Raw genomic sequence first — 112,538 nt, 5'->3', positions numbered from 1 at the left:
GGAGGGAGAGATTTTAGGAGTTTTTTTTTTTTTTTTTTGGGTATATCTCTCTCTCTCCATAGATTTAATTCTTCTCTCTCTGCCCCGTGTGCTCCACGTTTTTTTATATCCCTCTTTTGTTATTTTTTTATTAAATAATTATAGAGATTTATATGGAGAGAGATAGGGAGAGATTTAAGGAGGAGTATAGCAAGAATTACTTGCCCCTTTCTCCTCCACGGTTAGAGAGAGAGAGAAAATTAGTGTTTTCTTTTTTCATTTTCCATTTTGAGGGGTTTTTTGGTCATTTGAAAAAAAAAATTGGTAGATGTCAATGATTTTTTTGTCTTTTTCAAAAAGTATACCAAAGACAGGGAGTACGTACTTTTTAATAGTAGTATGATAATATGATATATATATATATATATATTGTTATTATTATTATTATTATTATTATTATTGTTAGGCCTCAAGGAGACTTAAACTCATGACCTCATAATTATGGTTTGCATTCAATAAATCTAATATGTTATGGTGGAGGGAGAAAAGGAAAGAGAAAAAAACATAAGAGAAATTATGGGAGGTATTCTGAATGTTCTATCGTACCCTGTGATCTCACCACATGTGCTAAAATAATAGAATTGAGAATATTGAGCCTATTTGAGACTCGGAATGTGGTTGTAAAATGTGACCAAGAATTTGATTAAGAATGTTATACTTGTGATGTTGCATATTTTAGAATGTGTAATATTGATTTTTTTTCCCCACTCCAATTAATGAAATTTGTGGTTCTTCCATGCTTCCTTAAAAATTTTATGCCATATATCAACACCTCTTCATCTTCCCTGTACCTCAATTTTCTAAGATTCAATAACATAAATCTAAAAATCTCCATTATCATTTTTTTTTTATAACTCTATGTGAAAGCGATGAAACAAACCTAGGGGCTCTAGACATTGATCCCTCAGCCTTACAAGAATTCCCTTTTCATTTTTTCTTCCTTTCTTGCCTAAAAAAAAAAAGGCGTACTTAGTGCATAAGGCCAGATCAGTTAATGCTCCCAAGTTGATGCGATGTATTCCACCAGTTGATTGGAGACTTGATTATTAGTATATCAATCGGTCCAACGCTCTCCTATCTTTTGATTAGGAAAGTGGCTCATACCAAGGGGTAGCGACTGTTTATTAAAAACATAGGACTCTATTAAGTGGTAACACGATGTATAGAGTCTGACACATGCCTGTGCTGGAAGCTCACCACTACAAGGTCTGGGGAGGGTCATAATGTACACAACCTTACCCCTGCTTCGCAGAGAAGTTGTTTCCTAACTTTTACCCATGACCCGTTATAAGGGTAATAGCCAGAGTTCAGGTCCTTGACCTCTTTTTGGGGGGCTCATCTGTGAGCCCTGCACCACCACAACCATGCTCGGGGACACTTGGAGACCTATTTCGCCGAGCACTTTAGGGTATTTTTCTAAAAGGCATATTAATAAAAATTATTGGAAACCATTTGGAGATTGGGAAATCATAAAATTTGGAGTTGCCATCTAGGATTAAGGCCTAGGACTAGATGGGTGGGCCCAATCCATAAAGAGGGCAGCCAAGAATTGGTCTTGTCCAGAGATGAAGGTAAGTGTCAAGTTATAGAGTTGGGAAGGTGTGGGGCACCCACTCCATTCTGTCTAACCGGTCTTCCTACTAGATGCTTAAGAGCAAACACTTTCCATACTTCATACCATAAAGGTGCTTGACTATTGGGTATTCAGTTGATCTTAAGCTAAGAGAGGTGTTTGGCTAGCAAAAGGCTAAGGATGGGGGTTGGAAACCTTTTCCAGCACTTAGGCTCACATGCGAGTGGCAGGTGAGTGGAGAAGAGGAAGGGTAAGTGGACATGGGTCTCTTTCCATGCTTTTCCATTTTCTTGGGAATGGGAAAATGGGGCTATATATATATATATATATAGGTTTTCGGACCAAAAAAGGTAAAAATTGGTAGGCCCCGTCAAAAAAAGCATCTTTTCTTGGCAGATCTGTACCTAGAGAATATACTCATTTGGTAGACCCGCAGCAAAATTGGTCACAAAAGGTTGGTGGCCAATCTTAATTAAGATTTCTGACTTCCGAGTATGATTCTGGGAGATCCAGTGGTCCGATTTTCACGTACCATATATCTTCATAATTGTATTTTAAAGCACTATCAATGGTATAGGGGTTGAGCCCATTTTTGGCTTATAAAAAAAATTTGGGATTCACAAAAGACTCTTGTTCGATTGCACCCTTGGGTTATCCGACAATCCTTGTTCATGTTGTTCACGCACCATAGGAGAGTAATTAGATTCGATTCGTCAATATATAGCATGCTAATGTTGTGTTCCATGAGATCATGCGTGATTTAGTTATATAAAGGTCCAAAGCCAGATTAGGGTTTTCAGTTCGATCAAGGTTTCAAGTCCGATTAGGGTTCAAGTCACTTTAAAGAGCCGAATCCTCCTATGATTGAAAGTGTAGGCCTCACTCACATCTTGTAAACCATCATTGCTGGAGCGGGTGACAAAATTGGATGTCTACAGAATACCTCTCTTTGACCGAGGCCTATGTTGCAATCGAAGGGCAAAGAAAAGAACTACCACATTTTGTCACCTAAGGCATGTACTATCGTCATCTTGCTCAAGGATAGTGGAGGTTCTATGTGAAAAGCGTGGGTGCTAAATCCAATTGATAAAAATTCGAAAAATTAGTTAGTAAGTGAAAGAGACTGGAAATCAAAAATCAAGCTATTAACCTCGTTAAATTAAGAAATTAATATGATCCTATCTAGTGGAATTGACTAGGAAGTTGAGATCTTACCCTAGCTAGTGTTCATCAACTTTCAACAGGTTCCGATGTTTGGTTCCTACATAGTGTTAGTAGGCAACATACCTAGATTGATATGGTCAATGTGGCCATGTAAGGCCATTCATGACCTAAGTGACGAAGGTTTTAGTAAAATTAACCATTTTAGGCATCCCTTGACTTAAATAAGGGCATTTTGGTTATTTGGCCGCTCTGGGCAACTATAGATTGAGTAAAGGACATTGTGGTCAAACTGACCATCCCAGCATCCTTGACCTAAACGAGGGTATTTTGGTCGTATAAGACCTAAACCTTGGCCATGCAATAGATTTTTGAAAATTGGGCCATTAAGTGGTATTTTGGTCATTTCAAATCTATACCCTAGTGCCACGTACTTGATCTTTGAAAACTAGACCATTTAAGAGTATTTTGGTCTTTTTGGACCTGTACTTTGGGCCATGTAATGGATTTTTAAAAATTGGGTTGTCCATAGGTATTTTGGTCATTTTAGACCTATGCCCTGGCCAAGCTCTGGATTTTTCAAAAATTGGGGCATCCAGGGGTGTTTTGGTCATTTTAGACCTATCCTTAAGCCAAATACTGGTTTTTTTGAAAGTAGGGCCATCCAATGATATTTTGGTCTTTTTAGACCTATGCCCTAGGCCAAGCACTGGATTTTCGATAACTGGTCCATCTTGGGGTATTTTGATCATTTTAAACCTATATCTTGAGTCAAATACTTGTTTTCTGAAAATTGAGCCACTAAAAAGGGAATCTTTTGTTACAATAGAACCAGAAGTGACGTGGATTATTCAAGAATCGAAGTCGATTTGCTTTATAAAAAGAAGATACCTAGGGTATTTTGTTCATTTCAGACATATATATTATTACTATTATTATTTTTATTTTATACATACATTTTTTGTTTTGAAATCTTGCAATCATACCTTATGCAATTATTCTCTATGCAATTATACCCATGCAATCACACCCTATGCTATTATGTGATCATGCCTATTGGATTATGCTAATCATGCAAACCTTGTACATTTTGAAATCATGTTCATTCCTTTTAAAATCTTGTGTAAAAATAAAAAATTGTGTATGCATAAACATAAAATAAATTATGCAAAAAAGGATATATATATATATATATATATATGAAAATTTGTGTATATATACATATACATGCACACATATACATATGTATAAAGATTTCTTGTGTATATGCAGTAGTGTAAACCTCGATTTGCATGCCAAAATCTATCAAATTTTTCAAAATTCAGAAAAATCCATAAAAATTGCCTAGCCTTTGGGAAACCTTAGGAAGCCTCCTTGTGTGTTAAAAAGTCTTGAATACCCTTAGATCCTCTTAAAATTCTAAAAATTTCCTTCCTATCATCAAACGTCATAAGAAGGTCGAATTCTCCAAAGAATGAAAAGTTAAAGTTTGAATCCACCTCCGCTTGAGCCGGGGGGCCATCGAAAAAGTTTGAACTTTTTGCATAGAAGGGGTCTGCTCCTTTTGACCCGAAACAAGGTCGAGCACAAGTATAATTCCCTAACTCAGGAGGCATGATGTATATTTCTTGTGTATATGCAGTAGGGTAAATAATAGTGTAGCAATAACTTAGCCATACATACGGTATAAGATTAATAGGGGAAACTATTCGTTCTTTAAGTATCTATTAGGGAGGCAGGTCCAAATGGGTGGAGAAGGGTGCCTATCACCTTCCTATCTCTGTATTCTACCACTTACCCTTATCTTTGGACCAGACCAATTTTCGAGCCCTTTCCTATGTATTGGGCTCACCCATCGGGTCCTTGGCCCAAACCTTAGGTGGTGACTATTAATATGCCTTTTAGAACACCCCAAGGGAAAAATATATTTGTAAAATAGGCCCCCATGTATCTCCAAGTGGGGATATTGCGGCACGAGGCCCAAAAAGGCCTAAAAAATGGGGGTCCGATCAGAAGCGATCTGGGCTATTATCCTTATAGATATCAAAGAAGTTGTGGAACCTATTTTTAACATTTTTTTTTTTCAGAAGGCTTGGCCAAACCCTCCTTCTATACTTGAGCTAATGACCTGGTGGAAAAGGAAGGCAACTGTTGTTTCTATTAAATGAATTTGGCTTTCAGGATTTATTCTCATTCTCATGTATATATGGCATGAGTGTAACCAAAGGTGATTTGAAGCAAAGTTCATGCATTTCAATGTTATAATGAAAGCATTTTTTTATTTTAATTAAAAAAAATAAATTCATTAAATCATAAATGTAAGGAAAAACATTAATATCTGGGTCAGAGTTGTTAATGTGGAGCCTATTGGTCATAGCCATTGTGAGTATATAATGCACGAATAGGAATAGGTTGTTAGCCATGAGACAAAGGTGTATACAAAAAGTGATAGACGTCCAAAAGTAGAGGTAAAGCGCTCCAAGGCCATGATTTAATGCTCCCAAAAATTAATTCTTCGATCTCCTTTGAGTCATTCCAAATTTCTTAAATTCTCCATCCTCTGTCTAAAGCTTGCTTCATCCCATAGAGTATGCTCCGAGCATTTGCCTCCAAAGCTTCTCCTTTCATCATATAATTGGCATATAATGAGACACATTTTCCTTCGTTTATAATGCAAGTAGCCCAACCAAAAATATTTTTCTTAGAGTCGTTGACTGCCAAACATATCAGTAATGTTGGTGTATTGGTTGGTATGATAGGAATGTTGGTATTCTTACAGTGGTTGTCAGGCACAAAGTCTCGTGTTATCAATCCCAAGTGCGAATCCACTCTTGCACAAGTTATATGATCAAATAAAGGTTGGATTTTACCTTGGTAAACAAAGTCTTGTGCTATCAATCCCAAGTGCTAGTTCCACTCTTGCACAAGTTATAAGATCAAATGAGGGTTCGATTTTACCGTGGTAAATATGACCTGGTTCCTATGTGACCATAGGAGTAGCATGTAATAATAAAAGTGCTAAAAGAATATATTTAAATTGACAAGAGGTATAGACATAGAGTTAAACAGATACATAATGAGGGATTGAAAAGAGCATGTAGAGAGGAGTTCAGTTCTGAGTCCCAAAGGACCAACAACCCATATCCTTTTGGTGAACTTGCAAGGATATGAAAATATGCCATAGAGATTCTTGTTGATTGTGGCACAAACCACACGTTCGGTCCACATCTATCAATTTACCCACAATATCTTTTGTAGGAATTCCTTATAATGAAAGCAATTATAAGGGATATTCAAGAAGCAGCTCCTTTGATGGATTTAAAAGTTAAAAATGTGGAGGACCTTCTTTGTTCAAAAAGATTTGGCATAAATCTTCAGCTCTCTTCTACCAACAGAATTTTGGAGGTTAAATGGTATAAACTAGAATTTGGATGGTACAAGTTAAAGATAGATCGCTGCTCCTTGGGGAATCCAAGTAATGCAAGTGCGGAGGAGTTCTAAGAAATTCGATAGGCTTTTCGTGGGGTGTTTCTCCAATTTTTTGGGAGTTTGCACTAATTTCTATGCAGAGTTTGCAGCTTTCTTTATGTGATTGGAAGAGGTAAGAAGTAAAGGAATCACTAAAGTTTGGATTGAATGTGACATGTGACTCCATTGTTGTTGTGTGATGTGTTACGAAAAATAACATACCATGGAGTTTCAAAAACAATGGCTCTCTGTCATTGGCTTCTTATCTTCAATTCAGTGGAAAATCTCACAATGTTTTAGAGAAATCAACACAATGGCTTATTTGCTTCCTAAGAGGGTGCAACTTCACAGATTTCTCTCTATTGGTCTACTATCCCGACCTTTGTAGGGGAAGAAGCTTCTTTGGATGCTTAGGGGAGATGTTAGGACAAACACCAAGAAACACAAAGAAAACGAACAAATTCACATAAGATGACATAGAGATTTAATGCAGTTCACACATTAATGTGATGTGCTACATCAATTGGTGAAGCTGAAGATGATTCATTCTATGATGGAAGAAATATTACAATACCAATCCCTCAAGAACACCCAAAATTCGCAGCAAGAACTCTCCCCTAAAACCCTAACACGAAATATTCCAAATTTCACTTTCTTGAACAACAAGATAATAGAACAAATATATATACTCCTTCAAGTTGGGTCAAGAGATTCGACCCCAGCACCCCCATATAGGATCAATGACAGGCTCCGGGCTTGGGCCACTATGCTATCATCACATATCTCAGAAAAAAAAAGAAAAAAATCACATTTGGATTGTTGCAAAAAATCGTAAGACCGAGTAAATCTTCAAAACAGGTACAAGAATACGAAACACATAACAAGAGATCTAGATTTTGTTTTGTAATGGATTGATTTAATTATTGTGAGTGTTAGTCTTTGGTTTTGTCTGATTTGATAATGGCAATGCTGAAGATGGAGGGTCCGGCCAAGTCAGTTAGGTATTTTTTTTTTTTTCCTATTTTCTAATTCCATATCTGTATTCTAGGCATTAATCATGTACCTTTTTTTTCTTTTTTTGGATAGGTAGTATGATTTGTACTGATGAAAAAAAGAAATAATATACAAGATTATGGCAGCCCTAAGTCTCCAACTTAGAAAATCCTAAAAGGAGAAAGAACCCCTAAATCTTGTACACTCATTCTTTACTATTCTTTAATGCACACTGTTGCTGATCTTCAGCAGGAAAGCAGGAAAAAAAAACGGTCACTCTAAGATTCTTCCTGAATCAATCGACATCTCATCTCAAAGTAGTTTCTATTTGTCTCCCACTCACTCCCACCAGTGTAACAAGCCCTGCTAGTCAACCTACATCTCTCTCTAGGCAAGGCAAATGAAATAAAAGTATTGTGCACATATTTCTTTTATGTAAGCTCAGTGCAAGTCTATTACATCCTAGGGGATTCAGATCTATTTGCAAGAATAAGACTTTCTTTCCAAGGGTCTTCAATGGAGAAATGGTGATTGTCTTGCCATTGGTATATGGGAAGAACCATTGATACATTGTTTTGAATGAGTTTTCCCTCCTCCATTCTCCTACGTTATCACCCCCTTTATCTCAAAAAATCTTACTTTGCCCTCTCAGACATCAAATTCTCTCTCTGCTCTTTCTCACCCAAAATCGCTGTCCGGATCTTACAGATTCCCATCCACCATGTAAGTGAAGATTCTCTCTTTTTGAAGCTCTCTGCAAATGGCTCATACACAGTTGCTTCTTGGTACAGACCTCTCCTTTTTTGTCTAACATCAATGGATTTCCCCCAACTACTTGAAACACAAACTCTTTATCTGGAAGCTTGTTCATGGGTCCTCACCTAACCACCATTTATTCTCAGAAAGAGGATGCAGCTGCTTACTGATTGTCCTGTTTGTATAATGAGAATAGCATCCTCGGACAATACTGTTCTGCAATGACCTTTCACAGTTAAGATTTGAAAGGTTTTATGCCACTGTATGAACATGTAGCACCTACTCTACATAGCATTTTCACCATCAAGCTACTAATGGACATCAATTAAACGCAAACTTATTCTAGTCTTTAATGGTGTTTTTGCTTTGATATTTGTGGCTGAACTATAATTCTGCAGTATATGAAGGTCCCTGTCAGAGCCTCATGGATCTTTACTAATAAGCTTGATCAGCAACTTTCAATGAGTTCGAAAGTTGTTGGCACGAAAATTCCTCCCTTAACTATGGTCAATTGTATTTGTGTGTGTGCAGGCGGGCCAAAATCTTTCCTGACCGGATTCAAAATCAAATCTGACTTTGACCAAGCAATTTGGGTCCTACTCTTGCCCCGATAGCTCCAGGAAATTTTTATGAATCAAAACCTCTGAAGGATGAGAGAATAAATCTCATTAATCCTCTCAAAAGGAGTTTTTGAAATCAAGACACCAAAGCCTAACGTATAGACTTGAAGTGAACAAACATGTTCTACTCCATCTCTAATTCTAAATACAAGAATGAAAAATATGAAATTGAAATAAAGAGTTGGTAATGTTGGTTTTGTTTGAATGTGTTTATTGTCCCGTATTGGGTGGCTTTTTCTCCTTATATACTTTGGATCCATTAATTGTTCCATCACCCACGTTACTTGCCTACTTCGCCCATGAAGTGAATCTTCCAATGTACTGTCGCCACCTGTCCCACTAACTTTGCCTTATGTAGGCATATCTTAACCGCTCTGGTGAACCAGTATCAACTTTTACATGGGTGACAAACTGATACGGTCAACCCACGTTTCCTTCCAAATACCCAAAACCGCCCCTGCCCCATCACCAGGGCTTATTTTGAAATTTGGGCGCCAACAAAAGTCTTACTGGATAATGCAGACAACCAGAGTGATGCATCACTAGTAATTTGGGTACATTGGTCTCCCCTCAACACTTCATAAACATTAAATTTGTGTTCATCCAAACCTACAATGACCTGATTTCGACGATTCTACCGGTATAGAATTCCAAGGTAAATTGTTACATTTCATTAACAGAATCAATAGGAGTACTTCTGAAGCATCATCTTTTGCATTGAAATGCAATGTAGTCTTGAAATTTATCCAAAACAAAAGCTTAACCTGTCAGGTGAAGAGTCACAATCATCCAGATCCCAAACTTAGTCAATGTGGGATTCTTCCTAAAAAAAAAGTGAAATTGTTTCATTGAAAGCTTGCAATCATACACTGAACCAACTCATAGCCACAACAAATTTCACAATAAAGAAAAAATGCAATCAGCTGATCAATACATAACAATCAACTGGATTTCTGTGGTCCTGTCACAAAAAGTGCAGGCTCCGATTTGAACCGAATAGTTCGAAATTTAGTATACTTAGAGACCAAAGAACTGTTCCAATATTTTTACCGTCCTGTTCAAATATCTTTGATACAACATTACTGTTTTGTCTAGTCTCAATCAAAAGGGAGGCAAGCCTACTGGATGGAGACCCATCCTCTACTATTTGTATAATTCCATGCTCAATCCTTCATGTTTTAACCATCAAAGTGGTTTACAAATATATCTACTGTTTGCAATTTCACATTTTGAGTTCCTTGAATGCATTCTAACCTCAATTCCCATGAGGATAACAAAGAGTCCATCACAAAAAGCACATTTTGAGGGAAGAACTTGATGTTAATATGAAAAATGACCTCTGCTGCCATCTGTACCCACCTTGTACTGATACACGAGTAATGGATGAGATCAAGGTCCCGAATTTTTCACCATTTTCAATTGTGGCAACAAACAGCTCAAGCCAATGGAACAAAGCCTGCAGTGGTTCTTGGCTACAGATTGACACCTCATGTGAAAAATTGCAGAAATGCTAAGCAACAGTAATTGCTCAGGTTTCCAAGAATACACATTTATTCCAAGCACCACAGCAGGATCATAATCATGTGAGTTTGATCTATGAAATGCTGTAGACCTTTACCACTTTGGATGTGTCACATACAACAAGATTTTCTGAGTCATTTGGAGTAGTACAAAGCCAATTGACCTGCCAAAAGCAAACAATCCTGTGTCAGATTACTCGGATTCTAGGAAGGCATGGCTTCATAAACTCGAACAGTGTTTCTTTTATTCTCTTCTTTCCTGGGGCTCAGGCGCAGAGGGGTGGAATTGTCGAGAGCAGAGTATTAGAATCTCACTTTTTTCTTTAAGTTGATGTTCAGAGTCAGAAGATTAGTGCTGCTGCTGTTTTGTCCAGCATCAAGATGTTTAGACCAATCCCACACCTTTACTAATGCATCATTGCCACCTGAAACTATAAATTTTCCTCTCTCCCCGAACAACGAGAATGCCCTAAATAAATTAGAATATCTTTAGACAAGGACGACAAGGCCTTCAATGAAATAAACTGCCTTTAGACACGAGATGGCATGCTAAGAGCATATTACTTACACACATGATACAGCAGCAGTATGCCCTCCCAAACCATAATCCAAATGAAAACTACTTCCTCTGTTCTGATCAAGGGATGCAGTATTTGAATTTGATGTGCTGGCTATAGATCTAGATTGTGATCCTTTTCGGTGCTGCAAGGAACCTTTTAACTTCACATTAGCAAGCTCAGATTCAATATCAATCACATCAACACCACCATCACCTCTGGCAACAACGCAAATCTTGTTGGTTTTCTCCAACATATCCATGTCAGGAATAACTAGTGCGTGAACGAAAGCTGGATTGAAACATTGACCTTCATTACCATTACAGTCCATGCCTGCAGTAAGGTGAAGCGATGTTAACACTGCTCCTAACATATCGAGGAACAAAAACCAGAGGGAGGGAATGAAACTGAGGAAAACTTTACAAAGACAAATTTAATATATCCTGCCATATACAGGCATACGTACCCTCCCATATATGCTCACATGCACCCCATTGATAGTTCCAGATTATTCAATGCTTTGTCTCGTACCTTGCCAACTCGGATTGGGCTGGTTTCAGATACAAATTTAATATATATTTCCATATAGGCATACCCTCCCATATATGTCCACATGCACGGTATGTATCCCATTGATAGTCCGGTGCACCCTCTTTGGTAGTCCCAGATTTTCAATGCTTTGTTTTGCAACTTTGACAACTAAAACTTGACAGGTGAATAGAGGATCTTGTGGTCTACCTATCCAGAAAATTTGGGTCCATCTGACAAACCACATGACATATATGCAAGGACCAAAATAATTCCCTATGTGGTCTGACTGGGAGACATTTACCGATAACATATTTAATTAAAAATAACGTTGTGAGGAAACATGTTAGCATTCAATATAAAAATTCTAATGGTTTCTTACTGTCATACTCTTAACATGGGAAGCAATCAGACGAATGGCTTATTTTGACCAAGTTAATAATGTCCATGGCCTTTCCAACAAAATTAATGTCCATGAGCATCATATGTCACGAAGGGAATTACGGTTAATTTCCTTTGTGGTTTGGCTTTTTTTTGGGTGAATCATGTCAGAACAGTTATAAACCCAGATTGGGTTAAATTCATGTGTTAAAGAGTCGTGAACCTTTTAAATCTGTAGCAAAAAGTAAAAAAAATCAATGAACTACTTAAAAAATACCAAAATCCTTAATTTTGCACGGTCGCCCTTTTGAGAAGTCCCACATTACAAGCTTTGCATCAAGACCACCAGTAATTACTGCCAATATATATGCATCACATGTTAGATAAAGAAAAAAAATACAAGGTCATGCGTATGTTGTAAAATATTTATGGGAGAGTTCAACATAATGCTTACAAGATGAATATAGTCACAGATAACTGTTAAGAAGACATGCAGTGTACAAGAGAAAATGCCATTAACATGTGTCACAGCATCATAATTTGATCATGGAGCTTCATAGAAAAAGATAGGAAACACCCAACATGGCATTTATTATATTATAAATAACTGGAGAAGTAGAGAGTACATATATGCCAGCACCAAGTTTATTAACCTCTGCATATGAGATGAACTGGTTCACATTTTCAGACATTGTAAGTCTATAGACCATAGTTGACAAGGCTACTAGGAGACTCAAGGCATTGGAGAGGTGCCTAGTCACTTAGAAAACAAGGCACCCGCCTAGGTGAGCAAAACAGTTGCGAGGGTAAGGGGTATATGCATAATATAAATGACTTAATTTCCTTACTTGTAAATATGAAGATGGGTTCATTCGTAATGTCAAAATATGTTTTTAATTTAGTGGCAAATATAGTTATAAAAAGGGCCTATTAATAAATTTATAAAATTATAAATAAGTAAAAAATTCAAAATAAATATAGCCGTCAAACAGGTTTGCTCAGATGAAGTACACTAACCTGTAGATAGATTAATGGACAGCAAGCCACAGGGCAGAATCACAGTGAAAGGAAGAACAGAACAAATAGAATAGAATACAAGAGACCTGAGTAACTTGACAACCAGCACTTGGGTGTGGCTGGAAATCAGGTCGAATAGAGTAAAGATCAACCACAACAACAACAACAATCATAAACTTATCCCAACTAAATGGGGTCAGTTACATGGATCCGATATGGAAAAAAGAATAAAAAGATGCAACACAAGAGAGTTAAAATGAAGAGAGAAAGGGGGTAAGAGAAGAAAATAAAGCAACAGTCAAAGACACATCACAGAAACATCCCCTACAAGGGGTTGCCTACACGGGACCTTGTCTTCCACAAAACTCTATATGTGGTCATACTCGAATTGAGCCCTACCGTATGCATATCTTTTCTTAGCACTTCTTCAATAGTCATTTTAGGCCTGCCCCTACCTCTTCTAGATCCCTCCAACTGAATCAGGACACTCTTCCTTAATAGGGCATCCATAGGTCTCTGTTGCACATGGCCATACCATCTCAACCGGCTCTCGTGGAGCTTGTCTTGGGATTTGGTGCAACCCCCAACTGGTTTCTAATACCCTAATTCCTTACTCTATCTCTCCTTGGTCTTGCCACACAACCCTCTCAACACCCTCTTCTCCACTACACTCAATTTATTCAGATCACTCTTCTTAACTGCCCAACACACCGCTCTATATTGTTGGAGTTTATGTAATAAAGGTAGTTCAAGAATCGTTCTTATATTATGTTGTCCTAAGCTGTATTTTTTTAATTTTCTTTTCCCTTTCACCTCCCTAGGAAGGTCTAATGTGATTTCCCTACAGTTCTAGTTGAACATAATACATATGGGAAAGAGCAAGAAAGCTCCCCACGTTTTGCTCTCATTCTTCTTCTTCTTCTCTCATCTTCTCTTCCTCTTCTTCCTTCCTCTCTTCTCTCTTCTTCCTTCATCTCTAACCCTAGTCCTTCTTATTTCTAACTTTGGTATCAGAACTTGTACAAGGTTTGAGAGTCGATCAAGCATCCTCGTATCTCTTGGAACCCTAGAAGAAAAGGGGGTCCATTAGAGGCTATACTATGGAAGAAGAGTATACAACAAGAACTAATAGAGTTGTAGAAACAAGTTGAAGACGCTTGGAGGGAGATTTGAGGGCTAAAAACATTGATTGGAGCTCACACAGAGAAGAGGAGCTCACCACAACATTACTGCCAGCTCTTCGTTCGACTTCTCTCTTTTCAAGGGTCATCATTTCCTTAGGCATCGCTCGCTTCCACTTAGGGTCAGACATAGCTTCAGAAACATTCTTGGGAATAGAAGCAGATGGAGAGCAATAATAAATGCAACACTTGTAGGAGAGAGAGTCATAGAAAATAAATTAGGCCATAGGATTAGGACAAGCTCTCTTTCCCTTCCTAATAGCAATAGGAATTACAATCAATTTAGTCTCTATGGCAAAATTTTAACCCAAACCCCATTCTTGCAGTCCATGTTTCCCACTTTGGGTGGCTGCATGCTTGGGAACCGAGCTGAATTTTATTCCTACTTAATAGAAATACTGTACAGCAATTCAGGTGGAAGAATCTTACCTTCTTAAGTGCGTGTATAGCAGCAAGGGGTTCCAACAGTACAACCCAGCTGTGTACAACATCAATTCTCTGTGCAGCCAGGTAGTAGCAACCTTCCCAACTTGAATTAGTAGCAGCCCTATGCAGCAGCAAGATGGCATCACCTTGTGGCCTTTGCTTGCACCAAAAACAGCAGCACCAGAAGAGGATGCAGCAGTAGGAATAGGGGCAGCAGCAGTAGCAAATTCAGCTACAGCCCAAGTGCTGCCCACCCTCCTCCTTCCTCTCTTCTTCTTCTTCTTCTTGCTGTTCCACCATAGTATGCAGCAGAATAACGAGATAACAGAGGCGGTTATGGGCTTTTAAGGTTCAGCCCTAAGGGTCCTTAGGGCCGGTTTGGCTGAACCAGCCCAACTACAAATTAGTTCTAAAAATTAATTCTAAAAACTACTTTTGAAACATAAACTATATAAAATTTAATTCCCTTTAATAAACCCCACCAAATACTTATTAATTTGGATTTGGTCAGCATGATGACTCCTACATAGTGGGCACGTGTGAGGCTCAGGGGTATAGGGATGTGGGCCCCACAACTAAAACCAATTTTTCCTCCGGCTGGCCAGTTGGCAGCAAGGTATCCCACCGGTTTGCCCATTTTTAACTCATTTTCTGTCCTACCTCTTAGGCTTGTGACTCTACTCAATGTAGGACTGGTCCCACTCCTTTTTGGCTATTTTTTGCTCCTTCCTTGGCCAGTGAATCAGCAAAATTCTCTCTCTTGCTACATGTACATATGAATCCATAGCAGAGCAACCAGCTGCTTCTAGTTTAGGGTGTTACACATTGACTTTGGTGCCACTAACCACATGATTGGTACGTCTCATTATTATGATCTTACTCCATTTGAATTGGTAAGGATAAGGTTCGGGGGGCTGATAAATACCCTCTCATCTATTTCTGGCAAAGGAGGTATTCCCATTACCTCTTCTATTTTACTTAATTTCGTTCTTCATGTTCCTAACTTTACTAACTTTACCTTGAACCTTTTGTCTGTGAGAACTTTGGCTAAATCCTTGAATCGCTATATCACTTTTTTTCCTTCTCATCGTCCTTTTCAAGATTTGGTGACGACAAGGATTATTGGCAGTGGACGTGAGAAGTGCGGACTCTATCGACTTGGGCCATAATTGTCTTCTTTTACTACACCACAATCCTATGCATGTGGCCATAGTGATAGTAGATATTTATATACTCTGTAATGCAAAAAGAAGGTATTCTACTTATGATTTGAAACTCTATGCCGTTATACAAATTCTCAAGCATTGGAGACACTATTTGATCCGCAAGAGAAAGGATTAAAGTATCGGTATAGATTTCCTTATCGATCGGTAAAAATTAAGATACATATCGGAGGGTATCGTATTGTATCGGAGATATGCTAAAGATACACACATAAATGGATAGGAAACACTTTTTTATACACTTTTGTATAAAAAAAATAGTTAAAAAAAAACTATATGTAACATGTATTATGCATAAACACTAAATTGAGAATATCACACTAAGAATTCAAGGTTTGTAATTGTCCCATAAATGTAAAATCCTTGTTCCCAACCTTGATTTCCAGTTTAGTTAGAAAAAAAAATGACTAGTAGCAACTTTGGAATAAAAACCCCTAAAAAATGCGTGTTTGACTAAAAAATGGCCCATCTTGGCCATTACATGATCGAAGCGCACCGTATTGGTATGTATTGGTCGATAAATACCGATATATAATGAAACACATTGAAATGTACATTTCACCTTGATTTTTAATTTTTCATAGAGTATCAGTGCATATCGTATCATATCGTATCCGTGTGTATCAGTATGCATCGTAGGATACATATCGATATAAAAGAATTTTAAAATTTTCATGTATCATATCGGTAAGGGATGATACTTATACATATCGTCCGATACGGTACAATAGGTACTGATACTTTAAACCATAGCAAGGAGTTCATACTCTAATCGGACCATGAGGAACTCAAGTACTTGCATTCTCAAAAGCCCATTAGCAATTGGCATGCTAAGTGGATCTCTAATTTGCAATAGTTTGTATTTACCCTTAAGTACAAAGCTGGAAAAGAGAATCAAGTGGCTTATGCGCTTAGTCGAAAGGTGCTAATGATCAATACATTTACAGTACAAAACACAGGGATTGAACACATCAAAGACGAGTATGCCAATGATGTTGATTTCATTTAAATGTTTGAAAAATTACAGCAAGGTGGTCGAGACGACAAGTATTCCATCCACGATGGATACCTATTTTTGGGCACACGTCTTTGTATCCCAATACCTCTTTGAGGCGTCACTTGGTCCAAGAGCTGTATGGGGGAGGAATCGGTGGACATTTTGGCAAGGACAAGACATACTCTATGGTGGTGGATTTATACTATTGGCCTCGTTTGCAAAGGGATGTTCAGAATGTTATTCAACGACATCGTACTTGTCAACTTGCTAAAAGAGAGAAGATGAATGTGGGTTTGTACACATCGCTACCCGTTCCACATGCACCTTGGCTAGACATAAGCATGGACTTTGTCCAAAACCGAAGTTGAATTTTTCTACAACATTCCATCCCTAAATTGATGGTCATAAAAAAGTTTTGAATAGAAGCCTTAGCAATTTGCCCTGTTGCCTAGTTCATGATTATGAGAAGACTTGGCCTTCTATTCTTGACATAGCTAAATTTGCATAAATAGTTCCGTCAACTGCACCACCGGTCACACACCATTTGAGATTGTCCTTGGTCTTTAACCTCAACGACCAGTGGACATGGTACCATCGCCACCTCATGCCCGTGTTAGTGTTGAAGCAGATGAGTTCCTTAGGCATATCACAGAGGTACACAATGATGTTTGTCACCACATTGCCATTAGCAATGAAGGTTATCAAGCAACCGCTAATCGGCATTGCCGCTATGTGGAGTTTCAACCTGTTGATACAGTTATGGTTCGAATTCCACTTGAATGATTTCCTCCTAGTACCGTGTACAAGCTCCATCATCGAAATATGGGTCTTTACAAGGTCATGAAGCGTATTGGTCCCAATGCCTACATGTTGGAGTTGCCTCCTACTATGAAGATCCACAATGTCTTCAGCGTTGCCAATCTTACACTGTATGTGGGCCACCATTCCGACGACGGAGATGTAGAGCATACATTGAGAGTTCCTCAATTTGTGACCCCTACAGACGATGTTATTGAAGATATCCTTGACAAAAAAATTCACTATTGTTCATGGTGGAAAGGGTTACTATTCGTTCCTCGTCAAGTGGAACTAACACCCTAAAAAAGATAGCACTTCGATCCACGTCAATGATTTTCAGTCTTGATACAAATCTCTACAAGCGCTACATGTCCTTCATCCATTCATCGGAGACAAATGAGTTTAAGAGGAGGGAGTTGATGTAGATCCACATCATGGGCTCCAGTATCAAAGGAGAAAGAAGACAAGCCTAGCTGGTCCCAATATTTTTTGACCCTATGCTGGCCACATCAGCAGCCCATAAACCAGCATAGGATGACCCTCTTTATTGCATAGTTGTTTCCAATTTTCTGGACTTCTAGAAGTCCTCTCAGTTGCCATCGAACCAACCTGTTTTACAGCTGTCCAGAGCTCTTCTTATGGCCTGCGATCTCCAAATTAAAGTTGTGTTTTGCTTTATTGTTTTGACTAGTCAAAGATATTATACTTAAGTTGTTTCTAGAAGGTCCCTATTAGTTGCTTTATTGATTTCTAAAGTTACAACTTAGGGTTTAGTTACTATTCTATGTTAGTTTCCTCTCTAGTTTAGTTTCCTAGTTGGGAACTACTTGCTAATTTGTAAGTCTGGACTCTCTATTTAAGAGAGATTCTTGTAACAGTTTAACACAATGAATGAATGAAGTTTATGCAGCAATTGCTAGCCCCCTAAACTCCTGAGAAATGAAGTACAGCAGCTGAAATAGTTGTGGGTGAGATGCCCAAACTGAGATAGCCATTATCCCACCCACAACTATCCATCTTCTTCCTTCCCTTCTCTTCTACTTAATTTCTATTTGAATACTTGATGTCAGATAGTGATCTGAGAACTATTTGAAGACTCTTGAAGACCTGAAACAGATACACAAGTCCACCTTTAGAGCACAGCCAAGAGAGGAGATCGATCCTGGCCTGTCAGGGTTTTGAAGCTCCATTGACCCTGGCCAGAACTCCCTACTGCTAAGTCTATTTCCTATACCCTTTTGTTTTGTGGGTTTATTAAGCTCCCTAAGGGTGACCTTCAACCAGCTTTTCAGCCCTTTTTGAGCATCCAATTGAAAGCTGGAGGGCTTCTGTCTTCTGCCTAGGAAACCCTAGTCTCTTAGACCTGATCTGCTGCTGTGTTATAGTAACTGTAGTGGTCCACTGTTGGCCATATTTTGGGAGTTTGTTCATCTGTTATGAAGCCCTACCCGACCTGGTTTGCTATTAGAGCCCTCTTTTGGAAGATCTAAGATCATAACCAATTCAGCCCTATTTCTGCAGAATTTTCTGAAGTTGTATTATCTCAACTCTGTGATCAGCTTGTGTTTTGATTGTGAGGTATTTGATATTGGGGTCTGTTTACCTAGGGTGAACTAGCCTTACATTAGTGCTGCCTAGGGTTTAACAAATATGCTGCAAGTATATAATATGGAAAGAATAAATTAGCACTCTACATCCCAACTAGTCTTCTAAATGATATGGATTCCATAGTTCAAAAGAGATCCTAAACTCGGCTAAGCCTAACCCCAACTAAGTGGGCCAGTCATATCCACTCTATTTAGGGCTATATCTTCTGTTAATTGTATGTTGCCGAGTCTTTTCTTAGTGGAACAACATATGAGCTACACATATTTTTGCTAAAAATGGCATCAACATGTGAAAACGACCATGGCATTGGCATCGGCATCCTAGACAAATTTTCTGAAAAATGGATGAGTTGAGTTGCTTCTTAGATATATCAAGAAATATAACTAAGATGTATAATTCTTTTTTATAACCTTTATGAAGGGCAACTAGGTTAAGGAACTAAAATGCATATCCTTGGACCGATCCAAAGGCAGAGATGAACCGGTTCTATATGTGAGTGCTTGGTCTAGTAGGATTTTAGTAGCTTATTCTATTTAGGACAATAATATCTTTATTTTATCTTATTCTGTTTAATTTTAAAATTAAGTATGTAGGAGTTAGAAGTAGGGTCAGTTTGCAATTTGTTACCTTGTTTAGGGTAGTGTTCTATGTCAGTTGGGTTTCCTTTTTCTATGTCTTCACTTTTCTATAAATTGGTTGTAAATGCTGGACAACTTAAATTGAAGAATGAATTAGTGAATGTGTTTGGTTGAAGTCTGAGGGCTTTGTGCGATTCTCTTCCCCCACCCCCACTCCCTCCTTTTTCTTTGTGGATTCCTCTCTCCCCCTGAAGCTCTGAGACTCATCTCAGGGATTCTTCCCTTCTCCTACCGGCCCTCCACCGTAGAGTGTTGATCTAGATAGACATATTCTACCCTCTATATCCACTCCCCCATCATCTTCTACATGGAATTAACTCATTCTGAAACTATTCAAAACCTAGTCTAGTCAGGCTACTGACAATGGGCATAAGCAACGACTATTGATACAAGCTGCTCTCATCAAAATAGACATCAGCAGTAAGGCTGACATCAAGACCAGTATGTCACTGATTCAAATATGACCGTCCAGATGGGTAGCGCAATAGCATGATACTTTTCCTTTTGAGACACAACATTGTTTATCCTTAGCCTTCAAACAACAAATGAAGTATTTTTCTCGTAACTCTAGTTGCTAAAATCACTCAGTTTGAGGTTTGAACTCCACCAGAATGCACTCCACTCCACCACTCCATCTCTTAAGATAATAGAAATACCATTTCCATACCATAACATACCTGGAGATACACATAAGAATAAAAACACTTGAACATTACGAATTTCAAGAGAACGATTTAATACTAAGTAATACCTTCCCAAGGCCTCCATGGAACGAATTGCACACTGCTACAAATCTAGTAAAGCTCATTTAAGGGAACACAAGTATCATTAGGTTGATTAACCTTCCTTAGAGAGACGACCAAGAAAATGATGAATCTATCCCAGGAAAGAAAAGAAGAACAAATTATCTTGATTACACTATTCACATCTGGACAAGGCTGCTACAAAAAAAAAAAAAAAAAATGGAAATTTACGAGTATGTTCAGCAGCAGGATAAAAAAGGAAGGTGGTTATGGATCATAGTGAAAAATTCACATTATCTAATCCCAAGCGGATCACAAAATCACGAGAATTTCAAAAGAGGCTCTATAGAATTACAAGGATACACTTGAATGGCCAGCTCGTAATGTTTTGTAAAGACATTGCTGGCGAATATCTATTATCTGCCAAAGAGACCGAAAGGCATTAGACCCAACAAAAAACAATGACAGAAAACTCTATATGTCAAGTAGATATTGCATATGCTAAGATGATAAATTAGGGGAAGAGAAATCAACACTTCTACAATCCCAAATTACTGAAAAAGGCAGCTACTCTATGTGCACATTTGAGGCAGCTTCTCAGATTCTCAGAACCCAGCTTTTTCAGATAAGAAGCTCTAAAAAAGCAGGTCCAATGAGCTTCTTGTGCTTGATTCTTTGCACCAGCAGCAGCTGAAAAGCCCAAGAACTCCCAACCCCCCCCCCCCTCTTTCCTGTATTTCCGGCTTCTGCTTCTTGGTTTATAAGCTGTGCACAAGAAGCTCTCCCAAATATGCCTATATATAAAGCAAAAAATGAGCTATAGAAAAATATCTTTTTTTTTTTTTGGGGCGGGGGGGTGGGGGGGTGGAGGGGGGAGAAGCAGGCAGATTTATTGTGAAGAAAAACTGTTCCAGTGATCTGCATAAGGAGTAATGAACACTGAAGGACTTTAGGTGGGCAGAATAACAGGCCATAGAGAGGAGTAGAATGGTGTTGGTTCTAATTTAGTTAACCGTATTCAGTAATGATTTGGTTTATTGATTACACTCTAATATAAGAAAGGCATAGTAAGATTCTCAAGGTACTATTACTGAAAGCAGCATGTGGCTAAATCTTTCTCAAGGTATATAAGTGCATGAATGAAGAAAGTAAATCACTCCATCGACAACGATACCTTTATTTCACCACTATCATCGGCAGCGGCAAGAAATGATGACTTAGAACTGCAAGCAACCTGCAATGACGGAAACATTGTACGTGTTGGAGATATGATAGAAAAATTGTACGCATTGAAGAAACTCGGACAAATACACATGGAGGGGAAAAAAAACAAATATTATACCACAACATTATTGTCCCAAATAAGCAATAACTGGTGCATTCAAAACTAAGGGGGCAATGGATTGGATTGATCACAGAAGGCAACAGCTAAGCATCTCACCAGAACTCAATCCATTTATTCATTACATAAAAAATCCCAGCCTAACATGGAAAAAGAGTGGTGGATTCCTAATATAGATACTAGACTAGATTGAGGACCAAGGCTTAAATTTATGTAATCAAGCCAAAACCCAGCCCATCTATCAATCAGGTTGAAATATATAACCCCTGAGTTGAATGGGGTAATGACTTGTGTCAAATATGACACCAGCCCTCTTTATTTATAACAATGGAGAGAAGGTTCTAGAGAATTACAAAGACCATTAAATCCCTTAGGGTCCGTTTGGTAACTGACACTTTCCCTAAAACCCATAAAATCCATTATTACAACATTGCAAATAATTGGATGAAACATCTTACTACTAAGACATTTAGTAAATACATCAGCTAATTGTTCATTACTGGGAACAAAAGGTACAGTGATAAGGCCCATATCCAGCTTCTCTTTGATGAAGTGTCGCTCGATCTCCACATGCTTGGTTCGATCATGCTGGACAGGGTTGTGAGCAATGCTAATGGCAAATTTGCTGTCACAAAAGAGCTTCATAGGAAGGGTAACATGAACAGCCAAATCAGTGAGAAGACCATGAAGCCATAGGAGCTCACAAATGCTATGTGCCATAGCACGGAACTCTGCTTCAGCATTTGAATGGGCAATCACGGCTTGCATCTTGCTACGCCATATAACAAGGTTACCACCAACAAAGGTGCAATAACCAGTAGTAGACATGCAGTCATCAGGGGAACTTACCCAATCTGCATCTGTGAAGGCCTCCACCCTAAGGTGATCATGAGGAGAAAAAATGATACAACGTCCTGGGGAAGATTTCAAGTACCGAAGAATACGCAGCACAACTTCCATGTGAGTCGAGTAGGGATCATGCATGTACTGACTAGCCAGGTTGACGGCAAATGCTATGTCAGGGCGTGTATGAGAGAGATAGATCAACCACCCCACTACTCTCTGATATCTCCCCTTATCTACCGGATCACCTTCCTTGCTACTCAGGTGACCATTAGCTTCAATAGGAGTGTCTGCCAGCTTACACCCCAATATGCATGTCTTAGAGAGAAGATCAAGCACATACTCCGCTGAGACAAGTAGATCTCACGAGAAGACCTGGCAACTTCAATGCCGAGGAAGTAACGAAGTTGTCTTAGGTCTTTGATCTCGAATTCCTCACTCAAGTATCTCTTGAGGCGAGAGATTTCTACCAGATCATCACTAGTAACAACAATATCATCTACATAGACTATTAGGATAGCAATCTTCCCACCAGATCTCTTAATGAATAGAGTGTGGTCAGCATTGCTTTGAGAGTAACCTGTAGCAACCATAGCCTTATGGAAATGTCTAAACCAAACACGAGGGGATTGTTTCAGCCCATACAGAACACGCTTCAGGTTATATACCTCCCCTTGGGTTTTGGAGCAAGTGAACTCAGGAGGAATGTCTATATACACTTCCTCAAGTTCCCCATGAAGGAAGGCATTTTTCACATCTAACTGCTGGAGATCCCAATATAAATTGAGGACACAAGCCAAAATAACACGAATTGTGCTCATCTTAGCAACTGGACCAAAAGTCTCCTGTTAGTCAATCCCATAAGTCTATGTGAAGCCTTTGGCAACAAGTCTGGCCTTGTACCGATCAACTGTACCATTAGCCTTTTGTTTTACTGTGAAGACCCATTTACACCCAACTGTCTTCTTTTGTGAGGGAAGACACACCAGATCCCATGTGTCATTTTTCTTTAGAGCTTGCATCTCTTCAACCATAGCTGTCTGCCATTGTGAGCCTGCACTCGCTTCCTGCCAGGTATGAGGAATGGACATAGAGGAAAGAGAAGACATAAAACTATAGTAGGAAGGAGAGAGTGAGTCATAAGAAACAGTTTTAGCAATATGATGTAAAGTACAAGACCTAATGCCTTTACAAACAACAATAGGCAACTCAAGAGACTGATCAACAGAAGGAAAAGGAGAATTACCAGGGTCCAAGGGGATAAGATCAGGCTTGAGAGGAGACGACTGGCATGGTAGGGTAGATGCTGGATGTGTAGTGATTTGAGTATGCTCTCTGTGACTATACACACGTATCTCTGGCCGAGGCGCAATAGGAGAAGTAGAAGTGTCACTCTCCCCTTGAAACGGGATACTAGCAAAGATGGCAATTTCAAGAGACGGCGGCATATCTTCCACAATGGAAGGAGACTCCCCCTGAAGAGGTGTCGCAGTGTAGTATGACGCAGATTTGTGAAAGATAACATCCATAGTCACAAACCAATACCGAGTAGGAGGATGAAAACATCGATAGCCTTTATGAGTAGGAGCATACCCCAGAAAAATGCATCGGAGACCACAAGGATCAAACTTTCCATAAGGATGATGATCACAAGCATAGCAAACACTACAGAATACTTTAGGAGGAGCAAGAAAAGTAGCGAAACCTTAGAGAAGATCTAGAGGGGAGCGGAAGGCATGGACCTAAGAAGGAATTCGGTTGATAAGAAAGGCAACAGTGAGAATTGCGTCGCTCCAGTACTAGGGAGGAACATGCATCTCAAACATAAGAGTGTGCTACCTCACAACGGTGGCGATTCTTCTGCTCAATAACCCCATTCTAAGTCGGAGTATCCACACAACTAGTCTGATGAATCATCCCATTATCTGAAAGGTAAGCTTGAAAGGACCCTTCAAAGTATTCACGGCCATTGTCGCTTCGAAGGATCTTAATGGTAGCATCGAACTGAGTCTGAACCATGCAGTGAAACTGCTGAAAGCAATAGAAGGTCTCACCCTTGGTTCGCATCATATAAACCCAAGTAGTACGAGAATGATAATCAATAAAGAGACAAACCACCGATAACCATTGACAGACACATAGCGGGATGGACCCCAAATATCAGAATGTATCAAAGAAAAAGGAGTGGCACTTTTATTTCCAGAAATAGAATAAGTGATTTGAGTTTGTTTGGCCAAAACATATGACCCACAAAAAAAACTGACTCGAATTACAATTTTTAAAGGAAAAACTCTAGCTAAAGTTCCCAAAGGGGGATGTCCCAACCGACGATGCCACCATAATAACTCAGAGATGGGAGGTGACGTAGAAGATGTCTGAAGAGCCTGATCAGAGACCAACGCCGAGTCATCATCAAGCAGATACAGACCACTACGTACCCTACCAGAGCCAATCATTGCCACTATCACCAGATCTTGAAAAACACAATGAGACGGGAAAAATGTGACTTTGCAATTAAGACTGGAAGTAAGACTACTAATGGACAAAAGGATAGTGGAAAAAGAAGGAACATGCAATATAGTAGAAAGGGATAAAGAGGGGATACAACCAACAGAGCCCTTCCCCAGAATAGAGGAATAAGTCCCATTAGCCAATTTGACTTTACCATTACCAGGACAAGTAATGTACTGTGAAAGAAGAGACAAGTGACCTGTCATATGATCAGAAGCCCCAGAGTCTACAATCCAAGGGGTAGAAGGGACAGACATAGTATGGCCACAAAAAAAGATACTTGACCCAGAAGGGGTCGAATGAGCAGAGCTCGCAGTGGCAAGTGCAGGAGAGTTTGGACGTGTCAAGAGGTGCCGGAGGAGAGTAAGCTCGTCAAATGATAGCGAGGCTACTGAGGAGCTAGGAGTAGAGTAAGAGTCAGGGCTCTCAGTATGGTTGTCCTGCCTAGAAGTACCGGTATGACCATTCCCTCGCCCTTTTCTAGATGTATCAACAGGACGACAGCAGTGCTCCTTGGTGTGACGCTCCTTCCCACAGTAATCGCACTTCACTTAAGTCCTAGTAGAGGAGCCACTAGATTGTGGGGCTACACTAAGGGACTGAGTGCCAGAAACAAGTGTAGATCTCTCAGTAGGAGTGGCAGCTTGCTATGGAAGCATAGTGATACGTCGACTGTCCTCAAGTTGGATCACAGTATAGGCTTGATTCAAGGTAGGAAAGGGGTCACGACTCAAAAACTGGGACCGCAACTGATCAAACTCCACATTCAGACCTGCCAGAAAGTCATAGACCCTGATTTTGTCCTCTCGCTTATGAAACTTAGTGACATCTTTAGTGGTGGAAGGAGTATACTCATAGAAATCCAACTCAATCTATAGTGACCACAACTCATAGTAGTATTGTGATAGAGTGAGCCCTCTCTGCCTCAGATCACGAACCTTCTGGTGAAGCTCAAAGACCTGAGCATCATTCCCTGCCTGGGAATAGATATCCTGGACAGATTTCCAGATCTTCGTAAAGGAATCGAGGAGATAGCCACACGAAAGCTGTGGCAACATGGATTTGACAAGGACCAGAGAGTTGGCATACTCACACTTGTCAATCTCATTACTAGTGGTCGGACGCTTTGTGGTTCCAGTGAGGTACCTGTAATAGCCACGAGACTTGATGGAGATGTAGACCGAGCGTGACCACATAAAGTGGTTTATGCCATCAAGCTTGAAAGCATAAGGAGGAAAGGTAGAGCCGTGGTGTCTTCGCCAGTAGAAGCAGATGAGATGGTAGACATAGTTGCTACTCAAAGGGGCTGTGCAAATAGAAGAGACACTAGCCGGAGATAGAGAAAGCACCAAAATAACCAGAAAAAAGCTAGAAAACCCAAAAATCGATAAAGGGTAAAACCCCAAGAAAACGATTTTGGGGATAGCTTTAGAACAGAGACCTCAAACGAAAAAGTGGTAGGTACATATCACCACAAGGATAAAAGGCACCAATCGCAACAAACATCAAGACGATCGGAGCATCGAGCAGGGAAAAAGCATCTCGGCAATGAAAAAACATTCTCAAGGAAAAAACCCTAAAAAAGTGATAAAAAAAGGTTCTGCGTCTCTCAGATCATTGTAGAAGAGACTCTAAGAGCCCAGGGGAAGGATGGGTGGAGGCTAGAAACCCTCTTGGTGGTGTAAGAAGCTCCCACCACGAGAGAGAAGTAGATGAAAAGAGATAGAGGGAGGCACAGATGAAGGAGGCGCTGGGAGAGAGAGAGAAATGAGAAAGAGGCAAAGAGATGGAGAAGAGGGAGAGCCCTTAGGGTTTCGGATCCTAAGGCTCTGATATCATGTTGAATGGGGTAATGACTTGTGTCTAATATGACACCAGCCCTCTTTATTTATAACAATGGAGAGAAGGTTCTAGAGAATTACAAAGACCATTAAACCCCTTAAGGTCCATTTGGTAACTGACACTTTCCCTAAAATCCATAAAGCCCATTATTACAACACCCTGCTACAACTCTGTTAAATTAAGGACAATCCAAAACTGAAAGGAAGATACCCACAAGTATCCTTCACAAAGACCTATGTTTCTACAAACATTTGGCCTATCCCTCTCATTCCATATCCCTCTTACAAAAGCAAACACAAAGAATACTCCAATCTGTTTCCCCAAACCACAAATAGGATAGACAATAAAGAACCTAGAGATGATATCGTCCTCCTTAACATTCCAAACTGATCAGAAGTAGCCAAAAATATCTCCAATAACCTAGCAATGCACATGTTAAAGTAGCTACATGGACCCTTTGTACCATGAGAGCATAAAGGGTGCATGTGTTCAGTGGGATGCCTTAGCTCCCACGATTTTCCCTTGCCTACTAGTATAGGATTTTATTCTTTATACTTATTTTCTTACCTACTTTGTCTTGTTCTAATTTGGGTAGGTTTCTATTTTTCTAGTTTCCTGTTTTGGTTGTATTGGTTATAGTTAAAAATAATAAAGGCAAGAGAGACTGCAAGTCACGATTTTGTGAACTTGCAGTCTCTGTTTTTCTCTTCTTCTTCTCTCCTCTCTTCTCTTGTGGTGGTTGCTGGGAGTTAGGTTTGCCTGTTGTTACATGGTACCATAGTCATAAATAATCAGTAATCACCTTCCATTGCTCTAGGTATGGTTCTACAGTAAAGGAATGATCCCCCTACTGGCTGCTGTGCTGCCTGTCTCCATTGTTTTTGGCCTGGTTTATGATGATATAAGGACAACCAGGCTTCTCTCTACTACTACCATGATTATGATGCTGTTCCTCTGAATTCGAGACACACTTTCTGAGTTTATATGGCTGCTGCCCCTAATTCTGGCCTATTTTCTACAAGTATTGAAGCTGCTGCTGCCTACTATCCTACCTACTGATGCTGCTAGCCTTTTGAATGCTGTTTCTGCTCACCCTAAGGAAGATTCAACCCAAATATCAGCCCCTTCTATTGGCTTGATCAGGTGCTGCTCAGTCTTCACCTGGTACCTGCGTCTGCTCTGTTTTTTGAAGTTTTTTCTGCTGTAAAGTTTCAGCCATATTGCCTAGTTCTCTAATCAAGCTCAGGTTTTGGAGATTTATTCCCCTCCTCAGGTGCCTCCTTCGACCCTACTTTGAGCCTATTCTGACCTAATTTTTTTTTTTACCCTAAAATACCCTAGTTGTTGCTGCTGCAAGTGCCCTGTGTGTGAGTATTCTCTGCTGCCAGCTGTTGTTTCTACTACAGATCAGTGTGTATTGTCCTACTTGGGTTCTCTACAACTTGTTACCTTATTCTCAACCTCTTTAGTTGAGTTTCTACTCCTTTGCTGCTGTAATGGCTGAAGCAAAGGCAACTTCTGATCCTGTTAAAGTCCAGGTGACTAATATTAAGCTTTCCAGAGTTTCTATCTTCTGTGGGCATGGGCTGTACAAGCCTATATTTATGCCAAGGGAAAGCTTCAATACATTACTGATAACACCACCCCCCCCCCCCCCAAAAAAAAAAAAATTGATTCTAAGGATCCTACTACGAAAACTGCTTATGATGATTGGATGCGTGAGAACTCTGTTGTTAAATATGGTTGTGGAACACTGTTGATCCATCTATTGCTTCCAGTGTCATGTTTCACACTCTTGCCAAGGGGGTTTGGGAAGACTTACAGGAGAGTTTCTCATACGAGAAAAATATTTTTCGTATCTATGACTTATACGGAAAGATGTTCAGCTTCAAGTAAGGTGACAGAACTCTTAATGAGTATTTTATTGAGTATAAAGGCATTCTTGACGAACTCCAGATACATGAGCCTCTTATCACTAATCTGGATCAGTTAAAGCAACAACATTCTGAATTCCACATAGCAAAGTTCTTGATTAGACTTCATCCTAATTATCAGTCTGTTAAAGGTCAACTTCTTATTGGCGAGAATAGGGGTGTCAATTCCTAAACTGAACCGGTAAAACCGGCCGGACCGAACCGAACCGAAGCCTTATTGGTTCGGTTCGGTTTCGAGTATTGCAACCCCAAAACCAAACCGAACCGCACCGAAAACCGGATGAACCCAAAACCAAACTGAAACCGGCTCAAAACCCGGACCGAAACCGAAACCAAACCGGTAAGAAACCGAAACACTCCAAAATTCATTAAAAAAATCAAAATTTGCATAGTTTTGTATACATTTGTATGGAAAGTCGAATCCAAACTAGACCAAAAACCAAAACCAACCCGGTTACAAATCGATTTAAGAAACCGAAGTTCAGCAGTTCAGCATTTGGTTGTTTCCTAATGGCTCCATACCGGTTTAAAAAACCGATCCAAACCGAAATGAACCTGATAAATCCAAACCGGTACCAACCCCAACCCAAACCGCACCGAAGCCGACACTGGACTGAAACCGATAAATCCTTAATGGGTCAGTTTCGGTCAGTTCCAAAGTCACACCGAAACTGGTGGAACCGGACAGAAACCGCACCAACCCGGACCGTTGACACCCCTAGGCGAGAAGGTGCCCTCTCCCAATGAGGCCTTCTCCATTTTCATCATTTGGTTACTCCGTCTAAGGTTGATTCTTCTATTAAAGATAACTCTGCCTTTGTTGCAGGCCGTGGTTTTGGAAAAGGCTGTGGTCATGGTCGTGGTCGCGGCCGTGGTTGTGGCCGTGGTACAGGAGGACAGCCAGTTGACAAGTCATCTCATCAACGCGGCTATTGTGGGAAGCCAAATCATACTACGGAAACATGTTGGGAAAAACATGGTCGGCCGAAGTGGGCTGATAAGTTAGCCAATACTGTTACTACTGATTATGAGCATGGTATTTTTTGAGACTTTAATCAACTACTCAAGCGTCTCCAATAGCTTGAGTCTGCATCAGCCTCCACTTCCATTGCTACTTTAGCCCAGTAGCCCACACAGGTAACTCTGCCCTTTTACCTCTATTTCTCCCATGTCATGGATTATTGATTCCAGTGCTATCTGCCATATGAAGGGCAAGTCCAACTTGTTTTCCTCCATTTCTAAAGTTTCTAATTCTTCTCCTGTTATTCTTTCTGATGGTTCCTCTATTCAAGTAACAGGTCATGGTGTGGTCTCTCCTACCTCATCTATGAAATGGTCCCATGTTCTCTATGTTCCTAAGTTGCCATTAAGTATTCTATCTGTCAGTCAACTTACTAAATCTCTCAATTGTTCTTTAACATTTTCCCTCTTATTGTGTCTTTCAGGACCTTCAGACCAGGAGGACGATTGGTGGAGGGCTTGAGCAGGCTAGCTTGTATTATTCGGAAGGCATTGGTCCGACTACTGCTGCTATTACTACTAGTAGTGGATCTCCTCTTCATTGGCACTTCCGTTTTAGGCATCCCTCCTTACTTCAGTTGATGGTCCTCAGTTATCGCTCTCTTTCTCATATTGAGTGTGAGGCTTCTGAACTTGGGAAGCATCATCGCTCCATGTGTCCTGCTAGTAGTGTGATGCTTAGTTCTTCTTTATTTTCATTAGTTCATTCAGATATTTAGGGTCCTTGTCGGGCTAGTAATAGATTAGGTTATTCGTACTTTATTAGTTTTTTTGATGAACATTCTCGCTTGACTTGGGTCTACTTGTTAAAAGATTGGTCGCAATTTCTTTCTATGTTCAAAAATTTTAATTATGAAATAAGAACTCGGTTTGATGCGTCAATTAAAATTTTTCAGTCTGACAATGCACTTGAATATACTCAGCGAGAAATGAGTTCTGTTTATCTAATGGCATGATTCATCAAATCAGTTGCTCATATACTCCTCAACAAAATGGAGTTGTTGTGCAGAAAAATAGACACTTGTTGGAAGTTGCCTGGTCGATTGTGATCCACATGCATGTTCCTAAACATTACCTTATTAATCGTATGCCCTCGTCTGTATTGGATAATCATACCCCTTTTTCTGTTTTATATCCTTACGCAATTTTGGTTGTGTTTTGTTCATATTTTACAACCCCAGGTTGATAAATTATCCCCTCAGGCTGTTAAATGTTTTGCCTCTTGGTTATTCTCGAACTCAAAAAAGGGTTACAAGTGTTATGACCCTATTTCTCATCATCAATTTTTCAGTGCTGATGTTACTTTCTTTGAAAGTATACTGCTTATTATTCTAATTCTCTTCCATCATTAACTTTGCCTGCAGCTCCTCCTAATGAACCCACCTATTCCGGTTCCTATCTATGACTCTCTCTTGTCGATGAGCCTACTCTCCCCCTACAGGTGTATCAGCTGCATCGGAAGACTGTGCCGCCATCCTCCACTACCAGCCTGCTCTACCCACCGACCAACCTGATCCTGGTCCTGCAGGTCCCTCTGACCAACCAATTACCCTTCAGAAAGGTACGCATTCCTGTATTAAGAAATCCTTCGCAGCCTATCCTATTGACAATTATGTGTCCACTTCTCATCTTCCATCTTCATTTCGTAATCTTACTTTTTCCTTGTCTACTAACTCTGTTCCTAAGTTTCTTCATAAGGCCTTGTCTCATGTTTTTCAGCTTGTTCCGGTGCGCTAGGCTCCCAAGTACTTGTTTTAAGGGCGACCTGATTCTTTGTGATCTATGACCACCGCTGCCTTGACTCTGTTAGGGGCCTTTGATTCTTGGTTTAGAGTTAGGGGTTGCCCTAAACTAAATAAGTATGGACAACCGAGCATACTCCAGATTCTACAGGCAGGGGTATGTGAAACATATATATTGGCTTTGAGAGAGGGTGGTCGTAGATCAGCTCAGTAGATAGGGGAGGATAAGAAGTCACTCCACTTCTAATGGAGGGAAAAGAAGACTCAGCTGACTCAGCTGCTTTCGCACCTGCTCTGCAATTGAGTCCTTTTTAGATCTGATTGAATAGAGGACCTGACAGCTAAGACCTTGAATGAATCCACATTGAGTTCCCAACATTCTTCCCTGCTGTCAGAGGTAGTGGTCTCGCATTGAAAGAGAGATACGGATCTTCGGATAGAGCATATTGGACATTTGTTCTGCAATTCCACCCTTGAAAGCCTCCCCCCCTTGCCATAGTAGCGGCAGCCTCATTACCATTACCATCTTTATTGCTTGAGCAGGAAACTTGCTTGCTCCCCTTACTAATTTCCTTGGAACACAATCAAAAGAACTATAGCTTTCACCCTGCTCTACTATATGTAATGTGGCCTGAACGACCTTGCACTTATAAGCAGGAGTATAACCGCCTGAATAAAAAGCTGGAGGTGGTGTTCTGGATTTTAGAGCTGTCGCAGATTTTATGGATTTTCAGGAACTTGCAGGCCTCAGAGATACTGGCTTTGAGGGAAACCTATTCGCTTGGAGCAATAATCATCAGGGCCCTTCAAGAATCTGGGCTAGGCTGGACAGATCTCCCTCTACTTTATTTGACAGGGGCGGAGAATACCACCCTATCAATAACAAGAAAAAAGTTGCAATTCAGTTTCAAATGGTTTGAGCTTGGAAGCAACCTGCTATCTAGATTCGAAAAATTATTAGCCTCATTCTAAATACTAGTTGCAATAGCGGCGAAGCCCCTAGGGCTCAATAAGCAAGCAGCGTGGGCTAAAACTACTAGTTAGAGGGGGAGGTAGTTGTTAACACGTAGAATAATAGGAGTCGATCAATCACATGGTGGAAAGTAGCTATAGAAGTGGAAATGGATGCACTACTATCTTGTTAGACATGGACTCTTGTGGATCTACCTCCTGGTAAGGATCTTGTGCATTGTCAATGGGTGTATAGTATCAAGTATAATCCTGATGGTTCCATCGAGCATCTTAAAGCACGGTTGATCGCCAAAGGATATACTTAGACCTATGGAGTGGAATACTTTGAAACCTTCTCTCCGGTGGCACGGTTAAACTCCATCTCGATTGGTCACTCTATCAGATGGATATCAAAAATGTTTTTCCATATGGCGACCTTCAAGAAGAAGTTTATATGGAGCAACCTCAAGGGTATGTCGCTCAGGGGGAGAATTCTGGTAGACTATGCAAACTTCACAAGGCCATCTATGGGTTAAAGCAGTCATCACATGATTGGTTTGAAAAATTTAGCTCTATTGTTCTTCGTTGTGGGTTCTCACAAGCTACTCAGATCACTCAGTGTTTGATTAGCACCAAAAGTCCAAGATTGTTGTTCTTGTTGTCTATGTGGACGATATTTTTATACCCAGCTATGATGAAGCTGGGTAATATTGAAGTTAAATCTTAAGTTCATCAACATTTCCAGACAAAAGACTTGGGTCCCCGCTAGTACTTTCTTGGCATTAAAGTTCTTCGGAGTAAGAAGCGATTAGCTTATCCCAAAGGAAATATGTACTTGATATTTTATTTGATACAGGGTTGTTGGCTTCCAAACCAGTTGATACCCCTATGGATCCTCACCAAAAGTTTGGGGCTCCTGATGGTGATGATTTTGAAGACGAACATTGGTATAGGCGATTAGTGGGAAAAATTATTTACGTCATTGTCACCAAACCGGACATATCATATTTTATTGGAGTGGTTAGTCAATAAATGCAATCTCCAAAGAAGATACATTGGGAGGCAATCTATCATATCTCGAAGTTTTTGAAAGGAGCTCCAAGGAAGGGGCTCGTCTATCATCCCCATCAAAGTGTTGATTTAATTAGCTCCTCGAATGTTAATGGTGATAGGAGATCAACCACTAAGTATTGCACATTTGTGATTAGTAATCTTGTTATTTGGCGAAGTAAGAAACAACCTACTGTTGCTAGGTCCAGTGCAAAAGTTATGTATCAAGCAATGGCTCATACTTCTGCTGAGTTGATGTGGTTGAAGTCATTACATAATGAGTTGGGTTTTCTGATCACGTAACTTATGAAGATTTTCTATGATAATCAGGCGGTGTAGACACCCAATTTTGTCACCCTGATCTAGATAAGTCACTTGGGCTTATTTTATTGCAAATAAGCCTTGGGTTGTGTTATGTATGTGTTGGGCCTTTGATCCCATGGGTTTTCTTTGAAATAAGCCACTTTAATGGGCCTAAACTATGGGTAGAAAGTAGGAAAATGGGATTTATATTCAGTGCTTTTATTTAAGTTATTTTAATTCAATAAAGGCCCATTGGGCCCATCGAGTGTAATGTCCTATAAGGACTATCAGTTAATCAGTCCTACTCCATGTTGAAGTTAGAAGTCTAGTCCTAGTTTTATTTGAAGTCCTAGTTGTAGTAGGAGTGTCTAGTCCTATTTGAAAACTAGTTCCTAGTCAAGATATGGTTGTAATTCTGCCTTCTTTAAATAGAGTAGCCTATGCACTAATATTTCTTAGATTTGAATGGAAAGAAAGTTTACAACTAAATACTTAGCGTAGCTGAGATAGCTGTGGGTGAGAAGCCGTGGCTGAGATAGCCACTTCCTTTATTCTCTTTCACCCTTCTCAACCCCCCATCTGTTCTATTCTTTATTTGTTGTAACATTCAAGAGGTACAATTCAGATTCTGTTAGAAGCTATTACAGTCCAGAACCGACCAGCACCAGTGAAGATTTTAGGAGAGAGATCTATCTCCATATCTCGCTCCTCTGACCTCTGATCTGTAAACCCTTTTAAGGGTGTGTTCTAGGCCATAGTTTTTAACGCGGTAAGGCAACGGAGGCGTTTAAGGGTCTTTCGGAGCGCCTTAGCAATAAGGGGGGCATAAAGCGTCGCCTTATTGACTAAAGCGTTCCTGTGTAATTTTTTTAGAAAACCAATCTATTTGGCTCAAATCCTAATTGAATCCTATTACTCATATGCTAAATAAATACTAAAGGTTCATATTCATACCAATGTAAGATATTCATCAAGAAAACAAATCAATAAAGTGAATAAACTAAGTTTATCTTCATCAATCATCAATCATCATAACATATTAACATATAATATAAATACATAATTATGAAATAAAATTATAAATATAAAGAAAAGAAGACATAAAAAATAAAAGTATTTATTATACTTACCTCTATGATGCCAAAATGAGTGCCTAAGCCCTAAGGTCATCCACTATATTTCTACTCTTGTCAAAGAAGAATGAAGCTCACCGCTGCCGGAGCAAAATGGTCGCCTGGATCAGTGGTTCTTCCTTGTTCCTTGATTCCTTCTCAAAGCCCTTTCTTAAAACGCTTGACAAAATCCAAACCTTGTTTGTGAATCGTGTTTTTGTTTTATTTGTTTTGGTTATTTTGTGTGGAGTAAAGCCGATCTCATACATCTCAAGTGTTAACAAAACCATACATCTACCAATAAAAAATCTATATTTGGAATCTTCATCAAGTAATTTTAAAATATGTTTAAAAAAAAAAAAAACCCATAAGGCGGAGCATTGCCTTACTATCTCTAGACTGCATCAGCGCCAAGGCGCTGATAAGGCGACTATTAGACTACTTGGTCCTCTTCTTGGAGCTGTCCAAATTTGTCCAGCAGCTGTTCTGCAGAATCTTGAAGTTTTCTCTCTCCTAGGTCATAAAATCAAGAAAGCTTGTATCTTCACAATTAGCCGACAGAATCCTCTCAACTTTGGGGGTTTTTGTATCCTCCCTAGGGACTATCTATGCCCAAGAGTGCAGCTCAATCGAACTCCTACAGACCTGGCCACACCTCTCTCTCTAGCTCTATAGTAGGTCTTTCTCTTTCCTATCGGGTTGGGTTTTTGACTGGTTTTGCTTTTGTATGGGTATTGTATCCTTGGGGGTTTATTTGATGGTTTTATTCCCTTGTTACCTGGTCATATTTGTCTTGTTTGGGGTTATAAACTATTAGGTAGTTTCTGTAATCTACTCCTGTATTACACCCTCCCTCGGCTATGATGACACACGGATCGTGACGTGGCTCTTTTCTTTCGACCAACGGAGATAACAACTGACTAAGGTGGTCCAGTCCCAGACTCCTTTTCACACCCAAAAACCCAGAAACCCTAGAACTAGAGAAAAGAGGGGTCCAGTTATGACATGGCATATACGAAGGAATCATGTCTAAGTAACCATACGGATGGGTAGTGCTCAGAACCATGATTCCAATGGTATATGGTACATTAAAATCGGACCATTGGATCTCCTGTAATCACCCTCAGAAATAAGAACATGTATACACCATAAATTAGAATCTGAAGGAATATTCCTTCGTAGCCCCGCAAGCCTTGTGGCCTCATGAAGGTCTTTCACTTAATGGGAGTCCAAAATGAGACCAAAGCTACGAATTTCACCTCCTTGGGATCTGGAAATCTATACATAGGGCACTATTTACCATCCACACTTAGTTGGTATACCTACCCCCCCTCCCTTGGGTGAGTTAATCCCTTCTTGCCTTTGCCTTTGTTGGCCCCCTTCTAGCTTTCCCTAGCTGGTCCCTTCTAGCCCCTTCCTTTAGTTAGCCTTAGCCCTTCTTTAGTTTTCCCTAGCCGAAGCTCTACCGAAGTTCCCCTTAAAACTTAGCCCTTCATTAGCCGTCCCTAGCCGAAGCCCTGCCAAACTTCCGCCGAAGTCTTAGCCCGAGAATCACACTTCCCTAGTCCAAGCTTTGCCAGAGTCTTAGTTCAGGAACCAACCCATATAAACCGAACCCCTGTCCAAATATCTAAAGCACCACCGCAGTCAGCATCTCTGAAAAAATGAAGTTAGAGGCCAAAGCCACCTTCCCCTGAGCCAGGAGAACTCGTGAGACGATCCGCATCCATTTCAATAAGGGGCCCCCCTCTTAACCCGAAATAGGGATCGAGCTCAGGTATAATTACTCATTGAATTAGCATAATGTAGCCTTTTCATTTACATCGTGGTATTATATATATGTAATAATTTAGTCTTGCATGTGGTATAGGAATAAAAGTGGAAAACGTTCGTTCTTAAGCATCTAGTAGGAAGACCGGTTGAACCAGGTCGATTGAGTGCCTAACACCTTCCCAATTCTACAACCTGATACTTACCCTATTCTCTGGACCAGACCAATTTTCAGGGCCTTTCGTTAAGGATTGTGCCTGCCCTCGGGGTCCTAGGCCCATAATCCTAAGTAGCGACTCCAAACTCTATTTACATGATCCCAATCCCCCATATCAGACCACCATCAATACCCACCTTGGAGAGGGTGTACCTCCAAACCACTCCTCCAAGAAAACGAGCCCTACGAAGTAGGCCCCCCACGCTTCCCCGAGCGGGGATGGCGGCGGCACGGGGGCTTGCAGGAGCGTCGAGAGGAGAGGGTCGCTACCCTCACAGGCGGCTATCTATATTCAAGTAATCCAGTGTTTCACAGGAGAACTAAGCACATTGAAGTGGATTGTCATTTTATATGTAATGTTGCCATGAAGAAGTTTATCGTCACTCCGTTTGTTGCTTACTGACCAACTTAGAAATATGTTTACCAAACCCTTGTTTGGTCTTAGTTCCAAGCTAGGCATGGGTGATCTGTATGCTCCAGCTTGAGGGTGAGTGTTAAAGTAGCTACATGGACCCTTTGTATCATGGGGGTACAATGGGCACATGTGTGTGTGGGTCGGTGGGATGCCTTAGCTCCCACGATTTTCCCTTGCCTGTAAGGTTCAAAATCTCGTCTCGTTTCGGTGTTTCGGTGGTTTTAGAATCACCAACTCACTAAGATCTCAGCGAGTTGGTATATTATTTTTTTTTATTCGGTTGACTGTTTCGGTGTTCAAATGGCCATACTATGCCCTGAAACTTGGTGGGTAGCTTGTTTTAAGGTTAATAAACATGTTTAGAACTTAAATTTGCAAAAATATTAGAACATGACAGTGTTTTAGAGTTGCACCCTTGTTTGGCAGTAACCGTTGAACTGTTCTGGAGATTTTACTTGCTTCATTACTAGAACAACATATAATATGATAGTAAAACAAATAAATAATACTTATAAGCCATGATCAAAACATACATCAACATTAATTAGCTAATATTTAGAGTACTAGAGTAATATACTATGCAACTCCATAACTCTCATGTCCCAACTAAAGTCATCCACTGAGCGTCTTACTCTGAAATCTCCGATAGGGTCGTAGATCAGCCAATGGTGAGTAACATATATAATTCAGTTCCATCAAAGCTATATTGACCATACAAAAATACATTTTATGTTGATGGAAAACATATTTTTAAACCAGAAAAAAAATATATATATATATATATATATGAGCCAAAAAAAATTTTCGACTCCATGAGGTCATATATTGGCCTCTAGTGTCTAATATATAAAAAATCTAGCCCTATCCAACATGTATTTATGTTACTATTTAAAAAAAAAATGGTATTGGGGAAAGTGGTTTATCTTTCCAAAGCTTGAAATGTGTAGATCTTCAACTTGGAGTGATCTTCAAAGCAATATATGTGATGATGTGGCAAATTAGTGGGCAATGGAGTGATTTTGGTTTCAAATTGCAAGGAGCCAAAATTTCACCGAGACAGCCGAGTTGGAGTCGATATTTCAACTCTCCGTCACGAGATATTGTATTTATAACCCTTGGTATTATTTCGGTATCTCGACCATGATGGTACCGAAATTTCGGCCGAGACACCGAAATTTTGACTGAGATAATGTCATTTTTGTAATTTGTAGCACATCTCGACTTGGTGAAGAAAAAAAAAACAGAAATTACCGTCGGTGAGATTTTGAACCATGCTTGCCTGTTAGTATAGGATTTTATTACAACAACAACACAACTTAGCCTTATCCCAACTGAATGGGGTCAGCTAGTTAGTATAGGATTTTATTCCTTTTACTTATTTTCTTACCTATTTTGTCTTGTTTCTAATTTGGATAGGATTCTATATTGTCTAGTTTCCTATTTCGGTTGTATTGGTCTTAGTTATAAATAATAAAGGCAAGGGAGAATGCAAGTCACGATTCTGTGAACTTGCAGAGTTGCAGTCTCTGTTCTTCTTCTCTTCTGGTATTTGTCGGGTGTTAGGTTTGCTGCTTGTTACAGCACAGAAAGGTTTTCATGCCTAGTCATATTTACATGACATCTCTGTTCACTGATCAGAGCTACATATGATAGAAAAATTGTACGCATTGGAGAAACTCTGACAAATACACAAGGAGGGGAGAAAAGCAAATATTGTGCTACAATATTATTGTCCCAAATAAGCGATAACTGGTGCATTCAAAACTAAGGGGCAATGGATTGAATAGATCAAATTTGTATTGGATTGATCACAGAGTGTTTAAAGAAACCACACTTCTGCCCTAGTGTAAATTGTTTTGATCCAAGTTCTCAATTAGCAAGGGCTGCACTGATCCACCAATCAAAGAATACTAAAGTGAATTCACAGTTCATTGAAGATAAAACGTCAATGAATCTCACTTTGGTGAAGGTGGCATTTGGAAATTGAAACATGTAAAAGTAGTTTATCATATCCTATACCTGGCCATTATTTCACATCCAAGCAAAGACAGGTAATAATAAAGTCAACAAAGCAATTGGATTGATCATCATATCAAACAAAAATTCTCCCACAATAACTTAAAAAGTCTACATTATTGTAAATGGACTATGATCTTTAAAGCCATGGGAAAACAATGAATCATAGCTTTGAAAGAAAAAAAATCAACAATATTAGTCATTTATGAATTAAAAAGGAAAATTAAAGAAAACAAAATATCTAAAAAGGAAAGTATACCTGTTCCCTTCATTCACAAAATTTTTCTACATTCACTAATAGGAATGGTAGTTTGAGAAACTGTCTAGAAAAAATATTGCTATTAACCTATATAGAATTTCGTGATCTCTATGTTCAGTTTTCTGTCTCTAGAGTTGCACGTTTTATGCATCTTAATGGGTAGGAGTAATTACTAAGCAACATAACCTCATAATAGCAACTAACAATAATGACAAGAAGAAGTACAACATAAGAATAAAATATTGACTATTAATAACAGAAACACCAATAATTTGTCTGGAGTAGATTGAGTAGTAGAACAGACAGCCAAACAGGATTTGTGCCATGCTGCCACCTGGCACCTATGAGGCAGCCAAATTTGCAGGAGATAAGGCTCAACCTACTTTCATTTTTCAAATTTCTGCCCAAAAGTAATTCACCATGTCACAAAATAGAAGCCTATCTTCTTGGCCACCATTCTTGATAATTAGCATTTGACATGGTCGAATTGAGCAACTTGTCTGGCTTAGCTATCCAAATTGCTATCTTGAAAGAAGAATGAATAAGAGGAGCGATTTGTGCACGTCCATGCATGGTGCATAGTCGTGAACCAAACAGTTGGATAGGGTAAAGGGCTGTGTACCATACAGGCATACACGGCCGTGCCCATCAAACGGTTTGGTGCACAATAATAATAAAGGGTAGTTATCCATGTAACAATGGAAAGCATTGTTTCCAAAAATATCACAAGATAAATCTGAGCCAACCATTTTTGTGGCTTTTTTAATCTAAACAGTTTGTTCCGAGTGATGAGACCACATATCAAAGAATTTGAAGGTTTGGGACAAAAAGAAGTGTAATGCTGGACAAGGAGGGAGATGAGGTTGTGATCAGAGATGGTAGGGAGATCAAAAGTGGCATGGGAAGAGGGGAAAGAGGTAAGCCAAGTTTCATTAACAAGACTTAATCAAGTTTGCAGGCAATTCTGTCGATGCCACTTTTTTTGTTATGCCAAGAGAATTTGATTCCAGACCATCTCAAGTGGTTAAGACCAATTTCTTCAAGACAAGAGTTGAAGGCTTCAATAGGAGAGAGGGCAGTAGGAGAGCCTCCAAGTTTCGCATGGGAGAAACGAATCACATTAAAATCTCCTCCTATACCCCAAGGGAGGGAGGAGACTTGAGAGGAGTGAGGATCATCACATAGGGAAATTCTCTCTAGGGCACGATTAAACCCAAAGATGGCAGAGAAGAGAAAGGGGCCCCCAAAGGATCAGATATAGAGAGGTGAATGGATAGGGAGGAGGTGGAGACAGTGGTGATCAAAAGCTTAGAGGGGTCCCAAAGGATCCATATGTGGCCTAGGGGGTGGGAGGCGTAATTGGAAAGGAGGGACAACAAGGGGCAATAGAAGAGGCAATACGAATGGCATTAGTCTTGGGGACTTTAGTTTCAAAGAGAATGCATAGAGCAGAATGATTGTTCTTAATGAGAGAACAGATATATGCTTGTTTGGCCAAGGAATTGATACCTCAGACATTCCATATAAGCCAAGGGATCATCGTGAAGATTGGGGGGTTGCAATGAAAGCTCAGAAGAGCAAGAGGCACTGGCTTGCTCAGAAGAATCCTTGCTTCTTCTCTTGTACCCTTGGACAATAGGGGGATGTTCGGCCAAAGACTTGGCTGCAAAAGCATTTTTTGTAGTCAACTGATGAGGAGGCCTTCGAGTTGGAGTCCAGGAGAGGCACGGTAGTCTCCAAAGGGCCCAGAAGGGGCAAGGCAGAATCCTAAAGAGTAGGACTCAGCAGAGGCAAGGAAGTAGCATTAGTAAGGGTGCTAACAGCATCCAGGACAATGGGGATGCTAACGGTGGAGGGCCCAAAAGGGGCAAAGTATCCAGTGATGGGAGCATCAAACGGAGACATGGCAGAGGTAGGAGTGATGCAGATACGGCTGCACTTACTTGGTTGGACCAGCATGACCGGCTTTGGAAGCTAAGAGCCAAGAAGAACCGGTCCAGCCTAGGGTTTTGGTCCAACAAGGGTTGGAAGTAGATTAGTTTAGTATTATGTCTTTTGTTTTCTCATATTTGCTTTGGATAAGATACGTAAGAGATACAGAAGTAGGGTTGGTTACACGTTGTTTCAATTTTAGAGTCTAAGTAGGAGTCTTGTTATTTTCTCTTTAAATACTTGCATATACCCAATGTTGGAGACAAGGTGATTTGATTATTGAATGAGAATTCATTAAGTTTGTGTACTGTGTGAGTATGTGATTCCCTTCCTTCCCCGTACTACTCTGGTTTTCTTTTCTTTCCTAAGACCTTCCATCAACATGGTATCAGAGCCGAATGATCCCCATTCTCTCCACCTCTCTTCTTCCCTTCCCATTCTTTGTTCTGTTTTTCTGCCGAGACTGAGAACAGAAAAAAAAAAAATCCTTCGAAACCCTTCCCTGTTTTAGGGTTCAGCCAAGTGAAAAAAAAAAAAAAAAGAAGCGCAATAGAGAGAGAGAAGACAGAACCAGAAGAAAACCAAAATAAGAAGAGAAGAGAAAGCGAGAAACTGAGAAAATAGAAGAAGAAGAAGAGAAGAGAGAGCAACCGGCAGAGGCTAAAAAAAAATAGGCATACCTGTTCCTAGACCCTCACTGCAGTCCACTCCCACGCATCACGCCTTCCTTCTCGCTAGCTTCCTTTAACGGTGGCGCAGACTCGAAGTCGGTTCACTCCTCCGACCATTGCTGCTGGTTTCGTCTCCAAAAAAGAGGACCCTCTGTCGAAGAAGAAAGAAGAAAGAAGAAAAAAAGGGAAGTAGAAGAAGAGAGAGACCGAGAACCAACCCTACCTGGTTCAGCATCCCGTCAACAATCTAGGTCCTAGGCCTCTTATTCTGTCGTCGTTCTTACCGACAGAGAAGAAGACTCACGTCTCCCTCGATAAGTCCCCTCTCAACCATGAATCGTTCTTTTTATTTATTTTCCCCTAATCCTTTTTCCTGAATTTCCAGTATTGCCCTTTGATTCTCCACTTATCCTTTTTTTACACTTCACTTCCAAGTACACCCCTGCATCCACACGTGATATCCTTTATGGTGTAAAGTGAACTTCAAATATTTACAATTCTGCCACTCTTAAAAAAAAAAAAAAAGAGAGAGCAGAGTTATTTACCATTTTGCCATTGTTCCTTACACCTCCTTTATTTACTATTTTGCCATCATATTTGAGTCTAATCTTGCTTATTTCCACCATGGTAGCCAGTAGTGAAGTTATCCAATAGCTAAACTCCTATAAGGGAGAAGCTGATGTAAAAATTGATGCTCTCACTACCGTTGTCACTTCCTTTAAGACAATAATGGAATCTATGCAAGTTTCTATTGATCGATTGGTGGCAGTAGATAAAGGAAAGAGTCCCATTCAATCTGGAGATTCTTCCAACACCACTCCACAGGATCCGTCACTATCACTACCACCACCGCCACCACCACCTCCACCACCATATGGAACTGGTAGACATGATAATGGAGAGGAAAGAGCAGCAAAATTGGATGTCCTTAGTTTTTATGGAGATAACAATCCAGAACTGTACCTTAACTGAATTCACAGCTTAGAGACGTTCTTCAAATGGTACAGGTTGTTTGAGGCTCGAAAGATCCTATTTATAGAGGCTAAACTGAAAGGCATGGCCCAAGTCTGGTGGGTCAAGCAACAGCAACATAACCGAACCCGAGGCATCGGTTTAGTCACTACTTGGGCTGAAATGCATGAAGTCATGAAATCGGAGATTCTTGCCTTTTGATTACAAGCAATGTATACATCTCAAGTTGCGTAGTTAAATAGGAGAATTTGACCGTTGAAGAATATGTTGCAAGATTTTATTATTTGGCCACTCGTTCTGATTTTGAGTGGGATGAAGAAGTATTGGTGGCACAATTCTACAATGGTTTGCACCCTCAACTTAGTGTTGCCCTTGCATCTAGTCAACTACCAACAATGGAAGATGTCGTACAAGTAGCATATCAAGTTGAGGAAAGTCTGAAATGCCCATACAATCGGAGACCATTTACAAATACATTTCCTAGGGGTCCTAGTTCTATACAGCCACAGTCATCTCCTCAAGAAAAATCAATCAGCAGACCACAGGTCAGTGCTTCATCTATTGCATATTCACGATCTAGTCGGCCGTATTCTCCACCTCGACGTGATTCAAACATGTCATCTTCACAGCCTAATCGTCCGTACTCCCCACCTCAGCGTGGTTATGACAGGAACTTAGTATTTTAAATGAGGCTATTCAATGTTTCACATGCAAAGGGTATGAGCATTGAGCTAATCATGTCCTAACCGGTTCTTAGCGTACATCGACAAGGATAATTTTATACCCTATGTACTAGAAGAGCAACCGAAAAAAGGAACAATGAATCTGGAGGCTAAGTGTGATTGTGAGCCTAATAAGATTAATGATGGTGACAGTGATGGTGAGCATCAACTGTTTTATGTGACCCGTCCTCTTTTGATCACACAAAAGATTCCCGAGGAGGACAATTGGCACTGTAATAGTATTTTTTAGACTAGGGTGCAATGTAATGATAGCTTGTGTAATATGGTCATTGACCCCGGAAGTTGCACCAAAGTCATTGTTGAAGATGCGGTTCTTAAGTTGGGCCTGAAAACAGGAGCCTCATCCTATTACACCCGAACACTAAAACTTCCTATTTTAATGTTCAGGTGCGACACCGGAGGACACCAGTACCAGTGAGTACTAGGTTGTATCCGTCTTTTGCCGAGGAAGGAAGGGCGATCCCACTTGCACCTACTACATATGCTTAAGTAATTGGAAGGGATTCCGAACCCGAAGGGAAAGGTCAGTTGAACCTCACATACACTAGAAACCCTGGAGAAGGCCCCACTCAAATTGAGGAGAGATCTCCATACAAAGTGACCAGTTCAGCCTTCATCGGCTGATGGTCACCGGCGGATGGAGCATCCATCGGTGAACACTATACGGTGAGTGCACAGGCTAGTTTTGGGTTATCTCGTCGTGGGACCCAAGACCTCACGATCGTGCACGCCAAACCCATCCACATTGATGGAACAATGTGTTAGGGAGTTGATTAATGTGGCAGGACATCTCGAACTGGGCCCGTTAGTGCCGAATAGTGAAATAACCCGGTATTGGGTAAAAACCCATTAATTCCCCAAACAGCCCTTAGTGGGACTTAAGTGGCTATATTCTTACCATACATTTCTTCTCCTACCAAAATAGAAAGAAGGAAGGAAATAGAAGAAGAAGAAGAAGAAGAGCAAGGGAGGAAGGCTAGGGCTCCATTCTTGAGGTAAGCCCACATGCTCATCTCTCCACACACATACATACAAATCTCTCTCTCTCTCTCTCTTTCCCCTTTCACTCTTTATTGGAAGTAATGGAGACCCAACCAAATACCACCTACCCAACCATAAAGACTACATAATGGGAGGAGGAAATTAGAGTAAGAGACCTACATTGGCAAGGTTATTCACTCAACCTTGGGTCTAAGGACAAATCCCTATAAAACCCTTACCCAAAACCCTAGGATTTGGGAATTTGAGCAAATCCTCTATGACCTAACATCCTAACCTAATCCTAAGTTGGGGAAAATGAAATTAAACCTATGTATGGTGGGTGAGAGTGATTTCATGGGCCATTAATGACCATTCCATGAGCTCAACCTAAGTCTTCCCAAATTTAGCTTAACCTAGACTTGTGTATTGGGGAAATTGGGTGTATCTTGAAACCCTATGTTGATCAACTCACTAATTTCACTAAACCTAGGCTAAGTGAAGTGTGTGAGGATGCCCTACAAGAAAACCAACCCCAAAATCACAAAACCCAATTTGTAAACTATACAAAAAAGGGAGAAGGGAGGAACGGAGTTGGGAAATGACACCCCACTGAAAAATACGCATTTCCACCACCATACACAGAGGCCACAGGGCCAATAGGGCTGATCTGGGCAAGAAAACCCCGATTTTAACTTCACCGGCTGATGGTCACAGGCCAGCAGGTGAAGGCAGAGACCATCCACTAGTGAAAATATTGCAGGATTTGCATCCCTTTCGGATTTGTCCACCGATGAACTCACTGGCGGATGATCATCCCCCAGTGAGCATCCATCGGTGAACTATTTTAAAGCTAATTTTTAATCCTTTTATTGGGGCACAAGTCCTAGTATCCCACTCCCCTATGGATAACCAAATAACCTAAAAAATACTATGTGTCCTAGGAGAGGAACTGAGAAGTGACGGGAGCACGCAACATGAAACTATCAACTATCTACCGCCATCTAAAACTCGATGTGAGGGGATTTTGTGTGCTTTTATAGAATGTTTGTATCATAATGCATATGTGGATGAATTTTATCATTTTACATATTATTATATTATTTCTTATGTAAAGTGTTGATGTGGCATGCGAATGTGGATTATGATTGTGTATGTATGTGTGACTGGGATGCAGGATGGCCTGTGGTAGGTGCCTACGGCACTGTATGCCCAGGGTGTGTGTGCGTGTGTATGTGGAGACTGGGGTGCAGGGTGGCCAATGGTTGGTGCCGACGGCACTGCATGCTCAGGGTGAGTGTCTGTGTGTGTATGTGGATATGTGGAGACTGGGGTGCAGGGTGGCCAATGGTTGGTGCCGACGGCACTGCATGCTCAGGGTGAGTGTCTGTGTGTGTGTGTGTGACTGAGGTGCAAGGTGGCCAACGGTTGGTGCCGACGGCACTGCATGCTCAGGGTGAGTATGTGTGTGGCTGGGGTGCAGGGTGGCCAACGGTTGGTGCAGGTGGCACTGCATACTAAGGGTGAGTGTGTGTGTGACTGTGATTGAATTGTGTTGTGGCATATTAGAATGCATTGGGCTAGGATAACCACCCTGGTGCTACAACCCTTGCCAATAGGGGTTTACGTATTGGCTAATCCTCTCGTCCGACGGTCCGTGGTTGGGGACGATTTCCGGTGACTAAGGTGCGAAGATGCCAACGTCGTGACAGACCCTCACACGATGTTTGATTAGGTGATGGGTATACCCTACATGCGATGTTGGATTCGATGTAGCGGTATTATGGGATGGTTATTAATAGGGGTTTGCTAGGTAACGATGTGGTTTTGGAACTGGCATGCTCCTGACTTGCAACTAGCTTGTATCCTTGGGGAATATAACGTACATCCATGACTAGGGATAACACCTATGTTGCAATAGCACTTATACCCCCTTTGGACTTAGAAATTGTTGCTTAGAATTGTTTGATAATAAATGGATCATGTCATTGCATTCATATTGATGTGGTCGGGCATGAATATTTATACTATTGCATCTTCTTGGATTGTCATGATTGCTTGTGTGTTACCCCTTACTGGGCTTCATGGAAGCTCACCCCCCGTTGTTGCCCCTTTTTAGATGTTGATTCAGAAAACCCTTTGGAAGCTGTGATCGAGGTTTCGGCTCTCTACGGAGGTGACCTCTGGGATGAGGAGTTGGTTGTGCACGAGGATGGATGTGTGTGCAATGATTGTACATTTGGAGCACGCTAAGGATGGGAGTATCATCTTCTATTTTTTATTCTTTTTGTACTTAATAGATGTAGCCCTATGGGGGCATAACTGTAATTATGATCAAGATGTGAAAACATTCTTTTTGTGTAAATATAGTGAATATCAATAGAAATCACCAGTTGATATATTTTGTTTATATTATAAGTATGTGATTTTAGAATCATTTCATAATCTTATGAACTTAAAGTACTGCATCGTAGATCCTGGATGGATTGTGGACACATGTGCGTGTCCATATCGCACCTTCAGGTGAGTGGAGGCGGGGTGTGACAACGAGTGGTTTCAGAGCGCGATACTCTGCTTTAAATCATAAACTTATGAAATGTTAGGACTATTGGTGATTAGGTTATAAATAAAAGCTTAAATATAAGTACATAAATCATAGTTCACACATAAGAGACAAGTTGAAGATAAAAGCCGATAACACTGATAATTTCATTAATAACAAATTCAGCTTACAACTTTGGGAGAGGAGAATACAAGACTTAACTAGGAGCAAATTACATAGAAGATAACTACCTGCGGAACAACTCTCAAGTTTATAACACTAATGAAACAAATAAAACACAAAAGGATCACAATCCTAAAGAACAAGACTGAAAGATAGGACCTGAAAAAAATAAAAAATAAAATAACTAATGCTGGGGTGGATCAATGGGTGGTACCGAAGAAAGTGGAGTGATATCTGCCAGCCCGAAGTAAGTGTCCCACCTACGGGTCCATACCTCAAGATGACTGACCCTACCATCAATGCTGTCCAGACGGGCGTTCAGACCCCGAAAACCTGTTTCCATAGCCTGCATCACCCGATCCCAACCCACTGCATCACCTGGTGCAGTCGAAGAAGAAGCACCACCGGCATATTGAGATGAAGTGTAAGGAGGAGGTGGGGTGGTTCCCCTACGGCCTTGACGCAATGGAGGTCCATCATCTTCACTATCCTCCCCATCTTCCTCGCTCTCCTCAGCCTCCTCGTCGTTTTCCATATCCACATCCTGGTCATCTCCTACAGGGACCATTACCGGCACCCCCTCAGCATCACTACCATCATTAGGGTCAATCTTCATCTTCACTAAGGAGTGTAAATCAAAAGGATACCTCTTGGCTCCATCTGTAGGCTTGTCAGCATAGGGACCCCAAAGTGTATAAAAATGCTAGTACGGAGATTTCCATAAAGCAAATTTCCGTCCATTGGGTACTTGGCCCAGTATACCATATGCCGCATCAATAGGTATGGGAGGTTGATCTGGAGACCCACATACAAGCAAAGGGTAACATAGGCCTGGAGAAGAGAAACTTCATTGAAATGATCTCCAGCTGGTAATATGTTTAACTGAACTACCCTACAAAGCACCTTGGGCGTGGTCCTGAAGCGACTGAACCTAGTCCATCCACTAGTGGTTTTAGTCAACTGCCGACACATCTCATCTAAACTATCTTGGGGCATGAAGGCTCCCCTTCTAGTCTTGGGAGCACAATATACACTCTCCCCGGCGCTTGAAATCCCAGTAATAGCACCAAACTCGGCTGTGGTGAAGGAGAGGTCTACTCCCATAACTCGACTGGTGAGACGATAATCATTCTCCCCCACTTCCTCACCCCTCAGATTGCAAAAGAACATCTGGACCAAGCGAGGATAACATCTTTTCCCTGGGTCCAAGAGCGGTGACCAACCCAGTGCCTGGAACCGCCTCGCTCTACCAAAGGCATCTGACCATGCAATATTGCCTTCCCGGAATCCACAAGTTTACTTCCAAACACCCCCCATTTCTGCGCATTTTTCGCAGAGTTAAACCAAAATCTGTCAAAGTTGGGTTCTGGAGGAGCTAGAATCTGTCCGGCAGCATTTCGACAGCGTGTGCCTCTTCTAGAACTCATGACTGCATACAAACACAACAAATATACATATCCAACTAAGTGTATACAAAAGGAAAGGCACATTTGGAAAGAATGTAAGAAATTTCACATAAATCCCTAGTTAGGGTTTCACAGAGAAGAAAATTTGGGGAAAATGGAAATCTAGCATAAATGGGGGGAAAACCTTACCTCTTATGCGAAATGTGGCGTGGATTGGCGGCAAAAATCATTGAATGATGTTCTTCCAACCTTGGAAGAGCTCTCTGGTCGTTCTTGGCAAGAAAAGGAAGAGGTTATGGTGAAAATGGGAGTTCTTGGCCAGCCCTTTTAAAAGACAGTAAAAGTGTTCACCGGCTGGCCGGTGAAATAATTACCATCCACCGGTGAGCATCCACCGGTGAACACTTTATGTGATTTTTCAGACCTTGCGGATCCATCCACCGGTGAACTCACCGGCGGATGAGCATCAACAGGTGAGCATCCACCGGTGAAGGTAAAAAGGGTGAAAAGTTCTTTCTATTCTTTATATGTGTGGGTCCATTTTACATATTTTCTTCCCTCAATATGTGGACACGAAAGATGTGGGTGTCTGAGCCTAGTACATGTAAAGACTTGAATATGCATACTCAGTTGTACTAAGTTGCCTATGTTACCTCTTATACAGGAAGGTTCACATGGTTCCTAGAAAATCCCAAACACAGGTGGTACGGCCACCTAAATGACCACGCCGTACCACTACATCTGCTATGGGTCGGCCACCGACTTCGGAACCAAGTAGGGAAGAGGTGCCCGATACCAGAGCATAGGGAGCCCTCTTGCTCCACCTATACTTTTTGCCCAGGATGTAGTGTCAATTATAGGCAACATGTTGCAAGGACTACAACAGCAACAAAATGTGGTAATGCAAGGGTTGCAACAACAACAACTAGAGTTTATGACGGGTCTAAATGCATAGATCAATGCTGTGTTTCAGACTCGAGAGGCACGGGCTGTTCCACCCCAGACAGCCAGTACCTAACGTTGCTCCTACCATTATTCCCCACACACAGCAAGTCCCAGCACCAATGGCTCACCACATAGCTCACCCAGAAGGCTCCAATGTACATATGCCCCACGACCTGATGTACCACTACCACAAGGGCAAGTCACACCACAGAGCCAAGCCATACTGCCTATACCTATGGACAATGTGAAAGTGATGGAAACATTCCAAAAGTTTAGGCCTCCTTACTATAGTGGGATTGCACAGGACCCTTTGGCACCCACCAAATGGGTAGAGGGAATGGAGAAGGCATATAAGGTAATGACCCTCACTGAAGAACAGAAACTGATGTGTGCCGACTACCGACTACCGACTACCAACTACAAAATGAGGCAAATGCATGGTGGAAGTCTACTGAACCCATCCTAGCGGCCCTACAGCCCAACCTCACATTGGAACACTTTAAAGTGGCGTTCTTCAACAACTACTTCTCAGATAGTGTGAGGAAGAGGAAGGAAACAGAGTTCATGGAGTTGAAACAAGGGTCCAACTCTGTATTGGAATATCAACAAGAATTTGAAAAGTTGTTCTTCTTCGCACCTGAGCATTTGAAGGGGAATCGGGCTAAGGCAAAGAGATTTGAGAAAGGGTTAAGACTTAAGACCCACCATAGGGGCTATGTTAGTGGCTCAGTACCTTCATAGTTATGCCCAGAGCTGCCAAATCCATTGAGGACAAACAAAGAGAGAACTATCATGCCATACAGGGGAAGAGGACAATAGCACCTAGCAGGTTTGGTAAGGGGACATTCTGGTGCAGCCTCAGGTCAGTATAAAAGACCAGAAACAGGACAAGCCCCACCACCACCTAGACCCATGGTAGCACAGTCTCAGATGGTTCCCTTAAGTTGTTTTATCTGTCAGCAAACGGGTCACTTTGCAAAGAATTACTCACAGAGGAGACCGGGTGACCCCTATGTAGGACCAGCCAGATCAGTGCAGCCATTATCCACCATCCGTTCGGCATAAGCACCACAGGGAGCTATACTACAAGGGAAAGTGTTTGCACTGACTACTGAGGAAGCAGAGGCATTGCCTGGAGTTGTCACAGGTACCTTGCTGATATCGATGACCCCTGCATATGTTTTGTTTGACACTAGTGCATCACATTCATTTGTATCCCCCACTTTTGCCACTAAGATGAATATGAAGCCAAAAATGTTGACACACTAGTAGTTAGCACACCAACTGGGAGTGAAGTAGGATTAGAGGAGATTTATGAGCTGTGTCCTATTCAAGTCTATGGATGGGACATGATTGCTCATTTGATTAAATTAGAGATGCGTGACTTTGACGCTATCTTAGGTATGGATTGGTTATCCGCCTATAGGGCATGTGTTCTCTGAGTTGAGAAGAAAATTGTATTCAAACTCCGAGAAGGAGGTGAGTTTGTTTACAAAGGAAGAAAAATCAAGAAATCGAAGAAACTAGTGATATTTGCACTTGAAGTGAGAAGATTACTAGAGTAAGGATGTGAGGCTTATTTGGCGCTGTGGTTGACACAACTAAGGAGAACAAGTTTGTAGAGGAAATAGAAGTAGTGAGAATTCTCAGACGTCTTTCCTGACGACTTACCTGGACTACCTCCAGACCGGGAGACTGAATTCACTATTGATCTGATTCCTAGGGTAGCGCCTGTATCAAAAGCTCCATATAGAATGGCACTATCAGAATTAAAGGAGTTAAAGGAACAATTACAAGAATTATTGGAGAAAGGGCTCATCCGAACTAGTGTGTCCCCATGGGGAGCATTGGTACTCTTTGTTAAGAAGGATGGGAATATGAGAATGTGCATAGACAACAGGGAACTCAATAAGCTGACTATCAAGAATAGGTATCCGTTGCCCATAATCGATGATCTTTTTGATCAATTGCAAGGTGCAACCACGTTCTCCAAAATTGACCTCAGATCTGGTTATCATCAACTCAAGATCAGAGAGGGAGACATCAGGAAGACAACTTTCCGGACCCGTTATGGACACTATGAATTCCTAGTTATGCCATTTGGACTAACCAATGCCCCTGCAATGTTCATGGAGCTGATGAACAGAGTATTCCACGATATGTTAGACAACTTTGTCATCATGTTCATCGACGACATTCTGATTTATTCGAAGAGCCGAGAGGAACATGCTACCCATTTGAGATTTGCCCTTCAGAGATTGAGAGAGAAGCAGTTGTATGCAAAATTCAGTAAATGTGAGTTTTGCCTTACACAAGTACATTTCTTAGGGCATGTTGTCTCAATGAAGGGCATTGAAGTTGATCCTGGAAAGGTAAAGGCCGTGGTAGAATGGGAGGCACCTAAGAATGTAAGTGAAATCCGTAGCTTCCTGGGGTTAGCAGGATACTACAGAAGGTTCATTAAAAATTTCTCACATTTCTGAACCTATGACTCGACTAACACGGAAGGAAGTGAAATTTGAATGGTCTAAAGAATGTGAAGAAAGTTTCCAGGAATTGAAGCGGAAATCAATAACAGCTCCAGTACTCACTATTCCAGAAGGCAACGCCGGAATGGTAGTATATAGTGACGCATCCAATTTGGGCTTAGGCTGTGTGTTGATGCAAAATGGCAAGGTTATAGCATACGCATCTCGACAGCTGAAGGACTATGAAAGGAATTACCCCACTTATGACTTGGAGCTAGCAGCGGTCATTTTTGCTTTAAAGATCTGGCGGCATTATTTATATGGGGAAAAGAGTGAGATCTACAGCGATCATAAGAGTTTGAAATACTTTTTCACCCAAAAGGAGCTGAGTATGAGACAAAGAAGATGGTTGGAACTGATGAAGGATTATGATTGCACCATCCATTACCATCTGGGGAAGGCCAACGTAGTGGCTGATGTATTGAGCAGGAAGTCTCAGACTCTATCCCTAATAGCCTTGACTGTGAACGAGCAGCTGATTGAGGAAGCTAGAAGAATGGATTTGGAACTACTAATGAATGAGGTGACAGTGACCTTGGCTGCACTTATGATACAACCATCGTTAGTAGGGAAAATCCAAGCCGCCCAAATACTAGATGAGGACCTTTAGAAGATAGTAAGCGTTATCAAAGAAGGAAGACAAAAGGATTTAAACTTCAAATTGACTGAAGATGGGGTCCTCAAGTTCAAGGATAGGCTTTGTGTACCAAAGGATGAAGAGATGAGGGAATTAATATTGAAAGAAGCTCACAGTTCACCCTACTCCATACATCCAGGTAATACAAAAATGTACAAGAATTTGAAAAGGTCCTATTGGTGGTGTGGAATGAAAACTGACGTAGCCACCCATGTAGCCAGGTGCTTGAATTGCCAACAGATCAAAACAGAAAGGCAAATGCCACATGGCTTATTACAACCCCTACCCGTACCAGAATGGAAGTGGGAAAACATTACCATGGATTTTGTCATAGGATCATAGTTTTAAGGCGGTAAGGCGACGGAGGCGTTTGAGGGTCTTTCGGAGCGCCTTAGCGATAAGGCCGGCATAAAGCGTCGCCTTATTCCTATGTAATTTTTTTATAAAACCAATCTATTTGGCTCAAATCCTAGTTGAATCCTATTACTCATATGTTAAATAAATATTAAAGGTTCATATTCATCCCAATGTAAGATATTCATCAAGAAAATAAATCAATAAAGTGAATAAACTAAGTTCATCTTCATCAATCATCAATCATCATAACATATTGACATATAATATAAATACATAATTATGAAACAAAATTATAAATATAAAGAAAAGAAGACAAAAAAAATATAAGTATTTATTATATTTACCTCTATGATGCCAAAATGAGTGCCTAAGCCCTAAGGTCATCCACTATATTTCTACTCCAGTCAAAGAAGAATGAAGCTCACTGCTGCCGGAGCAAAATGGTCGCCTAGATCAGTGGTTCTTCCTTGTTCCTTGATTCCTTCTCAAAGCTCTTTCTTAAAACCTTGACAAAATCCAAACCCTGTTTGTGAATCGTGTTTTTCTTTTGTTTGTTTTGGTTATTTTTGGTGGAGTCAAGTTGATCCCATACATCTCAAGTGTTAACAAAACCATATACTTACCAATAAAAAATCTATATTTGGAATCTTCATCAAGTAATTTTAAAATGTGTTAAAAAAAAAAAAAAAAAAACCCCATAAGGTGCCACTTCACGTAAGGCGGAGCACTGCCTTACCATCTCTAGACCGCATCAGCGCCAATACGCTAGTAAGGCGACGCCTTAGCAGTGCCTTAAAAACTATGCATAAGATTGCTACGTACTCAGAAAGGGAATGACACAATGTGGGTAATTGTAGACAGACTGACCAAGGTGGCCCACTTTATCCCTATGAGAATTACTTACTCCATGGAAAAGTTGGCTCAACTGTATGTTGACAATATTGTCCGATTACACGGTGTACCAGCAAGCATTGTCTCCGACCGTGATGCCAGATTTACCACCAACTTCTGGAAATGTCTACAGAAAGCAATGGGGACACAACTGAATTTCAACACAATGTTCCATCCACAGACAAATAGGCAGTTAGAGAGGATTATACAGACCTTAGAGGATATGTTGCGGGCTTGTGTGTTGGATATGAGCTATAGTTGGGATGAGCACTTGTCACTCATAGAGTTCTCCTACAATAATAGCTACCAAGCTACTATAGGCATGGCACCTTATGAAGCCCAGTATGGTAAGAAATGCAGAACGCCTTTGTATTGGGATGAAATTGGAGAAAGGAGGATCCTAGGTCCGGAATTGATCCAGGCCACTTGTGAGAAAGTGGATGTAATCAGGGAGAGAATTAAGGCGGCTCAATCAAAACAAAAACTATACGGATGTCAGACGGAAGCACCTAGAGTTTGAGGTGGGTGATAAATTTTTTCTAAAAGTCTCCCCAATGAGAGGAGTGAAGAGGTTTGGCAAGAGGGGAAAGCTAAGTCCTTGATACATGGGACCTTATGATATATTGGGTCGAGTCGAAACAGTAGCTTACTGGTTCTCTATGCCACCCGAATTAGAAGGAGCTCATAATGTATTTCATGTTTCCATGCTCAAGAAGTATGCTTCCGATCCAGCCCATATTTTGACACATATACCCTTGGAGCTTGACGCTGATTGGAAGTATGTAGAATAGCCAGAAGAAATCATTGACCGGAGAGATCACATTCTCCACAATCGGACTATTTCTTATGTACTAGTTAAGTGGAGGAATCACTCCAAACAAAAAGCATCTTGGGAACAAGAGGAGGAAATGAAGAAATATCCTCAGTTGTTTGGATCACCAGGTACGTCAAATCTCGGGGACGAAATTTCTTGTAAGGAAAGGGGAATGTTATACCCAAACCCTAATACTTCCTATTTTAATGTTCAGGTGCAACACTGGAGGACACCAGTACCAATGAGTACTGAGTTGCATCCGTCTTTTGCTGAAGAAGGAACGGCGACCCCACTTGCACCTGCTACCCACGCTTAAGTAATTGGAAGGGATTCCGGACCCGAAGGGAAAGGTCAATTGAACCTCACACACACTAGAAACCCTGGAGAAGGCCCCACTCAAACTGAGGAGAGATCTTCATACAAAGTGACCAGTTCAGCCTTCACCGGCTGATGGTCACCGGCGAATGGAGCATCCACCGGTGAACACCATACGGTGATTGCCCAGGCTAGTTTTGGGTTATCTAGCCGTGGGACCTGCGACCTCACAATCGTGCACCCCAAACCCATCCACATTGATGGAACAATGTGTTAGGGAGTTGATTAATGTGGCGGAACATCTCGAACTGGGCCCGTTAGTGCCGAATAGCGGAATAACCCGGTATTGGGTAAAAACCCATTAATTCCCCAAACAACCCTTAGTGGGACTTAAGTGACTATAAATAGGACTCTTACCATTCATTTCTTCTCCTACCAAAATAGAAACAAGGAGAGGGAGAAAGAAGAAGGAGGAGAGCAAGGGAGGAAGGGAGGAGGCAAGTTAGGGCTCCATTATTGAGGTAAGCCCATATGCTCATCTCTCCACACATATACACACAAATCTCTCTCTCTCTTTCCCCTTTCACTCTTTATTGGAAGTAATGGAGACCCAACCAAATTCCACCTACCCAACCATAAAGACTACATAATGGGAAGAGGAAATTAGAGTAAGAGACCTACATTGGCAAGGTTATTCACTCAACCTTGGGTCTAATGATAAATCCCTATGAAACCCTTACCCAAAACCCTAGGATTTGGGAATTTGAGCAAATCCTCTATGAGCTTACATACTAACCTAATCCTAAGTTGGGGAAAATGAAATTAAACCTATGTATGGTGGGTGAGAGTGATTTTATGAGCCATTAATGACCATTCCATGAGCTCAACCTAAGTCTTCCCCAATTTAGCTTAACCTAGACCTGTGTATTAGGGAAATTGGATATATCTTGAAACCCTATGTTGATCCACTCACTAATTTCACTAAACCTAAGCTAAGTGAAGTGTGTGAGGATGCCCTACATGAAAACTAACCCCAAAATCACAAAACCCAATTTGTAAACTGTACAAAAGAGGGAGAAAGGAGGAACGGAGTTGGGAAATGACACCCCACTGAAAAATACGCATTTCCACCACCATACACAGGGGCCACAGGGCCAATAGGGCTGATCTAGGGAAGAAAACCCCAATTTTAACTTCATCGGCTGATGGTCACCGGCCAGCAGGTGAAGGCAAGGACCATCCACCGGTGAAAATATTGCAGGATTTGCATCCCTTTCGGATTTGCCCACCGGTGAACTCATTGGCGGATGATCATCCACCGGTAAGCATCCACTGTGAACCATTTTAAAACTAATTTTTAATCCTTTTATTGGGGCACAGGTCCTAGTGTCCCACTTCCCTATGGATAACCAAATAACCTAAAAAACACTGTGTCCTAGGAGCGGAACCGAGAAGTGACGGGAGCACACAACACGAAACTATCAACTATCTACCGCCATCTAAAACTCGAGGTGAGGGGATTTTGTGTGCTTTTATGGAATGCTTGTATCATAATGCATATGTGGATGAATTTTATCATTTTGCATATTATTATATTATTCCTTATGTAAAGTGTTGATGTGGCATGAGAATGTGGATTATGATTGTGCATGTGTGTGTGTGACTGGGATGCAGGGTGGCCTGTGGTGGGTGCCTACGGCATTGTATGCCCAGGGTGTGTGTGCGTGTGTATGTGGAGATTGGGGTGCAGGGTGGCCAACGGTTGGTGCCGACGGCACTGCATGCTTAGGGTGAGTGTGTATGATGTGGCATGAGAATGTGGATTATGATTGTGCATGTGTGTGTGTGACTTGGGGTGCAGGGTGGCCAACGGTTGGTGCCGACGGCACTGCATGCTTAGGGTGAGTGTGTATATGTGTGTGTGTGACTGGGGTGCAGGGTGGCCAACGGTTGGTGCCGGTGGCACTACATGCTCAGGGTGAGCGTGTGTGTGGCTGGGTTGCAGGGTGGCCAACGGTTGGTGCCGGTGGCACTGCGGCACACATGCTCAGGGTGTGTGTGTGTGTGTGTGATTGGATTGTGTTGTGGCATATTAGAATGCATTGGGCTAGGATAACCACCCTAATGCTACAACCCTTGCCAATAGGGGTTTACGTATTGGCTAATCCTCTTGTCCGACGGTCCGTGGTTAGGGACGATTTCCGGTGACTAAGGTACGAAGATGCCAGCGTCGTGACAAAGCCTCACGCGATGCTTGATTCGGTGACGAGTATACCCTACATGCGATGTTGGATTTGATGTAACGGTATAATGGGAGGGTTATTAATAGGGGTTTGCCGGGTAACGATGTGGTTCCAGAACCGGCATGCTCCTGACTCCCAACTAACTTGTATCCCTGGGGACTGATAATGTACATTCATGACTAGGGATAACACCTATGTTGCAGTAGCACTTATACCCCATTTGGACTTAGAAATTGTTGCTTACAATTGTTTGATAATAAATGGATCATGTCATTGCATTCATATTAATGTGGTTGGGCATGAATATTTATACTATTGCATCTTCTTAGATTGTCATGATTGCTTGTGTGTTACCCCTCACTGGGCTTCGTGGAAGCTCACCCCCCGTTGTTGCCTCTTTTTAGATGTTGATTCAAGAAACCCTTTGGAAGCTGTGATCGAGGTTCCGGCTCTCTACGGAGGTGACCTCTGGGATGAGGAGTTGGTTGCGCACGAGGATGGATGCGTGTGCAATGATTGTGCATTTGGAGCACGCTAAGGATGGGAGTATCATCTTCTATTTTTTATTCTTTTTGTACTTAACAGATATAGCCCTATAGGGGCATAACTGTAATTATGATCCAGATGTGAAAACATTATTTTTGTGTAAATATAATAAATATCAATAGAAATCACCAATTGGTATATTTTGTTTGTATTTTAAGTATGTGATTTTAGAATCATTTCATAATCTTATTAACTTAAAGTACTGCATCGTGGATCCTGGATGGATTATGAACACGTGTGCGTGTCTATGTCGCTACCCTTCAGGTGAGTGGAGGCGGGGTGTGACACATCCGAGCCGCTACAAGGTTGGGTGGGTGAACAACAATAATCTGAAAATGAATGAAAGGTGTTTGCTCACATATTCCACTGGCAGACTAATTGATCAGGTTCAGTGTGATGTTCTCCCTTTGAAAGTCTGGCGCATTCTTCTGGGGCGCCCATGGTTGTTCGAAAAGAAATCCAAGAACAATGGATATGAGAATACATACTCTTTTCAGCATGGTGGCCCTGAGATGAAGTTTCTTCAGGCCAAAGATCTTCCCCCTCTCAAACTCAAGAGGATAGTTGGTACTTTTTTCCACAAGCGTATCGATTCTGACAGAATTCTTGGACCTCATCTAAACTCGACGGAGTTGAGATCCTTTTAGAAGAGGAGAGTTGATGCAGATATGGTTGCATTTACTTGGTTGGACCAGCATGAACGGCTTTGGAAGCCAAGAGCCAAGAAGAACCGGTCTAGCCTAGGGTTTTGGTCTAACAAGGTTGGACGTAGATTAGTTTATTACTATGTCTTTTATTTTCTCATGTTTGCTTTGGATAGGATACATAGGAGACAGAGAAGTAGGGTTGGTTACACGTTTCAGTTTTAGAGTCTAAGTAGGAGTCTTGTTATTTTCTCTTTAAATACTTGCATATACCGAATATTGGAGAAAAGGTGATTTGATTATTGAATGAGAATTCGTTGATTTTGTGCATTGTGTGAGTCCGTGATTCCCTTCCCTCTATTACTTTGGTTTTCCCTTCTTCCCTAAGGCCCTCCATCAAGCAGACACGGCGGCAGTTGGAGCCTAGGTGACGAGACATGGCAAACACAAGCGAAGTGTAGGTGACTCCAGACGTGACAGAGATGATAGCAGTGATGGAATCGAGAGACGTGGTAGAGACAGAAAACACAGTGGAGGCGGTAGACAAGGCCGAGACAAGAACCGTGGTAGCGGAAGGAGATGAGGCAGAGACAGGAGCCGTGATAGTGGCTAGAGACGTGGCAGAGACAAGAGCCAAGCAGGTGGTTGGAGACATGCCAAAGACTGGAGAAGAGGTGGTGGTAGAGGGGCCGATAGTGGGTGAGGGAGAGAGGTTCACAGGGTTTTAGTTAGGAGGAGGCGAGTGAGGGAGGGTTTGGAGGAGCCAAAGGGCAAGAGTCAAGAATGTGCGGGTCGAGGGAATGGTGGATAGAGGAACAGGGTTGAGCACTTAAGCCAAGTGAATGTGGTGGGGTTCAGGTGGGTCAAATGGTTTGGTAAACGATGAGTCGACCTATTTGGATTAGGATGGGCCGAGTGGTTTGGTTGAAGAGGGTGGACCAGGGAGTTAGTCAAAGGAAGGGGAGACGAGGGGGTAAAAGGCTAGGGTTAGGAGGTTTCGAGATAATGACGGTTGAGGAGACAAGAGGGAGAGATGAGAAAGCGCATACAGGTGAGGTAAGAGAGGAGGCGGGGGGATGTGATCGTTTAGACAAACGGGCGGCATCTGTAGCGACCTCAGATCGAGGAAAAGGAACACTGTCATCGTCGTCAGAGGCAAAAGGATTGCAGCACTGAGAAGCGATTGTGACCTTTGGTGAAAGCGACAATGTCCAAAGGATATAATTGATAAGAATCAATGGATAAAGACCGATTGCGAGGAGAACCTGAGGAGGGCATGATGCTACTACTACGGGAGCTCCAGGATCTATTGAAGGTCCTCACATGACGAGAATCTCTGGAGCTAGGGAGTCTCGAGGGATGGCGGGCCGGAGGGTAGCCAGAATAAGTACTGATATGGTTCGAAACAGCCCCAGAGAGAGTAAATAGGGCCAAGGTGCTACCAGTAGCAGCTTTGGGAGAACATTGTTTGGAGTGATGGCCGAAAATCTTGCAGATAGTGTAGTGTGGAGGAAGCCGTTCGAAGTGAACCACCTGGTTGAAGGAGAAGCCCTCTTCATCAATGATGGTAACAGAGGAAGGCGGAGGGTCATCGGATGATATTTCCACACAAATTCAAGAGAAAGCAAGTCTGTCCATCTTCTTAGTTCAATCATCAGTGTATAGGGGGTTGCCAACAACAAAACCGACAATACTAAGCCCTTTTCCTCACCAGTACTGGAGGGGAAGATTTGGAATAGCAATCCAAATGGGATTGGTGTGTAAATCCACTTTGTTGAGGTTGGAGAATTGGTTCCATTGCCTAAGGAAGATTGGTCTTTTTCCAACTTGCCAAGGACCACCATTGGGAGCATTATATTTTTCGCCCTCATGATGCCATTATCAAGGAGGTAAGTTGTCATCAATCCTCTGATCCTCCATTGCTTGGAAAAGCAAGCCTTGACCATGTCGAAGGTGGGTCTACTCCCCAAGAAGTAACCAATCAGACAGCTCCTCCATTTGGAAATACAGGTCGAAAAGCAATCCAGCAAGGCAGATGCCCACTTTCTTATCGTCAATCATAGAAGGGGAGATGAAGTCAAGAGGGAGGCCCTCCTTGGAAGGGAGAGATGGCGTACAGACTAGGGAACTCCAGGAAGGCTCAGGGGGAGGGGAGGCTGATGGGAGGGGAAGGATTAGGATTGGAAAGGAAAGGTTGGTTACCGGCACCTCTGGGAGGCGGACATGGGAGAGGGTCAGGTCAGGTCAGGTATGGGATGAGGGGGGGGGGGGAGAAGCAGTTCAATCTACCCTATATTTTGAACCAAGAGATTCAAGACAAATACCAAATTGGCCCACAACAATGAAAGTATAATTTAAATTAAAGATCATCAAATAGAAAATATAAGAAGTTTGATTTGTAAGATCTACACAATATTTTACCAGCCATGAGCAACTCTAGCTCCTACTTTGCTTGCACACAAATAGTGTCAAATGTAAACTGCAATTCAATACCAGTAAGAATAAACGGAGTACAAAACAGTAGCCCATATGTGTTCATCAAAGGTACATAATGCCCATTTTTAACAAGAGCATTTCAAAAATCCAAGGAATATTATAAATAACAAGATACCTGATTTATTTCATCCTTGTTATAGCTGTAACTGTTCAAGGGCTTCCATGAAGATGCCTTAAAGGTGCCATAAGAGAACATTTTAGTAATTAACATTGGCAGGATTCATAATAAATGAATTAAAAAAAAAAAAAAAACCAAAACAACCCTCAATAATAAAGGTATGAATATGTGAAAATAGAAGAAAAACAATACAACAACCAAACATACCCATACATCACCTTCTAACTGTCTGACATGATTTTGTAAGGATTCGAAAGCATTAATTATAGTCAAATTACATTTCCCGAAGGTCTAGTGTTAAAAGTAACAGACATAAATATAAAAAATGAAAGAAAATACATTAATGTGCATTAGATAGCATTTTTAGCACAAACAGAAATATAGAATCAAAAAATATAAATACTCACAATTTGAATCAGCAATTGATGCTTCAAAGCTGAGCATCAAGTGAAAAAATTGAATATTGTATGTAAACCCTGAAGGCCTGAACCAATAGGAGAAACCCATAAAGTGCACTTAAGGCAGGTCTTTCAGTAATACACATATTGATGATGCCAAATTGTTCATTGGAAACTTAGAGAACTGCCAATGTATATTTTGATATATCGGTATTCAGTAGACAATAAACTTTTTTTTTTTTTGGATGACAAGAAATATCATTTGGTACCAGGTCCATGGCTGAGGAGAGAGTTCCAATGTTCCAAACCAGGCTCCAGAAGCTACTAACCTTCCTCTTGTTGAAGCAATTTGACAGTTAACAGAAAGGTTGTCCACAATGGAACAGTGTTTCGAATCATTCGCTTCACAAACAGGAGGACAGCAGCAAACTACAGTTAATTGTGCTCCTCGATCTTTCCCACGACAAAGAAAAAGTACTATAAACACACCAGCCCCCTATTACGACTATAATCCAGCACAATTTGATCGTTTGGTGGGGTAAATAATTCTGTGTTTGAGACTGTTCTGCAGAATAGGGTAATTCCTGTACCTGAAATTGAGGATCATAAAAGTATAACCTAGAAGTCGACTCTGACACTGATTTTTGAAGAGAGTTGAGTTTTAGGAGTCTAGTTTACATAGAAAAAAGTCTTATATGATTTGACAGTCTATCAGGACTTACGACTGTTCTATCTTTGGATCTTAGCTTCTTGCCTAATCTGGAAGTAAAAATAAGGCTGGTTAGTTGACCATGATAGACCTGGTTTTTTACCCCGAAATTTTTATGGTATGTTCCTCTATGAGTCTATGTAATTTTGAAAAAGTAGGGAGTGTCTTTTTATTCAGGAAGGTATAATGTGTATTTTTCTTTCCGGTCGTGCAGGTTCTGACAGCATCTGTTAGTCTATTTTGGGTTACATAAAGTAGACCATGAATTAAATTCTGGTTTTGGGAGGAGAATTTGATTACGTGCTAAGGTAAGTCTCTATAAATTTGGGAAGATTTGGACTTAGTTAAGGTGAAGAAATATTGGTTTTCTCGGACTGGTACTGTAAGACCCATTGGCATAATTTTTGACATAGTATAGGAGGGTTTTGAAAGGGGGAACATACTTATTGTATACAGGACCATATTAGGGACAGCACTGAAATGTGGTTATGTGTATATGTAATAGGTAGCTGAGGTTGTTTTACTTCGAACGGTAACAGAATTTATGAAACGGTATGATTTGAAATAACATGAATGTTTTGACTTTTTTTTTTTTTTTTTTTTTTTAGTGCATGAATGTTTTATAATGGTCAAGTGTTAGGGTGGAATGTTGAGCACAGGAATGAGGCATGAGCATGGCATTCAAGGACTTTATTGGGTTTCAAGTGCTTTGAGTTTGATGCTCGCATTTCCATTTTGGGAGGGTAAGAGGACAGAGGGGTGAGGCAAGAGCATATGTTTAAGGAGTGTGGTTTCCCATCCATAAGAGCCCGTTACCAGTTCTGTGAGCCATGAGCCCAAGTTCTCTTCCTATTGATTATGTTCTATGTTATGATAAGTTGATCTTTGCCAGTACTACTATATGGACATTACTGAAAAGAACAATGGAACTTTGGTTTCGTAAACTTCTGGATTTTAAAGCGTGACTTGAATGGATTGAAAATGTTTTCATTCATAAATCTTTGGAATGCATATCAAATGTGATTTGAGAAGTGTATTGATGTTCATAGTCGTCAAGGTGGCAAGCGATCCAAGGCGGTGGAGGGGTGCCTAAAAGCTTAGGCTACAAGGCACCTGCTTAGGCAACCGCCCAAGTGTTATCTTTTATTTTCCCTCGTTTCTAGCATTATTTAGTGCGCTACCCTATACCATCAAAAATCAATATTTAAGGCACCTCAAGTCATCAAAAATCAACATTTAGAGAAATGTTATTGTTCTATAATAAGTTTAACTAGTCAAATGATTTTATTTTTACATGAGACTTTGTGTTAGAACACAAAACCAGCTTTCCAACAAATCAAAAATTGCTTAAATCTGAGTTTTATTAACAACGTTATGTTCCGGCCAAACCTATTATAAGGTGCATGAGTGTTGTTAAAAAAATCGCCTGAATAAAAATAAATTTATGAACATCAAAACAAAATATTATTTTATCACTTGGTTTTTAGCAATGTTTGACTATTATAAGATTTATGGAATTTTTCAGATTTGGGAATAAACCCAGCATTTGAAAGTTGAAAATCGCCCTTACAACCAAAAATCTAGTTTTTTGTTCTTGAACTGGGCAGTTGACTTTTATCCTTTTGGAATTTTATTTTTTAATCTATTTTTCTTGGACTCAAATAAGGGATGTTTGCTTATCTTAAGTAAATGAAATAACAAATATAAAATCAAACTTAAATGATATTTGGCATAAATAAGTGCCAAACCAGCCATACCGAGTGCCAAACTAGTCAAGCCAGCGTCTTACAATAAGGCGATAATTGCCTTGACCCTTACAAAACCACATGGACGCCTAGGCGGCGCCTTGACAACTATGGTTGAGAATGCATAAGCTTTATCAATGTTATGGTTTTTTTTCCCCTACTCACTAAGCTTTCCCAAGCTTACCCCTATTGCTAATCTTTCAGATGATGTTGAGCAAGAGCCTTGTCAATGTGAGGAGTGCACTATGGTCGTTGAAGAGAATGATTCCCAAATTAGGGATGTTTAATCTTTTAACTTTGATTTATTTATTTTCATATAGTAGGAACAATTGTAGATGACTTTGGTTTTTTTTTACTTAGATACATTGATTCATTAAGGATTTATGCAGTTGAGATGTAATTGAGTTTACTTTCACTTTTAGTTGTAGTGCCACCATCACATTTGAATTTAGACATTTGAGTTGGATAATGATAATGATTAATTGTTATATAAACCTTCCTTATGTATATTTGTGACGATGATGAGAATTAATTGGAATTTAGAAATTATGGTTAAATGTTCAGTACACCATCTAAACCATTTTCGATCCTATGGTTTTGAGTTATGGCCCTTACCTTAGGATGGTTTTGGGGGCGTTATAGGAATAGCATAGGGTAGAGATTGTGTACAACATAGACTACCCACCTAGGACTCGAAGTCAAACTACCATTTTGGGTGTATTTAAAACTAATGGTTCCACTAAGTTTAAAGTGCATAAAATAGGCTGTCCTACAAGTTTTAGGACCTAACTTGGCAATATGGCCCCCCAAAACCCAACCCCGAAACTCCTGAAAAACAAATACATGGTTTGGAAAAAATATCTAGGTTTCAAGCCTGACTGCAACCATGCTTGAAACCGAAACCTCGAACCATGCTAAAAACTCCAAGTTTGTGAGCCTGTAGAATTTGACAATGTGGATGATGATGGAAAGAATGGTGATGCTGACAATGAAGATGTTGAGCATGAATATGACATGGATGCTTTTGGCAATCATGTTTGTTAGAGTGTATGAGTGAGTGTCAGTTGGAGGGCTATGGATGACCATAGACCGCCATACAATGGGTTATATTTGATACAAGCAGTTAGTTTCCTATTGGGTTTAGGGTAGTTATTAGCTAAGTTAGTTTCCTTTTTTATTATGTCTTCTACTTTCCTATTTCAAATATGACTGTAATAGGTAGTCAATATATTGAATGAAAGGGGAAGTCCCAACTATACGGTTGTTACTACCAAGTTACACTAATCTCTTTATCTCCCTCTTCTTTCTTCTTTTACGATTCTGGTTCTCAAATTTTTACATGGTATCAGTGCCATGAAGAAGAAGAAGAAGAAAAAATAGGTAACCTGTGACTGTCTACTGTTGAAAAAAAAAAGGGGGGGGTCATTGGTGAGATCAAGTTTTGCAGCTATCTTCTTGGATTTCTTCAAAGGAGTATATGAAGGTTGTTTTACACCCTGTGGCTGCTGCTGTTCACTGCATCTCTGAATGTTGCGCTGGTTGCTATTCTTCCATTTCCTAGGATTGGGGTTTTCTGTTTCTTGAAGATTATTCCCTAAGTGTCGGTCATTTTCTTCACTGGTTTCCTTTGGTTTCATGTCCAGGGTGAAGTGTCCCTGGTTGTCTGCTGGTTATCAATGGGTTTGCTGCTCTGCTGGTCGAAGAAGAACAATATTTCTGGTTTTCTCCTTCATCCACTATTTTCTGTCATTGGTGCTGTCGTTGGTGTCTTTTGCTGAAGATGGTATTGATTTGTTCATAGTTATCGATACTGAATCGATTTCCTGGTTGCTATCGAGTTGCTACTTTGCTGCTCAAAATTCTGCCTGAATATTTCTGGGTTACAAAGATGTTATCGCTGGGTTCGTGAGGAAGCTCTCCCTTGTCTTGCTGGTTGTGTGAGAATTGAGATCTCTTTTCTCACAATTACTTCTTTCCTTTTTGTTTAATTTGTTAATTGACTTTCCATATTCCACCCTCTCCTTAGTTGCTTCCAAAATTACTCCTTGACTCACGTTACCCTCTTTTAAGCTACCATAATTACCCCTCCACCCCTCCTTTTGTTTCATTATTCATTTTTTTGTCACTACTTTAACTTTGCTTCCAAGTTTACCCCTCTGATTTTGGCTTTACTACCTACCAAATTAACCCCTTGAATTACTCCCTCACTTGGCTATTGCACTTTTGGATGGGGCCATAATTGTGGTCAGTGATGGGTTTTAAACCCGGGATTGATGGATTAATTACAAAATTGCCATCAACTTTGGATTAATTGGGTTCTATTGTCTGAAGTGGGTTTATGCCGAGCCCAATTTGGTGTTCTGACCCGGGGTTCCCCTTCAATTGGGGATTATATGAAGTAATTACAGAATTTTCATTGGATATATATGTGCTAAATTATTGCTTTGGTGGGCTCAGGATCGCCTCAATTTGGAAGTTCCGCTTTTTGAGAAAATTGGTTCTTGCATGCATGGTAATTGGAGTTATTTGTTCAGATTTGCTACCATCAAGGGGAGATTGGAAATTATTTTCTTGTGGTGCTTTTGGTTATGAGATTCTTTATGGGGGTAATTATTGGAAAATATTTGTCCCTGCATACTGCTCCACGGGAGGGGGAGATTCAAATTATTATCTTCTCGGTTTGATTGATTGCCAACTCAAGATTATTTTGTTTGAAGGCGTTTTGATGTGGATCCGATGGATCGGATAGCTTAGGGCCCACTAAATAACCAAGTAGTTCACTCTAGACAAACCAGGGGCAATATTGTAATTTCTGGTACAATTTTGGAGCTTTATAGAGTGAAATAATTGACTAAGGACTTATCAGGAATTAATCCCAAAGAGAAGGATCAATTCTGGAAATAAAAATCGCAGTAGGGTTAAACAGAAATAAAACCCAAGAATGAAGGGTAATTCTACAAACTAGTAAAGTGGGGGGGTGTATTAATAAAGAACTTAAAGTTAGAGGGCTTATCTGTAATAACAGCAATTGTTTATTTAAAACCCATAGGAGAACATTTCTTCTTCTTTTTCACGATAGAACACAAAACGGTAAAGCAGTGTACACCTTCAAAGGAGAGAACTCCTTCAAATCTTCTCTATTTGGTCTGAAATTTCAGGCGTGGGATCACAAGAGGAGGCTCTTCCAAATCCACATAATATCTGGTCAGATAGGCAGGATGAAAGGACGTGGGAAGCACCTGAAACTGAAGATGGCGAAAACTCCCAGGGCAGATCTGAAACCTGGTTTCGATCTCAAGACTGAAGAGGGCTTTGGAGCTGGAGCTCTAGGGTCTGAATCGCCTTCAAGGTAGGAGCCTTTGACCAGAATTTCAGAGTCAACCGGTGCAGAACAAGGATGCAACAAGCTCTTGTTCTGTGTTAGGTATCACCGCCTAGCAGAGACGATGAACAGTATCCAACAGTTGAAAAAACAAAAAAATCAATAAATAAATAAAGAAGAAAGTAATGGAGATGAAGAAGAAGAACTAAAGAGGAAAATAGGAGAGGGAAAAGAAGAGATTAGAATATTTCAGAGAGTGAGAGAAAAAAAGAGGTCGACAGCCATGGTTTCAACCAAAACCTAAATTCTCCAATTCATTCAAAAAAATATAAAAACTGAACTTCTTCATCGTTTACATGTCCAATATAAAGAAAAAAAATCAAAAATTAATGGCAACTAACTTAAAATGGAAACTAATCTAAAATTAGAAACTAACTAATTTCAAATAAATTTTTTCTAAGACAAAAGAAAATCAAATCAAAAAGATTTTTTTTTCCTAAATCCATCATGCATCGGCGTCACATTTATGCTCATGTGTGTCCTCAACAACTATTTTATCTTTTGAAGATAGTATATTTAGTGATCTGATGTTGTTTGGTCCCCAACGACCTGATGCTGCCTATTTATCTATGGAATTTTCTGTGAGACATCTATTTGGGGAGATCTCTGTTTAGGCTCGTGAGTGCTTTTGTTGTAGCTATTGGGAGCTACAGTTCCTATTGGAGTGCCTTCTTTGGGAAGGTCTTTTGATGTAATTGTTGGAGTGCATTCTTCGGAAAGTACTTTTGGTGTTGTTATTGTTCATTTCTATTGGAATGCCTTTTTTGGAAGGGCTTAAGTTGGTATTGGAGTCATAGTTGTCATGGCGCCAAGGCAAACCAAGGCGCTGGAGGGTTGTCTAAGCGCTTGGCCAAGAAGACGCCCGCCTTAAGGCGAACAAGGCGACCAAGTGTTATTTTTGATTTTTTTTTTTATTTTCTATCATTATTTAATAAGCTACATATACCTTGTATCCATGGTTTAAAGTATCTCCAATACGATACGATATGATACCCCTCCAACACATATCTTAAATTTAGCCGACCAATGCGGTGATCGATACTGATACTTTTTTTTTTTGGATGAATAAATTAATTCATTACCAAGAGAGAAGAATATACAAAGGATGTAAGGGGGAGGGGGGAGTGATGCAGATTAATTACCAAACTAGGCTTGTTTTATTAGGAATAAACCTAAGGTTGGGTTGTATATGTGTTGGGCCTTCAATCCATGTGGTTTGGAGTGTATTGGGCTACTTTTATGGGTCTAAAAGAGAGGCTCTAAGATTGAGTACGGGATTACTAGTTAGTTTCCTTTTTTCATTAGTTTCCTTTTTAAGTTGGGCTCTGATGGGGTTAGTTAGTTTCTCATTTCAGTACTTCTTATTTCCCAGTTTCTATTTCCAGTTTTATTAACTAAAGGACTTTCCGTTTTGTAAGTTTCTATTTTCAGTTTTAGTAACTAGGTGAGATTCTAATTTTTACTTTCCTATTTCAGTTTTTGGAAACTAAAATTAGTTTCTATTTTATGTAACCCCCCATCATTATTATAAATAAAGGAGAGCTCTCATTAGTAGAGCCACGATTTGATTTTGAAAAAAAGAACTTGTTGCTGGTCGCTGCCATGCATCTACTGGATTTTCTGTGTCTGATCACAGAACAAGGGGCTGGTGTTTGATCCGGTCGACACTCTGCGGTGAAGCCCGAGTGGATTCCTCTACTGTTCTTCAAGTATTTTTCTGGCTTACTTCTTAAGGTCTGCTGCTACTACACGTTACAGGTATTTCTCCTCACTTTTTTCTGTCTAAAAATTCTGCAGATTTCAGCGACCGGCCCCTGCCTGTAGGAGTAGATCCAAGGCTTGTTTTGGGCTACAATTTTGATCGAGTCTTCCTCTCTATCTAAGAGGAGATCGACCCTGATTAGGACTGTTTCTGAACAGTCAATTTAAAGTTATCAGAAACCACCTATTTTTTGTCTTTTAGTTGTTGTACCTACCCAGATCTGAGATCGACAGATCTAATTAATTCTCTACTGTTTACTTGGCATATGGTTCATGTTTTTAGACTGGTTTGAGTCTATTTGACGTACTGCAAAGCCTGATACTATTTGATTACTATTCTGGTTGATGTTATACTGATTGGGAATTGATTAATGTTCTAGGTTGCCCTACTAAATGTTCTAATCTAATCTGTTATATTGTTGGAATGGGGTTGGTTGTTCTTTGGTTTAATTTTCCTGCAGTTTTGGGTCTGGTTTGGCTTATCAAATCTAGTCCTACATTAAGTGGTATCAGAGCATGGCTGAGAACAACACCCCCACCCTCGCTTCTCTTATGGAGATGTTACAGAATATGAGGACTGAGATGAAGGCTAAACAGCAAGCCTTGCGGACTGAATTGAAGGCTGAACTGAATACAAGGTTTTTTACTGTAGAGACCCCACCATAATAGCCTACTAGTGATTCACATACAACACCCGAAGTGGAAGCCCTATTGAATGTAACTGGTCAGTTGGCTAACAGGAGAGCAAACCCTAATCTAAGAGCACCACAGTAGTGCAACTTACTTTTGAAGAACACGTGAGGGGTTACTTTGAGACTGAACGTCCCACATATTAGAGGTACTCTGGAGATTCACAGAAAGTCAAGCTCGATCTGAAGCAGTTTGATGGTAGACATGACCCCCAATTGTTCTATGATTGGGTAGTGACTTTGGATGACTATTTTGACTATTATGACTTACCTGAGGAACTGAAGATGAAACTAGCTCGTGCTAAGCTAGTTGAGGCTGCTAGTGATTGGTGGAGAACCTATGAGTATGAGTTGGAAGACCATGGCAGAGAACCTACCACTTAGGTGGAGATGAAGATTAAACTATCTGACAAATACTTGCCACGCAACTTCAGAGCTCGTATACAAAACCAGTTGAATTCTCTTCATCAAGGGATTATGATTGTTGCAGAGTACATGAACAGGTTTGATGCACTTTATTCTCGCACAGGCATAAGGGAGAATGAAAGGCAACTATTATCTCGGTTTCGACTGGGATTGCGAACTGAAATCAACAGGGGGATTGGGGTTGTTGATGTGTACTCAGTGAGTGATTGCTTTGACAAGGCCCTACGAGCAGAGGAGCTCATCACACAGGCTGGTAGAAGGTTTGATTATCAAGCTAGAGAGGTCACAAAGAATTTTCCAGCCACTAAACCTAATAGTTTAGCACCCCCAAAGGCCACCTTTTCTCCACGGGCTGATCACAAAGGATAGGCACCCATGACAGGTAATAATAAGGTACAGTGTTTCCATTGCCAAGAGGTAGGACACTTTGCTAAGTCTTGCCCACATAAGCAGAGGGTTAATGCAGTGGCTGAAATTGAAGAACCCAATGGGGAAGATGAGTCAGATCTTTATCCATACCCCTTGGAAGAAGATAATGATGTTGGTAGGTATGACTATGACCAGGAAGATACTAATGATGATGGCACTTATGGCATTCACGTGATTAGTAATGTCTTGGTGGCTGAAACCATGGAAGAAAACTCCACTGAAGGATTCTACATTGAAGAGAGCATAGTAGATAAGACTAAAGCCGTGAAAGATGAGGTAGTGATTGAAAGCACTCCACAACAAGTCTTTGAGATTCATGATGAAAAGGAAGAGCTTGTTCCTCCTACCCTTCATGAGAAAGCTACCAACATTGATGACTCTATTCATACAACATTCACGGTTGGTATTGATTCAGAGGTCAAGCATATAGAGTTTGTTATGCCATCATGGTTCTTCGAAGAGAAAGCTCCACGCCTTAAAAACTACCTTCCAAAAGTCTACAAGCAACCTGAATTTTGTTTGGGAACGGTCAAAGCTGCTAATCACATGTTGTTCCCCCCTCATCACTGCAAAATTCGAGGAAAAATTTTTAAAGATGGAGAGAATTGATGCAGATTAATTACCAAACTATGCTTGTTTTACTAGGAATAAGCCTAAGGTTGGGTTGTATATGTGTTGGGCCTTCAGTCCACGTGGTTTGGAGTGTATTGGGCCACTTTTATGGGTCTAAAAGAAGGGCTCTAAGATTGAGTACGGGATTACTAGTTAGTTTCCTTTTTTCACTAGTTTCCTTTTTAAGTTGGGCTTTGATGGGGTTAGTTAGTTTCTAATTTCAGTACTTCTTATTTCCTAGTTTTTATTTCCAATTTTAGTAACTAAAGAACTTTCTATTTTGTAAGTTTCTATTTTCAGTTTTAGTAACTAGGTGAGTTTCTAGTTTTTAGTTTCCTATTTCAGTTTTTGGAAACTAAAGTTAGTTTCTATTTTATGTAACCCCCCATCATTATTATAAATAAAGGAGAGCTCTCATTAGTAGAACCGCGATTTGATTTTGAAAAAAAGAACTTGCTGCTGGTCGCTGCCATGCATCTACTGGATTTTTTGTGTCTAATCACAGAACAAGGGGCTAGTGTTTGATCCGGTCGACACTCTGTGGTGTGAAGCCCGAGTGGATTTCTCCACTGTTCTTCAAATATTTTTCTGGCTTATTTCTTAAGGTCTGCTGCTGCTACACGATATAGGTATTTCTCCTCACTTTTTTGTCTAGAAATTCTGTAGATTTCAGCGATCGGCCCCTGCCTGTAGGAGTAGATCGAGGCCTTGTTTTGGGCTACAATTTTGATCGAGTCTTCCTCTCTATCTAAGAGGAGATCGACCCTGATTAAGACTGTTTCTGGACAGTCAATTTAAAGTTATCAGAAACCACCTATTTTTTGTCTTTTAGTGGTTGTACCTTCCCAGATCTGAGATCGACAGATCTGACTAATTCTCTGCTGTTTACTTGGCATATGGTTCATGTTTTTAGACTGGTTTGAGTCTATTTGAAGTTCTGCAAAGCCTGATACTATTTGATTACTATTCTGGTTGATGTTATACTGACTGGGAATTGATTAATGTTCTAGGTTGCCCTGCTGAATGTCCTAATCTGATCTGTTATATTGTTGGAATGGGTTGGTTGTTCTTTGGTTTAATTTTCCTGTAGTTTTGGGTCTGGTTTGGCTTGTCAAATCTAGTCCTACATTAGGGAGGGGAGGCTAAGCCCCAACAAAGCCACAAAAAACAAAAACAAAACAAAGCCAAATCAGCCAAACCAAAGAGGGAGTCAGGAAGGCAGTAGATAACTGAGGCCAAGGGAGCTAACCAAAGGACCTAGCAAAGGAAGGGAGGGGGCAGGGTGTCGATCTGAAGGTTCCAGGAGGCAAGGATATGTCTATTCCTCAAGGAGCTGAGGACCGGCTTAAGATGAAGGATTTGGATTTTGGAGGTAACATCAAAATAGATGGCATTCCAAATCTTGTCCAATGAGCGAGAATTGGACGACCATCTACAAATGTTGCGTTCCATCCAAATGTGGCTAATGGTGGCAGAAAAGGCAAGCTTCCCAATAGTGTCACAAATTGAGGGGCCAGAGAAGGTCATGTCCAACCAAAGCCATTCTCTGTCAAAGTCTAAGATGGATCTGCTGGAGGGCCAGCAATTGGAAAGAACCAATTTCCAGACAGAAGAAGAGAAGGCGCATTTGAAGAAGAGGTGATTGATGTCTTCCTCTCCAAGGGGGCAAAAGCAAAAGGAGGGAGAAATAGGGATACGCCGGTAAATGAGGAAGGCTTGGGTAGGGAGACAATGAGAGAGGCATCTCTAGAGAGTAAGGCAGTGACGGGGGATGTGGCCTTTGAACCAGACCAGATTACGCCAAGGAACCAAAGGACCCGAAAATTGAACATAGGACCAAGCAGATGCAGAGGAAAACATCCTATTGGATGAGGGGAGCTAAGTGCCTACTCTACCTCTATGCCCAAGAAGGAGCGGAGGGAGAGAAGCCTAGAGATCATCGAGAGGAGGGGGGAGGGAGGAGGGGACCACCCAAGAGGAGAGAGGATGTGGGCTACCAGAGCCGATTTGAGGATGTCGGAGGAATAGATGATTCTAGGGGAGATCAAGGAGGAGAGGACACCAACAGGGTGCTAGAGGTCCATCCATAAGGAGTTGGCGAGCCCATTACCAATGGAGAAGGAGATGGCATTGAGAGCCAAAGGCCGATGGGCAAGGATTTTCCTCCTGATCCTGGAGGCATCCGGAGGGATAGGGACGGTCCAGAGGGAATGGCCTTTGAGGAGGTAGGAATGAACCCAGTCAACCCAAATCCCATTCTGCTTAGAAACAATTTTCCAAATGAGCTTAAGAATGCCCACTGAATTGACCTCTTTGATCCTCCTAATGCCCAGCCCCCCCCCCTCAAATTTGGGAAGGCAGACTTTATCCCATCTGAGGGGATGGGGGAATCTGGAGGCTTCAGAGCCTTTCCAGAGAAAGGAGCAGAAGATTCTTTTAATTATCTTAATAATGGAGGCGGGGAGGGAGTAGATTCTAGACCAATAGAGGTACATGGATTGGAGCACAGAACGGATGAGGGTGATCAGCCAGAATAAGAGAGCAGTCTGCCTTTCCACAGTTGGAGCTTCTTCCTGAGAAGGTCCAGCATGGCGGAACAGTGATGAGTGGAGAGCCTGGAAGTGCTAAGGGGGAGGCCAGATATCTGATAGGAAGAGAGCCAAGGGAGAATCCAGTAATGCCAAGGAGATGAGCCTGGGCCTGAGGGGAAATACCAGAGAGGAAGAGGTTGGATTTGACCAGGTTAATGCAAAGGCCAGAGATGGATTCAAAGGCATGAAGGGTATCCATAATGGTGGAAATGGAGGTGGGGTTAGCTTTTAAGAAGATTATGATATCATCCACAAATGTAAGATGGGTGAGGAGAAGGGATTTGCATTTGGGAATGGGGAAGATAAGGTGGAGGTCAGTGGCAGATTGGATAGATCTAGACAAGACTTCCAGGGCGAGGGAAAATAAAAGGGGGGACAGAGGACAACCTTGTCAGATGCCTCTCCTAGAATGGAAGAAACCAGCAGGGCTGCCATTGACAAGGACAAAGAATTTGGGGGAAGGGATACAAGAGTGAATCCAGTGGACGAAGGAAGGAGGGAAAGACATGTTGAGAACGACAGAGGAGATGAAATCCCAACTAAGAGTGTCAAAGGCCTTATAAATGTCAATCTTAAGGAGAGCTGCAGAGGAGTGGGATTTGCGATCAAAACCGCGGACAATCTCATGACAAAGTAGGATATTGTTAGCAATGCTTCACCCCGCAATGAAAGCAGATTCATTTGGGCTCACCAAACTATTAATGACTTTTTGGATTCTTTTGGATAGAATCTTGGCCACAAATTTATAAAGCAAATTACATAAGGAGATAAGCCTGAAGTCATTCATGGTGGTAGCTCCCTCTTTTTTTGGGATGAGGCAAAGGAAGGTGTGGTTGACACCCCTGATCTGACTGGGATTGAAGAAGTTGCGAATGGCAAGAATAAGGTCCTGACAGACAATATTCCAGCAGGAGGAGAAGAATCCCATGGTGAAGCCATCCGGGCCAAGAGCTTTATTGGCCTTGTGAGAGAGGATGGCAGAAAGGATTTCATCCTCAGGGGGGATAGCCTGAAGGCCAGAGAGATCCCCAGGAATAAATTTGTTGAGGAGATGAGGAATGGGAGAAGGGGGGAGATGGGGAGGAGAAAGATACCCTTGAGGTGATAAACAGCCTCAGATTTGATGGCTTCGATCCTTGATCTTCAACATATCTTAGTGAGTTAGTGTATCTCCGATACAATACGATACCCTCCAATACGTATCTTAAATTTAGCAGACCGATACAACAACCTATACCGATACTTTAATCCTTGCTTGTATCATAAAAAATCGACATTAAGTCACGTCAAGTCATTAAAAATCAACATTTAGCTACATCAAATCATAAAAAATCAACGCTAAGTGACATTAAGTCATAAATATAATAAGTTTTACTGATCAAATGATTTTAGTTTTACATAAGACTTTTTGTATTAGGTATAACATAAAACCAGCTTTCCAACAAGCATAAGATTACTTAAATCCAAGTTGTAATGACAAAGTTATATTCTAGTCAAACTTCTTTTAAAGTGAGCAAATGCTGTTAAAATCACCTAAATGAAAATAATTTTATGTATATTCAAAACAAAAGATTATTTTACGGGGCTTTTGGTTTTTAGCAATGTTTTAACTTGATAGGATATATAAAATTTTCATAATTAAGAAAACCCCAGCATTTAAAAGTTGAAAATCGCCCCTATAACGAAAATCCAATTTTTGTTCTTGGACTAGGGGGTTGACTTTTTATCCTGATGTAGATTATTCACCAAACTAAACTTGTTTTAGTAGGAATAAGTCTAGGGTTGGGTTGTATATGTGCTGGGCCTTCAGTCCATGTGGTTTGGAGTGTAATAGGCCACTTTTATGGGTCAAAAAGAGGGGCTTTAAGGTTGCATATGGGATTACTAGTTTGTTTCCTTTTTTTCATTAGTTTCCTTTTTAGATAGGGTTATTCAGTTTCTAATTTCAGTACCTAATTAGTTTTTAATTTCAGTACCTAGTTTCTATTTTTAATTTTAGTAACTAGAGGTCTTGTGTTTATTTAGTTTCCTATTTCAGTTTTTGGAAACTAAATGTAGTTTCTATTTCTTGTAATCACCCCATCATTATTATAAATAAAGGAGAAGGGCTCCCACAACGCCCACGATTTTATGAATGAAAAAAGCTATGTTGTTGTTTGCTCTTATGAGTGTGCTTTATGTGTGATCAAAGTGATAGACTGGTGTTTGATCTGGTGACTCTTTACGGTGTGAAGTCCAAGAGGTCTCTTCTATCTATTTCTCTCATCTTTTCTAAGGTATTCAAGGAGTTATATTGCTGATCTGCTGCTCCAGTATTTAGATCTATTTTGCATCTATTCTGTCCAGCGATAGGGTCCTTGTGAAGGGATTTCTGAATTCTGTCCAAGCCTATTTCTTCATCAGCCTTGGCTGATATTTTGACCTAAGATTCCTCACACCCAAGGAGGAACTCGATCCTGGTCTGAGCCTTTTCTGACCACTGGTTGTTGAGATATTAAAAATGATGCAGAATTAATGTTGTTGACAGGATTGACCCTTCGGGCAACCTCAACCGAGATGAACCAGGTCCGATTGGGTTTTTGGATTCATTAGGATCTTTAGGATTTTATTTTGTTCGGGATTATTTGCAATCTTTTTATTTGGACCTTTTATTATTGTCATGGAACCTTTTGTGTTCAAATTCAGAGTGCGATTGCCCAATGGAAAGCCTGCTAAATTGTTAATTGATGAGCGATTAAATGATAATTTTGTCTCCAGATCTGTGGTGGATATGTTGTCAATGACCAATCAGATCATTTTTTAGCCAAAGGATAATGTATTTGTTGAATTTTCTATTCCTCCTTATTATGATGGTGTTTTTTGTGAAGTGTTTGACTCTCCTTAGCGCATCATAAAATTGGGTCAAGGCTGGTTGGAAAAACGGGATAGTTTTCTTGATCTTGACAACAATATGTGCACCCTCTAGGCTTACCACATGGGTCAAAAATTTGATCTTCATGGATTGGTCAAGTCAGAGAAAGTTATACCCCCAGTACAACTACAAGAAGAACCAAAACCACAAGTTGAACCAGAGGCATCAATACAAGTGGAAGACCGTCCTATTGTGGAACAAGTGATGACAACAGAAAGAGAGAAAATCGTGGATCAAGTAATGGAGGACATCAATGCAGTGCCACTTGTTCACCATCATGAATTTGTTCTTCTCTGTGATTTTCCAAACTTGAATGCACCTCCAAAGCTTCACATCATAGATTTTGCTCGCAATACAGACGACAAGCAATCCACCTCCGTTCGTGAGTTTTTATTGTTGTCATTCTTTAATTTCTCAACATCGGGGGAGTTGATGCAGAATTGATGTTGTTGAACCGGATTGACCCTTCGGGCAACCTCAACCGAGATGAACCGGGTCCGATTAGATTTTTGGATTCATTAGGATCTCTAGGATTTTATTTTGTTTGGGATTATTTGCAATCTTTTAATTTGGGCAGTTAATAGTCAATTAGAGAGTTACCAATTTAAGTTTTATTTTGTTTCTAATTTCATTAGTTAGAATTTAGGAAGCAAATTAGGAGTTGCTAATTTTATTTTAGATTTTATTAGGTAAGTTTTAATTTCAGTTTATTATATAAAGGCATGTAACCCAAGGTATTAAACATATTTTGAATGATGAATTAATTAATTGGTTGAAACTTTGTGGTTTGCTTACCCCTTTTTGTGTGATTCTTCTTTTCTCCTTTGCAACTCTGAGTTCACTCAGGGATTTCTTCCCTTTCTCCACAGGCCCTCCATAAAAAAATCTCCCAGATTTTGTCTTTTAGTGAAAACTTCAGTTCACCTCTGATTAAAAAATCTCCCTGATTATGGTTGTTCTTTGATTAAAAGTTCTTGCAGTTGAGACTTGGTTAGACTTCTTATCCTAGTCAACATTATATCCTTTTGGAATTTGATTTTTAAACTATTTTTATTAGATTCAAATAGGGGGTATTTGCTTATTTATGAAAAATATCTTAAGTAAATGAAATAACAAATGATATTTGGTATAAATAAGTACCAAAACACAAGGCGACATATAGTGCAATAAGGCGACTGTTGTCTAGGCCCCAGGCAAAGCTCCTAGACGCCAAGTCATCGCCATGGCGATACCTTGACAATTATGACTGGAGTGCCTTTTTAGAAGGATTTTCGTCGCTTTTGGTGTTGCTAATGGCTTTATGATGGTTGATTGGAGTTATCTCTGTGGTCATTAAAATTCTTGTTGGTCCAAGCTAGAGCTTTCTTTTACTATATGTATACTCCACCTTGAGGGGGAGTATTAGAGTGTATGAGTGAAAGTGTCAATTGGAGGGCTATGGGTGACCATAGACCTCTATACTGTGGGTTTATATTTGATACAAGTAGTTAGTTTCCTACTGGGTATAGGGTAGTTATTAGCTAAGTTAGTTCCCTTTTTTGATCATTCTACTTTCCTATTTAGGTTATAATTATGTAATAGGTAGTCTATATATTGAATGAAAGGGGAGGTCGCAACTATAATCTTGTGACTACCACGTTACACCAATCTCTTCATCTCCCTCTTCTTTGATTCTGGCTCTCAAATCTTTACAATGTTCTATGTGAGGCTCCAACTGTTGAGGAGATTGTAAATGACATGGAAGAACTTATAGAGGTCAAGTTTGAAGAGGTCATTTATAGACGATCTCATGGACATGTCTAAAGATGTCGAAGTTGAGCACATAAAATTTATTATTCCCCCAAAGTGCTTTGAAGCATAAACTCCACACCTTCTAAATTACATTCGTATCCTCAAGGAGCCACCAAAATTCTTATTTTTTCTGAAGCTACATTTGCACAACACCAAGATTAGTATTAAACTAACAAAAACTCGAGTTTTTTTTTTTTTTTTTTTTTTTTTTCATTTTAAAAAGTGGGGAGGAAATGATGTAGCACAGGTCTGTCGGTTGGGCTCCAAAAGCAAGCCCATATTTAGCCTGTATTTAGGGATATTTAAGTCCATTGTACCAGCATGTTTAAGTACACATACCACCCATATAACATTATATCGACTGAAGCTAAAGGAGATATTATCCTGTAGTATTAACCGGAAGCTTAAGGAGAGAATTTCGACCTCAACTCGACTGTCTCAACCCATTTCCGCTACTCTTTCCTGTACAGGTACAAAATCAGTGCAAGAATCAATTTTTTGCCACATCATCACCTCTAATCCTTTGAAGATCACTCCAAGTTGAAGATCTAGAATATGACGTGATATGCATTTGTGGTGCAGTCAGATGAAAATATACGTCGATTCCATCATAGTGGGCGTAAAATCCAGTCAAGCCGTCATAGTTCTTTCCAGTAGCCAATCATTATGATTAGTATTGTATAACTAGTATGCTTGGGACTTGGATATTGCCATATTGGAACTTTGGGACTTCAGAGTAAGACAGGAGTGGAGGACTTTAGTTGGGAGTTAGGGAGTTGCATAGTATATTACTTTAGTACTCTAAATATTAGTTAATTAATGTTGAGGTATGTTTTGATCATGACATAGATACATTATTTACTTGTTTTACTCTCATACTATGTCTTGTTCTAGTAATATTTCATAAGATCTCTAGAACAGTTCGAAGGTTGCTACCAAACAAGGGTGCAACTCTAAAACACCATATGTCTTAATATTTTTGCAAATTTAAGTTCTAAACATGTTTATTAACCTTAAAACAAGCTCCCCACCAAGTTTCAGGTAATAATATGGCCGTTTGACCACCGAAACAAGCAACTGAGTCAAAAAATAATAAAATAATAAAATAAAATACATGCAACTCTCCGAGATTTTGGTATTTCGAAACGAAACAAGATTTTGAATCTTGCTCAAAACAGACCCTGCGATTCTGTTTTGGAGGGGTACTTCTGCTGAAACCCTAGCCCATCAATCTCACAAGTGGTGCATCAGTTGAAGCTCAAATTTTGGGGATCAAATCTACATCCAAAAGAGACTACTCAATGGTGAGGGGAAGCTGATTCAACTTCTGGTTTGGTCTATTTATAGTGTTCTCTATGTTTAAATCTCCAATTCAAGATATAGAATAATTCAGTATCTGTTTGGTATTCGAACCTGAGATTTTGAGGGTTACTCCACCTCCTTAGACCTCCACTTGATGGGACTTCTAAACCAATTCAAGCCTTTAAATATAGCTTTTGAATTCTGATTTCTAAGCCCATTTCTTGCCAATCGATTGACCAGTTGTGATATGGTGACTTGATTGTTTTGGTTATGTACGTGATCCAAGATTTATTGGGTTCTATATGAGATCCTGCCGGGGATTAGGACACTTGTGACTTAGCCCTACATTAGGTTTTAAACTGGTGGACCAGAGTGCCTAATCCCTTCCCCAGACCTTAACTGATCCTGACCCGATCTCATGGTCAGACTGATAACAATTGCAGCCAACCAGAACAAAGACCATTATAGTTATCAATGAACATATCATGTGGGGCTCTCGATCCCCTAAATCTAGGTGGCAACTCACTCCCTCCACAAAGCACAAGGAACCCATCTCATCCCTCGTCTGGACGAGTATGCACAGCATGTGTTTGCATCCAGAAGTTATGCATTTTCAAACTCAAAGGCACAAAATATAAAATTGAGAAAATTGCATTGCCACCCCCTGAGCTTTGGTCTCTATTCAATGCCACCCCTTGGACTTTTCGAAACACCAAAGACACCCCCTCTAAATTTAAAAATAACAAACACATCCCTGCCATTAGACATCCCCATTAAGTGATTGAATAACTATTATTTAATATGTTAAATGCCCAAAACACCCTCTCACTCATGGTGAGAAAGTGAGATTACTATCTTACCCATCCGCCCTAACGTGCAACACATCCACTCCGTAACCAACGAGATTGAAACGAGGAAGAAGGAGGTGAAGCTCTACACGAACGCCGAAATAGGGTTTCACAACAATGGCGACGGACGATGGAAATCCATGCCATTTACCCACCCGTCCACCCTCGACACCGTCGCCATGGATTCCGATATCAAGAACAAGGTAAAGTCTGATCTTGAGTCGTTTCTCAAATCCAAACAGTAATACAATCAACTCGGTCGCATCTGGAAGCGGAGCTACCTGTTGTACAGACCATCGGGCACTGAAAAATTGAGATTCGTCGCCGCCATCAAAGTTCCTTTGTTACGACATCTACAACGTCGATCTCTCCAAAGCATCAAATTATTCAGATCTGAAGATGCTTCTATTACAAACTACAAGCAGATCTGTTATCCTCATCGAGCATCTCAATCAAATCCTGAGCGAGAAATCGACGGCGGTTAGTTTTTCGGGGTTCTGAACTTCATGGATGGGAATTCTCATGTTGTGGGGAAGAGCAGCTGATGGTGTTCACCATGACCAGTAGAGAGCACATCGACATGCCATCCAGAGACATGGAAGAATCAACATCCACATACACTTTCCTTCCTGCCATTTTTTTGCATTCAAGACTCTAGCGAACAGTTACTTGGGGGTCAAGGACCACAAGCTCTTCCCTCAGGTGGAGGAGATTTTCCAAGGCGGAGAGACTCTGAGCCAGCCAAAGATCGGAGAGATCATGATCGTGAACCAGAGCTCACCCAGTCGGCACCGAAATCCGTGATCAATGCACTCCGAATCAACGATGATGGAAGGATGGGTAAGATAGTAATCTCACCATGAGTGAGAGGGTGTTTTGGGCATTTAACATATTAACTAACAATCATTCAATCACTTAACGGGGATGACTAATGGCAGGGATGTGTTTGTTATTTTTTAAATTTATAGGGGGTGTCTTTGGTGTTTCGAAAAGTTCAGGGGGTGGCATTGAATAGAGACCAAAGTTCGGGGGTGGCAATGCAATTTTCTCTACAAAATTCAACTGCCACATGAACACTGAGTACGTGAAATATCTCCCAGAAAGTGCAACATAAGCTTGTTCCATCCAAGCCCAGTAAACAAGTATAGCATGTTCACAACTGTTAAGTTATATAGGGATGTTATTTGTACCCTTATTAGACCTATTCAATGTTGCATCAAGTATGTTGAACCTACTCACGACAGGGGTTGTGTCCCTATCATGAGAAAGGTCTAGTTAGTGGTTAATTATTTTAGGATTCTTTTTTTTTTTTTTTTTTTTTTTTTTTTTGTGAATAATAAATGCATTAAAAGAAGGGGGAGAGAAAATACAGTCCCAAAGCAGAAATTACAAACCCAATAAGGATAACAAAAGCCCATAAAGGATTACATCCAAGACCCACATGGGCTTAAAGACTCAAAAACATGTCCATTAAAACTGAAAAGCCCACATGGGCTTAAAGACAAGCAAGGAAGCTCATGACAAGCAAAGGCAACCAAATCAATTCCAGGTAGGGTTCCACAAAGCCTAACAAACTATCTCATCTCTTCATCTTCTCAGACATCAAGAGAGCACCGCCGGCAATAGGGCAGCCACGGCAGCGAGGTGCTGGCCTTGTGGAGGGCCACGCCCAAGTGGGCAGCTGGCCTAGTGGAGGTGACAGCCACAGCGGTGGGGCGCCAGCCTTGTGCAGGGCAACAACAAAGCAGCTGCCAGTCAAGCATAGCTGGCGGCTTGACGGGCTGCTGACCATGCAGCAGGCAGAAAATCAGCATAAACGAGTCAACCAAGCTGTTCAGGTGGGTGGCTGGCCTTGCGGGGCCGGCGGCTGAAAGTCTGCAGGCCATGAGTGATGGATGGAGACCAAGCAGTGGCAGTGCAAGAAGGCGACTGGCGAGAGACCAGGCAACCAGGACTGGAGGCGACGAGGCTGCTGGCCGAGCAAGAAACCAAATGAGCCGAGACAGGGCCAAGTCGAAACTCCAAACAAGACGATGCTCTGACCAAGGATGAAGAAGCAGAGAAAGGGATGTGAGGAGGAAGAAGAGGGAGGTAGAGAGGGACAGAATGAAGAAGAGAAAGAGAGAGAAAGCAGGAGAAGAAGAGAGAGGGCAAGAGGGAGAGGATGAGAAAAGAAGAAGGGAAGGTGAGAGGCCGGGGAGCAGCCTGGCCGATGCTCCAACAGAGGATGAAGAAGCAGAGAAAGGGAGGTGAGGAAAACGAGAGAGGGAGAGAGGGACAGAATGAAGAAGAAGAGAGAGAGAGCAAGAGAAGGAGAGGATGAGAGAAGAATGGGAGTGTGAGAGGCGGGGGAGCAGCCTGGCCGTGAGCGGCGGCCGAAAGTGTCTCGATTAGGGTTTAATGGAGTTCCTTTGCTTAGGGAGAGAAGGGTTTGTCCAACTGCTGTTGAACTTTAGGGAGTTAGTTTCCTAGTCTGTGCTTGTTTCCTTTTCCTGTCCACCAATAGAACTCTCATTCTGAGTCTATCACTGGTTCAGTTCTCTCTCTCTCTCTCTCTCTCTCTCTCTCTCTGTGCTACTTCTTTACCTTGTTCTGATCGATTACTGTTGGATTCTCTCAAGTTGCATGGTACCAAAGCATCAATAGCCAATCACCCAATCGATTCTGGTTTTGAGAGTCTCTTTTTATTTCTGTTCAAGAGTTGCAACAACCTAATGCTGCTTCATATGTTCTTCAGGCCCTAGTTGATTATATTGTGACAAAATACTAGGGTTCTTATCATCAGTTCCTTGGTTTTTCATGGAGTATTGGAATCATTAAAGTTATTGAAGGAATTTTTACAAGCTGTGGCAGAATCTGGTACAATTTCTTGTTACTTCAATTACTCAGCATCAAACCATCAGTTGTGTCTCATGTTTGGAGGAGTGACTCGGTCTATCCTGTAGTGTAATCGATTCCCAGTTTGAAGCAGTTCCAACCATCTGATTTTCCAGAATCAAAGTTCTCCTTTACTCTGTATCATGCTCTGTTTTGGGGCAAGTTTTCAAATCTGAAGAATCTGAATTATTTTTTATCTGACCAGCAGATCATGATGATTTTTTGGGATCTTATTCCTCTAATATGAAAGGCTACTCAACCAGATTTGAAGACCATCAGACTATTTTGGGTCAATTTCTCTGCTCCATAGACACCCTGCAGTAATCATGTATTGGCCCTTTTCTCTGTCAATTTGAATTCAGATCTGGAAAAACAGATCTGCTTTACTATAGGTCATTGTTATTTTACTGTTCGGGATCTCTCAATGCAAATCTGGCGGTCATCTTACTCCAGTAGTTGCTGGTTCTGTTTTTCTCTCACTTCTGAGGAGAATTTTATCCAGTATTAAGTTAGTGCATATGATGGCTAATCCCAACACCTCATTGGACAATGTGAATGTTCAAATCCTGACCATCAAACCCTATGGAGTTGGTATGTATCTGCTATGGGCTCAGGCGGTTAAGGTCTATATTATGCCCAAGGGCAAGTTGAAATATATCTCCTGTCTGATTCTCCTTCCGCTGATTCTAAAGAGCCTTCTGAGATTAAAGCCTATGAGGATTGGATGCAGGAGAGAATGATACCATTGTTATATGGTTATGGAACAGCAAGGATCCATCCATTGCCATCAATGTTACGTTTCATCCCACTGAGAAAGGAGTTTGGATAATTTGAAGCGCACCTTTCCTCAAGAGAAGAATCTATCCCAGGTGTATGACTAATATGAGAAACTGATGTAGATAAGTCACCTAAAGGGCTTACTTTGCTGCAAATAAGCCTTGGGTTCGGTTGTGTAAGTGTTGGGCCTTTGGTCCCTTGTTTTTATTGTAATGAGCCTAAAATATGGGCAGAAAGTAAGAAAACGGGATTTACTTCTTAGTTTACTTAGAGATAGGAATCTTAGATCTTCTAATTCAACACGTCTTTTAGATGTCTTCATTATTTTAGTTGTCTTTAATTTAGCACTTGTCTTTTAATTCAATTTAAGTTGTAATAGCTAAGTAGGACTTTGTTTTTATGTTTCCTAGATTGAATAGGATTTTGTTTTTAAGTTCTACAAAAACAACATAAGGCTCAAAGCTTCCTCATGATTTTCTTAATGAATTAGAGATTGCCTTTTGGCCTTAATCCTGTGAGAAGCAGTTGAGTGTGATGCCCAAAACCTGAGATAGTTGTTCTTCAGTTCTTCTTTCCTCTTATGATCTGTTTTAGATGCTTCAAGGTACTGTTCTGATTCCTCATCAATTGGTCTTGTTACCGCTATTTTTTTCTGTGTTTGAATTGATTGAATCATTCCTCAGATATTAATTAATATATCCCTTAAATCTACTCTTGCTGATCTGCATTATTATAACCTGGAATTTACTAGTGGTGATACGGCCGATACCTCTATTTGGTGAATTTAGATTTCTCCTGTTTTCCTATTCTCAGTTCTATTTCAGACTTGAGTTTCTAAATTACTTTGTATCTAGCCATCTGATTGAATTCTAATTTGGGGGTTCTTCGGGGCTATATAGACTAATGCTTGATTCTGATTTGGGTTCAATCCAAGCCGAGGATTAAAAGTAATTTCAGTTTTGCTGTTTTCTGGAAATTCCATCTCATATTCAAATTGTTCTAATTACTCTCAAACTATCCAACCATTCTCTCTCGTCCATAGTTGTCACGGCGCCAAGGCGAACCAAAGCGGTGGAGGGTTATCTAAGCGCTTAGGCGAGCAGGCGTCCGCCTTAAGGCGAACTAGGCGAACAAGTGTTATTTTTTATTTTTCCTATTTTCTAACATTATTTAGTAAGTTATATATACCTTGTATCATAAAAAATAAAGATTAAGCCACATCAAGTCATTAAAAATCAACATTTAGCTACATCAAATCATAAAAAATTAACATTAAGTCATATTAAGTTATAAAAAATCAACATTTAGAGAAATGCTCTTATTCTATAATAAGTTTGACTGGTCAAATGATTTTATTTTTACATGAGACTTTTTGTATTAGTTATAATATAAAACCAGCTTTCTAACAAGTCTAAGATTACTTAAATCTAAGTTGCAATGACAAAGTTATGCTTCAGTCAAACTTATTTTTAAGTGCGCGAATACTGTTAAAATCGCCTGAATGAAAATAATTTTATGAACATCAAAACAAAATATTTTTTTACCGGACTTTTGGTTTTTAGCAATGTTTTAACATGATAGAATTTATAAAATTTTCATAATTGAGAAAAATCCTAACATTTAAAAGTTGGGGTATTTGCTTATTTATGAATAATATCTTAAATAAATGAAATAACAAATATTAAAAACATTTACTTGAATGATATTTGGCATAAATAAGTGCCGAAACACAAGGCGACATGCAGTGCAACAAGGCGGCTGTTGCCTAGGCCCCAGGCAAACCGCCTGGACTCCTAGTCGTCGCCTTGGCGATGCCTTGACAACTATGCTCTCGTCTGAAGGGTGTTAATACTTGTGACGAATTTTTTTTTTTTTTTTGGGTTGTGTAAATAAATGTATTAAAGAAAGAGGGGGAGAGATAACAACCCTGAAAAGGGAAACAAACCTAAAAGGGTAACAAAATCCCACATGGGCAAAAGACAAGAGCTAAGAAGCCCATTCAACATCCAAGGCCCAAAGGGCTTCAAGACTCACATGTCCAATACATCACAAAAGCCCACATGGGCTTAAAAACAAAGTAAGGAAGCCCATCCAAGGGTAACCAAGTCAAATCCAGTTAGGATTAGTGGAAACCCTAAGAAACATCTCTTCTCTTCATATAACCAGCCACCAAGGGAGCATTGACGGTGAGGGGGGCTGCCTCTTGGAGGGTGTTGGCTTTGCGGAGGGCCACAGCCGAGCTTACAGCTGGCCTAGCGGGGGGTCACAGACACTACTAAGCACTGGCCTTGCAGAGGGCATCGATGAAGCAGCTTCCGCCCTAGCAAAGCTGGCAGCCAGATGGCTGCTTTCCTTGCAGTTGGCAGCAATCGGCAGAAGCCGAGCGAGCCAGGCAGATCAAGAGGATGACCAAGCAGAGCTGGCGGCGAATGGTTGCAGACTATACGGGCAGACAGGAGGCCAAGTGGCGGCGGGACAATCCAGGCGAAGCATGATGGTGACTGGTCCAAGAGCAGGAAAACAGGATTAAAGGTGCTGAGGATGTTGGCTGAGTGGAAATCCAAACGAGCTTTGGGATCAAGCAGGGATGGTGGACTACGGGGCTGGTGGCCAAAAAGGAGGCTGCTATCCAAGCGGGAATCCAAACGAGCTAAGACCCAGCAAGGATGGTGACCTACGGGGATAGTGGCCAATACACAACTCCAACCGAGATGAAGCTCCAGCAGGGTATGAAGAAACAGAGAAAGGAAGGAGTGGAGGAAGAAGAGAGAGGGAGCGAGAGGATGAGAGAGAAAGAGAGAGATGGAAGAAAGAGAGGAGGGGGGAGCAGCCTAGCCATGAGGCGGCGACCTTCGCTTACGGTTCCTTCACTTAGGGTTTCCTCAAGGGAAAGGGGCCATCACTTTCTCAGGCCTCATTTAATACTTGTGGGGATTGATTCCCTATAGTTTGAGCTTCATCTAAGAAGGTTGACTTTGTTGACTTTTGGGCTATTTATTTGGTTCCTTTTGCGAGATTAGGTCTATTGGTTATAACAGGTCTGGTCTTACATTAGAAACTGTTTACTTTCAAGCAGGGATACTAGTCCTTACATGACTGATGAGTACATTAATTTATTTGAGGATAGACAAGAGGGGCTCAATATCCATCAACCTCTCACCACCTACTTGGAACAGTTACAACATCAGCAGGAAGAGTTCTATGTTGCAAAGTTTATGGCAGGATTGCATCCCGATTATCAACCAATCAAGAGTCAAATCCTTACAGGGACAAAGTGTCATCCCTTCATGAGTCTTTTGCACACCTTCAGCGTATTACCACCACTTCCAGAACAGATGCCTTTCCTTCTCTTAAAGAGACTGCCTTTATTGCTGGCTATGGCGGAGGATCTAATCTCTTTGGAGAAGGCATAGATCATGGGGTGGTCGTGGACATGGAGGTCATGGTATAGGTGGCCAACAGAGTGATAGGCCCTTCAGACAATGTACTTTTCTGGCAATCTCAATCACTATTGACACATGTTGGGCTAAATATGGTCAACCAAAGTGGATTCCACCTTCAACTAATTTTGTTGTCTGATAGTAGAACTACAAATTAGTTGTCTAGCAAAACTACTACTGCATCCTCATCTCATCTGGAAGATCTTTGTTAGAGTTTGTGTCTCAAGATGACTACAATCACTTATTAAAGCTTATAGAGAATGTCCAGCCTTCCACTGGTTCCTATTCATCCACTACCACTCTGGCTCACACAAGAACATCAGCTTTTCTTACATCCACATCTTCTACTCCATGAATTATTGATTCAAGTGCATCCACTCATATGGCTGGTACATCTGGGTTGTTTTCTTCATTATCACAAGTTTCTAACTCTACTCTTGTTATATTTGTTGATGGATCCTCTACCAAAGTAGTAGGTCATGCTTCTCCTATTGACTCTATGACTTTGTCGTATGTACATGTTCCCCAGTTATCGTTAAGTTTTCTATTTGTTAGTCAATTGATTAAATCTTTTAACTACTCTACCTTTTTTTCCTTCCCACTATTTTTTTCATGACCTTTAGATAAGGAGGACAATTTATTGTTGGGTTGAGCAAGCGGGATTTTATTACCTACATGGTACTGGTCCTTCTACTGTTGCTGCTACTATTACTAGTGTTTCTCCTCTTCAATGACATCTTCAGTTATGATATTTATCTCTATCCAAGCGTCACCATATGAATCCTAATTGCAAATCTGTCTCTCGTCTAGAGTGTGAAGCTTGTGAACTTGGGAAACATCATTGGTCAACCTTTCCTGCTTGTTGTATTTCAAGAAGTCAATATTTATTTTTCTAATGAACATTTGGGGTTTGTGTCGTGTGGAAAATAGGTTAGGCTTTTCATATTTTGTTACTTTTTTGGACAATCACTCCAAATTAATGTGGGAGAAGTTGTTAAAGGATTGTTCATCAGACTTATCAAGAAGCCTTAACTCATCTTGAGTGGAAAAGCAATGGAAATAGAAATGAATGCTTTACTCTCTCGTCAAACATGGGCCCTAGTAGACTAACCTCCTGGAAAGGATCTTGTACGGTGTCGCTAGGTGTATACAATTAAGTATAACCCTGATGGTTCAGTTGAAAGGCTTAAGGCCCGTTTGGTTGCGAAAGGCTTTACTCAGACATATAGGGTGGACTATTTTGAAACCTTCTCATCGGTTGCTCGTCTCAACTCAGTCCGAGTTCTTATCTCTTTGGCTATACACTTTGATTGGCCCCTCCATCAGCTGGACATCAAGAATACGATTTTATAATGGTGAATTTGCAGGAGGAAGTCTATATAGAGCAACCTTCGGGGTATGTTGCTCAAGAGGAGAATTCACACAAGGTATAACTACATAAGGCTATTTATAGGTTGATACAGTTACATAGAGCCTGGTTTAACAAATTCAGCTTGATTGTTACTAAGTATGGTTTTTCACAATGTTATTCTGCTCACTCAATCTTTGTTCGTTGCTGAGACTCTAAGGTAGTGAGACTCTAGCTTACCAAAGTTATCTTACCATATTCAACATTCAGCCATCATCATTCAAATACCAACACAGAAGGATAGGAACTGAGCCAAATCTGAACACAAGCTGTCTAGCTCCTACCCCTATTCTCTACCAGCTTTAGATCTAGGTGTGCTAGACCTTTAGGTCGGCACCATAATAAGGCGATGAAGGCAAGGAAGGATGGAAAAAATCAAGGAGAAGCATAGGCGCCTAGGCACGCCTTGATAACTATACCTGATATTCCCTATGGTGTAGGTGTTATCATCCAGTTTACTCAAGCACCAAAAAATTTCACTGGAAGGCAACTTGCTGTGTCTCAAGGTACCTAATGGGGCCTCCAAGAAAGGGGCTCATTTATCGTCCTCATCGCAACGTTGATCTGGTTAAATTTTCTTATGCTGATTTGGCCGGTGCTGATAGGAGATCTACCACAATTTATTATGACATGTTTATTTGTGGAAATCTTATCTTGTGGCATAGCAAGAAGCAAACAATTGTGGCTCTATCCAGGCTGAAGCAAGCAATGTAGGGCAAGGTAGGACCCAACCCTAGTTAAGATCAACTAGTAACTCCAAATAAACCACGAAAGTAGGTACTGATATCAGTATGTGTAATACCCCAAAACTATAGTTAAACTACCCTTTTATAATCATAGTAGCACCTAATAATAGTGGTCAATCGAAGAAGAAGAGGAATCAATGGATGGAAGGGGAATGGGAATAGATGGATATCTCAACCTAGGCATCTCACCTAACAAGGACTCTCACAGCTCTCAGGAGAATGGTTTACACAAAGCAAGCTTTCAATCTTTATTAAATCTTGGGGAGACCCCTTGGGTTTAATTACAGTATTTAGGCCCCCTTGGGTTTAGTTACAGTATTTAGGCCCAAGTACGGAGCCATGAAAATAGAAACTTGAGGGAAAGGAAACTCTCCTACAACAAGTAACTAATCTTGCTTGTCCTTAGACTAAGTAACTAAAAGGAAAGACAAGCTAAGTAATTACAAAAAGGAAACAAATCTCCAATAAGACAAAAATCGACAGCCTTGTTTAACTTGCTTTCCAAGGAATATTAGCCTCACGATTCCTCCAGCCCATAGTGGTTGGCCCATGGCTCAATGGGTTGGTCCATTATTTAGGGTGATGGATGGACACCTTTAGACTGATTCCTTCAGTTGTAAACCTGTCCATGGAATCAATCTACATCACTGAGTATAAAGCTATGCCTCATACTGCAGCTGAGTTGATGTGGTTGATGTCTCTTCTTCAGAAGTTGGGTTTTCCAATTACTCAACCTATGAATATGTCCTGCAATAATCAAGCTTCCATCTCCATTGTCAGCAACCCGGTGTTTCACAAAAGGACCAAACATATTGAGGTTGACTGCCACATTGTGCGCGATGCTGTTATGAAAAAACTGATTGCTACTCTGTTCGTTTCAACTGGTGACCAGCTGGTTGATGTATATACTAAGTCTCTTTTTGGTCCTGCTTTCCAAAAGTGTTGTTCCAATCTGGGCATAGGTGATTTGTATGCTCCAGCTTGAGGGGGAGTGTTAAGTTATATTTCTGGTCTGGTCTATAGGGGTGTTATTTGTACCCCTATTGGACCTATTCAATGTTGCATCAAGTGTGATGAACCTTATGATAGGGGAGAATCCCCATAGTGAGAAAGGTCTAGTTAGTGGTTAGTCCACTTTGGAAAGTTAGTTTCCTAGTCTATGTTTGTTTCCTTTTCAGTTTGTGAATGTGCTTTGTTTTTATTATAAAGAATAACCTGTCAAGCAATAGAACCCTCAGTCTGAGTCTGTCACTGGCTCAGTTCTCTTCTCTTCTCACTTCTTCCCTCTCTCACTTTCTCTGTGTGCTACCTCTTCTTTACTTTGTTCTGATCGATTACTGTTGGATTCTCTGAAGTTACAGAAGAAACATGTGGAAACCCACTCACAATGGAGTCAAGCAATAGTTATTTGAACAAGTATATCACAACAACAGCAACAACAACATAGTCAAAACAGAAATAACCTGAATATCAGTGTTCATAAGAACAAATTACCAGATGAACATCAAGACACATCACTTCTGTGCCAGAGGATGCATAGACAACATCTTCATTTCCTGGCACAAGAACAAAAGCTTCAACCAAATCTCCAAGATTTAATGTGCATTCAGACTTTAAAAAGATACTTATATAAGCCCAAAAAGAGAATGGGAAAGGACAAGGTTGAGGAAGAGGAACAATGCTTACATCCTCACAACTATCACTGATTGGTAAGATATTCTTTTATGGACAGAAACTCTTGGTTCCAAATACATTTCATCAATAAGCAGTGCTACAAATGCATGCAAAGTTCAGGGAATTTGCAGTTACTTCTGGAGAAAATGCACCATATCATTCCCTTTCTTTTCAAAAGAAAAGAATTTCAAAGGTTTCATATGCACTAGTTTGGGCCTACAAATTTAAGGTATGATTTCAACATCTTCACATCAAGAGCACAATCAAGTGGCCCTTCAATACGTTGATTTGTATCAAATTATGGAAGACATTTTCCCCTGGCAGGCCATTTTTAATATTTATACTCTGCTCCCATTTAAATTTTTTCTAGGATACAAGAAAAGATAATCACAGTTATCCTAGAGGAAACCTAAGCAGCCAATAAAAAAATTTGGAGTGAAACTAGGAAATATAAGGCTTGAGTCATGTCAGTTTAGAATTTACAATAATAAACTATAAATAAAAAATAAACCTCAATTTACCAAAGTTCAAAACAATAAGTGGCACAACCAGAGAGAGAGAGAGAGAGCACTGCAAAACCATCTGCTATCTCATATATATTGTCTTCACAACATGCAATTCAAGCAAAATCTATTAACACTAAGGTAGGAACAATTAAAACACCATGCAACGTCAGAATAGAAGTTTCCCAAACCTAAATTTATTTTGATTTTGAGATAATGACAAAAACAAAGTTATGCAATACAGGATGACTAATCACAGTCCAACACACTGCCATGTTTCTGTTCCCAGCATGAACCTAGCAAGAGCTGAGAGTTAAGAAGACGGATATAACTAAGTTGAGCCAATAATTTAATAGATAACTTGAAACTGGTGTATGTAACAATTCTGGAAATTAAGAACTCATAAAACCTCACCTGGGCTAAAACATATAGATGAAATAGGTTTCTTCCCCAGATCCATGGTAAATAATAAATCCTTGCACCTCAGATCGTACCAGCATATGCAACCATCCTATTTTTTCATCAGATTTTCAAAATTATAGTATGTTAAACATATAATTTCCAGTTGATACAGCCACATTCACCATTTTATTCCTAACTCTGAAACTGAGAGAACACGAAACATTTTCTTTGGGAGAGTACAGGAAAAGAATGAAATAAGAAAATGCACCATAGTAACTTATGAATAACTTCCCATTCAAATGTTAAACAAACGATAACCAAAACATGTTTATGAAATATCTATAGAAACATGCTCAATCAAATTGTCATTTTAAATGTATGTAACAATTGCTACTTCTATAGCATGTCACAGTGGTGAGATAACATTAGATAATCCGATAGACAGTTAAGATGCACTACCATTCTTTAAAATCAGCAAGGACTAAGGAAGACAATTACCAATAGGTTAGCAGAACTGATTGGAATTAAAAAGCACGGGAAATGCATGCTCTAAGCTTTCACCGGTGAAACTTGGACCAAATCATGAGGTGGAGTGGGAGGAACAGAGAGCCAAATTTTAGATCTCTCCGAAGTCTGCGAGTATTACTATTTGAATAGTACACATTAGAATCATAGCTAACTAAGAGATCTGAACAAACAAAACCAATATCTTATTGTAGATAATAATCATGCTTCAATTATTTCCATTTTCAGGGAACTCCATCCCTCACATGGTCAAGCAACAATAAACAGAGAATAAGACAGAACCTTAAGGTAAGACAGGCATCGACATAGGAGCATCTATGGCTGTCGTTCACAGTGATGCAGCCAAAGGTTAACAATGTCCAGCTGTGGGCATGTTTTTCTAGGCCTTTGGGTCATTGGGTCCCACGAGTGTGCTCATTTTTAAAATTTTTTATTTTAGTTAGTGGTCAATTGAAGACCTAGTTAGATTAAGATTTGAAATCATGCTTGGTTTGGATGTCCAATAATAGATTCAGTCCTAATTGCTAATTGCAATTGGGCTAGTTTTTGAGGGATTTCAAAAAGTTTAATTATAGAACTAAATCATTCTAGGAATAGGATTGGACCCGAGAGCCTTGCCGCAGGGAAAAAATAATTGTGTATTTGGACTTATTTTTCTATTTTAATGGGTGAATATCCTTTTTCCCGATTATTATTATCACTTTCACTTCAAGTTCAAGCTTTCCATTGCATAATGGTGAACAAGTAGTTCCTTCAATGGTATCCACATTGGCTTTCTAATCACTGACCACCATCAAAATCCAGGATAATTCTAGCTCACGTGATTGTAAATTCTGAGCACCCATTGCCACTTGACCCGTTTCACACAATCAACTTAAGCAGACAATAAGCTTGAGCTAACATAGTTGTACATCAACCTCTAGTCTATGAAGTGCATAAGTGGCACATCATGTTCTATTCCTATTATACAGATATACTCATATACTGTTAGAGGATGCCTGAGGATCACACCTATAATCAAGTCAGGCGAGTTGCAACAGATCGTTTCAGATAGTTTGGATAAACTAAGATTTTCAGGTCAATCCTCATTTGGTACTCATTAATCAAAACAATCATTGATTACCGTATTTTAGTCTAAACAGGAGCATGTTCTCATTTAAATTAACAGAGAAGGGAGACGGAAGAAATACAAGAGAAAGTGAGAGTAACGACGAAAACATAAGCAGACCTCGCCAGAAGTTGCGACCACGCCGGGCCTGTCACGCGAGGCGATGCAGCATGTGGCAGTCGCCTTGTGATTTCTCAGACGTCTCGGCTTCGCAATTTCCTCTGCCATGAGTTCTCTGGGCTATGTGCCTATCTTCTGTTCTCCTTGTTCGGCTTTTGGCTTAGTGGGCTTTCTATCAAAATAAAACAAAGCCTTAGCGAGCTGCGGTTGCATTGTGATATGCCTCCCCCTAGGAGGGGTTTTAAAAACAGGAATCGGCGACCGAATCGAGCTCTGACGATTCCAACTCCGATTCATATTGACTGGAAATCGGTTTCAATAATCCTTGAATCGGTCATTTGATCAAAAACCCCACCGATTCTGAGTAATATTGGAAAGGATATTCCGATTCAGAATGAAAGAAATCAGGATCAGTTCTAAGATCCACCGATTTTTTAAACCTTGGTCCTAAAGTCAGAACCATAAAGAAGACCAGTAAAATCGTACAACACCATCAAAAGGTCCATTTTACCGGTTTACCACTCCCCAGTGGGGATCAAGGGATCATATGGGAACGGCAAAATCGACCCGATCAAATGTCATTAGGGGTAAAAAGGTCAAAAAAAAAATTGATGCTTACATGAGACTAGGGGCAAATCCATTGGATATTGGCCAATCTGAAACAATATCAGATCAATATCATCGAAGACTAATACCAACCTCGATAATGGTTATTGAACGAAGATGATAGGCAATGTCAAGTTTTGAGTCATCCCCTTGTCATAGTTCGATTCATAATCACTATCCCACTCATTTTCTTTCTCTCTTTTTTTTTTTTTTTTTTTATGAGATAAGAAAAAATATATATTAAGGCTCTGTTGGACTGTTGGTAGCCAAGAGTAGGAAAAAGTACAAAAATTGTACAATTTTATTGGTTTTGGAAATTCTCATTATATTTTGGAATGTCCTAAACCAAGAAAAGATTCTTTTTTTTTATTTCAAAATTTTACCTCTGAAATGATGAAGTTTTCTTCTGCTAAAAAAAAAAAAAAAAAACTTACATAAAACACGAGAAAATAGAAAAAGCTTTTCTTTTTCTTTTCCTCTATTGGTAGCTAAATGGACACAAATTTTTTTTTTCTTTCCATTTCATTTCATTTATGTTCTTTTCTTTTCTTCTTTTCATCTTTTCATTTCTTTTCTTCTGTTTCATCTTTTCATTTCTTTTCTTCTGTTAGTTACCAACCATAGCCAAAATAAAAATGTTTTAAAATATCCACTAATATTCATATTTCATAGATTTTATCTTTCTTGCGCATGATAAGGTAAGCAAAGTACTTAAATAAAAACATATAGAAATGCAACTCTAAAAAAGGATGTAGAAAATAATGGAAAAAAAATAATAACAAGCAATACGCACAAAATTTCGAGGTTCGACAAAATTGCCTATATCATCGGTAAGATGACATCCTACTTCATTATCAATGGAGAATAGGGTTACAACGCTTGGCCTCACACTTCTCAAAATTGATTACAAAGAAAGTAAACCTCACTACAAATATGTAGCAAAAAACCTTAATACCAGTAATGTTTGGGGCCCTGCACCAAAACTCTTTGGATTAAACTACGACGGAATACAAGACATCAAACACCAATAATCTCCACCTTGGCTTGAATCTGTCAAGTCTCCTGTAAAGATAACGTGTAGATGCCTTTATCCCCATACGTCCATAGAGTTACAACCCGCACCCATTTGGAGTGTCCCTCATCTTCAACAATGAGTAATATGACTAAGTCCAAACAAGACTCGAACTTCTGTGTAATGACTGCCTTAGTAAGCATATCTACAGGATTGAAATTTGTATGAATTTTTCTCAAGTGAATATTGCCATCTTACACAAACTCCCTGATCTTGTGAAACCTCACATCAATATGTTTTGTCCATTTATGAAACACCTAATTCTTTGCAAAATGTATAGCACTCTGATAGTCACAATGTAACACTGGACCTCCTTGCTCCAACCCCAATTCATGAACCAATCAAGCCAACTAGACTCTTTCCTTGGCTGCCTCAATCGCCGCCATATACTCTGCCTATAGAGTGGACAATGTAGCTTTGGCTTGAAGCATCACTGTAGAGCCCTGCTCTTTAAACCCAGTTTATTGACCGGTTGGTTTGGTTTGGTCTTGCAGGGTCCGAACCAAAAAAGGTTGATGCTGGTGCCCTATGGTACATAACTGCAAGGGTGACGTCAAATGCTGAGTGGCTAGACAAGATTGATCCAGTACCTGAGGTGGTTCGCACGCCTAAGTTGTGCCCTTGCATGTATCACAAAGCCATTTACGAATAGGAAAGATATGTTGTCGTGATGAATGATGAGAACTTAGTCCACAACACATGGCGAGAGCGAGATATGCGTAATATTACACTTTTCCCAAAAATACAGCAATGTTGGCATTGTTTGGCCAACTGGTAGGTGCGAGACCCACCTATTGGGGTAATGTGGGCCCCAGCATGCCCAACTTGGGTGAGCACGTGTATTTCAGACTCCTCATCGAAATGAGGTCTTGTATGCCCGATGATATCGGCTACTTCACCTGAAATCACGATTTAATGTGTCCCAGTTCATAAAGGGGCAAAACCAAACAGGCCCTAATAGATATTTATAACACTAGGGTATAAATAGCATTTATATCTCTCTTTCTCTCTCCCATTTATGATTTCAGCCAAGGTTTGGTGAGAGGAGTAAAGAAGAGGGAGAAAAGATGAAGAAGAAGAGAAGGGAGAGGGAAGAAGGTTTTCCCTTGGTTTCTAAAGCCGCAACCTACCTTTTTGTTGCCGGAATAGTGTTCGATATCTTGAGATCTACGTTTTAAGGTAAGTAACACCCTAAACTAATGGAATGTAATGAAACCCTCTTGTGTATGGTCAAATCAAAGTAATAATGGAATCCTTGTATGATTTTCTTGAAGGATTGAGGAAGAGAAACAAAGATTTGGAAGTTACTGAGGTGACATTTTGAGTTTGGAAAGAGGATCCTAGGTTTTGGGGTTTCTTGAGCCAAGGTATGATTTCTTTCTCCAAAACCTTGATGATAACTTAGATCCATGAAATGATCAAGTAGATGAAGCTTAAAATTTGTGGGAAATGAAGTGGGAACAACCCCATTATGTTCCCAAGAGGAAGAATGAAGAAAGGAAGGAGAACAGCAAAACCTGCAGAATACCGACGGGTAACACCAGCAGGTAGTCTGACCCGCCAGTGTGACGCCCCAGTCTTACCTGGGCTTCTGGCCCAACCGACGGATAGGATCGGCAAGTGCCACACCCACCGGTATGACCCACCGGTTCCCTCTGGACCTACCAGCGGGTAGGATCGACGGGTGCCAAACCCGCCAGTATGACCCTCTAGTCTATGTTTGTATGATGTCAGCCTAGACAGTTTACACAGGTGGGTTCACCTACCCACTTGTATGACCCACCTGTTGCCCAAATGAGCTCTAATGGAGCTCAAACTCGGCGGTAGCCTTCTACACAATGTTAAATACATCGAGACCATATCTTGCCTCATTTTATAGTCCCGAATTGGACGTATTCTAAACTCCTTATCTGTGCTAGGTTTCAAGAAACTCATCTTCCTGCACCGGATCTAACCAATACTGTGCGTGCATACTTTCGTACAAAAATAGGTAAGTGGGGAGAGGACTTTGATCTTATTTTCAGAATTTTTGACATCTTATGCATTCATATACTACATTGACATTCCGATTGCCATTCCTATGCATATGCTTGATGTATGAATAATGCATTTAGAACTGAACATGTTGTATCTCAAATTTCTAAATGGTTGTTTTTTACTTGGAATCATGAGAATGGATTTATCCTATGTTGTAATATTATGATGATTTGTTAGACATGTGTGGGATTTCTAGAATAGATGTTATAGTCGGCTTGAAAATGAATGCATTGGTACACCTTGGAATGGGACACGAAAGTACTATGCAGTCGTACTATCTCATATAGGAGCATGTGGTTAGGATTTGATATTCCCTCGTGCTACGACCCCTTCCCAACAGGGGTTTAGGTGTGGGAAACGTCGATCGCGGACCGCCATGGTGGTTAGAAATACGCCTGGCTAATCATTAGGACAGTTGAAAACCTTGGTGATATTTTGAAAGGGCCAATCATACTACTTTTATTTTCTGTTGTGGTTCGACCATGATTTACATTTTTACAATGGTTCAGCCATAATTTATTTTTTCGAGTGTTCACGGCTAGCCTTCTCTGACAACCCTACAGGCGTATGGCGGGATGGGGAACACATTTGTTACCCCGCACATACGTGCACTGTGGATGTGAGTAGCATGTAACATATGACCTAGAAATGATTGTTTAGGTGAAGTAGGTTTAAATTGAATCTCACGCATACAGTATCATTTGAATTGCAATTGCTTGTATGCATCTTTCTTTCCATTTACTGAGCTAATGAGCCCACCCCTTGTATATACATCTTTTAGATGATTGTGCAGGCTACTCGGTAAAGGAACCCGTGCTAGGTCCCACTGATGAAACCCCAGTGGAGGATTGGTGGGTCCCAAAAGGATTCGGCCATGGTAAGGGTCGCATGTGTGAAAATTGTGTTGCAGGGCAACAGTAGCAAGGTCCATTTACAGTTCTCTTTTTGATTCTTTTGGTATATACCCTTTTATGCTCTCGATAGTTAAATTATTATTTCTTGTGTAAATATCATGCCTACGGACCCACATGTAAATACACTATGCATAACAATTTGGGTATCAAGAGTATATGGAGAATTATAGGTATTTATATACGACAAGACTTTCGTAGAAATATATTATTATATTCTATGATTACTTGTGCTTGTTGTGCTGTGGTTACTATATCAGATGATCCTGGTGATTTTTAGGTTTCCTGGAGGGAACCTAGTCACTGGTCCTGTTCTATGTGAACGGGATGTGATAATTGCCCTCCGTGATATGGGTCCACTAGCTAATGTAAATACATACCTTGTAGTAGATCTTCGCCTGTCTAAATCACCGGCATAGACGGAATCAATTATCCCACCAATTTTGTGGAACATTGTCACACCCAAGCTCCTATAGGCTAAGGCATTTGGTATTATATTCCCAAAATCCATAAATCTACCTCCACTAGGATCACAGAAGCAGTCACTTACCTCACAAATGCCACAAAATCACTAGTTAAAATCAGAGTACATGTATAAGATCATACAAACATTATACTACTGGTGATTCACCAAGAAGATAATTACAAATATACATGACCCATTTAAGAATGGCCTATTGGTTACAATATTATATGTTACAAAACAATTCAATAGGTATACATAAGCAAATAGTTAAATTAAGAGAAGAGATGTCCATCAACATCCAAATGTCCCACAGACATAGTTTCACAATTGCTGCCGAAATCCAACCCTGCTTCAACACCGATTCCACCATCTAAAAAGATAAATCCACATGGGGTGAGATTCACATGCCCAGTGAGGGGTGAGCAAGCAAGCATACACATCCACCACTTTAATGTTATAGATGCAATGTATGTTCTACCAATCATAGTCCATGATGTAATAGTTCACATCCACATGATTCTAATTTAATTACACTACTTACCCTAATTACTAAGTTTGTATGTGGTGTTAGTGCTATAGCAACGTAGCTGGTATCCCCTCCCCTAGTATGTCGGGCTTAGCGATACATGCTAGTTGCAGGCAGGAGTCAGATAGTCCCGGAAAGGGCCTCGGTCCCCCAACCAACCACTTAAGTCAAAACCTCGAAAACCATGTGTATAGTACATCATACTGTGTTGTCTGACAACTATGCATATAATACATCATACCATGTTGTGTCTGGCTCTGGATATATTAAGTCGTATCGTGGACGACGTAGTCTCGCCAAATCTACCACCTTGATTAGGATTAGTCAATACCTCACCCCTATTGGCAAGGAGTATAGCACCAAGGATATGATCCTAGCCCCATGCAATCTATATGCATAAAATTATCCATATCCATCCATACATCCACACACACTCACGCACCCCTGGGCACATAGTATCGGAATACACCTCGGCCACACTACGTCCTAGTCTTCCACATCCATAACTGTCCACACCCACATCCATATGTGCAATAATAAAGGAAATTAGATATATACCATAGCACAAGTCATTTTGCATACATAAGCAAAATATATAAAAATACTCCATAAAAGTAACACAATCACGGACTCACCTCAAAACTTGAATCCAACCGTCTTTCGTTGAATTCCCGTCATCGTGTATCCTCGCCATGTAGATTAGGTTCCTAGTCATTTATCACAACACAATTATCAATTTTAAAAAATATTCTATCTACTAACAACCCTAATCAAAACCCCTCTATACAGCCCTATACTAACCTATATGCAGACCCCTTTATAGACCCACACAGGCCCCACATATTAGCCCCCTTAATAAGCTTTGTAGGGATCACCGGCAGGTGACAGTCCCTACTGGTGGGTGGGCACCGGGTGCAAAAATAGAGGCCAATCAGCCTGAAAGAACCCTGATCTGCAAGTGGGCACCAAGGCCACCGGGCAGCAGCAGGGCACCTGCCGGTGGAGGTGTTCCAGCAACCCCTAGCAGCTACTGAAACCCCACCCTGGCTGATGGGTACTGCCTTCTTTGGGTACTTTTCTCACTTCCCTAAGGTCCTTCATACTATGTGGACATACTCCATACCGTAGGGGTAAAATCCATGTGGATATCCCCTCCAAATTCAGCAGAAACAATCACAAACCCATACATATAGGTCATTGCTGAAATTCAGCAATACACAATGTTTGTACTACTGATTTGGGACAACCAACATGATCAGCCCCCAATTTGAACTGAATAATTCCAAGAATATGATGATACCAAGTGTTAGTCCCAATTAGACTCCAATTCAGAGAATTAGACAGAAATCAGAGAGGGAAATTGAGAAAACAAACTCATTTCATCCTCTATTTTACTAACCTCCCTAATTGGTGGGTCAGTTGAGCAATTCAGTAAGTAAGCATTCAATTCCCACCTCCAATTTCATAATCCCAGTCATGTAGGTGAGAATCCCCAATTTTTAAGGTTTATAGAGATAGGACAGAGATGGGTTTGGGACTCTGAACCCACTCTGCACAGTAAATTCAGTTCTGGGATGGCATTCTCTGCTCTGGGATGGTGTTCTCATACCTGTAGATCCTATGCCCAACTTGTGGGCGGCTACAGAGATGGACTATAGGTATGTACACTGCCTAAATTATATGAATAACAAACATACTTCACCAATTTAGTCTCAGCAGCTGGGTTTCCAGCCCTAGGATGAAAATCCCATGCGTGCAAAGCCTAATCCCAGTTCATAGATGGATGCAGAGATAATTCCCAAGGTCTGTACACTACCCACTTAACAAAGTCAGCATGCATATGACACTTCTTCACTCTCTGCAGCTGAACCACACCAAGTATTATGGATGCAATCCATAATTCCAAGTTCTGGGTGGCTACATGGCTGAGAACTTGGCTGATCATGCATTACACTACTAAGTTGAAGAAATCAAAGTAGTATACTCATCGTAAATATTTTGGTACAGCAGCAGGGGCAGATGCAGGAAACATGGACATCAGCTCCCACAAGCTCCTCTCCTTTACCTTTATTTTCTTCTCCTCTTCTTCTTCTTCTTCTTCTTCTTCTTCCTCTCCCTCTCCAACGAATTTAGAAGGTGAGAAACGAGAGAGAAAAGAGAAGACGGAATTCCTTATATAGGGGTTTAATTAACCCTTTAGATTTAGGACTGTAAAAAAAAACTGAATTAACCCTTTGCATTTCTATGTGAGCCCACCTGTTTCTTTGCATGTCTTGTGTTTAAAGACCAACAAGGGAAGACCTATCAGCCTATGGGAATAGTGGTCCATTCCTACGAAATTGTGGGCCCCATAAACAAATAATGCAATTCTGCAATACAACACCACCAGTGTTACACTCGTGCCCTAATCCGGTCTAATTTGGACTTTTGTGATAGATCTTCGATCGGAGATATGGAGTACCAATGGGTTTTGGCTCGCAGCAGCTCATTGCAAGAAGGGGAGAGATGACCCCACTTGCTTATGCATTTTATGCCAGACCAACTAGATAGGATTCAAGCCTTCTGATCCCAAGCGGTAAGTGACCCGACACCCCGCACCCGAGTCCCAGCGCGTACCAAAATTTCTAGAAGAATATGACTATAACTTTGACTATAACTTAGGGCAACCCCCTAGGGAATGACTAAATGAGGACAACAGGCTGTCAAGGCACAACATTACCTTGACCACCGGAATCAAGCCCACCAAAAACAGCCTTAGCTGAATCCGATGACCCTAAATCCGGTGGCCCACTGTGCTATCAAATGGTTTTCGATGCCCATGGGTCCCACCACCCACATCGTGAATAGCCCCGGATGACCCACACACTCTCCCACACCTTTCTTCATGACTTGCACTACATATGAGTCTAAGGAGGTGGGCCCACGTGTCCCGAATTGTGGGATAACCTACTTGGACCAGAAAAGGACCAACCAAAAAGGCCCTAAGGATATGATTTACTATAAATAGGATAGGTGAGTTCATTTCTCACCTCTCACTTGTCTAAAAACGTGGAAGGGAGAGAAGAGAAGAGAGAAAGGAAGAGGAGGAAGGAGAAGAAGAACGAAGGGAAGGGAGAAGCTCACCTTGACTCCCAGCTTCGCATCCCGCTGCAGGAATCTTGCCAAAGATAGGTGCTACGCCCTCTACTACTGTCTTTTCCTTTATTTTGACCTAGTATAATTGAGCAAGGAGGTGAACCATGACCTGTCACGCCCCAATTCCAGTAGATCCAACTTACCATTAGGAATACCGGCGGTGTGAGTAAGACACGTACCTGTCTTACAAACCTACCAGGATTGCTGATAGCAATACCTTAATATTTCACAATCTCACATCACGACCAACCAAAAGTAGCAGAATCAGAGTATAATAGCGAAATCATCAAATATAAATGGGGAAATTATCTAATAATAAACATAATATTGTTAACCAAGTTATTCTATTTACAATCCTTCAAGACTTATATATATCAAGTTTAAAACATAATATTCATAGACCTGTATCAACATAATAAAAAATACACCTAACACTCATGGCATCACATATGCACAAAAGTCACGAGCACAGTCTTAGCCATGCTCCTCCGCTTCCGGCATCCACCAGTCGCTCACTCCGTACTCAAGTCTAGAAGAAAAAGAGTCACTAGTCACAGGCACGACTGTACCTGCATCATCATCTAAAAAGTGTGTATATGTGGGGTGAACTTTCTAACTCGTTCGATGAGGGGTGGGGTCAAGCACATCCAAGCAAGATAGTAGTAATAATAATTCATGATACATGATAGTGAAAATTAAACACATGGTCCATGATACTCGTGATACAGTTCATTTATTTATTATCCACCTAACAATACAAAGTAAGTCTAGTAAATGCTACTACGATGCATTATGTTGTATCCTTCGTCTCGGAACCGCCATCGACTACATAAGGATACAAACCCTAGCTATGAATAGAAGCCTACCAGTCCCCGTATACATCCATGGATCACTGATGAACACATTTATGTGTGAAATCTAGGGTAGTAAAACATGCATTTTGCATATTTAGAATGGAGCTACCTTGGGTTTTACTCTCTTTTTGCAGGTTTTATATTTTCAAGGCCTTAAGGACTATCGGATGCTATATCTTCAATTTTACACGTAAAGAGGTCCTATTTCTTTTCATGGTTACAAAGAGGACGAAATTCTGAGCAAGATGGACGTGTTCAATTAAAAGTACACATTCGTTTGGTCACCCGTACAAATGATTATTCTTTTCGGGTCAGAAAAAGAATAATGGATTAGAACTGAACCGAGATGCAGAACCAGCCCATTTGCAGTTGTCCCAGAGGTACAAGGAATATTTTAAATGCCAACAAGGATTGATGGACCACATCCTTAAGTGATTGAAGATTTGTTTTTGGTAACAACAACTACCTAGTGTAGTTGGTAAGCTATGATGTGCAAAATTCCCTTGCTCACCAAGAGGTCTCAAGTTCGAATCTCATGGTTGTTTTTTTTTAGAGAATTTTGTTGAAGATTTCCTGCTTTTCACTCACTTAAAGCACTAAGGGCATGGAGGGAATTTTCACATCAAATTAGAAGAAGGGAAAATCGTGGAAGCAAGAAGAGAAGAAAAAAAAAGGGAGAAATAAAGATTGTCCAAATCTTCTCTCTCCTCCACATCATTACCAAAGATTATCCAAATCACACAAAGCAAGAACAAAATCATCCCTAGGAGAGAGAAAAAGAAGAAAAATAAATTAGAAAAAAAAAGAAAGAAAATAAGCAAAAAAAATTATAGGAAATTTCTCCAAATTTATTTCTCTTCTCTCTCCTCCATCTTAGCACTTTTGGACTCAAAAGATCTCACAATCAATTGTGGGTTTCACCCTTTTAGGAAAGAGAAATTTGTTACCCTATCTCCCCATTTCCTATAAATACAACTCATGTAAGAGGAGGAGAAACAATTCATTCTTCTTCTAGTTTTTTTAGTTGCTCTCTCTTTCTCTTGCTCTCTCTTTAGTTTTAGTTCTTCTTTATCTTTTATTCAATCACTTTTATAATAGTTTTTTTTTTATTTCAATTAATGCAAGCACTCTTTTATTTTTATTCAACCCTTTTATATTTATGATTTATGCAATTGAGTTGTAATTTTTTAAGTTATAGTTCTAGGCTTAGATCTAGGTGACAAGATCACGAGCCGTGGAGCAATTTTTTTTTCAAGTTCAAGCATTAATTCAAGTAAGTAGGCTCCTTCAGTAGTCTTCTCTCCCCCCTCTTATTCCCTCTTCTGACTACCCTTTCTTTCTTAATTTAGGATTTTTATTTTCAATCGTTACATTATTGCTATCCCTTTCCCCCAAGGTTCATAGCTAGTGTATGTGTTGGCTTTACCCCTCCTAGCCATAGAACCATCAATTTATTGCTTTTATTTTAATTGTCTCCCTTTCCCTAAAGCCAAGTAGAGTAACCCTTGTAAGAGTGACTCTCTGGTCAAGTAGGGAAGCTCATATTATGATGCATCCCTCGGGCTAAGTAGAGAAACCTAGTTGTGAGTCTCTCTCTAGCTTTCTCCCCTTTCTTTTACTTTATTTTTATTTCAGTATTTTTTTTCTTTATTTATTTATTTTTTAATTGCATGGGTTGTTTATTTTCAGTTATTTATTTATTTAATTTTAATTGCGTGGCTTGCGTCTTTAAATTCTTAGATGACGAATGGTTAGAAAGTTGTTTTAGATACATATGTTTAGGATGGTAATTGAAATTAGATCACAACCATTAATCGGTTCACTTTTGCATTATTAAAAGAAATAAAAAAATAAAGTGGCTGCTCTCCCTGTGTTCGACCCATAGCTACATTAATCCGTACACTTGCGGTTACATTTTAAATCTCAAACAAGTTTTTGGCGCCGTTGCCGGGGAGATAGTTCCATGTTATTTTTCACTATTTTTTGGTAAATTGGAGTGCTTTGTTTGCTTTGTTTTATATTTTTCCTTTTCTTTTATTGAATTCCTGAGAAGAACAACTTGCAATAATAGTTGTATCAGTGGAGGTTACCATGCCTCACAGTATAATAAAGACAGGTTTCGCCCTGTAGCAGTACCTCAGGAATTGACCTGAGCAACCCCGGATCCCTGCCAGTAAGCTCCCAAAAAGCCAAAAAAAAAATCAAAAAAAAAATCATTAAAAAAAAAGTTTTGCTATCCATTCTTTTGTGCTTGTCTTACTTTAGTTGCGGGTAGTTTTCTGTTGCATGAGTGTTAGGTGGGTACGTAATACTAAGAATCGGTTAGAAAGAAAAGATCCAACAAAGAGTGACCCAATACGTTTGCTCTCTTTAAAACCCTTCAATATGGGAGACAAACAGCAAAACCCTTCACCTAAATCTCTGAAAGATAGGTTCTACCCGGCTATAATAGCCAAACCTTTCTGCATAGTTCTACCACAAGCCCAGGGCAATAATTTTGAACTCAAATCTCAATACATCACTATGTTGCCCCACTTCCATGGGTTGACCTCTGATGATGCATACCTATTTCTAAGGGAATTTGAAGAGGTATGTGTTCTAATTAAGATCCAACAGCTTTCTGATGATGCTGTTAAGCTTAGGTTTATCACTTTTGCATTGAAAAACCAAGATAAGAAGCGGTTGTATGGGTTACCCACAAATTCTATAACCTCATGGGAACAGTTCACAGTTGTCTTCCTTAAGAAGTTTTTCCCAACTCACAAGACCAATAAGCTTAGAAGTAATATCCTTCAGTTTAGGCAAAAGCCTAGTGAGTCATTTTCCAAACTTATGGAGAGATTCAAGGATCTACTCTAAGAATGCCCTCACCATGGCCTAAACCTATGGCATTTATGTCAAACAATTTATGAGGGTATTGATTACCTAACTAAACAAATGATAGAGTCTATGTGCCATGAGGGATTCACATCCTTTACAGATGAAGGAAAGGCATGGGAATTCTTACTTGACTTAACTGACAAAACCCGTGAGTGAGAATCAACCCAAGAAAGTGAAAGAACCATAGGAGGAAAATGATATTTTGTGGATGGAATAGTAGCCAAGGAAGCCCATTTGGATAGCCTAATCAAGAGGATTGAGGCTATTGTTCCTAGAGAACCATCATCAATCAATTTGGTTAAGATTTGTGCTTGGTGCCAGTCCCCTGGACATGTCATAGAAGAATGCCCCAATACCTCTGGGGGCACTTCTAATGATAGTGTTAATGTCTTATACCAGAATAATCCATATAGTAATACCTACAATCCAGGTTAGAGAAATCACCCAAATTTCTCTTGGAATCAGGGCAACCAAGCAGGGCCTTCAAATTTTCATAATCAAGGTCAACTTTGACTCCAAAGGCCTCCCTTTGCACAACAATCTTTTTCTCAAAATACTTTTCCTAGGTCAAATGTAGGACCTCAGGCGAGTTTTCCTAGGGCCCCTCTCCTATCATCTTATCAGCAACCCCCTGGGTTTACCAACACTGGAGAGGCAAGTAGAATAAGTGACTTGGAAAAAAATATGGCCCTCCTCATGACAAGCCATCAAAATCTTACGAGAGAACTCACTCAAGTTGTCTCAATTATGCGTGAGAGGGAGAAAGGAACTTTACCCAGTCAACCAGAGCCTAACCCTAGGCATCATCAGCCTGTTAGTTCACAAACATCAACTAATGCACCACTGAATATAGTACAAGGTCAGACCCAACAAGGGCTCTCTAACCAATGTAATGTTGTTTATGCCCTTAGGAGTGGTAGAGAGTACTTACAGAGGGTTCCTAAATCTTCCTCATCTATTACTCATGTTAACTCTCATTCAGTTGAGAACACAAGTGTGCCTCTTGTTTCAGGTTCGTCTAATGAACCTAAATATTTTTCTGAAACTAAAGATGATTTGGTTGAGGAAACCAAAAATGATTCTTCTGAACATGGGCAAATCCCTAACAGTCCTTATGTTTATCTTGTCCCATTTCCTAATCGCTTAGTAAACAAAAGGAAGACTACTTCCATGGACAAAATTTTAGAAGTCTTCAAAAAGGTAGAAGTGAACATCCCTCTTTTGGATGCCATATCCCAGATCCCCGCCTATGCAAAGGTACTGAAAGATTTGTGTACTCACAAACGTATCACTAGTGTGCCCAAAAAGGCGTTCTTGGCAGGTAACATTAGTTCCATAATTACTCAGCCTATAGCAGCTAAGTATAAGGATCCAGGGAGCCCTACCATATCTTATGTCATAGGCAACACCTACATTGAGCATGCCTTACTTGACCTTGGCGCAAGTGTGAATCTTTTACCTTACCATGTGTACAAGCAACTAGGATTAGGAGAATTGAAAGCCACTGGAACTACTCTTCAGTTGGCAGATAGGTCTGTTAAGATTCCTAAAGGGATGGTTGAGGATGTCTTACTAAAGGTGGGAGAATTTATTTTCCATGTTGATTTCATTGTGTTAGATATTAAGCCCTTCTCAACCAAGGATGAGATCCCAATAATTATAGGAAGACCATTCTTAGCTACCAGTAATGCATTAATCAATTGTCGGAATGGTTTCCTAAGATTATCTTTTGGTAACCAAACTGTTGAGTTTAACATGTTTAGGATTGGCAAGCAACCACATATGGAAGAAGAGATCAATATGCTTGAGGATTTTCTAGATTTTTCTGATGATTTAGTTACCAACTTTGATATTGATTTTGATTCAGAATTTCAAGAGTGTATGGATGAGTTGGATGATGACAGTGAAAATTTCTTTTCTGAAGTCTTGAGTCTTCACACACTTGTGGAGCCCTTAGGACCCCTTTCCAATTCCATTCCCAAACCTTCCATAGTTGAGCCCCCTAAGCTAGATCTTAAGGAGTTACCATCTAATTTGAGGTATGCTTTCCTAGGGCCTGACCAGACTCTTCCTGTAATAATTTCTTCAAATTTGACTTCTAGCCAGGAAGAGGAGTTACTTAAAGTGTTAAAAGATAATAAGGAAGCCCTAGGTTGGACCATGACTAATATCAAGGGTATAAACCCTTCCATTGTGCAACATCATATACATTTTATGGAGGATTCCAAACCATCCACGGAACCCCAAAGAAGAGCTAACCCAGTGATAATGGAAGCCATTAAGAAAGAGATCCTAAAGTGTTTGGATCATAGAATAGTTTATCCTATTTCTGACAGCCAATGGGTAAGCCCAATTCACGTAGTGCCTAAGAAGTCTGGGGTGACTGCAGTTTCCAATGCCAATAATGAACTAATTCCAAACCGTGTCCAATCAAGGTGGAGAGTGTGCATAGACTACAGAAAACTTAATGAGACAACCTGGAAGGACCACTTCCCATTGCCATTCATTGATCAGATGTTAGAGAGGTTAGCTGGACATGAATACTATTATTTTCTTGATGGATATTCTGGCTATAACCAAATCCCAATTGCTTTAGAGGACCAACATAAGACCACTTTTACATGCCCATATGGAACATTTGCTTACAGGCGTATGCCCTTTGGGCTTTGCAATGCCCCCGCTACATTCCAACGATGCATGATGAGCATCTTTTCTGACATGGTCAAAAAATTCTTAGAAATATTTATGGATGACTTTTCAATTCATGGAAATTCTTATTCTGAATGTCTTCATCATCTTTCCCTAGTTTTAAAAAGGTGCATATCTAAGAATTTGGTTTTGAATTGGGAGAAATGTCATTTTATGGTTAAATCTAGTATTGTTTTAGGCCATGTAATATCCAAGGAGGGAATTAAGATAGATAGAGCCAAAGTGGATTTAATTGATAATTTACCACCTCCTTAATCTGTTAAGGATGTTCGGTCATTTCTAGGGCATGCAGGCTTCTACAGAAGGTTTATTAAGAACTTTAGTCAGTTAGCCCGACCTCTCACCTCATTACTTGCCAAAGATCAGACTTCTGAGTTTTCCAAAGAGTGCCTAGAATCCTTCAAGCAACTTAAGAAGGAGTTGACCAATGCACCCATTGTTCAACCACCTGTTTGGACTGAACATTTTGAACTGATGTGTGATGTTTCGGATTTTGCCATAGGAGCAGTTTTGGGTCAAAGGATTAATAAGTTGCCCAATGTCATTTACTATGCTAGTAGGACCTTAAATGATGCACAACTCAATTATACAACCACTGAAAAAGAATTTTTAGCTGTTGTGTTTGCATTAGAAAAGTTTCGGTCTTATTAGTTGGTTCACATGTGGTGGTGTATACTGATCATTCTGCCCTCAGATACCTAGTTCAGAAGAAGGATGCCAAAGCCCGTCTCATTAGGTGGGTTATACTTTTGCAAGAGTTTGATTTAGAAATTAGGGATAAGAAATGAGTTGAAAACCTAGTTGCAGACCATTTATCCCAGCTTTCCAATTCCTTGACTGTTGATTCTCTAGTCAACGAGAACTTTCTAGATGAACAATTATTTGTAATGTCTAGTGAACCATAGTTTGCTGACATTGTCAACTTCTTAGTTTCAAGTGTGACTCCGGATCACTGGTCCACCTAAGATAAGTATAGGTTTCATTCCCAAGTTAAGCACTTTTTCTGGGATGATCCTTATTTGTTTAAGATATGTCTGGATTATATTATCCGACGATGTGTTCCTGATCATGAGCAACATTCCATTCTCTCTTTTTGTCATGATCATGCATGTGGTGGACACTTTGGACCTAAGAAGACTGCCACAAAGGTTCTCCAATGTGAATTTTATTGGCCCACTCTTTTTAGAGATGCTTTTGATTTTTGCAAGGCTTGCCCCACCTAACAGTCTTTTGGCTGTATCAATAAAAGGAACATGATGCCTCTCAACCCCATTTTAGTAGTTGAGATCTTTGATGTTTGGGGCATCGATTTTATGGGACCATTCCCTAATTCCTTTGGAAATTTGTACATACTTTTGGTCATTGATTATGTTTCTAAATGGATAGAGGTCATACCTTGAAAATCTAATGACCACGAAGTGGTAGTCCAGTTTCTCAAAGAGAACATTTTTTCTCGCTTTGGTGCACCACGTGCAATAATTAGTGATAGGGGTACTCATTTTTGTAATCGGCCTTTTGAGGCCTTAATGAAAAAATATGGGATCACTCATAAATTATCTATCCCTTATCACCCCCAAAACTAGTGGCTAAGTGGAGGTGTCTAATAGGCAGATCAAACAAATCTTGGAGAAAACTGTTAATCCCAACCGTAAGGATTGGTCCCTTAGGCTCATTGATGCCTTGTGGGCCCATCGTACTGCATTCAAGACTGACCTTGGCCAGTCTCCCTACCGTTTGGTGTATGAGAAAGCTTGTCACTTACCAGTTGAGTTGGAACATAAGGCCTTTTGGGCTATTAAGAAGCTTAACTTTGATTTTTCTGATGCGGGAATTCATCGTAGGCTCCAACTATCTGAGTTGGAGGAACTTAGGAATGATGCCTATGAAAGTTCTAGGATTTACAAGGAAAAGACCAAAGCTTTCCATGATAAGCACATTCTGCGCAAATCTTTTGCAATTGGTGATAAAAGGTCTTATTGTACAACTCTCGATTGCATCTTTTCCCTGGTAAGCTTAGATCCCGATGGGATGGCCCGTTTATTGTCCATAATGTATATCCCCATGGGGCTGTGGAGATTTTGAATCCAGGAACAGGGGTAATTTCGAAGGTTAATGGTCAGCGTTTGAAACCGTTCTTCGAGTTTCCTAATACTAGTAGTGAAGAGGTCATGGATCTCCATGAACCTCTTTACACTGATGACTAACTTTTAATCAGGTATGACCCCCTTGCATTGTCTTTGCTTTTAATTCTTTCCATGCATTGAGGACATTGCATGACTTAAGTGTGGGGGAGGGAAACTAGTTTCTGCTTTTTTTTTTTCTACTTTGTTTTATTTGTTTTTCTTTTTGTTTTTTTGAGCTTGCTAAGGATGAAGTCCTACTTTGCCTTTTGGCTAATGATCATACCATTCGGTTGCTTGATGTATGAAAATAAAAGTTTTAACTAAGGTACCCATTTTGAACGTATAAAACCCTGTTGAGAAGAAAGAAACAAGTATGTGTCTTGAGATGGGACTTTTCTTTTGAAAAATAAGAGACCCCTGTTTTATGGTGATGGACCATATGTAAGTCTGTGGGTTCCTTGTACTTTTGATTTGGAGTTGAGACCTTCTTTTTAATTTGGCATGGGTTGACAAATGCACAATTTTAAATG

General features: G+C 40.4%; 2 protein-coding genes, 1 non-coding gene and 1 pseudogene across 9 annotated transcripts; 1 reads left to right on the top strand and 3 right to left on the bottom strand.

Annotated features, from left to right (window-relative positions):
- Window positions 1-9,632: 9,632 nt before the first annotated feature.
- On the bottom strand, window positions 9,633-94,889 carry LOC122079321 (WD repeat-containing protein 53). 2 transcript variants are annotated; one of them, XM_042645695.1, is made up of 12 exons: window positions 94,690-94,826; window positions 93,435-93,581; window positions 92,949-93,045; window positions 91,852-91,913; window positions 61,513-61,569; window positions 21,402-21,461; window positions 20,591-20,647; window positions 20,236-20,278; window positions 11,874-11,951; window positions 10,699-11,020; window positions 10,446-10,599; window positions 9,633-10,294 (listed from the first exon to the last, which is right to left on the bottom strand). In XM_042645695.1, the coding sequence occupies exons 2-12, from the start codon at window positions 93,480-93,482 to the stop codon at window positions 10,205-10,207; spliced, it is 1,068 nt and encodes a 355-aa protein (XP_042501629.1). In that variant the 5' UTR covers window positions 93,483-93,581; window positions 94,690-94,826; the 3' UTR covers window positions 9,633-10,204. The 2 variants fall into 2 exon arrangements, with proteins under 2 accessions (XP_042501629.1, XP_042501628.1); XM_042645694.1 differs by lacking the exon at window positions 93,435-93,581 and having other exon boundaries at window positions 94,690-94,889.
- On the top strand, window positions 73,054-82,434 carry LOC122078879 (annotated as a pseudogene).
- Window positions 94,890-99,861: 4,972 nt separating the features above from the next.
- Window positions 99,862-102,523, bottom strand: LOC122078751. Of its 6 annotated transcripts, XM_042644867.1 has the most exons (4): window positions 102,124-102,467; window positions 100,943-101,014; window positions 100,750-100,813; window positions 99,862-100,151 (listed from the first exon to the last, which is right to left on the bottom strand). In XM_042644867.1, exons 1-4 carry the CDS (start codon window positions 102,141-102,143, stop codon window positions 100,005-100,007), a joined length of 303 nt encoding a protein of 100 aa, XP_042500801.1. In that variant the 5' UTR covers window positions 102,144-102,467; the 3' UTR covers window positions 99,862-100,004. The 6 variants fall into 6 exon arrangements, 1 of the variants encoding a protein (XP_042500801.1); XR_006140174.1 differs by lacking the exon at window positions 100,750-100,813 and having other exon boundaries at window positions 102,373-102,481; XR_006140173.1 differs by lacking the exon at window positions 100,750-100,813 and having other exon boundaries at window positions 102,124-102,468.
- A 4,545-nt stretch (window positions 102,524-107,068) lies between these two features.
- On the bottom strand, window positions 107,069-107,175 carry LOC122080429. The gene has a single exon (XR_006140724.1). It is a non-coding gene; the product is annotated as a small nucleolar RNA R71 (small nucleolar RNA).
- Window positions 107,176-112,538: the final 5,363 nt, after the last annotated feature.

This window comes from Macadamia integrifolia, chromosome 5 (assembly GCF_013358625.1).
Source record: "Macadamia integrifolia cultivar HAES 741 chromosome 5, SCU_Mint_v3, whole genome shotgun sequence".
Taxonomy (NCBI): Eukaryota; Viridiplantae; Streptophyta; class Magnoliopsida; order Proteales; family Proteaceae; genus Macadamia; species Macadamia integrifolia.
The sequence above is the reverse complement of the archived record's forward strand: the minus strand, read 5'-3'. Positions and strand labels throughout refer to the sequence as shown.

What these genes read in the sequence shown, in the direction of transcription:
- LOC122079321 (XM_042645694.1), bottom strand. Translation starts at nt 94,797, where the DNA reads ATGGCAGAGGAAATTGCGAAGCCGAGACGTCTGAGAAATCACAAGGCG. An exon ending in TGGTCGCAACTTCTGGCGAG is followed by an intron (nt 93,046 to 94,689) that starts GTCTGCTTATGT and finishes ATGAAAAAATAG; the next exon opens with GATGGTTGCATATGCTGGTA. An exon ending in TCCATGGAGGCCTTGGGAAG is followed by an intron (nt 11,952 to 20,235) that starts GTATTACTTAGT and finishes ATATATTGGCAG; the next exon opens with TAATTACTGGTGGTCTTGAT.
- LOC122078751 (XM_042644867.1), bottom strand. Translation starts at nt 102,143, where the DNA reads ATGCTGACTTTGTTAAGTGG. An exon ending in ATGCTGACTTTGTTAAGTGG is followed by an intron (nt 101,015 to 102,123) that starts GTAGTGTACAGA and finishes ATAAATGACTAG; the next exon opens with GAACCTAATCTACATGGCGA. An exon ending in GGTTGGATTCAAGTTTTGAG is followed by an intron (nt 100,814 to 100,942) that starts GTGAGTCCGTGA and finishes GGGTGTGGACAG; the next exon opens with TTATGGATGTGGAAGACTAG.